The sequence below is a fragment of the Patiria miniata genome, unplaced genomic scaffold (genome assembly GCF_015706575.1).
Source record: "Patiria miniata isolate m_02_andy unplaced genomic scaffold, ASM1570657v1 HiC_scaffold_5, whole genome shotgun sequence".
NCBI classification, from domain to species: domain Eukaryota; kingdom Metazoa; phylum Echinodermata; class Asteroidea; order Valvatida; family Asterinidae; genus Patiria; species Patiria miniata.
This window is the reverse complement of record NW_024037072.1, coordinates 2,366,453-2,484,275: the sequence shown is the minus strand read 5'-3', so window position 1 is coordinate 2,484,275 and position 117,823 is coordinate 2,366,453. Positions and strand designations below refer to the sequence as shown.

At 40.3% G+C, this 117,823-nt stretch overlaps 7 protein-coding genes across 9 annotated transcripts; 4 read left to right on the top strand and 3 right to left on the bottom strand.

The window, feature by feature from the left end:
* The first annotated feature begins 1,377 nt into the window (after positions 1-1,377).
* LOC119742056 (monocarboxylate transporter 13-like) lies at positions 1,378-9,280 on the top strand. Its single transcript, XM_038218073.1, has 4 exons — positions 1,378-1,714; positions 2,629-2,772; positions 6,102-6,902; positions 8,966-9,280. Exons 1-4 carry the CDS (start codon positions 1,492-1,494, stop codon positions 9,076-9,078), a joined length of 1,281 nt encoding a protein of 426 aa, XP_038074001.1. The 5' UTR covers positions 1,378-1,491; the 3' UTR covers positions 9,079-9,280.
* An 8,538-nt stretch (positions 9,281-17,818) lies between these two features.
* LOC119740367 (kinesin-like protein KIF9) lies at positions 17,819-32,798 on the top strand. Its single transcript, XM_038215637.1, is given in 16 exon segments — positions 17,819-17,987; positions 18,441-18,738; positions 19,469-19,575; positions 20,752-20,976; positions 21,663-21,839; positions 22,306-22,453; positions 23,575-23,786; positions 24,414-24,665; positions 25,599-25,759; positions 25,979-26,250; positions 26,850-26,972; positions 27,842-28,021; positions 29,105-29,211; positions 29,713-29,782; positions 29,785-29,816; positions 30,921-32,798. Coding segments are annotated over 16 exon segments (2,631 nt in total). The 5' UTR covers positions 17,819-17,831; the 3' UTR covers positions 31,032-32,798.
* Positions 32,799-33,316: 518 nt separating this feature from the next.
* Positions 33,317-35,918, bottom strand: LOC119740366. The gene is made up of 3 exons (XM_038215636.1): positions 35,694-35,918; positions 34,351-34,436; positions 33,317-33,578 (listed from the first exon to the last, which is right to left on the bottom strand). The coding sequence occupies exons 1-3, from the start codon at positions 35,853-35,855 to the stop codon at positions 33,407-33,409; spliced, it is 420 nt and encodes a 139-aa protein (XP_038071564.1). The 5' UTR covers positions 35,856-35,918; the 3' UTR covers positions 33,317-33,406.
* A 2,784-nt stretch (positions 35,919-38,702) lies between these two features.
* On the top strand, positions 38,703-44,395 carry LOC119740364 (monocarboxylate transporter 2-like). 2 transcript variants are annotated; one of them, XM_038215635.1, is made up of 5 exons: positions 38,703-38,747; positions 38,994-39,359; positions 39,568-39,711; positions 41,262-42,161; positions 42,869-44,395. In XM_038215635.1, the coding sequence occupies exons 2-5, from the start codon at positions 39,134-39,136 to the stop codon at positions 43,039-43,041; spliced, it is 1,443 nt and encodes a 480-aa protein (XP_038071563.1). In that variant the 5' UTR covers positions 38,703-38,747; positions 38,994-39,133; the 3' UTR covers positions 43,042-44,395. The 2 variants fall into 2 exon arrangements, with proteins under 2 accessions (XP_038071563.1, XP_038071562.1); XM_038215634.1 differs by having other exon boundaries at positions 38,723-38,870.
* Positions 44,396-45,758: 1,363 nt separating this feature from the next.
* LOC119740363 (amino acid transporter AVT1F-like) lies at positions 45,759-66,347 on the bottom strand. Its single transcript, XM_038215633.1, has 9 exons — positions 66,120-66,347; positions 54,660-54,818; positions 51,866-51,965; positions 51,337-51,511; positions 50,148-50,336; positions 49,595-49,836; positions 47,615-47,833; positions 46,656-46,851; positions 45,759-46,271 (listed from the first exon to the last, which is right to left on the bottom strand). Exons 2-9 carry the CDS (start codon positions 54,768-54,770, stop codon positions 46,124-46,126), a joined length of 1,380 nt encoding a protein of 459 aa, XP_038071561.1. The 5' UTR covers positions 54,771-54,818; positions 66,120-66,347; the 3' UTR covers positions 45,759-46,123.
* Positions 66,348-69,176: 2,829 nt separating this feature from the next.
* Positions 69,177-92,461, bottom strand: LOC119741928. Its single transcript, XM_038217883.1, has 3 exons — positions 91,780-92,461; positions 88,746-89,031; positions 69,177-69,640 (listed from the first exon to the last, which is right to left on the bottom strand). The coding sequence occupies exons 1-3, from the start codon at positions 92,038-92,040 to the stop codon at positions 69,606-69,608; spliced, it is 582 nt and encodes a 193-aa protein (XP_038073811.1). The 5' UTR covers positions 92,041-92,461; the 3' UTR covers positions 69,177-69,605.
* A 1,326-nt stretch (positions 92,462-93,787) lies between these two features.
* Positions 93,788-117,457, top strand: LOC119740502 (protein henna-like). Of its 2 annotated transcripts, XM_038215822.1 has the most exons (14): positions 93,788-94,060; positions 97,604-97,708; positions 98,964-99,141; positions 100,762-100,776; positions 104,581-104,669; positions 105,920-105,987; positions 107,135-107,331; positions 108,365-108,500; positions 109,008-109,077; positions 110,013-110,069; positions 110,448-110,543; positions 112,316-112,449; positions 113,938-114,053; positions 116,067-117,457. In XM_038215822.1, the coding sequence occupies exons 1-14, from the start codon at positions 93,992-93,994 to the stop codon at positions 116,108-116,110; spliced, it is 1,374 nt and encodes a 457-aa protein (XP_038071750.1). In that variant the 5' UTR covers positions 93,788-93,991; the 3' UTR covers positions 116,111-117,457. The 2 variants fall into 2 exon arrangements, with proteins under 2 accessions (XP_038071750.1, XP_038071751.1); XM_038215823.1 differs by lacking the exon at positions 100,762-100,776 and having other exon boundaries at positions 93,789-94,060.
* The last annotated feature ends 366 nt before the right edge of the window (positions 117,458-117,823 follow it).

Sequence of the window (117,823 nt, the reverse complement as noted above, 5' to 3'; positions counted from 1 at the left end):
TGCTAACTTTTGCACCGCATGTATGCACACGCTCTGTAATACCGTTACATGCACACACATGTACGTATAATACGCGTGTTGTACAATGTACATACAGTGTGTGCGCATTGTTATACGGCCTGTGGAACGCGTGCTGAAGTGTGTACCTTGTCATGCTTCTGGAAAGACGTAAACTAAATGATTTTTGCAAAGATACCGACTGAAATTACAATAAGCCTTTTCGGAGTTCCAACTGCGCATTCGTAACCTGTGACAACGCGCATTATTTGTCTCAAATGGCCTTTGACATCATCGCGCCACTGACTTCACAAAAAGGCTGTTTGTGCATTGTGGGTACTGTCAAAGGGCATTTGAGACAAATAATGTGCGTTGTCACAGGTTACGAATGCGCGCAGTTGGAACTCCGAAAAGGCTTATTAAAATTAATCTGTCCTTGAAGAACGTACTTCATAGCTCTTTACACTTGTTTAATCAATAAGATTCCAAAATATTTGCGCATGTAACGTGATAAATATCAGAGTCCTCTTGTATATATTACAAATGGTTTGATATAGGCATATAGCTTTAAAATACAAAGATAAGCATTATATTTTGTACACAAAGTATTTATAAGCACTCAGTAGCGACCATCGCCCAACTGATAAGTCACCCCAACAAAATGTACAAATGTGAGCAAATTCCAACGAGTCTGTGCCAACGCAAACAGTTGTACCGTATTTTGCTGCCAAATATGAGCGATATGTGGGTCTAGATAAAATTTCCCGAATTTCATATCTAAGGTTGTAAATTGTTTTAAATGACACTCCTAATTTAAAAAAAACAACACCCGGGTACTTAATATTAGACGTATTTTGTTGGCATAAACTCGTTGGACCCCTACAGTTTGTTTGAGCTACTCATTCCAGGAATTTGCTGGTCATAGTCAAAGAAAAGAGAGGATTAACTTGGAGTATTTCCAGTACGTACGCCCATATCTCCGGTATGAATCCCTTTTTTTCACCAGTTCGTTTACCAGCACCAATCCCCCCCCCCAAAAAAAAATGAGTAGAGTACTGCCCTTAAGTTAATGAAATGCCCATTTTCTTTTAAATAAAAAACAGAAGTTACCCCATTTGTTTTTTACCAAGCGGCCTTTAACGAAGCCCCCCCCCCCCCCCCTTGATTTTCCGGAGGCCAAGTGACCGGAGAAAAGAGTCTTATTTCAGAGCGGACGGACGAGTGCCCTGTTCACGAACCTTTACCCTCCCTCCCGCAATATTAAAAAATGACCTTGCTACGCGACTTGCATTGCGATGTGTCTGGCTTTGCCTCAGACACAACGCACAATCAAAGGTCAGTTTCTAACAATCGAGTTTCTAACAATCGATACAGACCGCACTGAGTTTCCTGGTTTGTATCGAGTTATACTGTGTACTACACAAATGCTTTGACGTTTGTTGTGCCCTGAATTGGTGACATTTTGATGCACTGAATTGGTGACATTTTGACGCAATGGGGATATGTTCAAGGCGCAGTTCCATGGAGGAGACCACCAAAGAATTCAACTCCAACGGCTGCTTCATCCTACTGATGTCGTTCAGCATCGTTGCGCAGTGGGGAGGTGTGTTAAAGAGTCTGGGAGTGCTTCTTCCCGTGTTGACTGATCAGTTTACCGACCACGTCTGGCTGACCGGAATAGCCATATCGGTCATGGTAGTATCAGTCGATATAGCTGGTAACTAATTTGATGACTATTTTTGGCCAGATGGCACGTACTACTCGTATAGTTTCCAAGATCTTTGCCTTATATGTTAATGTGCTTACTCACCTTTCACCTGTGCACTGCGCGCATTCAGTGACCCCGCCTTATTTGCATGCGAAGCGTGGGCGCGCAAGGTATTATAGGGCGATTTTTAGAAAAGTGTTTGTAGTGTTTAGCCGGTGGAGCTGATATCCATTTTTTACCTTGTTTTGCCTTCATTATATTGACGTATTCTACCGTGACATCATGCGATATTTACCTGTGAATAATGGACAACCTTCGGGACCTTAGTGAGCTTCGTGAACCTTGTGAACAATGTGAAATTCGTGAACCTTTGGTGATCTTTGTGACCGAACTTTGTGAAAGCATGTAGAATATCGATATCGTGAGTAGCTTGTGATCATCGAACTTTTAAACTGTGATGCCGGTGAATCTTGTATATCGTTACTACAGGTTCAGAATACTCCGGGGGGGGGGGTCAAACCCCCCAGCTCTGTCCAAATTTTTTTCCATACAAGTTCCTAAAAAATAAGTCGAACACCCCCCCCCCTTTAACACCTAAAAAAATTGTTACTGGAATAATGTCTGCCTGTTGAAAATACAGTACACCCTTCTGTAATCTAGTGTTAATAATCGTTGAATTTGAACAGCGCCCCCTATTGACAAATGGTACCAGCTCCCTCCCCCCCCCCCCCCCCATATTAATATGCGCCCTGAGTACCTAATTGTTGGTAGAAACGTGCGCTATTTAAGACTCCGGTATTACTTTATTATTAGCTTTCAGTTCGATTTAAATGCGTGTATACTATTTCCGTCCTGTAGTCTCTTCATTATGACGGTAGTTGTTAAATAACCTTTTAGAATTCTTCCATCCACATGTTTTTCAGGTCTGTTCAGCACACTCCTTGAAGACAAGTTCGGCAGTCGACGGATGATAATTCTGAGCACGCTCATGGTTGGTGTGGGATTAGTGCTGGTTCCACTAGCTACGAGTATCATACACATCGCTGTTATTTTAGCCGCTGTGGTTGGTAAGAACTTGTGAAGACACACCAAATGCTGCTAGATAGATAGATAGATAAACTTTATTAAAATCCAAAACTGGAAATTACATATTGTCGTCTCTCATTAAAAATATTTAAAAAATTCAACATACGCTACAATATTCAGGAAATAAATACACAATCACATCAAAACATTACAATTGCACACAGTATAAAGCACTAAAAACTTTAGAGCGTAAAAAAGCACATGTAAAATTAATGCAAAACCCATTCCCAAAGTAGAACCAGAATAAAGGACTAAGTATAAAAATTATGTCAAAAACTGTGAAAACCCGTTGCTTCTCAGATACCAGAATAAATTAATCCTTTGGATAAAAATCATCTTGTAAAATCATCATTATGACACTTAATGGCCCTGCCTGTGAAAAATGAAGAATATCGGTTTGTGTGTGCAACCGCTGGTCTCAGTCTTCCGCTGCGTGGAATGATGATATCCTTAAATCGGTTGTGGAGCGGATGCCCAGCATCTCCCCACACCAGTTGTAGCTTGTCACGCAGCCGTTGGTTGTAGACCGTGTCCACTGATGGCAAACACTCACCGAGTATCCTACTAGCTCGTTTGATGGTATCGTCAATTAATTTGTTCACTTTCTAATCGGTATTTCCAGCCCAACATAACAAACATTAGGTCCATACACTACAAATAACCGAGTTATAGAATATTGTCTTGATTTCTTTCCTGACATCAAATGTGTTCAGTTTCCTCAAACAGTACATTCTTGAGTTCAATCTTTTACCTACATGACTCACATGGTTGCTCCAGTCTAACCTATCATCAAAAACAACTCCAAGATATTTATACTCGGCAACACGTTCTATTTCATGTCCATCAATTTTAACTGGATCCGGCACCAGCTTATAAGCTTTGCGGAAGTCAACCAACATTTCTTTCGTCTTTATGAGATTCAGTGCAAGGAAGTTACGTTTACAGTATTCGACAAACCGACTAATTTGCTCCATGTAAATGGACTCTTTGTTCTTTTGAATCAGACCAATAAGGGCAGTGTCATCTGCATATTTTACCAGTGGACAACTCACATCAGTAGAGCGGATATAGGCTGTATACACAGTAAACAGAAACGGTGCTAAAACAGTGCCTTGCGGAGCTCCAGTACTAGAAACTATAACATCAGAATGGGTGGAATTATTAAGACGCACAAATTGTGAACGGCAAGTCAGATAATTTAAAATGAATCTCACAACAGTATGGGGCACAACTGACATGTCAAGTAGTTTCTGTGCAAGAATGTGGGGCTGCATGGTATTGAAAGCCGAAGAAAAATCGAAAAACATAATACGAGCAGAGTTTCCAAACCTAGTACGTTCTAAATGAGAATAAAGTTTATCTAAACAAAACAAAATTGAATCCTCAGTACAACGCCCCTTGGTATAAGCAAATTGCAATGGATCGACAAAATCAGTAATCAATGGTTTCAAATAATTCAAAACAAAACGCTCACATATCTTCATTGCCACGGAGGTTAACGCAATTGGTCTAAGGTCATTATTGCACGTGACCACTGACTTTTTAGGAACTGGAATAATACATGACCGTTTCCAAATGTTCGGAATTGATTGGGTGGTGAAACAAAGATTAAAAATGAAAGTAAAAATGTATGACAATTGATCGGCACACTTTTTGAGGAGGCGAGGAGAGAGTCTGTCTGGACCAGCAGACTTAGACTGTTTCAACCCTAGAAATTGCCGATGTACCTCATCCTCAGTAACAGTTAAAAACGGGTCAGAATTAGCTCCTATATTGAATGAACTCTGAAGGTCACTATGCTTACTGGTAAAATCATGACAGTCAAACCTGTTATAGAATGAGTTAAGCTCGTTAGCATAGTCAATTGTTACAGCAGGAAGCTGATGGGATTTGCTAGGCTTAGAGTAGCAACTCATCATACGCAGACCGTTCCATACTTGCTGCATGTTATTGTCCGTGAAGTGTTCTTCAACCTTTTCTTTATAAACTCTCTTTTCGTTGCGAATGGCGCGTTTTAGTTCTTTCTGTATTTCCTTCAGCTCAGCTTTATTTCCTCGTCCAAATACTCCCTTTTTCCTGTTTATCACCTCTTTAACGTATTTTGTGATCCACGGTTTGTTGTTAGGGAATATTTTCACCTTTCTAGATGGAATTAAAGTGTCCTCGCAAAACTGAACGTAGCAGCTCACCGTGTCCGTCAGTTCATGAATATCCTGTGCGGAATCAATGAAAACAGACCAATCCGTGCATGCATAACATTCTTGTAAGCAGGTTGAAGCTTCAGGGGACCACTGCTTGAATTCAACTACACGTGGTTTGTCTCGCTGCACAATAGGTCTGTACTTAGGAATGTATAGGTCTGTACTGTACTAGGTCTGTACTATAGTTAGTAAAACAGCTAATCTAAGGGTGCGTGCACAAAAACAATAAAACATCACGAACATCAGAAAAGTATCAGGTGTGGTATTAAGTTCTGGTATACTCGGGTTCATATTTTTTATACTTCTGAAAGAAAATACTTGTACCAATACAGTTCGCTTGCCCATGAAAGTTCTTCGTCGGAGGTAATTAATATGCAAAAATAACGCGACGCAGTTTATGAAGTAAACAGTCAACAATTGTTGACTGCTGTGACGTTTGACATGCCGTTTTTAACACCCTGTTCGCCTCCGGTGCTATGACCCATGATTGGATTTAACAAAACATATCCCACATCACGGCAGTCAACAATTGTTTTGTTATATCGTGCCAATATATCAAAAAGGTAAATGGTTGTAACTTACTATGCAAAAATGAAATAATCACTGCGATGTAACCTTTGATAACTGCACGCTTTCCTGCCGGACATGAGACTAGGCGGTTGCACTTCTCAGTCACGAGCGCGTGCGGGGACAGGCCGTACACGCACGCGCAACATGCGCAATTTACATGCAGCACAGTGTATATAAGGCTGCATCCGAATCTGTTGTCTAGAGCTAGGTCTAGGTCTTCGCTCCATTAGAAATACGCGGAGACGTGCTGACAATAGACGTAGCCGTAGCTCTGGAAGCCCGTTTCGGACACGGCCTAAGATTCATTTATGGAACGCATTGTATATGAAGTAGTTATTGACTAGACACGTGGCAGTTCTCGACCATTGGAATTGCTGTTTCCAGCACAAGATGTAACAATCATTTGTATCGACTCGACATGTGACCGTTTGAGACAATGGAGTCCAAGACATGATGTAGTGAATGTATTTACCATTTTTCCCGTATTGTTAGACCTTTATTTCTTTCTACTCCTATTGCATTTTCCCACCTTGTTTCAGGCCCAGGCTTTGGGATCAGTTATGTTCTAGGTAAGGCTACTCTGGGACGTTCCTTTAGTAAGCGGTACAGTCTGGCCAGTGGAATAAGCCACACGGGACAAGTACTCTCGTTGCTTGCTTTTGCACCAATGATGCAGCTTTTTCTCGATACCTATGGCTGGAGAGGAGCCACCTTGCTTCTTGCCGGGGTTTGCTTTCATCCAGCAGTCTGTGCTATACTTGCCAGAGAAAAACAACCACAGTACGAGCTACCAGTAGATCAACATGACCAGCAGGAACCAAACAGCACCTGTAGGGTCTGCCTCGGATCTTGTTTCACTCGTGCATTGTCAACTCTGGATCTGCGAATACTTCTTCAGTTCAATTTCTGGGTAGTTTTCAGTTGCACGTTTGGGATTCGTTTCGTAAATACCGCTTGGTTCCTGTTTTACGTTTCTAATCTTCAATCCAAGGGTTTCTCACCCCAAGCGTCTGCTGCGATATGCTCGGCTTCGGGCGTCGGCTATTTTTGGGGATGCGTCCTGTTTGCGCCTTTTGTTGATAGAGGCCTCGTGAAGTGTTCGACAGCAGTGATAATAAGCAGCCTGGCACAGAGTCTGTCGCTTGTCTTAGATCCATGGTTAAAGGACACACTGAGCGTGACCGTATTGACCGTTTTATACGGTCTGTCCTCATCATCGCTGTTTACCTTATCTGATGTGCTTACCAAGGAACTATTAGGTGGAGACAGACTGACAAGTGCGTTCTCGTGGATTGGATTTCTTGGAATGCTGGCAAACATCCTCGGGGGATTTTTACCAGGTAAGTACACATCTTAATATATAGAACTTATAAAATTTAAGTATCCGCTCAAAATCCTGAAGAAAAAAAACAACCGTGCATGTTGCAGGGAATGTCTACGAAATCATAGACACGAACCGTCGGGAACCATAGTCATGCGCTTTAGTTCGCACGTATCATAGATGCTATCTAGACACGTATGCCGCTAGGCTTTGCTTGGTCTGGCAGTATGCATACACTTACACAGCCCACTATATATCAGGACCATTATTAGAATCGGTACGCGTACGGGATACGTATATGCGGCTTGGAAAAGGTTTCTCGTGAAATCACCAGTTTGCATGGTTATTTCATCTGGCACATTATATGGGCAATCTACATTTCACATCAAAACGTTAAGATATATATGTGGGTTTGTAAATAACCACCCCAGCTAACACACCACGTTGCCACAACGTTGTGCAAAGTTGTGAAAATGTTGCCATTTGGTAATGTATCACGACGACGTTAAAGCAACGTTGCCACAGCGTTTGACTGTATATTTGTTGGTTGTAAAAATGGTGCAGATCGGTAAATTTTGACAACGTCGTATGAAAGTCATCATATGACACTGTATTCACGTTGTATGGTGGTCGTTTCACAACGTTGTAATAAAGTAATAAACATGACGTTGTGGTTAGATTGTATGTAGGTGTTTTCATAACGTTGTTTTTAAGTTGTCAATATTACGTTGTCATGCGTAATTTAGAATGTTCACGACGTTGCCGCGAGGTTGTAATCATGACGTTGTGATATCGTTGCATGTAGGTTGTTTAATAACGTTGTTTTCAGTTGTGAAAATCACGTTGTTACGACGTTGTAGTTTGGTATTTTACAACCTTGCTGTGATGTTAAAATCATAACGCTTTTGTAACATTGAATGTGGGTTAATCTCACGTTGTCATGACGTTGTATATAAGAATTTACACTAAATTGCTGTGATGTTCCATTCATGACGTTATGATGACGTTGGATAAAGGTATTATCATAATGGTGTTGTTAAGCTGTAAATATCATGTTGTCATGACATTGTATCCTGGTATTTTTACAGCATTGCTGTGATGTTGTGATCCCGACGTTGCTGTAACGTTTGTGCTTTGACAATATAAGTTGCAATTATGCTGTGCAAATCACGATGTTGTTACGAGCCATGCTTTTATAGTGTTGATAATTGTGTTCTGAACAAACGTTAATTGTGATACGATGTACTGAATGTTAAAATCACTAAGACTGTTATTTCAAGGGAAGAAAACAAATCACATAGGGATGTTTTCGTTTTGCTGAAAGAACGCACACCTTTTTTTGTGATCCGTGGACAGAACTTCAAAACGGTGGTTGTGTTTAAAATTCCGTAGCTTGAAAAGAACATGAATGATTTGAATGATTCTTGTACTAAAAGAAAGTTTATGAATCGGGCATTCATATCGTAGATTTAAAAAGTGCTACATGCAGAACTTCACACCCTGTAGTAAGATTATGTTCGATACATGAACAAGATTCACTACTTGGAACCTTATACCGGCACTCGGAGTCCGGTGGTCCCCTGATGACGAACAGAGCACACTGTTCACAACGTTGAGTTAAAACAACGGGTTCTTCTAAGACCGACCCAACTCAAAATAGATAATATTCACATGGTGTTAGGCCTACCCCAAACCTTCCATACTTTGTTCATGTCCACAATGCAAACCTATAAGTCTCATGAAAAATGTTGCAGGTTTAACGAAAGTGCACAAATATGTAAATTAACAGCCCAGTGTAACAATGTTTATGTATGTGCACAAAATTTGTAATTTTTAAATAATTTTTATCTTTCATTATACCCGAACTTGAGCGGGAATTAAGCTAAGATTGACTTTCCACTTCCCAAGGCTTTGAACTCTGATAATTGAAAAAGCAACTTTTTTTCTGAGGCGCATACGTTTCCTGTACCCGCACCGATTCTAATGGTACCATCCGAACTCCCCCGTTACAAACAGATACATTCTTTTAACAACATAATTGGCTTTGCGTTGATTTATTTATATTATCATTTTCTTGTAAAGGTTGGATATACGACACGACCGGCAGCTATGACCTGACGTTCATCATTATGGGCATTACACCAGCTGTAGCTCTCATTCCCCTGGTCATTGGAAGAATCACGAAACGGGTATGAGATATGGATAAGGCACTGTAAATAAATTAGTAAACAAATTGTCAAATTGAAAAGGACTAAAACTGCCGCAAACTGCTTATATATACTGACTGGATTGACGTTCAATATAGTAATGGACAAAATGAGAGGGCGTAACATTTCAGATCCGAGCATGACCTTTCTGAAAGACAAAATTACAGTAGTTCACAAACAAACAAACAAACACCCCAACACCCCAATAAGCAAACAAACAAACAACAAACAAACAGGGGGCCGGACGAACCAAAGGAATGTGGCAGTAGGTAAGAATCAAAGGGGATGAAGGGTTGGGGCAGGGACGGTCGTGCTGTTGGGTGATGAGGGAGAATGGGAGTGGGTGAAGAGCTAGTGGGTGATGCAGGGGAATGACCAAAGGACTGTGGTAGTGGATGAAGTTACGGCGGAGGACAACAAAAGAGGTGATATCCCCAAGATGGTTAGCCAGAAGGATAACCTTTAACAAATGACAATGGGGGGGGGGGATGAAAAGATTAGTCGTTCCCTTCCTGGATGTTGAGTCCGAGTAATTCAATAGTCTGAGGAGGCTTCATCCACACCTTCTCATAGCATTGTAGGCCAATATTCCGGGCTCCAGAATGCCAAAATCGCTTTAAAAAAGTTTGACCCTACACCATTTCCTCCCCTTAATTTTTTGTTTGTATACGATGCGCGTATTTCTTCCTCATTACGAATCGGGACGGTAGAAGAAAAATTGACCCGGCGAAGGTGTATTTTTTTAGGACAAAATCGTAGTGAAAATCCAACGTAAAAGATAAGGAAAAAAATTGCCTGGTACCCCTTTCACCAAGGCTCGTTTAACGACGCGTTATTTTTGGTACCAGTCTCTGTGAGTGCATGCGGCCAACCTCCCCAGCTAACAGATTGATGTTTTAATAACGTGGTAAATATGTTAAGTCTAATGTTGTCATGACATTTTTGCAATAATGTTATGGCGACATGGTCTCAGTAATGTTTTAACGACACCTTCCTGACATTAATGTAAAACGTTTGTCTGATGTTTTCATTATGTTATAATTCATCAATCAATCTTTTTAAAACATTTGGTAAAAACGTTTTAATAATATCGCTAATGTATACCTCACAAAACGTCAAATTTCAGGCATTTCAATAACGTTTTTAAAACATTTTGTAATGTCATGAAATTTCCTGCATAAATCTTTGTTCAAAACATTGTGTAATAACGTTTTGATGATATTGCTTTAACATACCTGATGAAACGTCAAAATTGAGGCATTTAAATCACGTTTAAAAAAAAATTTGTATCATGATATATCCTCCATAAATATTTTTAAAAACATTTCGTAAGAATGTTTTGATAATATTGCTTTAACATACCGGATAAAACGTTAAATATGAGGCATTTAATCACGTTATTAAAATGTTGTTGTGTAATCGATCAATATTTTAAAAACATTTGGTAAAAACGTTTAAATAATATTGCTTAGACATACCTGATAAAACGTCAAATTAAGGGCATTTCAATTACGTTTTTACAACATTTTGTAATGTCATGAAATTTCCTCGATTTTGTTCAAAACATTTTGTAATAACGTTTTGATGATATTGCTTTAACACACCTGATAAAACGTCAAAATTGAGGCATTTAAATCACGCTTAAAATATTTTTGTATATATCATGATATTTCCTCCATAAATCCTTTTAAAACATTTGGTAATAACGTTATGATAATATCGCTTTAACATACCGGATGAAACGTTAAATATGATGCATTTAAATCATGTTATTAAATTGTTGTTGTATAATGTGATATTTCATCGATTAATCTTTTTAAAACATTTGGTAATAACGTTTTGATAATATCGCTTTAACATACCTGACAAAACGTCAAATTCCAGTCATTTTAATTACGTTTTTAAAACATGTTTGTATATGTCATGAAATTTCCTCCAGAAATCTTTTAAAAACATTTGGTAATAACGTTTTGATAATATCGCTTTAACATACCTGATAAAACTTGATTTGATTTGATCCAGTATTATGTCACATGAACCATACCTGATTATATCATTAAAAATCTTCAAGAGAAAATGTCTTTTGTATAAAAACCGTGTTGAAAGAATACTACAGATGAATAAAATATTGCTCCACGTTCACGAATTTACACGTACGATCTGACCGTGAATCTGTCATTTCTGGTGGGGGTTTCCGCAGCGACAATCGGTATGGTTTAATCGTGTTCACGCGGAGCGCGCAGAGTTTGTTTTGTAGTCGTACTTTAATCGTATGTCTTGTGAATACCAAACTCAAGAGACCAGAACAACTTTCTCCAAAGAGTGAAGACAACACTTTACAGCAAACGTGGTAAGAAGTAATTTTATTAGTTACTTTCTTTGCTTTAGTTAAGGCCTAAGTCTAACCATTTAGCTCCAAGCTCTAGTTTTTCAAATTCGCAGTGCGATTGTGTAGTTTAGGACACCTTTTTCTTTTTCAGTTTTAATCATTCCAAAATTACTTTTGCAATCTCAAGTAACCTTCATTAAATTCAAATTAGCTTAGTTTTCATAATTTCCAATAGCGCTTTGGTTTCAAATGCGACTTTCAACCTGATTTTCTTGTCATGCTTGTCCGAACCGTAAATGTCATATTGCAGTCCAGCGAGGTCATAATGCACTGACTTGCAGCCAGCACTGAACATGCTGACGATTTTTTTATTTAATCGTCGATGTTTTACCTCATAATTCAAAACTCTCCACCAAATTATTCCTGCCACATCGCCAGCCAGCTAATCCTTTTAGTATTTCTGCACTTTCTTTTTGCAGATAAAGCTGATTTATTTTTCGAATGAACATGCGGTTGAGTGCTAAAATAGAGTATATCAATAATAATTCTCACTAAGACGGGGTGGGACGTATAGACTCCTGCTGTTTAATTGTTCTTGTTTGTTGTTTAGGTTATTGCTTAGTTAGAATGCTACCTGTAAATGTAATGCTTGTCTTTTTGATAATTCTGATCCAATGGCTTCACCACCAAAAGGGGAACCCCATTCATTGTTTAATCATTCTGTTGTTCATCTTGCCTGCAGTGTTTTGCTTTTATGTGTATCAATGGGGTAAGGATAGGCATGACAGTAGAACCCCTGGCCTTTTTTGTCACGGTGATTTATAAAAAAACATACTTATGGTGATTTATACAACAACATACTTATTTTTTTTAACTCTTTCATGTGGCTCTTTTTTTTCTTTTACATTTTGTACATCAGTGGAGAACCCATTATTTTGTCTTAGTGATGTATCTAGTAATCTTATTATCGTATGCTTTGACCGTCTCCTGAAGACGGTCGGAGCATAGGCCTATACTGACCGGAACGTCGAGTTTATACCTCAGGTTCTTTTCAGAACCATTCTCTTAGTTGAGAAATTATTCGCACATGGTGTTTCTGCAAACCTCTCATCATTTAGTATCTCCACCATGCAAAGCCTCAGATTTTACTTAACAGGGTGAGTAAAAAAAGTGACGCGGATTAAAGATGTTTTCTGAAAGAGCAATCAAATTTGAAACACCATTCAAATCGGAATCAAGCATTTTCTTTATAGAGCATGCATGTTCTTCAACTATTTTGAAAAAGAAAAGCGTTACTGAAATTGATTAATGCTATCCGAAGTTATGCATGGCTTAAGAACCCACTTTTATAGCTGTCCATGGAATGCCATTTGGAAGTTATTGAGCTTATTGAGAATTACAGATTACAAATAAGCATTCGAATATAAATGAGATTTTAATTATGAAATCAAGGCAAACCTTATTTTTATCGTTAGATTTTGTGTTTTGAATATGAGGAACGAGAAACTTTTCCCCCGAAATATTAAAGGCGATTTTTGTATGTTTTCCGTCACAAGTTCGCATTTATTCATGGAGGTGGGAAAATGTCCATGTTTCATTGTACCCAACGCCACGGGTATTCATCAGTTCGTAGAACAGTAAATTATTAGTGGTGGACAGCCGAGTTTTGTGAGACTTTTAATGAAATAGATATACGTGACATTTTCACAGTTAAAAGTCAGTAAGATGTACTTTATCCCAAAGTTTCTTTATGAATATGAAGCCAAATAATTTAAAAATATTTTTCGAATTCGGTAAAATGGGGGGCTGGTACATTTTATGGGGGGGGGGGCTTCATGTAGATCAATGATAATTTTTTTAGAAACTCAAAATCTCAGTGGGGGGGCGACTGGGGGGCGACAAGGCTGTCGCCCCCCCCCCCCCCCCCCCCCCCCGGCCCCCCCCCCCCCCCCCCACCGTGGCTCCTACGCCACTGATTATGACGAGGGTCATTTTTATCCAAAGTGTGGAACCACTTGAAGTTGTATATCTGGGAAATGCCGCAATCTCGTGTCTTGACAACTCGGCCAGTACTGTACACTGACTCGGGATGCTGCCCCATATGAACTCTCCATAGTTTCCGTCGCAGAAGGTGATCGTCGCATAGTCTGAGCACGTCAGCACGGTGACCAGAATCCGCGAGGACGGCTCCGCAGTCACTGTCCAAAAACAGTTGTAATCAAATTGGCTGTCCTCCGTTGTGAAAAAACCGACTACCTGAAGCTTCTAATGCTATATGCGTTTCTCCACAATAGCCTGCATTTTAAGAATGAATTATGCAGATGACACTATGATAATGTTTAGTGGAACTTTGCCTGATGCTTTACACAAAGATATGCTTACTGGTCTCCATCAGGTAACTAATTGGTTCATGGAAAATAAGCTTACGCTGGATGTCGACAAAATTAAGTTCATGGTATTTGGAACACGTCCTCGATTGCCTAACCCTAATAATGTTCAAATCTCGATCACTGAGAGGTGATGTAATTGAGCGCGTTAAGGTGTACAAGTATCTTGGTGTTATTGTGGACGAACACTAACGTGGGCTAACCATATTGACCACACAGCCAAGAAGATCTCCAAAAAATATTGGTTTTCTCAGACATTCTGCCAAGCCTTGCCTTCCTCAACCCACATTCAAACTTTTAAGTAGTGCCATGGTCTTGACTATATTTGATTATTGTGATGTTGTTTGGTCTAGCTGCTCAAATTCCCTTTCTGACAGGCTGAGCCTAGCTCCACAATCGCCTAGCCAAAATGACTCTGAGCGCACATCCCAGAACACACATTGCCGATCTACACGATGCTCTCTCGTGGACCACATTAAATAATCGCTGGCACCATCACAGAATGTATGAAGTTTTTAAATGTGTAAATAACCTTAACCCAAGTCATAGGCGTAGCCAGCGGGGGGGGGGGGGGGGGGGGGGGGGGGGGGGGGGGGGGGGGGGGGGGGGGGGGGTAAGGGGGTATGTACTCCCCCAATATTTTGTAAAGACTGCCTTCTTCCATTCAAATGCCCTTTTTTAAACGGACTTACCCCCAATAACTTCTAAAGAGTGCCCTTTTTTTTACGAAGTGTCCTTTTTTCTGAACAAGTGTCCTTTTCAAAAATTAAGTGATGCCCTTTTTTGTGGCATCTGCCGTTTTTGGTGCCTTTTTCAGAATTTCTTACATTTACCGTCCTGAAATGCACCATATATTGGCCATTTGTGTGCATAATTGTCGGTTTTGAACAGCGCCCCCATCGACAGATGGTACCAGCCCCCCCCCCCCCCCCCGGGCTCCCTGCACATGTCTTTTGTTCCCAAGACTAACGCGACCAAGCGTTATTTTCAATATCTTGGGACCCTGGACAAGCTAACTGCTTCTCAAAGGAAGGCACATACTCTGTCTCGGTTTAAACATCTGTGCTATTAATTACTGTGTTTTATCTGATATTTTATATTTTATTATATTTTATTTTAAGACTTGCTTTTTCATCTACTTAAAATTTTTATGACGTCCCGTTTTATTTGTTTTTTTACTTTACTTCTTTGAATTGTGGGACATTTTATTTATTTGTTTTTCTAGTGAATGTGTTTTAGTACAGCCCTAACTCGAGGGTTGGTTGAACAACTATAATTGGTAATTTGTTTATATACATGAAGGCCTATACTAGCAACTACATATATTCTCCATGACATACTCTGACTGTGTACCAAATGTTATGTCTTCATCATCAAACTGAGCGATCTTATCACCAATCTAGCTATAAAGGATTTATCAGCTTTCGTTAAAGTAGGTTATGACACAATACACTTTGGTATAGATTGCTTGAAGATTGGTTTAAATATAAAATGATTATAATGATAATTAATAAGGCCTTATTTTTAAAAAAAAACGACCATTAACATAAACAGTTAAGTAATTGTTTGTTCACGCCTTCCAATTTTATTAAGTGACCGCTGAGCAATTTTGTGCGGTGCTCCTAAAACGAGTGTTACATCCGTGCAAGCAAAAAGTCGTATGCTGCATCCGATTAATCAGTAATTAGCAAAGAAAATAGATGTCAAGCCATTATCGCTCAGTATCACTCCCCAGGCCTCCCCCCCCCCCCCCCAGTTCCGCCGCCACTGGGCTCAAAATATATCATATCTGTTTCGGCTCATAATATCCACCGAGTTGAACCTTCCGACAAGTTAGTTGTTATTAAAAATAAGTGGCGGCCGCTGTACAAAAAAAATATATTCACACTTTTTTATGTGGCGGCCGCCAGAAAATAAGTGGCGGCCGCCACATAAAAAAGTGTGAAAATATTTTTTTTGTACAGCGGCCACCACTTATTATGTGGCGGCCGCCAGATAATAAGTGGCGGCCGCCACATAAAAAAAGTGTGAATATATTTTTTGTACGTGTGAAAATATTTTTGGGTACAGCGGCTGCCACTTATTATGACGACTTATGTGGCGGCCGCCACTTATTATCTGGCGGCCGCCACATAATAAGTGGCGGCCGCTGTACACAAAAAAATATTTTCACACGCACCAAAAAAACATATTCACACTCATTGAGTGGCACGTTTATCCGTCTTCCGTATTTTTCAAGACGGCTTTCCGGCTTTCCGAAAAATAGGGGTCATCTTCTTTGGATGAGAATTTCTCAAAAAGTCAATGGTCAACCCACCAAAAAGTGAAAATAAAATAAAAGATGACATGTTGGTCATCATTTTTTCTGTGCATCTTTAATACCTGTGAGAGTTCTTAGTATTTTTAAAAGAATTTTGAAGTGTGGGTATTTAGCACTGGTGTCTATGGGAATTTTAATAATAACGGGGATGCATTCATCGGGAGCGGAGCGTCTAGTCGAGTCTGGCACCTCCATATCGGATATCGTACACCGGATTCATATTCAGCAACTACGGCAACCTCGTCCCCAGGGTGTCGAACAGTACGCGCCCATCACTACCTGCTCTCTCACCCTGGTATTGGATCATTTGCATGTGCAAGATTTTTGAACACGTATGCAAATGAGGAATAGTGTGGTGCCTTGGATATCCTTTACATTAGCGTTTGTTTTTGTATGCGGTGTCTGGGGTAAAAACAGAGTCAATTCGTCGCAGCACGAGCACGGCGTGAGTTACGAAAACACGATTTTTTAAATTAAACTGTTACGATCTTATCGAGACAACATGCAGTATCACATTTCATATTAATATGAACAAACTGGAAAGGAAATTAGTATTTTCGAGAAGGCGTGGACGAATGATCGCGAAAACACGTACTGCACGTTGTGATTAATAACACCAAGTACACGATAAAAATCCATTACTAGCCAATTGCGGTATCGAATCAGGATACAGGAAGAAAGTTTCCTATCCAGGGTTTACTATTGGAAACGAGGTTGGAAATAAAGTAAGCACTGGGGACGAGGTTGCAACTACGGTATCTTGAGTTTGATCTCATAAGTCAGGACACGAGACGTTGTGCGCATGCGCATTAAACCTAACAACGGCAGCCGATCGGCATAACAAACTTCGCTCACGATCACGTACGTAGAAATACGGATTCGCCAATGTGTAGCACTAGCAGTTTAACGTGACCGACAAATTACTTTTTTTATAAGCTGAGAACGGTGTACAGTAACGTCTTTCACTGAATTTGTTCAGTTACCGTTTTACCCTCGTTATGTTTTAACATAATACTGAGAATCACTTGAAAATTGAAGCGTGGACTTGACATCAGCAGCGGGAGGAAAGAGGAACACGACGGCGGTGCTCGGAGGTGCTTGCCACGCGGTTGCATGTTCTTATTGACCTTGAAAAGTAACTAAAATTAATGTTTGTCAGAACTATTGGATATCTCAGTTTATTGCTGATTATTTGTAAGAAACAGCATGGATATTCTTGTACAGTTTCTTGCCTTATTAACAATCCCTCAGAACGATTCCTACATGTCATGGCCTGGGCTAGGCTGTCACGAGAATGTGTACGCACCGGCGCTTCGCGGAGGTGCTTTATGGGGGCTCGTCGCGCTGAATGACCGGCGTCACAATCACATTCACGCGCTATAACGCGGAGCGCCTGTGTTGTAAAACTAAGATAGTGCAGTCCATTTCTGATGTCACAGTTAAATTGAAGTTTGTGTATAGAGTATGTACAGTTACTATAGTTTATGCATTATGATGATATTGTGACATAACAAGTGACATTAATTGCAGTGGTAACTCACAATATAGGGGGCCTAGGCCCTAGTTACTTTAACTTTTTGGTTTTACTTTGAGTTACAACACCAATCCCAAATTTGTCTGTTGTGTTAGAAGTGAACACTGAACAAATCTTTTTGTGATTTTGAAGATAATGAAATAGGCTTACATTTTACAAACAACAGCCAAAATGCCTAGAATAGTGGGGAAGAAAAACACCAACACTATAACGGTGGAGTTCAAGCCAAGCTCTGGGGATTTATCATCAGATGATGAATTCCAAGTTGAAGATGAATATGGGTCTCTAGCTCAGACACCAGTCTCGTACTCGTACCAGGATGAGACGGTAAATTGGAACAGCCCTGTGACATAATCATCGAAATCATTTATGGGGTGAAACAAGAAGAAGAGTGCATGCAAAGCTGACTTGAAATTAATGCAGTTGGCATATGTGTAAAAATTCAAGTTCAGCTGTGTATTTGGTCATTTTTTTTGAATGATTGTTTAATACTTTGTAACCAGATCACATCATGCAGAGTCATTTTGTGATACATGGTCAATTGTCATATTCTTTGTAGTATACCTTTTTACAGTTCTTCACTGCCAAATGTGATTGTAGTGTAATTTGTTGAAAGTAAGGCTTCACTTTATTAATACAGACATGCCATCAGCAAGTTGACGTTATATGCCATTGATTCACAACATGTTCTACCAATGCATGACGCACCTTTAAAACAGTGCAGTGCATTATTTATACACATTTTCTAATGTATGCCTTTCAATCTTTTCTGTACTCCAGGCCAGAGTTGTTAGCATTGCATCCTTAGACTCCAACATGAGCCGACGAAGCAGCAAAGTCAAGGTGTTCGTCCGCACTCGGCCCACGGACAATTTTGCCCATGACCTGATCGACTTTGACACAGAGTCCAAGGCGGTCAATGTGCATGCCAAAAAGGATGCGCGGCGGGGGGTGGTCAATAACCAGATGTTGGACTGGTCCTTCACGATGGACGGGATCCTACACAATGCCAGTCAGGAGCAGGTGTACAATGGAGTTGCATCGGATCTGGTGGCACAGTTACTGGATGGCTACAATGGTACAATAACTCATTCTTTTGCTCGAAATCTTAGTGGGTTAAATTTCTAAGGGGAAGAACGTAATATGTATTTGCAATGAAACACATTCAGTCAGGATACTGCATAATTATTTTATTGACCTAACCTTCCCAAATCCTCCAAAATCCTCTTTGCAAAATGGAGGATTTTGCAGGATTGAGGCTACGTGGCAAAAATGTGTGTCTGATTTTGGGGGATGCACTGTGTCAAGGTCTTGGGCCAGACCTTGTGTTGTTTATGCTCAGCTGTACGTAAATTTAGGCCTAGATAATGCTTGAAATCCTCTGCACTGCTCCAGGATGTCACTGGCTTTGTCTGAACAAATTGACAGTGGTTGCTGGAGGATTTTGCAGGATTGAGGCAGTGGTCCCCCTCCAAGGACGACATTCAAGAAATAACGGAGTTTGTGGGATTGATGAGGCAGTAAGCTATTTTTACACGGAGGCAGTTTGAGGTTTTTGCAGGATCGAGGTTGTGTCCTAGCAAAAATGCCTAGGGAGTTAGGGTTAATGAAACTAAAATACAACCTTCATAACTTATGTATTAATTAAATAACTGAATATTATCATTCAAGGCTTGTTGGGCTAGGACAGCCGGGAGCAAGTTGGTTGTGCACATTGCTAATGCTGTGTAGAGCATTAATGCTGAGAGTCCACAGAAATGATGACAAATAGAGATTGAAGGACATTTTGTTGGTTGTGGTTTTCTCAGGTACATTGATGTGCTATGGACAGACAGGAGCTGGGAAGACGTTTACCATGACAGGAACTACAGAGAACTACCAGCAGCGTGGGGTCATTCCGAGGGCAATTTCTCAGGTAGTGTATCATCATGTGCATGTGATTACAGACATTTGGTCAGCCTATTCTTGACGGTTTCTAGAACGTTTCTGTCGTTCACAACACTTGGAGTCACAGAGGACACGGAGGAATCAATTATAGGAATCAAGGTTCTGTTTTTGCAATAAAGATGCCATGTTGATATAACAGTAGCACATCATAGACTCTGTCTACAAGGAAATGAATATCTCAGAACGATGGGATCAAAATTTGGGAAGAAAAGTTACTGCTATGAAATTGCTGAACCTTGCTAGGTCCCATGCCCTGTGACTTGACATCCTTACAAGCGGAGATTTTCCACGGTTTGATTACGCCACTGCCTAATCTTGAGAAATATAACCTTAGATATCGATAAAGACAATGTGGCATTTCTTTGTCTCAACTCCATTGCAAATGGAAGTGCAAAGTGGCACCAACATTTTCATGGAGCTGGCCGTGCATCACACAAGTGAATAAGACGAATGGACTTGAGGGATGTAAGACAAACTTTATCATTACCTTTGGAGACATTTCTTCAGATAACCTTGTGATGACAAACTCAAATTAAAAAAACAAAAACATTGCGGGTCGTATAGGGGTGTGCATCAGAATCAGGTAACCGCGGGGACCCGACCGCTGCTGTCGGGAACCAGTTCCAGATTATTGAATCGGGTACCCGCAACCAATTTTACAGTGACTTCTCAGCCAATGAAAGAGAAAGGTTTTGAATGCCATTTGTAGGAATTTTCAAAATGAAAACCGGGATGCAAACAAAAACCAAAACATATTTCACAGTTATGTATGTGCAGAGTGACAGATGACGCTCGCAAAAGTTGCAGTTTACACCGTAAAGCTATACATCTCTTTAGATAACTTCTAAGATTTGAATTTTGTAGTTGGGTTTCTTTTACGGTTACCTGCGTACCCGTGTTTTCATTCAATGGGGTACCTGGCTCCCATACTACCCGTAAATACACACCACTAGTAGGGTCATAAGTGGAGATCAGCGACCCTTTTTCCTATCATACTGGGAATCTATTTCTAGATGTCGACGGAATGCACGATAAGTACGCTTAGAAGAAAGGAGACCTTGGCTTATTTAACAGAGACTTTTATCACCAAAGTCCTTACCTACTGCACTCTGTTGAAATGAAATCTGCTCTTGATCTGTAACAGGTGTACAAGGAAATTGAGGAGCGAGGCGAGCAGGCTGTGACCGTCCGCATCTCCTACCTGGAGATCTACAACGAGACCATGTTTGATCTCCTGAGTACCTTACCGGACGCCATCCAGGGCCTGCCCATGATGACCATCAGTGAGGATGCGTTTGGGGTCAACATCAAGGGGCTGTCCTTACATATCGCACAGAATGAGGAGGAGGCACTCAACTTGCTCTTTGAGGTAAAACAAAACAAAAACCAGCAAAATTAGAGATTGGACTTGCAGTGATTTAGATTTTTGGGGGGATTGGACATTGGGCTATACCAGTGACTTGTGCGCAATATTTTAAAATGTGCAGTTACAAAATTGGCCTGTGTGAACTGAAATAAATGTGTACTCATTATTAAAATGACAATCACCCATAATTGGACAATTTTATAGGTTGAGGTTGAAGGTTTTCCTTTTTTAATTGTAACACAGAATCCAGTTTCATTTGTTATTTTCTGTAAATTCCATCAAGTTTGGTTTTGAGGTCATTTTTTAAGAAAAAGCTGTAAAACATGATGAATAACAAACTTGTTGCTAATTGATTTCAGAATCAAACCCATGTTACTTATCAGTCTGTATACGCAAATTGAACAAGTATTGATCAAATCATCATGCAAAGAGGTCTAAAGAATACTAAACGCTTTTAAAAAGTTTTTGAATGCCTTCCTCAATCTCATGTGCACTTCAGTGTGGGCATTATTTACTCATTCTGATGACAATTGCAGATGACAATTTTAATCGCTTTTTCTGATTCTGTGATATTTTACTCACCCCATTGAACGGCTTTCAATGTGTAAACTTAAAACCGATCTTTGAATTTATGTCTTGGCGATGGACATTTCTTAATTTCAATTACTAAATTTGTTTGGACTCTCCAGGGTGAGACCAACCGAGCCATCGCCTCGCACACCCTCAACCAGGCCTCGTCTCGTTCCCACTGCATATTCACCGTCCACGTAGAGTCCCGGTCGCGGACAGACTCCACGGCCAAGTACATGAAGAGCAAACTCAACCTGGTGGACCTGGCTGGTTCAGAGAGGCTTGGAAAAACAGGGGTATGTTATTGGAAGCTGTAAACTTCTGGGTTTTTCTTATATACTTGCATTCTTATTCCACTTGTTGAAGATGTCCATGCTATTTATGAGTTCCACCCCAAAAAACTTGATTTGTTTTTTAAAGTGCTATTTTTCTAGCAATAATGTTACAAAAGTTTTTATTTTTTGAATGAGAATTCGAATGGAAAACTTTGCTTCAGAATAACAACTTTACTAATTTTGAACGGTTTGTGGCCCGACAATAATTCATTTCCCACCCCCTTTCGGAGTCAAAAATGTATGGACCAGGAACCAGTCTACCTGCAGAAGAGGGATCTGTTAGTGCGCAAAATTAACCCAAAATATCATTTGGGTATTTTTATCTGAGGATTACAGTAGGCCAAGGTAAAAACTCTTGAAAATGACATAGAAGTCAAATAAAACCTGTGGTTAGTATTTTTAACCCCAAATTCTTGTATATCCACAGTCTGAAGGCAAGACGCAGCAAGAGGCGATGTTCATCAACAAGTCTCTGACCTTCCTGGAGCAGACCATCATCGCCTTGGCCGACAAGAAACGGGATCACATACCTTACAGGCAGACCAAACTCACCCACGCGCTCAAAGACTCACTCGGTAAGCAAACGCGTCTCTCCATCATGTCCCAACTCACTCACTAGGCCTTTGGTACAACATGTACAAGGTTCAATTTAAAAACAAGACTATAAAACTCACTTGTCCCAGGCGAGTTTGGTCTGAGGGGTGTAGTATAATCCGAGTCAATTGTTTAGGGCTAAAGTGAGCATTCTGCAAGTCTACGTCACAAGTAACAGTCGGTCGGGGAGTCAGTCAGTCAGTCAGTCAGTGAGATGCATGTAGGTACAAAGAGGACTGAAGGCTGGCCCTCTGGGACCAGCAACAGAATCGACCTATCGTCGTTTGCGAGTTAGCCACGCCCCTTAGATGACCCTATGGAATTTTATATGTTAAGTTCCGTTTGTCTCAGATTTTGCGCGTTCCGCATCCATTTGTACGTCATGTAATTGGGCAATATTTCACAAGCTGTGTTGACGCAATTCTAACGCGATAGATTAATTATAAAGACACATCCCTACTTCATGGGAATGTACATGAAAATTCAATGTACATAAGTAAAGAAACATTCTCCGCACAGTGCCCCAAGTTTTGTGAATTCTGCATCATGAATGCTGATGCATGCTGCAAATGAATTGGCCTTCAGAAATGAAGAACAAAGAACTTGGCTGAGGTAGGATTGACCCTGTCACCCACAAAACACCGTTTTATAATCTTGCCAAAAAAAAAGTGTTCTGCTTCAGATTACATGGCATGTGAAAAGAGGGTAGTTAGGTAGGTAATTTTTTTTTTTGAGGGGGGGGTTTGTGTACAATCATATAGAGGTGTCTGCGTGTAGTAAAGGGTAAAAGGTAGTAATTGATGGTTTTCAGGTTTTTCCCTCATTCCCCCCCCCCCCAAAAAAAAATTAGGGTTAGAGGGATGTCAAAATAGGGTAGGTAGGGTAACCGGAAGGAGAACTATTATTGTTGGAGGCCTCAGTGATTGCACACATTTGTTCAATATCCCATTATCACCTGTTGCACATTGGAAAACAACAGATTTAATCCCTGATGAATCTATAAAACTGTACAGTGCTGGGGCAGTTTGGAGCAATGTACAGGACCTAATGAGTCAATGACTGGCGGATTAAGCAACCATTGTCCTTTTCTTGCTGTGTTTAGGTGGTACCTGCAACACTGTACTGGTTGCTAATGTTTGGGGCGAGGCAGCACAGATTGAAGAGACTATATCCACACTGCGCTTTGCCATCCGCATGAGGGGCATCAGCATTGAACCGGCCGTCAACGAATTCTTTGATCCGGTGTTGCTCGTCAAGAAACTCACCAAGGAAATTGAGCATCTAAAGCATGAGCTGGCGATGCACGATACACTGGTAAGAAAATTGAAAGAAAGCAAAAAATAAATCATGAGTAAAGATAAAAGGATTAACACCTGCCATAACCCTGTAGAGAATGTATGACCATCAAATGTGGCTGGTAAATTGTATGATTCCTTAGATGAAATTTTTGCGTCGGGGTGATGTTAATCAAATTAGCTTTAGCCCGTCGGTGAAGGGCAAAACCTAATTTGATTAACATCACCCCGACGCAAAAATTCCATCTTATGAATAGTTAATGCGGTACCCGTTGCTATGTACACCAGATTCGAACCAACCAACCAATCCCGTTAGCTCGGTGGTCAAGTGATAAGACATCTGCACTAGAAAGCAGGAGGTCGTGGGTTCGAGTCCCACTTGAGTGATTTTTCCAACTCTCACTGAGTATACGGTGTTTGTACGTCGGTGAAGGGCAAAACCTAATTTGATTATTTTTTATGATGTTGAGTGGTAATCAAGTTTTATAAAGTTGATCTATTCTTAATTGCTCAAGACAAACAAAATGGTTTAATATATCGACCGTAATTAATTGTGACATTAACCAAGGTATGTGAAGCTAACGTCAATTCGTCACATTTAAAGGTCCAGCTACAGTCTGTATTATGAATCCCTCTCGATGTCCAGGCCAACAGGAGTCAGGTCAACTACGAGCCCCTGTCAGACGCCCAGCAGCTTGAAATCCAGAGCCAGGCCCGGCGGTACCTGGACGGTGCCATAGATGAGATGGACGTGGTCAACGTCCGTCAGATCCAGACGGTCTTTTCCTCATTCAAGAACATCGTGGGCCAGATGGAGCAAGACGTGGAGGCTAGGCTGAGGGGCAAGTACACGCTGATTGACCGCATGGATCCGGCCGCTGTGGCTGCAGCTCAGAAGGTAAAATTGCTTGTATCTGATGTGCATGTTCTCAGGAGACAGTTGAATGACTTCGGCAGATCCACTGGCAAATCAAATAATACATTGGAATTGGTATGCTAAGTACAGCAGCCCCAGAAAAAGGCAACTCACCCCCTGGGGGGGGGAGACAAAAGACATTTTATTTGAAGTCTCCTTTACTTTGTTTATAAGAAATCAATAACCATATGTGATGCGATCAAGCTACATGAGTCGTTTGTCGACCCTGGTCAAAAAAAAATTTATTACAGATTTGAAAAGAGCACAATCTCAGCATTGTTGCTGTGAAAACTGCATGCTGGAACCATCTTTAGTTCAAAAATTATGGAAGTTGGAACACCAAGAGATGCAATGAAGTGATGTGATGAAGTGGCCCTATTTTGGCCTGTATCGCCAAATGAAAATTCCCGACAAACGACTCATGTAACTTGATCGCATCACATATTCTCTGCACAGAAAATACAAGGGTTAACAGACAGAATTGTGGAATTCATCTGAGACAGCTCCATAAGAGCCAATCATTTTAATGAGAAAATAACTTGGGAAAGATAAAATTACGTCAACTTCAGGGGTTTTTTTTATAATGAAATGTAACTCAGATTATTGTCAGGTTGATATTTGTTTGTCTAATGTAAATTTTCTGTACTCTGTTTTGTGCAGTTATATACTCCATTCATTAAACTTGTGTGTTATTTTTGGAGTGTTGTTGGTATTGGACACTTTAAGGGCTCTATTTTGTGGTTGCATATGGCAACCACTGTGTATAAAATAGATAACTTTTTTTTTTCGAGTGTAGGGAGGGTCAGTGCCCTGTTACTGAATCAATATAACAAAAATTCACCTCTGAGTTGGTAACTGTATGCAAATGTTTTATTTTCTTCACATTTCCGATTACTGTTGTGTCCCCCTTATCAGGCCGGGGTGGTGTTTGATGACAACGGAGGGGCCACATACGTTGGTGACGTGGATGGCCAGGGTTTCGGTCTGGGTGTAGCGCCCTCATCTGCCAAGCCCACTCACTCAGCCATTGTGTCTGCCAAGAAAGCCAGAACCAAGAAGGGCAAAGACAGAGCAAGGTTTGTTCTGAACAAAAAAAATCCTGTTGATTTTTCGAGAGAAGGATATTTCACTAATGATGTCGGCAGACAGAAAGGTTATTGGGATGAAGCCAAATTAATTTAACAGAGTTGAATTTGCTCACCAACAAGTATGACCTGGGTTTACAACTGCTTTGAATTTTCATTCACGTGAAGTATAAACAGGCCTCAAGCTATTTCTTCCCTCCAAACCCACAGCCCGCAACCCACCAAGGTCGTCCAAGGCACCACCAGTCCTGTGCCCAGCACCCACCCCACGGAGCAGTCCTCTCCGGTCCGCCCAGCTCCCCTTGAAATGAGGGAGTCAGCGGTGCGTGCCGAGACAGCCTCAGCGGCCGGCTCAGGAGGGCCTCTGTCGGAGCTGCCCCAGCCACCACGGGCCAGCACGCCGCCGCTGCGCACTGTCGCCTTCGAGGAGTTCAAGCATGAGAGAGGGAGCGAGATTAATAGGATACTCATAGAAAACAAAGGTAATCCATTTATTTGAAATTCATACATTCCCAAACTCACAGATGACACCAAGTATACAGTGCTTATAAAATTATATAGATGAAGGGCTAAACCCAATATTGAAATGATATTTCCCAGCCGAAACAGTCATTCTCTCCTATGTTCACTTTCTCTCTATTACCCTAGTTTTGGCCGGAGTGCTTGTTTAAAAATAAAAAACTTTTTTTCAGCCCAAAACACCTGCAGAATAGGAAACACACTTCGAGGTGATTTTCAAGTCGCACACTAATATGTAAAAAGGTTTCCCAAGAGTCTTGGCAATTTTAGTTTTCTAATAGAAATATCTCTCAACGACTGATATTTTGCTCATCCATGTCATCTGCACACAGACTCAAGGGCAGCATAGCCACAAGAAGTAGTTTCTTTGTTTTTGGAAGCAATAGTTATTTTGTTGTGGCAGCCTAAAGATTTTGATGAAAAAAAACACAGACCTGAGCATATTCAAGTCCGTGTCACGAAGTTTCATTATTTTATATGAGCAAATTACATTAAAATTTGTCAAAATGCAGCACAACTCGTCTCAGTTATCGATCCTAAGTCTCAATTTTTGTTTATCTAGATATTCTTGGAACTAAAAAGAAGCAATGCCGAGACCTGGCCAAGACCATCAACATAACAAAGGAGGAAATCGACCAGACGCGACAGGCCATTGACAAAGTCAGGAATGACAGATCTGAGCAGGGTAAGCACATTGGTTGGCTTGGAGGCAAAAAGGAACACCGCAGGAGGAACTTGTCATAGTCCAAGAGATCCAGCTTTGTGTCTTGCGTTGTACATATCTCACTGACTGATCCACTGAATATTAGGTTCACCCTTTTGGGGTAGTCTTATACAATAGCACTGCCTGGCTGTGTTCATCGGCCAACAACAAGGCTAAGTCACAACTGACAGTCACTTGTTACTTTGCCTTGTTGTTGGCCGATGAAGACAACCAGGCAGTGCTATTGTATAGGATTTCTCCGAATGGATGAACTTAAATCCCGCCCATTGTGTACACCCGATGTAAGAAAAGACTTCCAATAAATAGACATTCTGAATCAATTTAATCAAGTTTTGTGCACTTTGGGACTACCTTTACTTGACTTGTCAGTTTTGTTACTTTCAGTCAGTTCAACTGAAAGAAGAGAACTTTTAAATGGATAAGAAGTAATGGAAACACTCCCAATTTGTTGCCTTTGTAAAGTACATTTGTTGATCGCACCCAGATTTTCTTGAATCCTCCACTGTGTTGGAAAGGAGTGACACTTTCTTTTCACTTTCACTTTGGAGGTTTGAAAATTAAGGCAGCTGTGTTTCACCTTGTACAATCCTGCAAAATCCTGCATAAAGCCTTGGAGGTTAAAGGAGATTAGAGGGAATAGGCCAAATCACAGTGATGGAAATGTCGTTTATATCTGCTTAGTTGTGATTTTTTTTTGTACCGCATAAATATCTTTTGATTTTGGAAAAAAAATTCTCATAAAATTTTATGAAAAAAAAAACAATTGGGGAATATTTAGTGTAATTTGTTGGGATTGCCACCAATTTTGTTTCTCATTGTTCTACCGATAGGAGACTTTTCCACAGAAAATGGTGAAATGGTGATTTCAGAGGAGGAATTCCAGCTGATCCGTAAGCTGAAGGAGCTGAAAGCAGCTTACAGGCTGGACTACGATGAACTACGCCAGGTCAAGTCAGAGGTGCAGTACTGCCAGAAACTTGTGGACCAGTGCAGACAGAGGCTGATCACAGGTTAGCGAGAGAGCCTCCTAGAGACTTCACTTGTAGAAGAACAGAACATCTAGAGTTGTTACATGAGTCATTCACAAGTTAATCACAAGTCACTCGATTCAGGTCTTAAGTATCAGAGTGTTACGATATCAGAGACAAGCCTTCGTCAGAGTTCTTTTGAAAAGCCAGTTGACCAGAGACTGGATGACTTGTGATTGGCTTGTGATGACAACACTTTGGGCATCATGGAGCAAGTGTGATTAAGAACCATGGGTCAACTTGTGGTTGAACTATAATGTAACTTCATTTTGCCAGCATGTGAATAGCAATGTGCAAGTAACTGTCACTAGTCAAACGATAGTCAAAATGGTTCCCTTTGAAAACGATACGACCAACAAGTAATACGTGGCTTGGAACCAAGATTATCAGACTATGATAAACCATCTAGCTTTTGAACCCAGTCATTAGCTCTTGTAATCATCACATTTGTCAAAGGTACAGTCCAGCATTTGTTATTTGTGCATTTTGTTCGTTTGAAGCAACAAATATGCTCAAAATCTAAAGAAGGGTGCTGAATAACTAACCTGATGAAGTTTCAGAGAAAAGCAGCATTCTAGGATCTCGATTTCAAATCAAAAGTTGCTGAATCATGTTTTGAATTGGGCCTGAATTCAGCATCCGAGACACGTTCTCACTGAGCCGATTGCAGCTACGCGATGTCATGCACTGAACCGACGAATTGTAGCAACCGCGGGCCGATTTCTTCAAAATGACAACTTGCCAGAAAGAATAATTTCACAGGCAGTTTTCAGTCCCCTTACTATCTTTCAACCAAGGCGGCAGAACGCTATGCCCCAGTCTATGACATATTAGCTCAAGTTGTCTACCGACACTCATTCAAATGGGCCATGTTTTGTCGACCGTAAACTTGAAAAATGGACTCTCTGTGGCAAACTCTTGGTGGCGCACTGCATTGTGAATCGCCCGAATTGTCTACCTGTGAAACCAATTAATTGCCTTCTTTCTGAAGTTTCGGATATTTTTATTGCACAATGGATATTTTTATTGCTTCCAATGCTGAACTTGTTTTGTTTTTCTTTGTAGAATTTGACACTTGGTATTCAGAGTGCTTCCTAAGTAGTGATGACCAGCAGACTAGTGCTAATGCAGGCTTTGGTATACGATCAGGCACCATGTATAATGTAGACATGGTGAGTTCTCAATGACTTACAACTATTAAGACCATTTGTGAAAAAAAGTCTGATTTCCATACATCTGGGTATTATAACTTTCAATAAGCCACTGTTCTGATGGTGTCACACTTTAATTATGTGTGAGCTTTACTTAGTGGACCATGGGCCCCCACTGGCTCCATAGGAAAGTGCATACGTAAACAAAGTGTGACGTCATCAGTACAGAGGCTTGTTACACATGAACTTTCTCGATGTGAAAGAAAAAAGATACATGTATCTTGAGCTAATTTTGTAAATTGCTGAACGTCAGAGAGAATAGAGTAATACGGAAAAAAGTGAAGTTCCACTCTGAAGTGCTAATTCTTCTCTTAACCCCGTCATAAGTTTGTACCATTGAAAAATATTGTGTCATTATCATTCTACAACACAATAAAATAGTCGAAATTTCTTCCTAACCATCTAATGTTCTGTGTAAAATTGAAAGCATTCACTTCATTTATTTTTTTTTTTTTCTTTAAGCCCGAGGACGAGGGAGAGAAATTTGAACGCCTTCAGTCCCAGCTTTTGATGGAGAATCCGGACTCCGCTTCCTTTACAATGCCAGGATGCGCACAGATAGACGGGTAAGAAACAAACAAACACTCCATTAAACTGGGAGATAGCCCATCTAATTCCAGATAACAATCTTTCAGAAATTGAACCTGGTTCATTTCCCATATATTTTCAGAGTTTTCTGGTGGACCATTGTTTTCCATTTTATTAAAATGAACAAGTCTACTCAGGGCCTGTTTCAATTCAAATCCGGGACGAGTTCCGGACAAGTTACTGACACTGTATCGGGTATAAGTTGGAGGATTCTAGACAACTTCCCTGCAATCTCCCGCGACGAAGTTATCAGTATTGGCGAGTCAAGCAATTGCTAATGAACATTTCCCTGAAACATGTCCAGGACAAATGCAGAGCTTCTTCCGGACAAAGTGAATAATTATACCTGCAACTTGTCAGGAACTCGTCCTCGATATGAATTGAGGTGGGCCCCAACTCTGATTTCAAATCTGCATTGATTTACATCACATTACTCAGGCATGCAACTGAAAATTTTCAAAAAACGAGGAAATTCCAAACCACACAAGACTTTGTACAGTGTTTTTCAATTTGTAATGGCATTCATGAGAAGTAAAAAAAACGAGGAAATCAGCGGATCCGAGGAAAGGTTGCATGCCTGATTACTTGTTGTGGCATGTGCAAACTGGTTCACTTATCACATTAAAGGCTTGTGCATACAAAAGCGCAGTGTGCGTGGTCATGTCACAGTAGGAAGGACAAAACCGAGTACACGATTATAGTGCCGATCTCTTGCCATTATGCAGGAAGCGTCAAAGCGCAGGAATGTGCATGAAAGTGTCACCAAGGGTCCACTCATTACAAGGCAATGTTTGGATCTCTGGCAGTTGTACATAAAGTACATACAGTTGAACCCTGATAAGAGCACTGTTAATTCAACATCCTGCTTATAACAAGCAAAATTTGAGGTCCCAGTCTTTGTTTTTACTTTGGTTTCCATTACTGTTAATACAAGGTACCTGTTGTAACAAGGTAATAATTATGTAAAGTCCCAAGGACCTTGTTATAATGGTGTTCCACTGTACACGTAATCGGCAAATTTATCAAACCATAATAGAGGACGTCTTAAAGACACTTTGTGTTGATCCATTTTTCTTTTGCAGCAAACTCTGGAGGCAGCAATGAGGCAAGCCCAGGCCGACAGACGAGCAGTGGGCACACCCACCAAGACCATCCGCAATCAACCTCCATCACTCATGGCTGTCCAAAACTAACGCTGTTTATACTGTTCAATCCATGAAAAACAATTGTAAAAATCCATCCCAAATTTACTTATAGACACGGTGTATACATGTAGTAAAGACAGGGGTCGCTGTTAATATGATTGCACTGTTGTCCTAGTAAAATTTGTAAAAATTTGTTCAAACTTTTTTTTCTTCCTTTATGGGTTTGGGTTTTGGTTTAAATTAAAAATCTGCCAACCCATTTCATGTATATGTATAAATTCTTTTCTTTTACTTTTCTAAACCAGCATTTCCTTTTCTTTTATGTCAGTCAGAAAGAATGAGACACCTCAAGAGGCTTTGTGGAATTGTCTTTAAATGAAGGATTTATGTATTCTGTTCTTAAGGGAATTGTTAGGTCTGATGTAATTACCCACCTTAACTGATTTAACATTGAATGTCCGAAGGTTCACGTGAGCCTCTCATGAGCATCTGACGTTGGCTTTTAGGATAATTGCAGCAGCTAATCGAGGCTGCCGCCTTATGATCGACCTTGGTGCAAACCCTTAGATCAGAAGATGCATCATTCTTCAACTTGTGATCATTCAGAAAGTAGTTATTGCTAAATGGTCAACGTGCGTTGACTAGAGCATCTTCCACACACCACCTTTTCCGTGAATATTTGAGGTATGGATGTTCTGTACACCTGTATTTATAGTGTTACGTTTTAGAATTATGTTTTCAAATTAGATGTAGGCATTACTTGTGTATGTGTGCTTTAGAGATCATTGAATGAATGTGCTGAAAACAAATTCAGTATTTGCAAATTGGTCGCTACACATGTCAACATTTTTTTAAAAAGCCGTCCACATCCTTTGCTGAAGATTTTTTTTGTTTCGGCTAAGTAAAAAAGTCCTAGGCTTGTTTTGTAATTATTACTGATGTACATATGGAATTCATTGACTATAATCCGTCCTCTTTGTAATATAATGTGCTTTCACTAATACATAACAGACAGTGGGCTGGTAGTCCCGTTTCTGAACATTAAAAGAGTGAATTGAAACCGAAGAATGTAAAATTTGACAGCAGTCATTATTTTGTTTTCTTGTTTTATTGAAACTTAAAATACAGTTATTTACAGACCACTAATGCATAAGAGTATTTTCGTTTTTATTTTCAAAATGGTTAGAATACTGACCGTATTGGTTGTGGGGTAGTTTTCTATTGTATGTGATATAGGAACAGAGATATGGGGACACTGAACTGCCCCTAATGTTTTTGGAAACCCAAAGACGTGTCCCAACCTCACACACTGCCAGCTTGCACACACAAAAAACCAACAAAAACCGATCAATTCAATCAAACAGCTCCTCAGTACGATGACTGGAAATTCTGCACAAATACAGAAGTCATGAAGGTTTTAATTCAGCTTTACATGCACGATGTAAATACACTGTACTGGCAGGCATTCAATCAGTCTGCATGTTCACTACAGAATCAGCACAACACTTAACCACATAAAAGAGCAACATGCTTTGTGTTAATACATGTACACATTTAATTTTAGGCATAAAAACACTGTGACTGGATCATTCAAAAGAAAAAGACCCCCCAAAAGAAGGCGCTATAATTTAACCAAAACCCTCAAAACCCAAGAAACCTGGCAAAACCATATCTGGAACTCTTTTTTCCAGATTCCCTCCCCAACAGATGCTCAGCGGGGCATCAATAGTAATGATCACTTCCATAATAGACCTGATGCGTTAAGCCGGAATTAGAGGTCGATGTATTGTACTGTGTGGATAGGCATGAGAAAACTTTTGGTGCATTCATTGTTACTAGATTAAAATAACAAAGAACAGCCTCTGAGACACACCCAATGCATAAGGTCTAAAGAAGGAATAATATAACCGACATACAGATCCTTGTCATTTGATTGGTGGAATTCACATCACGTGACATTCGTTATTGCTCCCATTCACGCCGCGGCTCAAAAAGTACTATCCGCCCATGGGGAATGGGAAATACTATTGTTCCATGACGCGGTATTTGTGTGCAAAAGAAATGCAGGCTGGTGTGCGCGTTCAGCGTTGCGCGTAGCGCGTATTGTTCCAAAGAACCAGCGCTACAGAGTGGGGTTCAAACATTTTCGTGAAGGGGTGGTTTGGAAGAGAGAAATACATTTTCCTCCAGTTTTTATTGAAATAAAAGTTCAAATATATCAAATGACAAGGATCTATATGTCAGTTATATGAAACAAATGTTGAGTGGCTTTAAATTGTGAAATGGGAAGAATATTATCGCTTGGTAAAATCTGGACTATTCCAGTTCACTCGGCTTCGCCTCATGAAATGGAAAAGTTCAGATTTTACCTTGCGATAATATTCCTCCCATTCCACGCTGAGCCACTCAATATTTGTATACTATTATTCATCCATGGGCTCCTGAAGTTCTGGTATCGTTGACTGTGAATGGCTGGGTAGGGTCACGGTGACCTGTGATGCATGTTCCATGGTCCAGGCGTGTAGGTTGCCTGCGCCCAACTCTGCCTGCAGTGCCTCGTGCCTCTGTTGGCATCGGTCGACTTCAGCACTCATCCTTGTGTGCGGAAAAAGACGGACATGATACTGATTTCACACCAACAAAAGACACAAGGTAATATGAACATCTGATCCCTTAAATTTTCATTAAAAGTCCACTTCTCTGTGAAAAGAATCTTTAAGAGATAATTCACGAACTTTTACATGGGGCTTATATAGGACTTATCCTGTAAGAGTGTTTTCACGGCTTTTTTAATGACCCTGGCCTCTGAGGATTATCATTGGTTATACATAACGGTGCACTGGGTCTATCTCCATGGGTAAACAAAGGACTTTCTTAAGGGTGTTTTCACGGACACCTGATCTGGCTTACTATGTTGAAAAATCCGTGAAAATTTAGTTAACTGTAATTTCAAGGGAAAATGGCTCTTTAACATGTTTAATGAATTTTTAAGGGATGTAGATGTTTAATATTAAGTCTATTAGAGGGAGGGGAGGAACATAGCAGCCTCCCCTCTCTGCCAACACAACACACACTGTCTGGTTTACTGTACCATTGAGGACCCTCATTGTCCCATTTTTGTTCCAAGTTGGACTGCTTGTTTCTCAATATCTCCCATGAGGTTTGTGCACAAAGTCACTTGGGAAAGGGTTCCATACCTGGACATCACTTGTCACCCTGTGCACAAACCCTATGAGACTGGTCCGAAAAAATTCCAAGTGTTTTCTCAGTAAATGCTGTAACATTTTCCCTGCTAACTTTGACTTTTTAGGACATGAAAGTGGTTGGTCAACAAACAAAAAAAGACAAAAGTGTCAACTTAACTCACCGCTGACTTTCACTGATTGCCCTCTGAAAGAAGTTATTCCTCCTCTCTTCATCAGCCTGTGACATCTCTACAGCTGTGCCAGAAACCTGTACATAACATAAGACGAGCCAGAAGATGGAACTAGTGAAGATATTTTCTTATCTAAGTTATACTGTCATGATTATGGCGATCGTGAAGTGTAGGACCCAGTTCCTTTAAGGGAACAATTTAATCTACATGTATTTTAAAATTATTAGACCTTCCAAATTAGTGGCAACATTCTCAATAAACTGGTATGTCATAGATAAAGGGCAGGGTTTTAGTTTTTGAGGGAAATTTGGGGGCAAAATGATGATGACAGGGCGCAACCCAAAAAAAGGATGGCGATCACGGCGCGATGTACCATGAGCACGCACGGCGCGCTGAATCGCAAGGCACAAACTGCGCAGGAAAATCGTGATTTCTACCCCAAGAAACTGTTCAAAATTGCAACAGAATTGAGAAAAGTCTGCTTTTGATTGTAAAGGTGATTTTTGAGCAATAAAAAACATTACTGACTCTAATTTGATCAAAACAAAACAGGGGCCCTACACTACACGATCGATTGCCACGATTATAGTGATTATAATTAATTTCAATTAATCTGGAACAATCTTCCATTTGAATTACGACAGTGTTCTTCATTGCAATCTTTCAAATTTTCCCTAAACTACTATTTGTTCACCTCGTGTTTTTTGTTTGATATATTTTTGCCGTGTAAATCATAACTGTTTATTGATGCATTATGCGCCATGAGTGTCTAACCTGGCAGATACCTCCTCCAAGACAAGTTTTCATTATTATTAATGTTATTAATTATTATTTATTATTATTATTAAACCTAACGTTTTGTACAAGAGTAAGGGGAATTTCGAATTGCGTTATAATTTATAAACAGATAAAGGGCTGCAGCTGTTCATCTAGGCATAATTAAGTATGCAGAGTAATTATGTAATTCTTCCTACTTGGATGAATCAGTCGTAAGACGAAATAAAAGAAAAAAACATGTTTCTTGTCCCCGCCCGCTTCCTTTTTGGCGGCCGCCTGGATTTTTTTATTTTTGAAAAATGCAGTAAAAAAACACAGGAAAAGTCCACAAATTCATCGGAAAATAAATACCAATACCAATACAACTCTAAATGACACTTGTTCAGTTCTCTTGTCCAACTTACTTGTCTTTCTTAGCTGCAGCTTAACAAGCTCATCATATTACGTCATGACAAAAGACATGAACGTCATGAACGTCATGAAGTATGAACGTAGTCGTAGAGCCTGATGCGTAAAAAAAAGAGTAAAAGCTACGGTTAAAATGTGGAGCTACTCACTCTTTGATCGTGGTAATTCCTTGATACGAAATCTCTAAGGCTGCCACTTCCGGCCCTATCAGGTGCATCATGTCCATTTTGGTTGACGTTATTGTCTAATCCATTTTCAATCGGCTCTGAATCCCGATTGTTTTGATTAGCAACGGGTCTGTCGTCCTCCATTTTTTCTCCGTAATTGGATAAACACCGCCCTCCATAGTCGCCAAGCGGTAACACTTGGTTCCCAGACATAGGCCGTGTCCGAAACGGCTTCAAGAGCTACGGCTACGTCTATCGCCAGCGAGTCCCCGCCAGATATTTTCAATGGGGGCGGACCATGCAGACCGTACCTAGACATAGCTCTAGACAGCTGCTGCAGATTCCCGGTCCATCATCGATTCTTACTTCGAATAAGAACCAGCGCATGGCAGGTTTAGTGTGAATTCGGACTCAATGAAATACTCGCTGGTTCTTTTGCGCATGCCTATTAACTGAATAATTATGGGACAGCGACAGGTCACGTGTGATGGTTAAAGTAAAAGTACCGGATTTTATAAGAGTCCAAATTTTATATCACATCGGCTTGATCATCCCAAATCCTCAGTAATGATGAACGCGATTTCCTCAGACAGTAAAGCGTGCCTGGGGTCCCCCCCCCCCCTCGAAAAAAGAGGGGGGAAAGAGGGGGGGGGGGGGTTGAGAGCAAAATTAAAACGATGCCTATTTATTAAACATTTAAACAGAAGAACTTGAAGAAGATTTTGAAATTGACATGCACCTCCTTAATTCTCTCACCAGATTCCAAGGCACATAGGCATACTTTGTATTTATCCTAAACGTAACCTACCGCACCGATAATTACATGTACATGTACAATGTATTACCAAAACATTTCCTTGATTAGGGGCAGGGGCGGAATGCGCCCCCCCCCCCTTTCAAATTTTCCGCGATACCCCTGTATATTTTCACGACCAGAACTGTCCAGATTTTTAGCCTCAAGTCTCGCACATTTGTTGAGTACCAACAACATAACATTTTGAACCCTTTAACCAATAGGCATGACATTTCTTGGGTATGTACATATTAAGTTCATACCGAGTTTCATAATTTTTCGTCGCTCGATGGCCGAGATCTGAGGGGTAGGGGGAAGACGAAATCCGCCCCCCCCCCCCCCGGCAGTGAAATGGTCAAAATAACCCGGTCCTTTTTAGGGTTAACCCTAAAAGGGCCGGGGCGGAATCCGCCCCCCCCCCCCTCAACTTTTTTCGCGATAGCCTTAAAAAAAAAATTCGCGACCCGATCTGTTATGACTTTTTAGCCTCGAGCCTTGCGCATCTTTTGATGCCAAAAACATAAAAATTGGACCAGGGGTTGCCGCGTAGCGAAACATTTTCCGGCGCTACGCACCGTGAAAACTGAATTTTCCCATATTATATACGTCGTGTACACAGAGCAGAATTACCATTCGTACATATGAATAATTAATTAACCATAATTCCAAAACCCTTTGACCTATAGTCATGAAATTTCTTTGGTATGTTTATGATGAGTTGTTCTATGCATGTACCGAGTTTCAAAATCCGCCCCCCCCCCCCCCGGCCTGATTAGGCTTAAAAGATCGTACTGGTATACTAAACACCCCATGAAATTCCGTCTGGGTTAACTGCTGTCGTTTGTAAATTTCCATCTGGGTTGCTGTCATTTGAGAAGAAATCAAGAAATAACGGTACTTTCCAACGATCAGCCAGTAAATGAATGATTTGTGGAATCATAATGAGTGTTTGTGACGAACGGCGTGTTTCGTGACCAAAGGTTGATGGGCATGGGTTTTCACTGTTTTTTTTCTTCCAAACATAGACTGGGCTGAAACTTCAACGCAAATCCCGCGCAAGCTGAATAAGTTGTGAGGCCGAATATAATTCGATATAATTATTCCAACATTAAACGAGGGTCCGTTTGCAGTTCAACGCCGTATTCGAATATCTTTTGTAGTGCTGGGAAAAGTTAAAAGTTAACACTGGGTCTATTTGTCAGGTTGTAACCGCCGTACGGACAATAAATAACCTTTAAGAAATACAATGAGGATACATTTGAAGTCGTCAACTTTTTTTGTTTGAACAGGTTTGGCTTCAATATGGATCCTTCACTCATGTAGAATGTGCCCGTGATTTCATGTACAATTGAAGATCCTCAAATAAAATGAAACAATTAGGAGTGACGCCCTTAAGCTGAATGTTTTCATACAGGCCTAGTATAGGCCTACTTGTGGGTTTTTTTTTAGACATGTATAGGTACATGCAATTACCGGAAAAAAGTGGGACCTCCTAGCAAAAACGAGAAAATTAATCCTTGCTGAAAATGAAGATTGAAGGATGAAGATGAAGGACTGGTATCAAATACCTTGTGAACGGTCTCAGTGAAATGCTATATCATAAGCCTACTGAAGTTCATTCACAAAATGCTGCACCAGTACGTAGCCTACGTTCAAATTCAAGGGAAGTATGACATCAGCGGGAGATCATTGTAAAGCAATAAACAATATCGGTGTAAAATATACATTATATAGAAAATTTAAGTTGTAACAAATAGTCTAAATCTTTTGCATACAAGGTAGCTAGACTGTCCGCGTAGCCAGGGTTTGGTCGAGAAATTATGGGTTGGGGGGGGGGGGGGTGGAACGACCCACCCAATATGCGAAAGGGCGCCCATAATAGCTGTCTCTGTCTCTTTTAAAGAAAATAATCTTTCGTGTTGGATAATTTTCATGCCTACAAATATCTTGTTCTCTAACTTAAATGGGGATCGACAATAATTATAGTTGTCTATGTACTCGAAGGCTGAATTTCAATAAATCTGTAAGATTTAAACCACGAGTACGAAGTCTTGTTGACTGCCTTTGTGCACCGATCTAGATGTACTATTTGCTCAATGAGTTATCGCATTGCAAGACAAATTTGTTCACAAAAGTGATATCACGAGGACAAGGCCATTGTGGACCACTGACCCATCGTGCAATTTGCATTGCGTTATGATAGTTTGGACTGGTCAAAAGGCCGCCGGACTCCAATACCTGACGTGAGTACAGATCTACTGGTTTCAATTCCCGTGGGTTTTGGTGTTCAGTGTAACAGGCCTTGCTGGAGACCAACTGTTTGAAATCGTCTTAGCGTAGGGCCTATATATCTTGCTGTTCAAAAGGTAAAGTGTTTTTTTGCGAAACAAGAGACCCATTTTCTCAATCTTGGTCGTACCACCGTATTCATGCAACATTGAAACTTATTCAGCTGACATGCATCATAAGTGTATAATTTTTGTTGTCAGTTTCAGATAATTTTCAAAGGAAGAATCCATCGCCTGGTCGCCAGTCTAAAAGTGATTAACCAAGCTCATGTGAAAAAAATACCGAGCCGCGAACCAAAACTGACACGCATAATAGGCCTAGCCCTACGGCAATATTCAAAATGGCTGATACACCTCCGACTATGTCAACCGCTAGACGAAGGGAAAACGTGGATGGAGGATGGGCCTACTTGATCCTGTTGGCGGCTTACGGCTATTTCTTCGTCTTCGCTGGAATTGGAAAGAGTTTAGGTGTGCTGCTCCCCACCTTAACGGAGCAGTTTGATACTCAGACGTGGCTACTGGGAGCCATTATCTCCATTATAATGCTGATTAAGGACATATCAGGTAAGGCATTGAATGTATATGCGGAACCATTATGGGGAGGGAAAGTTATTTTAGAGAATTGGGATTAGCTTGGGTTGGGTTCGGTAAAGCTGGGTTGACCTGGGCTTTGGTCCCTGAAGCAGCTGGGACATAAAATAAATTATGTGCTTTCGATTTGTTTGTTCAATTTTATAAAGTTACCATCACACTTTCACTTCCTCATGTTCAGCTGTCCCATCGGCGCTATTGAGCACGAAACTCCCGGTGCGATGGATCTTGATAGCGAGCAGTATCGTTGCATGTTGTGGGATAATTGGTGCGTCTCTTGCTCAAACCATCACCCAGTTTGCCGTCTGCATGTCCGTGTTATCAGGTAACTGGCATTTTTTGTTCTCTGTGTAAAGACTATATCCATGCAGGTAGGGAGGCACAAGCCCGGATTGCCCAATAGGCACAGTATAGGTACTGTGCCTGCCTGCGAATAATTCGGGGACCTACTAAAATAATGCAGTGTGCTATAAAACACATATAAGCCTATCATATACCCACACCACAACCACGTGCACAGAAGAGTTTTTAAAAAGTTCTAGGGACTCTCTCAGAATTTTCGATTTCACCAACTGACGCTGTACAGCATGTATATACAAACAGACCCTACGTATACAATTTACGTGTAAAGGCTGTCGCTCTGAAGCATGGTGCCAACTATGGGCGTCGATCGGTGGGGGCGGGGGACATGTCGCGCCCCCAACTGTTTTCATCCCTGAATAAATTATTGTAGCCTACACTAATTCTGTAGCTCAGAAAAGCATTTCAATGACTCCAATCTCGAAAATGATGTTTGAATGAGGATATTTTGCTAAAGCCTTGCCAATAGTCATAAATGGCCTCAGATCGCACCACAGAGCGTCTAGAATCCATTTCTACCCCCGGGGCCCTTAAGCGGACCCCGAACCCCACGCCGGTAAGGCTACGCACCAAGGGCGGATCCAGGACACAATTTGGGGGGGGGGGGGGCCAAAAAAAATTTTGGTACCCCAAAAAAGTGGGTCAAAAAAATTACGGCGTGGGGTTCGGGGCCCGCTTAAGGGCCCCGAAATTTTTTTGGATTCTAGATGCTCTGTGGTGCGATCTGAAGCAATTTCTGACCACTTTAACCAATGATTTTTGAGGAAAAGATGGTGGTGTGCTCATTGTCTGCCTTTATTGCGATGTCACATAAAAAAAAAAAAAATTGGTTTCGTTTTGGGGGGGGGCCATGGCCCCCTTTGGCCCCCCCCCCCTGGATCCGCCCTTGCTACGCACTCGAATTAGTTCTAATCAGGATACACATGTTTGTAACACCCCCACACTTTTGAGAAGCGTTTGACGCCCTTGGTGCCAACAGGTTATAGGACCTATATTAGGCCTGGCTTGATTTGTTGTACGCTGAATTTGGTGTTGGTGGCTAGGGCGGAGTCGGGCCTACGGAACACTGGTACCTAGGGCCAACGAAACACTTAATCCTGGCCAGGGGAGGCAACAACACCCCCCCCCCGTCCAAAATTATAATTATTTACGTAATGTAGAAAACCCCTTGTGTCAATGAATACGTTCTATGAAAAGCGTCATTACTCAACTGTGGCAATTCTTGATCCATTGCTTAATGAAGGGTTTTTCTTTTACCATTCGACTCAGTGTCCTTTTTTTCACACGGGTGCCCCTTTTTTAAACGTCCCACGAACGTCAGCAATGTTGTGCCGTTATGAACAGTGCCAACTTTTGGCTGATTGTGCCCATGATCGTTCGCTATTAAATTTGAACAGCACCCATAGAGTAGGTCATGCATGCCTGTCCATATACATGTGTAGCAAATTGCAGCAGACTGTTATGAAGGGATACTTTTTACCTTTAAGTAACAGCTGCATTTTTCTGTTTTGGCAGGACTTGGGTTTGGCTTCTGCTCCCCCCTAATGCAGACACTTGTCGGCCATTACTTCCATAAGAAGTACGCCTGTGCTAACGGGTTTGCTACGGCCGGCATGCCACTGGGTGTGATGGCAATGGCACCTCTTACACAACTTCTCCTGGACGTCTACGGATGGCGTGGGGCTCTACTCATCTTGGGAGGGATCTCGCTTAACTTGGTTGCATTAACTCTCCTAACACGACCGCTTGTGAGTCACAAGGCATCCACCGATGTCGAGTCTGCTTCATCAGATCTCAGACGAATGTCCACCGAGGGTCAGCAGAGGAGCGCCCGGCTCTTGGAGCAAGGCAATACTGGCGAGCAACAGCGACGCCGGTCGTCCATCAGATCCCTAGTGGTTCGACCCGCTGCCATCATCAGCTCGGGTGGTAAACAGTTCGCCAAAGCGTCCGATCTCTCCCTCTTCAAGGAATTCTCGTTCGTGGTGGTCGTAATCGTGTGCTGCATCGTGAGATTTACGAAGACTGCCTGGATAATCTACTTCGTGCCACACGCCATCGACATGGGATTCGGCAAGTACGAGGCCTCCCTGTTTGTCACCGTCAACAGCGTGGGGAACCTGCTGGGGAAGATCGTTCATGGCCCGCTGATCGACCGTAAGGTGGTTACCAGGAAAGTGTTACTGATTATATCCACGACCGCGTCTGCAGCCGCTCTCTTTTTGGACCGTTTCATGGTGACCGTTCCGAGTATGATCGTTGGGCAGTTGGTGCTCGGCATGGGCGTGGGCATCGCTGCTTCGCTGTTCGTCATCGTCATCCGCAAAGTTGCTGGTATCAAGCGGCTGGCCAACAGCCTTGCATGGGCCAGTGTTGCCTCTGGACTGATGAGATTATTGGCTGGGTTTGTGCCAGGTACGAATTCGCATTGAATCCTACATGTCATAGTTATTACAATCATAATACAGTCGAACCTTGATAAGAACTGTTAATACAACATCCTGCTTATAACAAGGAAAATGTTAAGTCCCAAGATTTTGATTGATCTCCGTTTTCCATCACTGATAATACAAGGTACCTGTTATAACAAAGTAATACGCCCCAAGGACCTTGTTATAAAGTTGTTCGACTGTAGAAGGGATGGGGCAAGCCCTTTTGAGAAATGTGACCATACGCTTTAGTGCAGGTTTCAATTTTATTACCTGTCATGCACTACTAAATTATAAGAAAGTGTATACATGTGTTTTAGTTAGAACAGTTAGTTTAAAAACGATTGTACACTGCAAAGATATTTCAGATATATGAATTGGTGGCTAATTTTCATTCAGAGAGGTAAAGATTTGTTGCTTTGTATGGAAGATCAAGTTTCATGTATCCTTTCGTGCATGCACCGTACCCCACTAATCCACGGAATGTATTTATGAAAAGCAATATTTAAAACTGTAAACATGCATGTGTATACGGTGGATTACACTGTTGCATATGATTGGGCTGGATAAGCATCATTTTGTATGTAACCTGTGAACTATTAGGGCACACAATCGTGGAATATTTCGATCTATTGTTGACAAAAAGTCTCCCAAAAGACACCGTATTCCATTTCTCTTTGTACTGTAATTCAGGCTGGATTTACGACCAGACAAATAGCTACAACGACGTGTTTCTTGTGGTGGCCTGCGTGACGATCGTCTGTCCTGTGGTGGTTATTGCAGAGGCCGCCGTCTACAAGTTTTGCCGGAAGAAGGCACCGTTAGATGCACGATGGGAAGGCGTGATCTCCGATGACGATAACTGAATATGCGCATTCGGGAGATGTCAACGGCTGTTTACATTCCCCTTGCTACTACCTCACGTATAGTTTGCAAAAACTGGCTGGCAGTCATTGCAAAAACAGAAGAATGATTTTCAGGGCTTAAAATAGTGTCCTGCAAAGTGCGATCAAACCAATGGATAATTAAATGACAATACTCAATGCAAAATGAAGATATTTTCTTCCTAAGCAAGAGCGTGTAATATCTTGGGGGTTTTCTTTATTTTATATTCACGGTTGAAAATGAAAAGTGTTGTTGCCCGTCGAGAATTTCGATCCATGTTTGTGACCAAAAATGGTTCTGAAGGAAACGAAAAAGGGAGTTTTGATGAACCGAACATTGTGATAAAAAACAATGCACCAGTTCTTCCTTTATATCAGCCCTGTCACTTTGTCAGATGCACTTTGTTTGTGGGAAGCAAGTAAACAAAACAAAAAGAGCACATCATTACCAAATAGTCAGTTGGCGTCATCTCCCATATGCAATATTAGGTACATTCTTTGAAAAATTCAGGGATAAAACCCAAATCCTCTTGATGACATTTTTTCCTACCCCCAGAAGATTGTTTTCGCCGGGTATTGTTGTTGAGCCAAAATGAAAAATGTACAATTGAATACCAATTTTACTCCGCTGTTTTGTTGGCGGGCGTCCATTTAGGAAAAAAAAATGGCGAAATAAGCCCAAAAGGAGCTATTTATAAAGACTTTTTGCAGTAGATTAAAACCTTGAGTTGAGAATTACATGTTGAAACACAATTTTTGACAAACTTTCTCTTTAAGGGAACTTGGCCTGAGCAGTATAAGCAGTAAATTAAAAACAAAGTCCAAAATATTTTCGCTTTTATGCATTTTGTTTAAAAAAACGGGCAAAGTACAATTTTGTCCATAAATTCCATTTTGTTTCACTGCAATTAGAAAACAGAGCCGGAACGCCTTTTCTTTGAGGCAAATGTGACAAAGGGGGTTCTTTAGGGTGGATAAATAAATATATTACAAATATATAAGGGAAGAAAAAAAACAGGAAATGATTTTAGTAAATTTGAGTAAACAATCACATTTTGTGTCAGTTACAATTGTCAAATGAACATAAAGCAATTTGAGATACGTTTACAGATGTGTGTATAATAAAATATACTTTTATTTCTCTGATTTCAGACCAAAACACTTACATAAATATAGCCTTTCGTGTGAAATCACCAAGTTTTCCTACCACTAACTGTGTTAGGCCAAAAAAAAAAAATCTCCGGTTTCTGGCATGGAGCTTGCCCCAAAAGTGGTGCGGCGACGCGGCTGTTTTTTTAATTTGTTTTTCTTCAAATGTCGGCTGATGACTGCAAATCGTGCCCGACTAAATTTAGTGCAAAATATATGGGAGTCCAGAGAGACCACATACAGCTTATACTCGATCGTAACCCCATCTAAAAACACGTTAAAATTGTGCAGCAGCAGAATTCCAGTCAAACCAGTGAATTTGGCAGTTTTGAGACACGCATACCAGACCTCAGAGACTTTTTTTTGCCTTACGCCTCAAAAACAAATACATACCAGCTAGAATGCCATAGACAAATAGGTTTTCCTGTTTGCTTAAAATATAGAAATGTGGGTTAGATTGTTAGGTTTGTTTTGTTCATATGCAAGGTGGCCCCCTTTTGCGGAAAAACAGTGACACGCCCCAAAGGCGAACAAAAGAATTTTGATTCGACATGTTAACAATGTGACCCCCCCCCCCCCCCCCCGTTTACTAAACTGGATTGAAAATAACCGCACCGAGATTGCCAGTTGATCACAGATAAATTTTCTGTATAGGCTTTTTGTCTTCCCCCAATTTTGTTTAATGTCGCTCCATCCCAACAGAGGCAATATTCTGGAATTATTTTATTCCCAGGATGTAGCACTTGGGTGAGCTGTGCAAATGCGAACAAGAAACTGAGATATTATCGGAATCATTTTTGCCGGCGAAGCCAATGTCACCGGCCCACCCATAAAAGGGTAAGACAACGGGCCATATCAAGTAGTTTTGAACTTGTTGAGGCATCCATCAGTAATCCTGAGAGTTTCAAAGAGTGTACCCAAAAATACATATGGGACCCACAAGCCTATATTGGTGTTCCCTAACGTGGCTTACTTCGACATCTACCCCGACTTTCCACCTCAGTGTTGCCAAACTTCTTTGTTGACAAACTTCAAATTCATTCAGAGGAATACTGGTATTTTTACCTTATTAATGCTTGCTATTTAACCTCTGTAAACAATTTCGGTTTCATGAAATTTAATCCGAAATTCAAAAACGGCCGAGTGTTCCCCAACGTGGCGCACTTGAATAAATCTCGGAAAATTCCAATTTAATATTTAAGAATTTCTGTAAAGTTGATAAATTCTGATAAACAATTATTATCTCTACTTACATACCTAATTAGAAGTTTGTCAGAAAATTTTTTCGAGACATTTTCAAAGGGTTCACTGTGCACTTCGCAATAAAATCGGAAAATCACGCCAAGATAAAATATCCTTCTAACTTTGTAACGGGTACATGAACTCCTGATTTATGAACGGGAGTGCTTAGAACTTGATGAAATTTAACTTTCTGTGAAATTTCAGTTAAAACTTTTGCTCTTGCTAGGTGTTACGGGCAAAAAATCAAAGTGCGCCACGCTGGGGGCCGCGCCCTGTTAGGGTACATCAACAATACTGACGAAAAAGTGTGAAACTTCTGCCATTTTAATTTTACAGTACTTTTTTGGAGCAACAATGCAATGATTGTCAAATTCTGCGACTTACGAATAATGAACAATAAAACAAATTAAACAAATGCCATTATGTTAGACTCAAATTTTATAACATTAACGAAACAATAAGTTAAAAAGGCAACAATAATACGCCCAAAAGACGCGCGACAGTTTTATCGGAAGACTTCACTTTATATTTCTCGTTTACTGTTTCCTACAATTATGAAGAGGGGTGTAAATATAAGAAATGGTGATGTTTTATTTTAAAAATAATCTGTTAGTACCTTGGCAACTTTGTATATTAATACCGTGACTAAATGACCTTCGTAGGAGCGTTACATTCAGTGTGAGATGTAGCATGGTAACGTTACATTGTGGGTGTTCTGTAGAATATTGTACACACCGGAGATGGACGATGTAAACGCTGCAAAAAGAGACACCGTAATGACGATACAAATAACAAGGGTCTGGTGCCATCTCAAAGGACCCCTGCGTAAAAACAACGGAGAAAGAACACGACTTTAACTTGGGGATAGTGAAACTTGTACTGTGTCTGGAGCTTCCTAAAAAAACACTGACTCCGATGAGCTGAGAATTTTAAGAACCCCCCCCCCCCCAACATGACATATTTCTTATCGTGCTCAGAAAATTGTGCATTGTTTTTGACTGTCTTCTTGAAAAGTGTAATATCCACTGAGCTGAAATATCAACAGGTTAGTTTTGAACATTCTTCTTTTGATTTTGAGTGGTGTTAAGACTGGAAATGAAAAAAATGCGTGAAAAGCAAATGATCCATATGGTTTTTTTTTAAATTAAGGAGAGCTAATTTTGCAGTGCTGCAGAAGTGAACTAGCTCGGCACGCGAATACTTACTCGGGCTCGGCTCCATCCGGGGGCTCCAAGCTGCATAGTTTAAGGTACAAAACACTGGGAAGAATGCCGTTGACGGTTGCTGCCAAGGCGCCACCAACGACCGACAGGTAAACTGGAAAACTCGGCACGGACGCAGCCACAAATAGCATCAGTGCCGAGTAGGCAGACCTAAGCAATATCCGCTTCCAACTGATGTCTGAAGGGATAAAGGCAAACGGTAAAAGGTGCGTACGTTGCTTTTATCTTCCTACGTTCCGTAACTGGATCAGTTTAGATGTAAAAAGTGTTGGACACTCATACAGATGTTATGTAATACAGTTCTTTTTGTTGGAGGGAAAGGGGGCACCTCGGTTATTTTTATGTAGGGTAAGGGCAGCATCCAACAACATGAATGCTATGTCGAATCCTGTAAATATCGATTCGTTCATCTTGTTTATAGGCTACATACAGGGGATAAGCAGGGCCGAATAACAGCTAATCGTCATAACGACTATACATGTATGTTCTGTAGCTACTTCAACTGAGATCATGTAAACCTTTCGTAGACATTATGTTTGCATAAAGACCAGGCAAACACAATATCTGGGATGTGGCCTGAATTACCATCACCACACATGCTACAAACTTCGGAATATTGCCCTTGCAAAGAGCATCATCATCAAACAAGCAATCGTTCTTACGTAATGTTAGACCCTTTGTATTCCCATTCCCACTAAATTGGAATAAATTTGAATAAACTGTATTTTTAATTGCCACTAAATTTGAAATTACATCATCCCGACGCAAATTCCTTCTTATGACATTTTAAAAGCAAAACCCGTCCCACCTAGAGAGGGCGCTCTGGGAGGTTTTCGCAACGATTATCCCAGTCATGTGGACACAATGTGATTCCATGTAGGCCTAAACAGCGATGAGAAACTCCCACTTTTTCCCGAAAATAAAGCGAGAAATGTCCTCACCGTATGGGATGTTGAGATAGTTCTCCAAGTCCTGAAACGTAGGGTTGTTCATGAAGACACAGGCAGCAATCAAATGGGATGACAGCATGATGATAATGATGACCTGGATTGGTTTGGTGGTTAGCAGAGCAAGGACGTTATCCGCCCCGTGGATTTCGTAAATATTCCCGTAGATCAGAAACGTTGGCAAGCCGATGGCCACGTACGTGGTGCCGATTCCTGGAGTAAATATTTCAAGTGAGACTTCCGTCAGAGTTTTTCCTTTTTTTGGATCAAGTTTAGATCAAAATCAGATGCTAAACAGCAGGCAAGGTAATGGCAGTATAATTGTGCAGGTTGCCGTCTCATTAGTTTTGATAATTGTCTTCTTTAGTTTGCTTTTCCTTTTTTTTATGCTTTCCTTTGCTTGTGACAACAATAAATGTCTAAAACATAACATGACAAAATGCCCCCACCCCCCGTTCTGCCGCCAGTGCACTATATACGTTGTTACAGCACATGGCACATTTTACACAAAATATTATAATATACCCATGGTTGGCACTTCATTGCCAAACACGGTTTGGTTAAAAAGGCCAATACTGCAAAACTAAAGATAGTAATTACTGTTTTCAAACATAGATAATTTGGAAGGTCGAAGGCCTTTCTACACAATGAGGGTGTTGATATGCAATTTCTGGCAAAATCTGTTGCGACCACGGCTCAAATTTATGCCATTGTTGCAACCCATACAAAATGGCGCTTGCTGTTCACAAACGAAAGCAAGGTCTCGGCATATATGCCGAGAGTCACGACAACGTGTATGAGTTTACACACAGATAGTTTGCTTTTGTTCGTTTATAATCGTATTTTATGCACTAAACATGCAAGTCGAGCAACGTACTGACGTTAGTGCAAAATGCACCATTAATCGGAGGTACATTGTAGCCTACTTCAACTATAAACCCGCAAGGCAATATTGTCCCGACTGGTCGGTACTACACGACTAGGGCCTATACCGACTATAGTGAAGTTTACTAGTTACACAGCACTAACATGCAGCTCGATTGAATAATACATTGCACGCACTTTTTATGCATTGCATACATTTGTATAGATGCTGGTAGGGGCTTTGTCTATGAATAATGATTGGTACTTTTGTAATTATTCCCGAGATTTATTTTATATATGAAAACCGCTTACTGTATCGAAAAAATATAATGCGCCCATTCAGTTCATAGACAAGTACGGAAAATATGATAAACCTTTTTAAAGAATAGGTAACAGTGAGCAACCATGTTAAATCAGACTATTTTATGTTCGACATTATACTTAATTTACCGTGTTCATGATTGAAATTGCAGACATAAATTCGGACAAATGTTTTCTGAAGAAGGGAAAGGAAATGTGGTTATGGCTGCTATCACAAGAAAATTGTGCAAGCTTTGTGTCAGCTTTACTGTGCAGAGTTACAGTCCAGGGAACAGCTCTGTATGAAAACTGGCGTATGTTTCCGCCATTACGGGGGGGGGGGGGGGGCGCCTGTGAGTATAAAGTTACTCTGTGCCCGGATTGGTTTACATACGAAGGTTTCTCCTGATAGAGTTTTTCTTTCACACGAGCGCCATTTGATATGGGCTGCCATAATTCCAAGGGCATGCATTTTAACTGCTGCTGCCAAATTTACAGGTTGATAATAAGGGCCCTCATTATCATTTTTTATTAAGTCTCCAACCATGGGTTATCACCATAATTATGGAGGTCAACGTCGCAACAATAAAGACCGATTTGTAATGTTTCCAAACATGTCATTGGATTGTTGAAAATACACATGATGGTTTATTTTGTATTAATTTATATTCGACACTTCAAAAGTAAGACGCGGCAGCCCGAACTAGGGTTAGCGCAAACCAACAGGCTTGCATGAGCAACCAGGACCCCTTGAACATAAATTTCTTACCAAGGAATCAACAATTTTAACCATTAGTGAGACGGACTCACCGAGATAGCCCAAAGCGGCCGACAACTGCATATCGGCGGGACTTTTCATGTCGTGCTGGAGCGTAGGAATCACAAATTGGCCCCCGAAGGCACTCATGACCAGCCCCATCGCCCCTGCCACAGAGGCAAAGGTGGGTGTGACGGGGCCCGGGTCGGGATACTCCCCGATGTCTAAAATGGAACCGGTTATGAGAGCTAGGGTGCCCAGTACTGTGGTCGATCCCATGGCGATGCCAACAGCACTGAAGAAAGAAAAGTATTCAAATGAAGGCAATTACAGGAAGGCCAAGATGCATGCATACACAGAAATGATGATGGCGACTTTTCTTTATCCTAACAGAATAGTCTAGTGCTGATATTTTTTTTATTTTTTTTTCGAAATACATATTCTGGTCAATATTATTGTAGCACAGGAATGTGCAATATGATCACTGCCATGTTCCTCACTGGTTTTTAGTGTATCGCTTTTTATGCCTTTTTAATTTTTTTATGACTCAGTTTTTCCGATGACTTTTCATTTCTTATGATGTCACTTTAAAGCCCAAAAACTTACACCATATCCTTTGGGGTGCCGAACCACAGCAATGGCGCTGACCCCGCAATAATGACGGGTATCCAGACACACAGCGAGATTCGCACGTCCAGAAGGCGAAAGAACAGCGACAAGCTATCGGCGGCCACCAGGTACAGAGCCACGCTGAAGCCGAATGAATACAGGCCTATCAAGACGGCGGTGACCCGCCTGAGAACAAAATTACAAAAATGAAATGTTCGAAATTGGTATTGTTGTCTGCAGCTACAGTCAAAAATCATAACACAGTCTTGATTGAATAAGTCTCTCACAGTGCCAGTGGCGGTTCTAGGGGGGGGGGGCTTTATCCCCCCCCAAAAAAAATGTGTCAAAATGGATGTCCATCACGTTAGCATATTCTGAAAAAAAAAAACATTTTCGCCATTCTGAATCAATTGATTCAATATTTGTGCAGTCTGAGACCAGCTTTACTCAACCTCGTCCCCGGGGCTTACTTTTTTCTATCTCGTCTCCAATAGTTAGTCTTGTGGTCCGCATACAAAAACACACGCTAACGTAAAGCACTGGCAGGGTGCCTGACTGAAGTTGAGCTTTACTAGGCATGCCTTGTCTTGTTTAAAGGGAAGATACAACATTTGCAAACATCACAAAACGAAATGGTCATATTATCGCGAAATACCTTATTGGATTGTTAGGGAATGACAGTCTTAAGCATCCTGTAAAATCGTGGCTCTTGGTGTGCTGACATTTTCAAGAAAAATTGTATTTTTCCAATGCTGGTCGGCCGACCAGCGTTGGAGAAAACTGGCTAGTTTTTAAAAAAATGCTTCGAATTTTTCATAATTAGTTATTCCGCATTTTCTTTGCAATTGATTACACACCTGTGAAGAGGTACAAGTCTGCTAGACTGATTCTCTCACCTAACAATTCCCCAAAGTCTATTAATTGCTCCGTTTCATCTTAAGTGGGGTCAGGGAACTAGACTGCAAGAACATGATTGGTTTTCTTGGTTTTTTCCAGCATCTGCAAGCCCAAACGTGAAAAAAATTCATTTTAACAATATTTGCTATATTAATCCTCCAAATCCATTTATTTCTGAAAATAGCAGCAAAAGCAAATGTTGTACATTCCTTTTAAACTGTTATGAACAACCGCACAAAAAAAAAATCGGTCGAATAGCACAAGGAAATTAAACACATAATCGGCTCACCTTCCAACATCCCCAAAGGTCTCGTAGCCAATGGACGGGTACGGGAATCTGTTAATCTCGTCCCGATATTTGGCCGGAAACCAGTTCATGAGGACAAGCCAGGATCGCGCCAGGAGCACTCCCGTGAATGTCGAAGTGGCCATTGCGATCAGCATGACGATAAAACCAAACCAACCTGCACGGATGTTACGGGGAAAAAAACGCCGTTGGCTCCCGCATAATATATGTACAAACAACTGAACAAAATGACTGCGTTTCTTTTCTGCTAATTTCCATATACATGTACTGCCTAAGGCCTTTGGTCTCATTGTGTTGACTTCAACACTTCAGTCACTCACAAATGAAATAGCTAAGATTTGTAGCAACTTATCCGTCCATTTGAAAAGCTTGGATCCGCCATACCCCTGGAGCTAAAGTGTCACATAGATCCCGACGCGGATCGCTTCTACAAGAGATTGAGGGCGAGGCTCCAACCCACTTCAATCACAATTATAGCGACAAAACAATATTGATTGACTGGACGCCTCACCTGCCTCGCTTAAGGCTTTCGGGAACCAGATTAGTCCCCCACCTACCACCTTGCCTATAATCATGAACACGACTATTGGAACCCCCAGCTTGCGATGAACCTGGAAGAACAAAATAGGAGACAATGGTCTGACAAGACATGTCGTAATTTCCAGTTGTTTTGACAGCACTTCTGTTTCTTTACAAGAGTGGCCTCGTGGTTAAGGGCACTGGATTCGTGGTCTGTGGGTAAAGCTGCAGATTGTGGGTTCGAGTCCAGCCGGGGTCATGGTGCGTGTGCCCTTGGGCAAGTCACTTTGTCACTCATTGCTTCTCTCCAACCAGGAGTGCGCCTAACAGGCAGCATCGAGCTGTATACTCCCCAGGGAGCTGAGATGGTATTTGGAATGGTTAATTGCCCAGTGATCAGGGGTAATAATAATACTGTAAGCGCTGTGATTTAGTTTGCTACTAAGAGCGTTCTTAAATGCCGATTATTATTATTATAAGAGCTTAACGGTGGACCTTGTTCTCACTAAATAATAAATCGATAGGAAAATCCGACTTCATTAGACCATGTCACACTTGTCTACAAACTTAGATGTTGTGTTCACGCGAGTCCGACATTCATCATACATGTACGACAAGTCGACTCCCGTTATAACGAGCTCGGTCATAACGATAACCCGGATGTAACGAGCACATTCTCCCAGTCCCGATCAATTTGTGTACATTACTATGGGGAAATGTTTGGTTATTACGTGCACGGACATAACGAGACTTCGGCTATTACGACGATTTGGCCGACCCAATGCGAGGAAAAGCATTGTTCTCAACCCATTTACAACGACATCTTTTCAAAACTACGGGCATTGCAGCTTGTCAAGCAAGATTGTATCGCCAACTGCTTTCGTAAAGCAGGTTTCGATACAGATCTTCAGGTGACCGACGAGCCAAGTGATGAGGAGATTGCGGCGGAGATAACAGCAGAGAGAGCAGGCGATGGTCCAGATGACGACGAGGAGGAGGCGGCGGCGGAAGCAGAGGAGGTCCAGAAAGAACAACTAACTATCCGGCAGTGCATCAACATGATGACTCAAGTGCAACACTTCCTTTGCACTCGGGCCAACATGACAGATGAGGTCTACCACAACGCATCAAGAACACAGCATCATAAAATAAACGGCTCTTTTCAGAGCCAACACAACTTCCAAAAAGAGATAATTCAGTCCGTCTTGAAAAAATAAAGTTTAAAACATACTGTGGTCCCCACCCCCAAAAAAGGTTCATCCGAGGAATAAAAAAATAAAAATCTTAAAACAAATAAAGAACCCCCTCCGGCCCCGCCGAAAAAAACAATCCCAATGAAAACAGCTAGGTTTCCAAGAACTTCAAATGCCCCACCACATGTACAAATGTTACTCCGAAAGTACTGCTTTTGTTTATTTATTATTATTAACTTAAAAGAATCCCTCCAGAGAAACAATAATCACCAATCGCTGCGAAAAGTCAAAGTTCAATTACACATGGAGACACTTAAACCCGGAAGTAATATTAGCGCCCTCTCTTGCCCGATTCCAGCAAATGCAAAACGAAAGCAAAATGTCACTTGGCACGAATGTGCGCTATAGTTAACCGAAAAAATTTCAAAGAATCCCTTCAGAAACAATAATACCCAACTACTCCAAAAGGTCAACAACAAAAAGTAAAGTTCCACATCTAAAGATCATTAAAACCTGGAAGTAATACATGTATTGGCGCCCTCTCTGGCCCGATTCCAGCAAATGCAAAATGAAAGCAAAATGTCGCTCGGCACGATCTGTGCGAGTGACCTACTTACCTGATTCTTCTCAGCGATTCTTCTCAGCGATGATGCCTTTTCCTCCGGATTCAGGTCCTCAAATATTAAACAATGTTCCCTTAAAGGTATTTTATTTATTTTATTTATTCATCACCATCAGTTAAATATTTAATGTACATTAATAACAGACGTACATACCAACAAACGACTATCCTTTTCATGTCTTCGGACGTGTGTTGCACGATTAAAACACGCGCGCACATGTACCGTACCTTGTGCACAACGAATGAGGAAAACTGCGCTCCGGTTTTAGCGAGGTTCCGGCTATAACGACAGTATTGCGAAAGTCCATCGGACCTCGTTATAACGGGAGTCGAGTGTATTATATATTGCTCTCTTCTGCGCTACGTGTATCTCACTTGAGGTATCCATATGTGTGTGATTAAAAGTATCGAGATTTTCCTGCATTATCTGAGAAAATTACATGAAGAAAAGGTGGTTGTTTCGTTCATCAGCAACCGACGTGCTGACGATACAAGGGACAGGTCGGACAGGATTTGAAACATTCTCCCAATCTGTATTTGATTTCCTTTCTTCCATAGCCGGGAATTCATTTTTTTTAAAATGACTATGACAGACTAACACATTTCTAAAGCTGACAAATATTTGGATCTCAAAATTGCCTTATTTTACTCAAATAATGCGAAAAGCATGGAGAAACATATAACAAAAACATACAATTATACTGTGCACGGAAAAGGACCCAATTCTGCGTACGTGCATTTTTTCTTTTCGAGTAGCCTAATTAAAATCGGTAACATCCACGCTCGTCCAGCCGAAATGCAATTTCACTCATCGCCTAAACCGTTGGCAAGCCTTACCAGCTTATGTTAATTTCCACATCGTATTTGATACCTTTATACTTCAGATCATCAATTGTCTATTGCTAATTACTAATCTAACTCTAACCTTGCACCTTGCACCGTGTTCAATTAATTGTCGAATCCAAACTTACTGGTAGTTGCTGGCCGTCATCTGCAGCCGAGTCCCCGGCGCGTCTCCCGGCAGCATCAGGCGGCAGCTCTGCGCTCAGTAGTTCAATCTTCTCGGTGTTTCGCTGTTTCATCGTTGGTATCGATTACACTGATACCAGCTGTCGATTCTGTAGGTCCAACTTGAAACATATGGTAAATTTATTTCATTGGTTTACAATTTTATTTTGCAAAGTCAAACAAAATCTCAGGCGCCTAGAACGTCGTTGGCAATCATCGAAACTCATGTCGATAGCCAAATTTTCAGAATTGAGAGTCATTGCTACGGTCAGATAATTATTGTAACTGCAACTCACGTGAACTCGTTCATTAAGTTGACAACATGTGCAAATTTACGTCACTAACAGAGAGTTTCTCTCTTTTCAAGGGACGAATCCAGAACACGATTTATTTTTATTTATTTAATTTTTTTTTTGGGGGGGGGGGGAATTTGGTCCCTCAAAAAGTAGGCCCAAACAATTATGACGAGGGCCGGGTTCGGGGCCCGCTTAAAGGCCCCGAAAAACATTGGATTCTAGATGCTCTGTGGTGCGATTTGAGTCAATTTCCACGTCTTTTTAAAAGAAAAGACGGTGGTGTACGCAGTGCCAACCTTAATTGCGACGTCACTTAAAAACAATTGGGTTCGTTTTTCTGGTGGGGGCATGACCACCGTTCCCCCCCCCCGACCCGCCCTTAATTGTCTTTTTTACGTGGAGAAATTGAGCGGATAGCAAGTGAGCTTCAGACAAGCACCCATGACACTTCACACATCCAGGTCCGTAGTTGTGACACTGTAGGCCCTATGCGATGATTTTGCGCCATTGTCTGCACAACAAGATAAGAGATTTATAGTCACTTCCCGTTAAACTACTCCTGTGACGTCATTCTATTCAGTAAAGTGTCGATTATTTTTTAAGAATGTACAGTTAAATGTACATTTTTAAAAGAATGCACGGTCAACTTAATATAAGTTGTGAATCCCACAGGTTTTGTTTTGAACAATTCCTTTAATGGGTTTAATTGGAAAAGTAACCGTTTGTAAAATAAATGTTCAACTGAGTTTTTGGGTATTTTGAAAATAAGGTTCCTGACTTCGCCGTAGATTGAAGGAATCTTTTACAGTACATCTGTACATGGACAATAACAGTGTATCTTCGTGCTGGCCATGGAAAAAACCGGAAAATTCAAAGAACTTTGAAATTGGCTTTAAAACGATCTTTACTGAATTTCACGTTTTCGCTTTCAATTTTTTTCATGTTCATATCTAGTCGTAACCCATTTACTTACAGTTTTATTATAACTTTTCCTTTGTTATTTAAGTAATGGCTCGTAAAAATAGAACAAAAGGGACAATTCGTTGACAATTATAGAGAATGGATGCATAACTGAATAATCAAATTGACTGCCAGAAACTTACCAATCAATACTTCTCAGATGATATTCCAATTTTATGTAATTTCCAAACAAAATAATTCCTGTGGTGACTGAGATATTTTGATTTGTACTCCAAGGTCAGCGGTCTTCATCTGAGTGGACAAAGTATTCCACAAATAAGCTGCTCGCCAAACTTCCTTTTGGTTGGTGTTAGCACGGATCCTAGGCACCAGGATAAACGACTGTTCTGAGCTCTAGTACAAAATGCACTCAGTGGACTTGCCTTACTTGGTTAGACGTGTGATAACAGGCATTAATACCCGTTGCCGCGTAATCGCGAATTTTCCAGATGTGCCATTGTGTTGGGTTTTTGCACGACATCTAAAACGGAAATATTCATAAAATTGTAAGTAAAACTACTTCTTATTTAAGATATCATTGTTCCAAATTATTTAAAAAATAAATACTTCAGGATATAACAGATGGTATTGTGCAGTTTTTGTCGTCATAGATGAAGTATTTACCCGGGAAATAAACGTCAAATTTCAAGGAGAACGCCGTTTACCCAAATTTCGTTTTTAATTAGGCTTTTATTAAAACGTTTTAGAGAGATTGGATGCCGGATGCCGAACCGATGAAACAAAAGCGACATTTCACTGTTCATCTTAAAGCTAAAGCTATTGTGCTCGGCATTACCATGGTTATGTAGTTATCACTTATCAAAATTCAATAATAAAGACCAAAAACGTAGACTCATGAATATTCAAAAATATAATTCGCTGGCTTGACAGACTTCGAGGCCAGATTGGGCGAAGAGCCTTGCAAATCTGAAAGCCGCCGTGCGCAGGGGTCTTTGTTGAAAAGTATTCATGGTATTTGCCACCAGTACAGGCCGTTATCACGCGTCTAACCACGAGTTGGCCGAGTTGTTAATCCTTGTGTGTAGGATCCGTGGTGTTAGATCCCGTAGGCTCGTATCGATAGCATTTTAATAGTTTTTTTTAAAATTCAGTATAGGTGCGTATATAGCTGCAACACTAACATACATGTACATGTGTAACTCCATCAGAGTGGTAAGATTGTGTGTATGTACATATTACAACCCACCAATGGTGTCTGCATTCATGTGACTCTGCATACATTTGCAACAGTCCTGAATCCTCCAAATTTAATATGCTTTTCCACCCCTTAGGGAGTTAGGGTTAATGTACTGGGCATAGTAAAGAACGGAACAAAAGTTGTGCACCCAGGCAGAGGGTTAACAATAAAAGGGCCCGGAGGTAAGGCTTTCACACAGCTATCCATTGCTGAACAAAGCATTAATAAGAATCGACACTTTGTGTTCCCTTGTAAACCGGACAATAATTGCGGGAGGGAACGACAAAATAACTTTTATCCAGCTGCGGCCTTGAAACTATCCATACAGGCCTTCTGAAACGATGTGCTAAATGAACTTGCACAATCATCGCTTGCATTATCAACAGATCACTTTCAAATGGAATCTACCAGTGATGTAGTGCCTTGATGCTGGGCCTTGGCCTTAAGGCTGCCTTAAGGCTGGATTTTAGGGCCTTGGCCTTGGCCTCGAGGCTTGAGGGCAAAAGCCTTGGCCTTGGCCTTGGCCTTGAGGGTTCAGGGCCTTGCAATTTTGAGTCAAGGCTCTTCAAGGCCCATAGAGTTTTGCATTTTCCAGATAAATCTGTTCGAAATTTTGCTGTTACCATTTTAATCGTATTACATGTACGATGGAGGAGGGAAGCACCATATAGATTTGTGTGTTAGGCACACTTCCACTTTTATAGCATCACATGTTGTTACCATTGTAGTAGATTTGCTGCAACAATATTCCGTACACTTGTGGGGCTAATGAGATGATCACTTTAATTGCATATAACTATGGAATAGATTTGATTGGTTGTATATGTCTCCCTGATAAGTGCTAAAGATTTGCATGTATCTGTTTTAGATAATGCTGATATTTCTGACCATGTTGGGCCAGCAAATAAAAATTTCCCAAATCAGTTTCTTGGATCCCCCTTTTGTTACACTTGGGAGAATTGTGTGTCAATATAGAAGTAAATCATTATTTTGTTTAGTTAAACCATATTGAAGACCTGAACTTATACGTTAATAGATACAGTGCAGTCATAAAACGGTGTAGGCCTATGCGAGCATGTTGATTGCAATTAAGAAATGTTGTTCTTCGTAACGAGCAATTCGTGATGATAAGGCCGGATCCAGGGGGGTCAAAAGGGGCCACGCCCCCCCCCCCCCAAAAAAAACGAAACCATTTTTTTTTTATGTGACGTCGTAATAAAGGCAGGCAATGAGTACACCACCATCTTTTCCTAAATAAACATCGGTTAAAATGGTCAGAAATTGCCTCAAATCGCACCACAGAGCATCTCGAATCCAATTTTTTTTCGGGGCCCTTAAGCGGGCCCCGAAGCCCAAGCCGTAATCTTTTGACCCACTTTTTTTTTGGGGGGGGGACCAACATTTCTTTGCCCCCCCCCCCAATTGTGTTCTGGATCCGCCCTTGCGTGATGATGTGTCACTCATGTGACTATAATTAGTTCTATATCATTGGTCATTTCATAAAACAGGGCCTTGGCCTTGGCCTTGGCCTTGAGGGTTAAGCCTTGGCCTTGGCCTCGAGGCTTGAGGGTCGAAGCCTTGGCCTTGGCCTTGGCCTTGAGGGTCAAAGCCTTGGCCTTGGCCTTGGCCTTGAGGGTCAAAGCCTTTGCTCCAACACTGGAATCTACCCTGACAGCCTAAAATGTGCACACACTTCTGAAAAATTTGAACTTGGACTCTGAGAACTTTAAGAATTACTGTCCTGTGGCCAACGGTTGAGCGTGCAACTGTCTGTCAAATTCAGCACTACACATGTCACCCAATTATATACGATTATCAGTCTGATCTAAATCAAGAAGCCTGATGAGTAAAATTAAAGCGTGGTCTGCTGTAAACGGTATGAAACTGAACGAGGAAAAGACCGAAGTGCTCCATATGTCCTCCCGTTAGAGACAAACAAAATTCCACCCACCACCATCGACAATTCTTCTCCTCAACCAATTCAAAGTGCACGAAATCTTGGTGTAATCATTGATGAAATCTAACTATGGTAAAGCACATCAATAATGTGTCGTGCTTCTTCCTTTGGCCAAAGTTTTAATGACTCGAGTCAATGAGTCGACTTGAGTCTGACTCGAGTCACAATTTTTGATGACTCGAATCGACTCGAGTCTCTAAGGGCAATTGACTTGACTCGATTCGAGTCACTGCGAGCAAATGACTCGACTCGACTCGAGTCACTCATCAGAATGTTGACTCGACTCGAGGAAGGCTAATAAAACTTGATTCCCAAAAATGCAAGCAAAACCTTGCGAAAAATATTTGCAGTGCTGGTATTTGTTCACGTCACGTAAGAATGTTCGCGAATAATGTATACAAATACATACATGGTTTGATCAGTGTCCCCATCAGTTGAATGGCGATCACCTGGCTCCCCGTTTTCAAATCATTAAGAGTCAAATGCGGTGTCACCACATGTAGTAGCCGGAATGTAAAATTAAATAAGCCAAAAAATGACTTTCTCTCTTGTGTTTATTTATTGTATAGTGTTCAAATATTTGTGACTCGAATTGACTCGAGCTAAATACTTGACTTGACTCGACTCGATTCGACCACACACTGTGACTCGACTCGACCTTCTTGAACTAATGAGTCACTTCTTGACTCGAGTCACTTCTTTAAAATGACTCGACTCAACTCGAGTCACAAAATTCAGTGACTCGTTACAACTTGGCTTGCATAAAATCGGGGGAAAAATCTAGAATTTTAGTTGGATCAGTCAACAGAAAGGCTGATCCATGCATTTGGGACAAGCCGCATCGACAACTGTAACAGCCTCCTCTACAGATTGCTGAATTCACAACATAAACTCTGCGGCTAGGCTTATCATTATCACTAAAACACGCTTACATGAACCCATTTCATTAGTTCTAAATCAGCTGCATCGGTTACCAGATAAATATCGGATAACTTTCAAATTATTGGTATCTGATTTACAAATGCATACATGGATTAGCCCTCGTTTATTCCCAAGAGTTAATCAACAAATGCCATCCACCAAGAACTCTCTGCCAAATTAGTTCCATCTTCTCACTCCACATCCAGTTATCATCAAATCATACGGCCAACGTGCCTTCCGATTCACTGCTCCCAAACTATGGAATGATCTCCCAAACCATATCCAAATTTAAACTGTCGTACCTTGGATCAATTCAAACTACGTGTTAAAACTTCTTGCAACACGGCCAGTGGTTATAGTGCACTCTCACTTGTTTTTTTTTAATTAAAGGGAATGTACAACATTTGCTTTTGCTGCAATTTTCAGAAATAAATGGATTTGGAGGATAAGCATGTTATAGCAAATATTGTTAAACTGACTTGTTTCACGTTTTGGGCTTGAAGATGCTGGAAAAACCAAGAAAACCAATCATGTTCTTGTAGTCTGGTTCCCAGACCCACTTAAGATGAAACTAGCAATTAATACACTTTGGGGAATTGTAAGGTCAGAGAATAAGTTGTACCCCTTCACAGGACGGTGTAATCAATTGCAAAGAAAAGTCAGAATAACTAATTATGAACAATTAGGAACAATTTTTGAAAAAAGCCAGTTTTCTCCAACGCTGGTCGGCCGACCAGCGGTGGAAAAATACAGTTCTTCCTTGAAAATGTCAGCACACCAGGAGCCACGATTTTAAAGGATGCTTTAGACTATCAGTCCATAACAATTCAGTACGGTATTTCGTGATAATTTGATCATTTCGGTTTTTTGATGTTTGCAAATCTTGTATCTTCCCTTTAACGCACTATGCAAAACAAAAATCATCACAGCGCCCAAATCTGGCCACAATTATTAGAATTAGAATTATGCCATAATCTTTTTATTATTACCAAATTCATTTTAACTGATGCATTATGTACACAAGAATAATTGAGAAAAAAATGAATCTATAATGGTGGAGGGATGGTTTTGAAATGCGATTTGTTTATGAAAAACCCAGTCTGCCGCTATATACATGCAGTTTCGTAGTGTCGTGCGACAGCACGAAACAAATTATGGGTCGTTAAACAGGGGCGGATCTACTACGGCTTTCAGGAGGGGGTATGTAGGCGGGTGATTGATTGAAGGCGTATCGAAGGCACACCTGCTAAGGGGTTCGGGGTATGAAGGTCCGGAAATGTTTGGAATATACGATGTTCCTATACTGCATTCGGAGGCAACTTTAAGAATAAATTAAGTAACTTTAGCATTCTACATGTATTTGTTATTTTTGCCCAATTTTCCTATTATCATACAATTAGTCAGCAGCTGAACGTGTGGTTGCACCTCCCCCCCCCCCCCCGGCCCCCGAGGGATCCGGGAATGTACATCATTGGTTTATGCAATTTTCAGAAATAAACTATTTGAGGAGTTAGTTTAATAGATCAAATATTGTTACAATGACATGTTTGAAGGTTTGTGTTCGAAAATGCTGCAAAAACCAAGAAAAACAAAAAGCTCCAGTAGTCTGGTTCCCTGACTCCACTAAAGATGAAATGGATCAATTTATAAATGCCGGAAAATTGTACGGTAAAGGAATCAGTCTAGCTGGCCTGCACCTGTTCATGAACATGTTACCAAAAGCAAACAGAATTTGGATGGTACTTGAATGGTAAATTTTGAGCAGTAGTTGAATTTTTTTTAGGTTTTTCCAACGGTGCACCGCGGTGGTCGGCCGACCACCGTTGGGAATTTATACAAAACATACCACTTTTCTTGAAAATGACTTTACACCAGGTGCCACAATTTTACAGGATGCTTTAGTCTTTAGACTGTCATTTACCAACATCATTGTAAGGTATTTCTTAAAAAAAAATGCTAGTTTTGTTTTTCGATTTTTGCAAATGTTGCATATTCCCTTTAAACAGGAGACTATCAATGGCAGAGGCAGTAGGACCATCTTTGCAGTTGCACAACATCGTACGCAGGCGCGGCCTACGCTATAAAACAGTGGTAACATTCTTCGATAAAAGATATACATGTAGATTTACTCCAACTTATTAAAACGGCTGTTTTTATACTTCAGGCTCAGAGCATACATCCACGCTCAGTGTTGTTAGTTATGGGTATATAATTGCATTGCCATTCTAAAGTTACACCGTCTGAAAGAAACCTAACCCGAAAAGCATTCAAACCAACCAACGACTCATCATAAAGTGAATAACCACAGTCCTAGACTGTGGCCACCAAAATTACTGTTCATGTATATACTTATGTTCTGTCGTGTTTAAGTCAAGGTTCTTTAAAAAAAAAAAAAAAAAAAAAAAAGATGCGTAGTTTGTTATAACATGACGATGGTTTCTCCTGTTTGTGAGTGGGATGTAGGAAAACAAGCTGGAAATCAAAACAGCGGAGTAGAAGGTACAATGTTGATTATAATGGTTGGCCTATACTACATGTATTTTTCAACGAATAGCAGGCTAATACTATATTTCTTTTTAAGTCTGCAAATTTATAGTACCAGTTTTGAAAGCGTCATCATTCACACATTATCCTTATTGTTGAAAGTGTCCCACGTCTGCTACATGTATACACTCCAATAGAGTGTCCCTACATGTAGGCTTAGGTTAGTGTGCCCAGTGTATTTGCACACCCACTCATATTCAACAAAGTGCATTCTATGACGGGACCTTTTAATTCTTTCGTGAACACCGAGTATTGACTACTGCTTCACGGAGCTAGGCACAACAGAGGTATTGAAAATGTAATGAAGTGTGTCTCATTTCAGTTACGAAATCAAGCGAAACGTAAATTGAGAAGACCGGCACTCACTATTATGAGCGAAGCAATAACTATCGGTTTTCCCGGCCAATTTCGCAAAAAAAATAGCATTCGATTTCATCATGATAGTGGCCAATTTGAAGCGAAGTAGCGCCCTGTCGTCATTCCTGTGGTTCGTATTAGATTTCAGATGTTCAAATTCGTTTTAAAACAGGCTGACATTTTCATGTTTAACATATCCTAAATTGAAGTTATGTCATTCGGTTTAAGTGATCATTCAATTTAGCAGTCCGTTTGGTTTAGGGGTATTTGCATGAGATTCTCATTTCCGCGCATTCTATTTAGCACTTTTTGCATTCGAAATGAAAGTAAAAGAAGGTATACGATGCGAGTGTTTTAATTTCTTTCACCTTTGATTATTCCTGCTTAATGTCGTGGTCCACTTTTGTGTTTCTGGCCCCTCTTCTTGGCAGGTTTTCCCGTCTCAGACCTACGCGGCTACAATTGACCTGTAGCAGTAGATTTATGCCAAGATTGTCTGCAAGTTCAAGATAGTCTTGGGCATTGCCATCGAAAGCTTCGATCAAATGACCACGGTCTACATTTGAAATTCTAATGTAACGCCCATAAGCTGGAATATTGATATTTCTAATGCCTCAAATTAACAGTTTGCGTGGCGATCAGAGTGGCAGAGTCTTGTCGGAGTCAGGTTTTTATAATTATATTTCCAAATTGTAACAAAAACACTCCATCTTATTCTAACAAACAACGGAACGACATGGACCTACTTCGAATTACTGTGCTTACTTTTCACATATGCTTGCTTAATTTGAATGACCAAACTTACACAGCTTGAAGCTCCGGCGAATTTGGATGCTCGTTTGTGCAATTTTAATTTGAATGTCCTATTTTTGAAATTGCATGATATAATTGTGAAATCGCATGCTTCTAATGTGAAATTGATTGGTGTTTTCAGGTAATTGAATGTTGATCTCAACGTGCATTCAAATTCATGCGAAAATGGGTGATTCGTGATTGGTCGCCAATTTGGCCGCCAAATCTGCTAACTTGGCCGGGAAAACCTACATGTATATTATTCGTTGTATCTGCAACCATGACGGGAAAGATTCCCATATCTGGACATCACCTGTCACCCTGTGCACAAACCCTATGAGACTGGTCTGAAAACAATATTTGTAAGTGTTTTTCTCAGTAAATACTTCGATATTTTCCCTTCTAATTTTGACTTTTTTTATGACATTATTATCACTTTCTGATGGCTAATCACTGAATGGAAAAATTAGTGATGGCCAGATATGTGAATCTTTCCTAATGTTGCCGTAGTACCAATCCACAAATGTATGGTATATCAACATATCAGAAAGTAATGTGTGAGTTTTAAAGGTAATATAGTTGGTATGGTCGTGGCAAGTATAATATTTGACAAATAAAACAACCAAAAGTTAATGATGGTATACATGTATAGCCTACAGGGGCCTATTTTTCGGTTTAGTATTTTGTCATTGCCTGACATATTACTTAATGGATGGATTGGTCTTCGGATTCCCCTTGTTTAAATTTTACAGTCAGGGGTATGAAACCTCGGGGGAAACATTTCATACTGGGCCACCACTCCGAGCTCCCGCACAAAGTGTATGGGCCACGACAGAACATATTTAATTAAGTATTATCAAGGAATTTGTGCACTCCTTAAGCAGTGTTTCTTCATCACAGTTACAACTGTTGGTACTTTTCTGGTCATCGTAAGCTAGAAACAGACAGGGCTCTGGAGTGCTCTGAAACGTGCAAAACTAAATCAGGCCCACTTTACTCACACTTTTGCCAGCAAATTTCTCCAAAAATCCACTGGGGCAAAGAAAAGGAGGTCCTCAGTAATTTCACCAACCAGGTTTGCAGACTCAATTCAATTTTTAAAGGAGACATTTCTTCAATATTTTGCACATGAGAGGGAAGTCAAGTGATTTCAAAATAGGGCTAAATACTAGACTGGTACATGTCCAACCATGGTCCAACTATTTGAAAAGACTGACCTCTTCACTCAGTGTCAATAGTCTGGTGGCTTGACTATGGAGAAATGTGTAGTAAATTGAGTCTTGTTCCAGCTTCATGCCGCATGTTTCTTAGATTCTTTTGGCATGGTTGATTGATGCAGTACTGAAGCTGTGTTGGACTGGTTGTTTTAGGAGCCAGTCTATTTTCTTGTTTTGCATGTTTTCAGTACCTTAAGTTTTGGGACTCTCATACACAGTATTGAGAGTCCCAAATTTTCGGACTAATTAAGGAATATGAGTGGTGGCCCAGTATGGATTTTTTTTTGCCACTGGACAACGGAAGGGTCAATTTTCTCAAAAAAGTTGGACATGTATACTACTAGTCTACTATTAGGCTTCAAATTGAAATCACAAATTGGCATCGCTCTCAGCTCTCAGGCTAGCCCCATAAATGTGGCCTATTTACTGGACTGCCTCCGTAAACATAGGCCACACATCCACATGTACAAAAATCTTGTCGACGGAGCCAAATTTTGATTTTCACATTTAGGCTTAGTTTGTAGGGTTTTTTTGCTTTAGAAGCATACTCACCCTCTTTATAGGCTAATCAAAAAGAGCTGCCTTTTTCAGATGTCTAATTTTTGTGAAATTTCATGTTGAAATTTTGATACGCAAATGTGTAAAAATGAATCTGGAAATTTCACGAAAAATATACATCTGAAAAAGGCAGCACTTTCTGATTAGCCTATAAAGAGGGTGAGTATGCTTCTAAAGCAAAAAAACCCTACAAACTAAGCCTAAATGTGAAAATCAAAATTTGGCTCCGTCGACAAGATTTTTGTACATGTGGATGTGTGGCCTATGTTTACGGAGGCAGTCCAGTAAATAGGCCACATTTATGGGGCTACTCTCAGGCATGTCAGGGTGCAAAAAATTTAAAGAAAAGTCTCCTGTAATAAATTGAACCGAGACCTCAAACTTCTCTGGTGAAATGCTAAGGACCTAGTCTTCACCCCATAAAAAAAAATGGAGAAATTTGTTAGCTATAGCCTAAAGACTAAAGAGCGAGTAAAGTTGGCCTGATTTTGTTTTGCATGCTTTTCTGCACTCGAGGTCCCAGAGACCAGTCTGCGTTTGTTCCACTACACAAGACAACGAAGAACGCACATGTATCATGGAAGTAGGAATAGGCACCTGTTGTTTAACACCACTAAACTCACCTCGTACAGCATGGAGCTATTAAACAGAGGTAGACCTTCCGTTACGCACTCGGCAGATCCATGTGATCATGGAGGTACTACCGCTACTTGTCATAGGCCTCTACACAATTACGTCGTATAAACCATGGAGCTATAGCTCAATGTACAAACACAGAACAGGTAACGGCCTTCACCAGTATCAGTGGAGGGTGTCGTTTAACGTGTTGTACTTGTACAGGATAAAAATCATAAACGCGCCACTGAGCAACAAAAGAGGGCGCACTCAGTCTATGGCTGTTATACAAATATTGAGTGGCTCAGCGTAGTCTAGTTCCCTAGACCTGACAATTATTCCCGGCGCTAAAATTGTAGCCTCCGTGGCTAAAAATAAACATGACGACATTGACGGCCTTTTTTCATAGCTCGGCTCCGTTTCCGATTTCGCTTTATCACTTATAGCTTTTAATGTTCTGATCAAATTTGTAAATAAATCACTTGCTATTCGTAATATCATGATTTCTGTAAAATCACATTGACTAATGTTGATCTGGAATCTTCAAAATTAGGCACCCAAATAGCACTGTTAGCAGGCGGAGCCGATAAAGACCGAGTTTTGGAACATCTCGGTAACGATCGTCAAATTCAAAATTGTACATGACGCAGCAAAAAGTTCGCCCATACGATCCGAGTATACTTGATGTACAAAAACGTCTTTGAACTTCAAGTTTTCTTAATGAAAGCAATGGATATTAATTATCAACTCATTTTGAAAAGTTTTTAATAAGCAATTAGCAGTTAATTAAACACTCGGAAATACTCGGTCGCTATCTGAGTGTCGACGAAATGAACTCGGCAAACTTCGGACATTTTCGGAAAATGGAAGAATTCCTCCCGTTTTAGTCACGTGACGTAAATTGTAATACAATGTATTGCCGGAGGCTACCTGGCCTCAACCACCGTCCCCAGGATGTCGAACAGTACGCGCCCATCACTACCTGCTCTCTCACCCTGGTATTGGATCATTTGCATGTGCAAGATTTTTGAACACGTATGCAAATGAGGAATAGTCTGGTGCCTGGATATGCGTTACACTAGCGTTTGTTTTTGTATGCGGTGTCTAGGGTAAAAACAGAGTCAATTCGTCGCAGCGCAAGCATGGCGTGAGTTACGAAAACACGATTTATTTAATTTAACTGTTACGATCTTATCGAGACAACATGCAGTATCATAGTTCATATCAAAGTTTCCTATCCAGGGCTTATTATTGGAAACGTTGGGAATAAAGTAAGCACTGGGGACGAGGTTGACCTGACCTAAGATTCATCATGTTTGCCGAATTAATTTGGTCGACAATCGGATAGCGCCCGAGTATTTCCGAGTATAATATATAGGTTTTATTAACTGTTAATTGCTTATTAAAAACTTTTTAAAACGAGATGATAAATAATATTCATTGCTTTTAGTTTTGATGGGCCTGAGCGTGTACGTGTACAAGATTTTGTGACGAGCAAATGTCCAACATTATGTCAGGGCCAAATTTTGACGATTTACTTTTGATGAAGAACTTTTCCCACTGAGAAATTAAATCCATCCAAAGTAATAAACATAAATTACCATTAATATTTTTGTGGAGAAATTTAGAAATGGAGTTAAATGGATCATTTTGGGCGGAAGTTATCAGTTACACTCATTTTACGTGACGGTCCGTCTGCAAATTTCATGATGCAACCCCCCTTTTCAAAATGGTATATATAGCAACGTACAATGGTATATATAGCAACGTACACCCGTGATGGGAAAGTGCTACATGTAGAACTTAAACCAAAAATAGGGGGCACCATTTGGGTTTTCTTTTCTTTCACTTACCCTGTACACTGTATTTGACATTAATATCAGGTTGTAAAAAGAAAATAAATATTTCGGTTGTTTTGTTTTTATTTCACACACACGGACATGCTGAAAACTCCGACGGATGACTAGGTGCCCGTCACCAAATGAGGGCGCTTTTTCCAATCGTTCCAAAATGCTAATGGTGCAATTCGCACTGTAAATTAGGGAAGAAGTCACAGTCTTGAGAGGACTAATTCATGTTATACCAAAGCATGTAGGGGTCTAAATTGTTCAAACATTGAAACACATAGGTTGGGGTTCACACTACCGTATACTACAGTCTCTAGAAACATTTTACAAAACAGATAAATAAATATCAAATGATTCTTTGAAAACTCCAGGTATTTCAGGTAAATATAAAAACTTCAAATACATATATAAAAAAAAAACATATAAAGTAAGAGTGGGTATCGCTTCAAAATACATGTACATCTACAGACTGGAATGTTTGAATAGAAAATTAATATTCCCGGACTGACGGATGCTAAGTCCGTGCAATTTTCGAATTTCTTTGCCTTAGGGAATGGTTGTGCTATAGCATCAATCCAGTGAGCAGTTTGCAGCAGTTTCATTCAAAAACAGATTATACTTGATGATTATAGTTTAGCAATACAAAACGTATTTACTTTTGGGTAAACATCGAGCACAAAATTTTTAAAAAACAAGGAACTGGGAGCCAGTCTACTCCAAGAGAGGCTCATCTTGTGCGAAACGGAATGCAACCCAAATAAATGAGTTTGAAATTTGTTGAAAATTCGTTCGGACTATAGAATTAAAATTGTTTAAAGGGAATATACATAATTTGCTTTTGCTGTAATTTTCAGAAATGGATGGAATTGGGGGGTTGGAAATATAAAGCAAATATAGTTACACTGACTTTTTTGAGGTTTTGGGTTCGAAAATGCTATAAAAACCAAGAAAAACAATCATTTTCCTGTAGTCTGGTTCCCTGACTCCATTTAAGAAGAAACAGAGCAGTTTACATATATTGGAGAATTGTAAGGTCAGGGAACCAGTCTAGCTGGCTTGTACCCGTTCATAGGTGTGTAATCGATTGCAAACAAGTGCGATGGCCAATGGGGGCCAGTATTTGAAAAAAAAGCCAGTTGTTTCCAACGCTGATCGGCTGATCAGCATTGGAAATTGATACAAAAATACCACTTTTCTTGAAAATGACAGTATACCAGGTGCCATGATTTTACAGGATGCTTTACACTGTCATTCACTAACAGTTCAGCAAGGTATTTCAAAATGATTTGGTAGTTTTATTTTTTGATGTTTGCAAATGTTGTAATTACCTTTTAAGAGCGCGGACAGTACATCTCTAATAGTTTAAGACCATTAAAAAATACCGGTTCAAAAACTATTCATGTTGAATTAACCAAATATTCTTGATCCTCGTAATTATGGCTTCTTCTGGTGATGAAGCGATGCACAGAAATGCACTTTGAAGTCCCACGAGTATATACTGGAGTCTGTCAACCAAGTGGAGCAGGTAACAACCGTGGTTTCATTACGCACTTCAATCTGCTGTAAATCCTTGTGCATTTTGCGCTCCGTCGAGCTTCTTCGATGGAACGGGGTTGAAAAACAGATCCGTTGCAATATGAGGCAGTGTCAGATGAAGATGGGACAGGACATGCTGAATACATCTGTGTAAAAGGAAGAGAAGACAAAACAAAAACAATAATGAAAATGGATGTTCGAACCAATGGGGACCAATTAGACGGCCACTTGAGGGCAGTTTAGCAGAGGGATTCCGCCATCCTGGCAACATTAATCTATGCACATGTATTGCATAGGTAGAGGACAACGACCGTAGGAGAATACGCAACCCTGTAGGCTATAACCAAAGAGCAAGGAATCGTCCATGTGGAGCGCTGTGGTCCAATAGGTACGGTGTTGACTCATGTGCCGTGGTACGTTGGTTCGAATTCTGACCGGGAACATTGTGCTTGTGTTCTTGGGCAAGACACTTTACGACTATTGCCTCTCAACCCAATGGGTGCATGTGAAGGTAGAGATCAAAATGCGCTTCTCTCGAGCTGCTGCAAAAAAGGTCTTAGGACTAGACGAACAAGGGTAATAATTGTGAAGCGCTTTGAGACCTTTGTATAAAGCGCTATAATAAGCACCAAATTGTTAATATTACTATAACGAGTGGCTAATTGTAAGTTCTTTACATTTGTCCACAGAATCACAGCATTTAACACCTCATAATGAACGGTGGCTATTCAGATTACGGCATTCTATAAGTAGTGCTGTGGGGCGGGGTCCCCTGTACACGTTCCATGGGGATTGTGGGGGGGGGGGGCGGTGCGAGGAGGGAATGAAGAGGGATTTTGTGGTCAGTCAAAAGATAAGAGGATTACCGGATGTATTAATTAGGGATTATGTATGAGTTTGCTATTTTGTACGAATGGTATAGGTTCAAGACGGCGGTCAGAACAATAGGCCCATTATGCTTAGCAAAACAACATTAACTAGAGATGAGTTTGTGGACAAACACAAGCTGTTTCGGATATTCGAAATACTCTGTGCACGTCATGAACAATCAGTGACGTCACTAAAAATGTCATCTATAACAGCACATTATATGTACATGTACATATGTACCTATAAAGAACAAAATGCCCCTTTAAGGGACGTCACATGACATTTGATGATGACATCACATGAATTTGTCTATAACCCATCTTGGCATTGGTACGATCACGAATTTCTTCTAGGACCATCTGTGGGTGGTAGTCTAAGTGTGTACCAGGTCTAACGTCGCTCGCATAATTTACAAAAGTGCCAATTAAAAGTAGAGTGTTTTAAAACGTGTACAAACCCTATGGGGAAAAATGCATCTTTAATGTGATGTAACCAAACACCTGATGACGTCACGATCACGAATTTCTTCTAGGACCATCTGTGGGTGGTGGTCCAAGTATGTATCAAGACTGAGGTCGATCGGATTAACGAAGGTGCCAAAGTGGAGTGTTTTAAAATGTGTACAAAACATATGGGGAAAAACGCATCTTTAATGTGACGTAACCCAACACCTGATGACGCCATGATCACAATGGACCATCTGTGGGTGGTGCTCTAAGTATGTATTAAGTCTGAGGTCGATCGCATTTATGAAGGTGCCAAGGTGGAGTGTTTTAAAACGTGTACAAAACATATAGGGAAAATGTGCATCTTTAATGTGAAGTAACGTGACACCTGATGACGTCACGATCACGAATTTCTTCAAGAACCATCTGTGGGTGATGGTCTAAGTGTGTACCAAGTGTAACGTCGATCGGATTTACGAAAGTGCCGAAATGGAGCGTTTTAATACATATACAAACCCTATGGGGAAAAATGCATCTTTAATGTGACGTAACCTGACACTTGATGACGTCACGATCACGAATTTCGTCTAGAACTATCTGTGGGTGGTGGTCTAAGTATGAATTAAGTTTAAAGTCGATCGGATTTACGAAGATGCCAAACTGGAGTGTTTTAAAACGTGTACAAAACATATGGGGAAAAATGCATCTTTAATGTGATGTAACCTGACACCTGATGACGTCACGATCACAAATTTCTTCTAGGACCATCTGTGGGTGGTGGTCTAAGTATGTACCAAGTTGGAAATCAATCGGATTTCAAAAAGTGGCAAAGTGGAGTGGTAGAAGAAACGTGTGTTAAACCTATGGAGAAAAAGTCTGAAAAAGGAGAAGAAAAAAAAACTAGAGGTCTATGTCTGTTTGCAACAGAACATAGGGCTTTTCCGCATTATGATTTCTTTTAATCAATAATATGCCCTGAATTTGCATGAACATAAAATCTGTCAAAGTTAGCCGAAAATCGGCTAAAACGGTCACTGTAGACAGGATTTGACCTCGGCAATACGATGTATGTGCGTGTGTACAAGGTCTTTGCTTGGACAAAGAGTGATCTAAATAAATTACTGGGGCAGAGTCGAAAACGCACTTTGAAAATCGACAAATATCTTTAAATTTTTTTGATGACGTCATCGTGACGTCACTTTGAACTTTGCATACTAGTATGATTAACTACCTACCCACCAGGTTTCATGACAATTGGACCTTTCCTTACATGAGTTTTGAAAAATCGCATTTTGATGACGTCATGATGACGTCACACATTTTCCACTTTTTTTGCGAATAGCTATTACATAACAGACCAAATGCAAAAAAGAATTTTGCATTTTGCATGTTGCGTTCGGGAGATATGGCTAAAAGGTAAAAAAAAAATCAAATATTTATATAAAATCTCAAAATGACGTCATCATGACGTCACCTCATTTTTAATCTATAACACATCCTGGTATAGCCACATACCAAGTTTCAACCCAATCGGACTTGCATTTCTGTAGATATAAGACTTCACAATATGTACGTAAATTTTCAAAATTCAATAAAAAAAAATTAGGTGATGACGTCATCGTGACGTCATAGTCTTGGCTTTATTTTTGTATGAGGGTCTTCCTTGGCTGTAACTTTGATGACGATTCCAGATCGTCAAGTTATAAAAATGGTGGCTTGAAAACGTGTACAAAGTCAATAGGTTAAAAATCCCACAGCAGAAAAACTGCACCTTTAAATACGTGATTTGCCTTTAAACTGAAACATTTTTATAAAATATTACTTGATATTCTGACTCTTGGGAATATTTTCAATCAAATGACAGGCGTAAAAAAATACGATTTCTTTTTCCTTCTCATAGTAATTCTCAGCCGAAGTTCAGAACTACTCAGTAAGATATATCAGTGTTGTATAGGGACAGACTTGTGGAGAAAGCTGTGTACAAAGTCTGTGAGAAAAATTAATTATTCATGAATCCATAATAAGTCACTTGATGATGACGTCATCATGATGTCATAGTCTTGGCATAATTTTTGTATGAGGGTCTCCCTTGGCTGTAACTTTGATGACGATTCCAGATCGCCAAGTTATGAAAATGGTGGCTTGAAAATGTGTACAAAGTCAATAGGTTAAAAATCCCACAGCAGAAAAACTGCACCTTTAAATGCGTGATTTTCCTTTAAACTGAAACAATTTTATAAAATATTACTTGCTATTCTAACTCTTGGGAATATTTTCAATCAAATGACAGGCGTAAAAAAATACGATTTCTTTTTCCTTCTCATAGTAATTCTCAGCCGAAGTTCAGAACTACTCAGTAAGATATATCAGTGTTGTATAGGGACAGACTTGTGGAGAAAGCTGTGTACAAAGTCTATGAGAAAAATTAATTATTCATAAATCCATAATAAATCACTTGATGACGTCACCATGACGTCACTCTTCGGGACACATCTTGGCTATAGGGACTATGCTTATGCCAACTTTCAATGATATCTGACAAAGATTAATGCCAAAAGTTCTATAATACGTCCCTGTCTATGCGCATGCATGAACATAAAATCTGTCAAAGTTAGCCGAAAATCGGCTAAAACGGTCACTGTGGACAGGATTTGACCTCAGCAACACGTGCGCTGCAGGCTGACTGACATACGATGTATGTGCCTATGTACAACGTACGTGCATGTACATGTACATGTACATTGTGGACGTCCTGTCCTGTGCATGTTTTGAAGCAGAGGTATTGTCAACCTGAAGTTTTAAGCGTACGCAGGGTATGTTCGAGTTCGCTTATCGCCTCGAAACCTTGAAATGTTTTAGACCTACCCTTCAATCGACAATTAAAGTAAAAACAAATATAAAAACTGCCATGGTTGATTTTTCAGGAATTTTCAAATGAAAAAGAGTCTTTTTATTATAACTTCCGGTCTGATGACGTCATTCGCCTAAAACTTCGCACACGTCTTAAGTGGGTCAAGGTCATCAAATACATCAATATTTAGGCGATTCCGACAAACTTCGTCACAGACATCTATTCAAAATACATTTTTGCTAATTTTCAACCTGTCGCTAGAGGGCGCTCGAAGATTGCATGACGTCATCGGTAGATGATTTGAAGAATACTATCGGCCAAGAGACTAACACCGTTGAAAGCAAGTTCATTTATATTACCACTTTCAAATAATAAGCCACTTCCGGTTTGGGCCTTTTTCGACCGGAAGCAAGGGTCACGTGATTGCACGCACACTGAATGAAATGAAGACCTCAACCTACTCTACCACTTGCCGGCAACAGATTGCTGCGGACGCGTACGGTTGATTTCTTATGCATTTTTAAATATTAAAAGTGTCACAATTTAATTGCCTATAAATAAACACAGGATGACGTCATCATGACGTCATCATTCCACAATGTTGTTTGAATTAGGGTCTTTGCGTGGACAAAGAGTGGTGTAAATGAATTACTGGCAAAGAGTCGAAAATGCCCTTTGGAAATCGACAATTTTTTCTTAATTTTTGTGTACAAAGTCTATGGGAAAAAATAAATATTCAAAAATCTATAATAAATTAGTCAATGACGTCACCATGACGTCACTCTTCGGGGCACATCTCTGCTATAAGGACTATGACTATGCTTAATTTGAATGATGTAAGACGAAGATTAATACCAAAAGTGGCACTGAGAAAAAACGTGTACAAAGTCTATGGGATTTAGGCGACAAAAAGAAGAAGAAGAAGAAGATAGAAACTAGAGGTCTATGTCTGTTTGCAACAGAACATAGGGCTTTTCCGCATTATGATTTTTTTTAATCAATAATATGCCCTGAATATTCATGAACATAAAATCTGTCAAAAGAATTTTGCATTTTGCATGTTGCGTTCGGGAGATATGGCTAAAAGGTCCAAACAAATAAATATTCATATAAAATCTCAGGATGACGTCATCATGACGTCACCTCATTTTTAATCTATAACACATCCTGGTATAGCCACATACCAAGTTTCAACCCAATCGGACTTACATTTCTGTAGATATAAGACTTCACAATATGTACGTAAATTTTCAAAAATCAATAAAAAAATTAGGTGATGACGTCATCGTGACGTCATAGTCTAGGCAGAATTTTTTTATGAGGGTCTTCCTTGGCTGTAACTTTGATGACGATTCCAGATCACCAAGTTATAAAAATGGTGCCTTGAAAACGTGTACAAAGTCAATGGGTTAAAAATCCAACAGCAGAAAAACTGCACCTTTAAATACGTGATTTGCCTTTAAACTGAAACATTTTTATCAAATATTACTTGCTATTCTAACACTTGGGAATATTTTCAATCAAATGAGAGGCGTAAAAAAATACGATTTCTTTTTCCTTCTCATAGTAATTCTCAGCCGAAGTTCAGAACTACTCAGTAAGATATATCAGTGTTGTATAGGGAAAGACTTGTGGAGAATTAGAAAGCTGGGTACAAAGTCTATGAGAAAAATTAATTATTCATAAATCCATAATAAATCACTTGATGACGTCATCATGACGTCACTCTTCGGGACACATCTTGGCTATAGGGACTATGCTTATGCCAACTTTCAATGATGTCTGACAAAGATTAATGCCAAAAGTGATATAATACGTCCCTGTCTATGCGCATGCATGAACATAAAATCTGTCAAAGTTAGCCGAAAATCGGCTAAAACGGTCACTGTGGACAGGATTTGACCTCAGCAACACGTGCGCTGCAGGCTGACTGACATACGATGTATGTGCCTATGTACAACGTACGTGCATGTACATGTACATGTACATTGTGGACGTCCTGTCCTGTGCATGTTTTGAAGCAGAGGTATTGTCAACGTGAAGTTTTAAGCGTGCGCAGGGTATGTTCGAGTTCGCTTATCGCCTCGAAACTTTGAAATGTTTTAGACCTACCCTTCAATCGACAATTAAAGTAAAAACAAATATAAAAACTGCCATGGTTGATTTTTCAGGAATTTTCAAATGAAAAAGGGTCTTTTTATTATAACTTCCGGTCTGATGACGTCATTTGCCTTAAACTTCGCACACGTCTTAAGTGGGTCAAGGTCATTATATACACCAATATTTAGGCGATTCCGACAAACTTCGCCACAGACATCTATTCAAAATACATTTTTGCTAATTTTCAACCTGTCGCTAGAGGGTGCTCGAAGATTGCATGACGTCATCGGTAAATGATTTGAAGAATTCTATCGGCCAAGAGACTAACACCGTTAAAAGGAAGTTCATTTCTATTACCATTTTCAAATAATAAGCCACTTCCGGTTTGGGCCTTTTTCGACCGGAAGCAAGGGTCACGTGATTGCACGCACACTGAATGAAATGAAGACCTCAATCTACTCTACCACTTGCCGGCAACAGAATGCTGCGGACGCGTACGGTTGATTTCTTATGCATTTTTAAATATTAAAAGTGTCGAAATTTAATTGCCTATAAATAAATACAGGATGACGTCATCATGACGTCATCATTCCACAATGTTGTTTGAATTAGGGTCTTTGCTTGGACAAAGAGTGGTGTAAATGAATAACCGGCAAAGAGTCGAAAATGCCCTTTGAAAAGCGACAATTTGTTTTAAATTTCTGTGTACAAAGTCTATGGGAAAAATTAAATATTCAAAAATCTATAATAAATTAGTCGATGACGTCACCATGACGTCAATCTTCGGGACACATCTTTGCTATAGGGACTATGCTTATGCCAACTTTGAATGATGTCTGACAAAGATTAATGCCAAAAGTGGCGTGTAGAATAAACGTGTACAAAGCCTATGTGCTTTTGGGAAAAAAAGAAGAAGAGGAAGAAGAAGAAGAAGAAGAAGAAGAAGAAGAAGAAGAAGAAGAAAGAAAAAAAATCAGAACAAAAAGAAAGGCTTTTCCGCAACAATGCGGAAAAGCCAAAAAAATGAGAACAAAAAGAAAGGCTTTTCCGCTTTTTTGCGGAAAAGCCAAAAAAAAAAAAAAAAAAAAGAAAAAAGAAAAAAAAAAATCTTAACGAAAACAAGAGCTGTTTCGGTGTGTAACCGAAACAGCTAATTAGGATACCCTATATGCTTATTAAACTCCACTGTATTTTAGGCTTACTTACGTTTAAATGATAAAATAATTCATTGTTGGTTTGGGACAAGACGTTTTTGTAACGACACCCGGTTTGATTTTCACATGGTCACTGTGGGCAAGTGTTTTTGTGGAGAGCTTTGTGAATACACATGTAGTTGGAACCTCCGTAGGCCTAATATAGAGGCCGCTTACAATGCGTGAGTTAGGTAACTGAAGAGCTCGCTTTAATTCGTCGCTTTGCTCACGGAGTGCCAAAAACCTCGAAAATCGATAATTATTCGATTTTGAGTTTTACTAGCCATTTTATTATAGTTGTCTCAAGGAACAATTTGACCAAGTTTCAAAGCGAAATATTGTTTACTTTCTTAATTATTGTAAACAAACAATTGACAAAAAGCCTGAAATCGGTAATTTTCATTTTTACGAAGTGTGCAAAATGTAAAATGTTCTCACGAAGTGAGAACATTTGTTACTGCAAAGTGGTCGAAAAAGTCTTTTGAAAAAATGAATAACTTCAAATGCGATTATCTCAGGATGAACTTTTGTCAAATTTTGAGGTTTTTGTCACTTCGTGAGCAAAGCGACGAATTATTGCGCATGGGATGCACATCTAAAAGCCCCTGGGACCATCGCTTGCAATAAATGCATCGGATCGGTTCGTTAAGCAAACGACTCAGGTAAGCTGACAAAAGGGATAATCTCTGTGAACATCGATGGTTGCTGGTAAGTTGTGTGCACTTTCTATGAGCATGGTACTGTTGAGGGATGTATAGGTCGACAAGGGTAGTCAACAGATAAAGTAAATTATAGGAAATAGATATTAAGGGAAGTAAAAGGAAAACAATTCACACTGTATATTTCAATGATTATGTAAGAATTTAATCATCATTATAATGCATACACATCCGTTATTATTTTGCCTACTCTAGTTTTCAAAAATAAACTGCCCGCTTTAAAATATCAGACCTGTATCTAATATTGTCTTTTGTACCTGACATACACTGGTTTACAATACCCTGTCTATTAAAATCTATACAGAACTCACAAAAGTTTAAATCCCCTTGCATGGGCATGCTCTTCTTCTAAGCAATTCAATCGTCAACGTGCTTAAACATAATAGTATGAACTTATTCCTCCATGGTATGAAATAGCAGTAAAGAATGGATGCAAAGAGTGACTAATGAGGTGGCTATTATATATATTATTTTCTTTTCTACAAGACACTTCTAGATTAGTTTTAAAATGACAATCTTCTTTTTTAAACTACATGTATTAGTCTTTAATCATCACAGTCTTCAGCTTCATCTTCATCCTGTTGGAACAGGCTGTCAAATGTGTTACGGTGTTTAGACATTACTGCTCAGAGCCTTGTTCACTTCAATGCCTGTATTCAATTTTCTTTGATATGAAACACTCACAGTGTGCAGTCAACGTAAGACATTTGCCCCACGGTCTCACGAGGCAGAAAACTCAGCAAAAAATCACCGCACACGCGTGATATCTTGTGAGCTACGTCCTGAGCAGACGACCTCGAATGACTTTTTGCTCAGCACCTAGCTCTCGTGTGCGTCGGTCTTTTAGATCCGTTCATGTAACAGTGGTTAATTAAATCGACAATTATAAATGCCTCTTTGTGAAGACCGATTCACATCTTGTGATATCAGATGGGACTTCCTTCATTGACATTTTCTGTCTCTTTCACTGCTCTCTGGCAAGGTATGGTCGGAAATTAGAACGTCGTTGATGAATTAAAATACTTCGAATGTTTGTTCCGGCAATGCATATTTCATATAATTGCTTTTCGTGTTAGAACACTTGGACAATGGATATCAAAGATTCGGGTGGAAGTTCTAAACGCAGCAACACAAAGAGAGGATGGAGTATTGACGCAGAGATTGAAGTACATTTCAATCACATTAATGTACAAAGTAATAAATGTTCCAACATATCTAACTAATCAATTCCTACTGTTTACTTGAAAATTCTTCGCTACTGTGACAGGAATACACGACAACGCCGGATAGGTGGATCATCACGCGCATGCGTAGTACTGGCCTTATATCACTCCCATCACCTTTTTAAAGCGTTCAGTTGCACGCTCGGCAGTTACTTCACTGAGAAATCACTTGGCAATGCGTAGTTCCGCATTTAGTGGAAGTTCGTGGCCGTATTTTCGCTAATTCTCCCAAAAATGATCTTCTGTAAAGACGTTGAGACGAAATTATGATCCAAGAGGTGAGTAATTTAAAGCCATGGGAATCTATACTTTTCACTGGAATGTGTGGTTTTTCACGGAGTTTTAACTTTAATGACACAACCAAAACTTAAGCCCAAATTATTTTTGAGTGGTTTGGTTTAGTTTGGTTTGGTTTGGTATGATTTCTCTCTAGGTTTACTTCGTGAATTCTTTCCAAATCATTTTACGTAATTTTGAGGAATTTATGTACACGATAAAAACAATCTGATATATAATGGATGCAGGTAAAAGCAAGGGCTTGTTACAGGGACCGGTACCCCGTGAGGAATGAATTAAACTAAGTATAGGTTTTTCCGGCTGTTTTAAACAAATGTTTATCTTTCAAATTCACCGATTCTAATGATCAAATTCGTCCAGAGAAATCGATTTGGTGTGTTTCTAATAATTAATTTTGTACTTCATCATAAAATTTCAATTTCAGTTCAAGCAAATTCAAACCATGAGCACACATAATTGGTCAAGGAGTTTTCGATTTCGTCTCATCTACGCCGAACCGTGTTATTCAATAAACAATTTCGTCCGATGCAACACTTAAGCAAAAATGTGTTCAATTTCGTCATACTTCATTGTGACATCTCATATAGGCCGGTGGCATATAGGCCTTGTTTCTTCATCAATTTATTTTTCTTTTGATTTTATCTTCTTAAGGCTAGACTCAGTTTTAGAAAAATACAAGGGGGATGAAGGGTCACCGTATTGTTTTTGACGTTTTTTTCTTGAATTTTAACCTTTTCATTTGGTTCGAAGGTTTTCCCAGCTATTATTTTAAAACATTTTTCGTTCGGATTCACCAATTCTTATATTCCAATTCGTCCAGCAACATCGATTTAGTGCACTTCCAATGTTTAATTTCGTCTTTTTCGTCACCGACACCACGAACTGACACCCGATTTGGGAGAGTGCGCGCACACACTGCGCATGCGTGCTCGCACTCTCCAAAAGCACGTCAATTTTCGTTTTCACGAACTGACACTCTCTAACGCTATTGCATGCGCGCACTCTCCGGAAATACGCAAATTTTGGTTTTCACGAACTGACACCCTGTGCAGAGTCACTTCGTGGTAACAAAAAACACAAGAATTGACCAATTTCTTGAAAATTCATTATTAAAATTTGCTTATTTTAGATGATTTTAGCAATTTTAACTTCGTCATGTTAAACTTCATGATACAAACTGCTAATATCGGGAAAAAAAGAAAATTTGAATTTTCAGATTTTTTTTTTACACATTGTGATGCAGAGGGTGTCAGTTCGTGGTGTCGGTGACGTTTTGTCAGACAATTTCAAATTAAGTTTTCGACCCCGAGTATTCGATTTCGTCTCGTCTACCCCAAATCGTGTTATTCAGAAATCAAATTCGTCTAATTGATTCATATAAGGCGAATTTGATCTCTGAATGCTGCCATTCGGCAACAGCTTATAGACGAATGTCATCTGCAATGATGAATATTATCGACCCGGTGACTAAAAGACGGTGACCAAACCTTATAATTGAATGGTTAATCACTAAATTGGTTTCGTTAAAAGCCTGTGACATTTTTCGTGGACGAAATGAAATGATAGAATTGGTGAATTTGAGCGAAAAATCTCTTAAAATAGCAGGGAAAACCTATATTAATTTAAATTTAATTTAAGTTTGATTGTTTTTGGTAATGTTTACAATTTTTGTTCAATGTTCTTTTAGTTCAGCGTACCTACTAATTGGTCTGATAACATCATGCGAACGAATGTGCCGACTTGTGCTTAAGATACAAAGAAAATGCTCAAGCACACACCAGACGAATTTACTTAACAAAATAAAAGTGATTGATATAAGACGAATTCGATCTCTAAAGGCTGTCATTCCGCAAAAGCTGAGACGAATTTAATCTGTATTGACGAATATTCTTAACCAAGTACTTAAGTAGGTTGACCAAACTTTGTAATTGAATGACACAGAAATGGCTTGATTTTGCTAAATATAGGTTTTCCCGGTTATTTTAACACTTGTATCACACAAATTCCTTTTATCGATACTCTAATTTCGTTCCCGAACATCTCCAAGGTCAATTCTCAATTTGAATTTCAGAAAGCCACCACTATATTTCATTTAAGATTCACTATAATTCAAATTTTTAGCTTACCGATTCGTCCTAAATTTGTAAAAGTCGTCTCGTGTAGCAATCGGCGTTGAATTGAAAAAGCGAATTCGTTTTTTGTCATTGCAATTAATGTTGTTGTCATTACATTTCGTTTCTGCAGACTTAAATCGATGAGAAAAAATTCCCAATTGTTAGACTTATTTAAAGAATTGTGCGTATTAAAACAATGATAATTTCAATAAATAAAAGTAGTTAGCTGTAAGGTTTGAACCTTTATTTCCATGTTTCAAAATTTTTTAACATTAAAGTCAGGAATAGACATTTCACAATGTGCACTTTACTTATGACATGGACACTAAGCATTAAGGCCAAACACCTTCAATATGTTGCTCTTTGATAGACATACCTTATTTCTGTTGTTTTATTCATATATCAAAGAGCAACATAACTAAGGTGTTTGATCTTAATGCTTAATTTCCATGTGCTGAGCAAAGAGCATATTTTGAAGGTTCTATCCTTTGACCTATAGTCATGAAATTTCTTGGGTATGTTCATGAAGAGTTGTTCTATGCATGTACCGAGTTTCAAAAATTTTCGTCACTCGATGGCCAAGATCTTAGGGGGAGGGCGGAATCCGCCCTTCCCCGGCCCCCGGCTGAGAGATGGTCAAAATAACCCGGCCCTTATAGAGTTAAGAGGTCCGACAAAAAGAGGGATGTGCATAATGTTAGATTAGGCTACCTTTTTAACCCTGCGCAGCGTTTACAAAAAAAATGTTTATCAGAACTCGCCAACGGTGGCCCTTTGGGCCACAGGTACTTCCCCGCACTAGGCAAGACCCTATTCATGTCAAAACAACAAAAAGCCACGTGCCAGACAGTGTCCAGGCAGTTGCCAGACAGTGCACTTAAAAGATAATTGACTGGCGGCTGTGGTTTGCGGCTATGAAGGGAGATGGCTGTGTCAAGTTACAGGTGTTTGTATATGTTTCAATGAGACTTGGCAGGAGGCCTGGTCGAAAGTTAGTTGACACGGCTTGGGTGAAGCCCTGGCTGCAAAGTTCATTGAACCAGCTGATTTGGCTTGGGTTGAATGAGGATTAGATGGAAGGTGATCGTCATTGGCCCTCCATTTTTGTTTTCCAAAAATTTGGTCGCCTGCGTACCCACGGTACGGAGGTCACTCTGTGCAGGGTTAAGATGACTAAAGGAAGAAATTCTTACATAAAATCAACTCGGTCATTTAAAGAAGTCGAAGATATTGTTAACATATCCAACCGCCACGTTCCCAAAATTGAATTGACCGAAGCATTTATTATAAATATAAAAAAAAAAACTAATTTGCTTTTTCAATTCAACACCAATCTCCACATTAGACAAATTTGAAGTTCCCGAAACTTGGACCAATCAGAATGCTACAATCGCGAATTAAACTGGACCAAAATATCAAATCTATCTGTGTAAATTCGAAATCGGAATTAGCGATGGAGCCCAAACAGCGCGGCGTTCTGGGACTAAATTACAGTATCTTTCCTTTCCTTTCGGGCTTTTTTGTGGGGGGATGCACCTAAGGGCACTTTGAACTTGTTGGGGGATGTTCCCCCGCTCACCTCCTTGGCTACACCACTGGTGCCTGCCCCGGGTGAGTCACGAGAATGACGTAGAGCCAATCGAGCAGCAAAGGGTTAACCCGTGTCGTCCCGGATGAAAACCGAATCGAGGACTCCTCGCCCGGTTGGAAAACGTGTTACTTAACCAATGAGAGCTGTTGCGAAAAAGTCAGAGTACAAGCAAAGGAAAAGCGAAGAGGAACAAAAGAAAATCCTCGATTTACACCATTAACAAACGTGTGGATGTGTGAGTTTGTCTTACATACGCAGTGTGGACTTCCGAACAAAAGACGTCCACATAATGTAGGTAGCACCGACGTTGTGTGGACTTGCCCCACGTCCACACAGTGTTTCCCCATTTCTGGAAAACAGGTTTAGAGGCATTTTTGGGTTAGGTTTATCTGTAGCAGAATGAAGAGAAACACTAAAGGGAATCATAGAAAAAAAATTGGGTTGAAAGAGTTTTCACAGTTTGAGAAAAATGAGTTTTTTCACTGGTTTTTCTTAACTACACGAAAGCAATGGAAAGTCCACACTAGTCATGTGAAACAAGTATGGGTGTGTATCTGTGTGTGTGGGTGAGTTTGTCTTACATACGCAGTGTGGACTTCCGAACAAAAGACGTCCACATAATGTAGGTAGCACCGACGTTGTGTGGACTTGCCCCACGTCCACACAGTGTTTCCCCATTTCTGGAAAACAGGTTTAGAGGCATTTTTGGGTTAGGTTTATCTGTAGCAGAATGAAGAGAAACACTAAAGGGAATCATAGAAAAAAAATTGGGTTGAAAGAGTTTTCACAGTTTGAGAAAAATGAGTTTTTTCACTGGTTTTTCTTAACTACACGAAAGCAATGGAAAGTCCACACTAGTCATGTGAAACAAGTGTGGGTGTGTGTGTGTGTGTGTGTGTGTGTGTGATCTTAATCTAAATTGCAAATTAAATCATGCGTAATGAACCAAAAAACACATCACGGTGTAAAAAAAAAACACGATTCACTTCGATTACATTCCTTCTTCCTTTGGCTATCACCGCCACGGTACTTTTTCGTTTTTACAGGAGAGGTAACAGCCGAGACGAAGATAGTTATCGAAGATTGAAATCGCACTTTTCCAACTCCACTGCCCTTGATAATTACTTCTATCAAATCCCGGTCTCCACTCGGACGTCGTGGTCACACAGGTTATTTCAGTAGAACTGATTTTCCGTTTACTTGTGATTGATTCTTCACTGTTACTGCTTTCAAAGGTTAAAAAAACTGGCTTTGTTAAAGAACGTCTGCTCGGGTAAACGAGACTTTTGCCGAGAAAACAGAATGGGTCCACGGTTTGTTCAATCTTCAACCGCAATTGTGTACACCTTCATTTGTATTATAAGTCTGGTAGAAGCCGTGAACGACTACTCCTTGCCTAATCGCCAATGCTACGTTTACCGCCGGCCCGGCGATCTTATTCTAGGCGGCATGTTCACCATCGCCCGTACGTCTGAGCTCTCGTGCGACATCAATGACGACGAGATTTCACTCGGCATGTTAATGCCGGAGGCCATGGCATTCGCTATTGGCGAGATCAACAAGCGAGATGACATCTTACCAAACACCACACTAGGATACGAGATCTGGGATTCCAGTTGGAAGGAAGACATAGCCGTGGGCATAGCTTTGTCTTTTGTTAACGATTCGTCTTGCGTTAACGATGGGTTAGGGTCCATGGCAGATAAGGTAGTTGGTATCATTGGTCCTCCATCCAGCGCATATAGCGTCCTTGTCAGTAAAATCACTCAGCCTTACAAGCTTCCGGTGATATCTCACTGGGCTACTAGTAATGAGCTGTCCGACAAAATTCGCTTTCCGTACTTCCTCCGCACCGTGCCACCCGATAAGCTTCAGGCTGGTGCCATCGTGGATCTCTTACTGCGTTTCGACTGGCATTATATTGCTGTCATTTACTCGGTGGACAGCTACGGGCTTCACGGTGCCCGTCAGCTGATCACCCAAGCCGAGGAGGGCGGGGTATGCGTAGCCCTGTCGGCACCGCTGTCCGTGCTTGACACAGACCGGGATTTGGAAGACCTCGTGCTGAAACTGAAGGGACTGAGTTTCGTCCGTGTCGTGGTTGTCTTCGCGGCCGGAGAAATGCCGGCCAAGTTTCTGCAGCAGGTATCAAAGACGAGCTTCCCGTACAACATAACTTGGATCGGTAGTGACGGATGGGGTTACTCAATGACAGACAACGAGCAATTAGCAGGGCTTGTGGCAGGCAGTATATTCATCCGATTGAACAGCCCAAAGGAGCAAGCATTCGAAGAGTACCTGAACTCAGTTGATCCTAGACAGGAGAACGCTGCCGGGCAATGGTTTACTCGGTACTGGAAGAGAATACTTGCCCCCAATTGCTCTGAGACTGCCCCCATGGAGATGTGCGCCACCCCTCTACCCGACGGCTTCTCTACCGAGTACAACACCGTAGGTCCAATAGACGCTGTGAATATATTCGCTCGGGGGCTGCACTCGCTGCTGACGGAGACCTGCTTGCAAGAAGGTTCTCAGACTAACTGCTCCCTTACCCGAGCCGAGATTAACGGGGAGGATTTAATGAGACACCTTCTGCAGGTCAACTTTGTTGGAGCCACGGGTAAAGTGCACCTGAATGAAAACGGAGACCCCGAAGGTGTCTACATCCTGAAAAACCTAAGGTACAGTAACGGGAGTTACCACTTCGAAGACATTGGAACATGGGACTCTAGAAAAAAGCAGAATCGGCTTGAGTTGGATATCAAGAGAATCCAGTGGTCCGGACGGGATGCTACAGTTCCCCGGTCAACGTGTCGTCCAAAATGCTCAGTGGGGTACATTGTAGTTCCCCTGGAGCAGAAGTGCTGCTGGGGTTGCCAGAAATGTGACAACAACGCTATCGTAATAAACGAAAACGTGTGCATGGCTTGCCCTATAACCCACTGGCCGAATGATGCAATTGACACCTGTGTTCCAATCGTGCCCGCGACCACCGACCTCTCAGACCCACTTGTCACTGGTATCTTCGTTCTGGCCTGTTTCGGGTTGACCCTCTCCTGTCTAACAATGGTGGGTATGGTATATTATCGTCAGAGCCGGCTGGTGAAAGCTACTAGTAAGGAACTGAGCAGTATCAACCTTCTAGGCCTGACCACAGCTTTTCTGGCGATTATCCCACTTCTGCAACCACCGACGAGTCTCACATGCGCGGCGTCCGAAGCACTGATCTCTGTGTGCTTCACCACGACATACGCACCGACGCTGCTCAAGGTAATTCGTATCTTCCGGATCTTTAATGCTGGGAGGAGGATGGTCAGATCTCCGCGATTTGTTGGACCAAAGCAGCTGGTTGCAGTGGCTGGTATACTAATTCTATTGCAGGTAAGAACACTGTAAAGAAAAAAGCCATTAAATTTTACACCCAGCATTGTGAGTTACCTAAAAAAAAGAATTGATCTTATCAAAGAATTGATCTTTGAATTGATTCAGAAACTTTCCGAGACCTCTGTGCTCCTTCCTGTAAGAAATGTTGACCCAGTATAACTGCTGCGAGTGGCGTGGATACCGAAGAAATTCAAAGACTCCGCTTCAAAAAAGTTGTCCTGGGTTATTATGATCATTTATGATGCAGCATAGTTCATACGGACTAGTGAAGCAGTGTACTTTAGGACTTCGTCTGAGAATTTTGATTCAGAGAAAGTTTATTTTAATGAATTTCAGATCTAGTTTGACGTACGACATCAGTACCGGTATGCATATTAACCTCTTTTACTGTGATACTGTACGCTTAATAAATGTTGTTTATTGGCTTGGTGTAGTTGTTTTCTTCTTTTATTTTCCTAATAGATCATCGCCGCGGTCATTGTTGGGTTCCTGGATGCTCCTCATCCTGGCCTTCTTTACACATCTCCACCTAGCGATCACATTGAGCTGTACTGCGTCTTCAGCAGGGCATTCCCGGGGTTCTGTGGCTACAATCTCATCATCGTTCTCCTGTGCTGCTACTACGCCTTCCTGGCCCGTAAGGTCCCGGACAACTACAACGAATCCAAGTTTATTGGTGTCAGCGTCTACTCCACGCTGGTGCTGTGTCTGGCCGCTGTGCCGGTGTATACCACGGCCCTAGAAGCTCGGCAGAAGATAGCCGTCCTGGCGATGGTAGTCCTTGCTAATTCGTTCCTTACCATCTTCTTCGTCTACTTTCCCAAACTGTTCGCTGTTCGGTTCCGATCCAGCGTTCAGGTTGGGGATACCAACACCTCTGCACACGCAGTTCTGTCAATAACCTGATCCACAACGGCAACCTGCCCGATGATAACCCAGTTAATGTTCCTGTAAATTTCAGGAGTTGTCCTGTAAATGATTGAATTTCACGTTTTTGGGCAGATTAAGCAGAAAATAAATCAACAGCGGGCCTAACCTATAAAAAAAAGCAGTGCAATTCTCCCCTCCCAAATCTCAAAGGTCATAGAAACCCATAACTAAACGTCATGAATTCGGCACATATTCTATAAAGTTTGCATGGCTGAACATGCATCGTCGCCGACTTATTATGCGCGTTTTACAGTAATGTACCTATAAAGACAAAACCAGCACGGCAGAAATCTCAGATCCTCTTTATATAAGAACGACAACGCCAGAAGTATTTCCAATGTTGCACAAACAAACAGCAGGAAAAATGGATCAAGTTCTAAGTGAATCAAGAGGTCATTTTTTTTCCCCAAATGAATACAATCATAATTCAAACGGGTAAAAATGTAGCTAGAGTTCGCTGTGTCGTCGTGCTATACGGCCGACTTTGTTTCAGAGAAGTTGGGCCCTACAGCATACCGCCTAGCGATTGGGAGTGAGGCTCCTACTGGTGCCGTATTCAAACCGATGAATCGTTATCGGCATTTTGTTGAAAAGATTTCCCCACGGAATTTTGACAGTATTTGAAAATGCTAAATAATGAGGTGTAAGCAAACAAGAACAACATGATTCTTTTTTTCGGAGAGCATGACATGTGCAAAATAACTTGATTCAGTAAAATTTGCCAACTTTACTTGGGACCACTGCTTTCACACTACCACCCCAAGAACCATTTTGTAAAATAACTGCAATTCGTCGTTGAGTCAGTCGTATAATAAAACAAGTTGGCACGTGTGACGAATGACAGTTCTCGATTAGAACTCGATTACAAACCAATCGGAAAGCAAAACACAATGACCAACTGTCGCCAGAGTGAAACCTGATGGTGTGTGTCTAATTTGATGTAATTTTCGTCCAGTGGACATCTCCGCAATCACATTCTGCAAAGCATGACTGACGCTTGCACATCAGGTGCAGAAGTACAAGTCCTATATAATTAAATGAAGTGTCGACCACGTAGTTTCCTTGTTTGCGTGAGTTACTACATGATTATACAAACTCGTGTTTCGTAAAGAAATTTCGCAGGACGTTTATTAATTGCATTTCTTACAACAAAGAACGTTTACAATGCAAGCAAACAAAAGCACGGACCTTTGCAAAAGGACCTTTGACATTATTTTTTTTTCTCTCAAGAAACTGAAGTGGCCAGCACGGCGCTATACTATTTTGACAATGCGTGTTTTTTTTGTTTTTTGGGTTTTTTTTTTATTATTACCTTATTACCTGTGCGTTTAGTTTAACTTTTGTTAGCTTTCTCTGTGTTTACGGCGGTCGAACAAAAGGCCTAAACAAACAATGCCGCCTAAATAGCCAGCTGCGGGAAATTTTATTTAAAATGATTTTGTCCGCTTATTTTCTGACCAAAAAAAACCCTTTGAGCATCTGTTGGCGGTGATTATAGAATAAACACAGAACACAAGAGAACGCTATTCTTACCGTCGACATCAGACTCCTCGGAATCCAGGATAGCGGTGACGTCACCGTACACGGTCTCAGGGTCGCTACCCCTCCGCCTCCGTAGTGGCGATAACCGACTCACAATGTCCCGGATGTCCAAGTGCCCGGATTGAGTGAGAAGGTCGGTAACCTCGTCGGGCATGATCGGCGCCTTGTGCTGGTTGCTAGGCGACAGGCCGTGGACGTTGCCATAGATATCGTTTATCATTGCATAGATACGTAGAAGCTGTCGCAGTAGCAACTGGTCCTGCATTCGCATGGCCTTCTATGAGTTTAAGAAAAACAAATCGAAACTGCAATTGTATTTTCTAAAAAAAAAAATAGAAGAATATATTTCAGTGTACTGCAACGCCCCCCCCCCCAAAAAAAAAACCACATTAAATAAATAAAAAATAAGGAGGAGGGTGTTCATGCGTTCTTGAGTAATGCTATGCATGATCATCGAAACCTTCCGAATGGCAATAATTATAACAGACCTATATACATTTCTCTTCGCATCTGTAATGTAGCTGAATCAACTATCTTGTAAAATCGACAAAGTATAGCGAACACAATTTACGTAATTTCAAGAAACTGGTGAACAGTGACCCCTGATCATGAATTTCAAATAACGTCTCAGTCTTGACAAAATATATGTCACTGAGATTCACCTTGTCTCGTGGAAACACTTAGAATTTGCGTTATGTCATGGGATCTTTCGTCGGCACGGAGTTATAGTCAGCATAGTGGCAGGCCTCACTTCGCCCCTATACCCCATGCTTGGAGAGTACTTGAACACCCACTCGAAGCATACGCTTATGCACAAGCCTGCAGAAAAGCACACACGCGTGCACGTCTAATGAATTTTTAAAGAGTGCAAGAAAAGAAAATGAAATGTCGAATTTGCATCAACAATCTGCATCATTCGCACCTGCGTGCGCTAAGGTGACAAGAGAAATCGATTTCTCGAAACGCTCACCTTCGTGTCAATATGGTTTGAATGATGTTCCTTTATTTATTATGTAACACGAAGAGGTTAATTGAACAAGGTTAGCTGATTGTGAATTGAAGGTATTTGAATTTTATTCTCATGTTTTTTTGTGAACGTCATGTTTGCATGCACATAGTAACCTTACTTTACAATTAGCAGTGGTTTAAAATACACCGACTACTTAGCTTGAGATTCGATAAAGTTGGATAACTTCAAGTACACGCACCACGATAAATTAGTTCAATGACAATACGTATCAGTTCCCACGTTTGGTGTCATAAATGATAAATAAATATAAACAGTTGCACACAAGTGAGGATAATGTAAATAACAGAGGTTTGAGGGTCATTTTTTTTCTTTTAAATAACATTCCAACAGGTCAAGTACAGGTGCAATAACAAAGGGACTATGGTACATGTACTATCACAACTAGCGGTAAAATGAGACAGTTATAGCACTCTGCCGTGTCACGACTAGATAGACGCCTATAAAAAAAAACATAATCCACATAATTTATGGTGCAGTTTTAAAGCTTATTGATAGATCAGCTTTTAGGTTATGGCATTTTAAAGTAGCAGTATAACCGTCGAGTCGTTTAATTTAGGTTTATAGTTTTCCCGATATCTGTATGTCAAAGCTTTTCTTGATTTTAATAGAAACACTTTTAAATTTTGTTGATGTATGTATTGTCTCAGATGTAATGCAAAATATCGTGTAAGTTGACAAAAAAAATATGATAGGAGCTTACAGATAAAATACATAACGCATTTCATTTTGAAGTTATTGTGATGAGTTTGTTTGTTGGCAAATTGAGGTACATTTTGGGTTTTAGTTATTAAAAAATGACGCAATGATGATAGAATAAAAAAATAAAAGTACGCTGGACTAAGCTAGCTGGGTTTGTTTAAAATGAAAACCCTGAAATGAATATGAACGATACTGCCAGCTGTGTGGTGCAGTAATTATGAAGTCGAAAGACATGCACACTGTACGGCGATAAGGTTTTTATTTTAACTGCATTACTGTGGTGTGGAATTGCAAAAGCTGTCTCAAGTTCCAACCTTGGCCGGCGTTTATACTTCATATCTCATTTCCTGAAACGCTTTCCTGATGCGCTTTGTTCGTGTACTCAACAGCTATCGACCGAAACAATGAAGCCAAGAACAACAACAATGGCACTAATGAAAGTGATGTGTCAAAACAAAATGAGTCATACGGGGAAGAGTGCACGCGACAAGTGTCCATGACTTTCTATTCGATTGTATTTACAAGGCCTTTATTTCTGGATATGCCAAACCGGGGTATTTGACCGCGTGTGCCTTTTTTTTTTCAAGCAGACTCGCACTAACTATACTGATATCAATTGAGATATTCTGACAATATCTATGCTCAGAATACGCAGCAATTGCATTTTATTTTAAGGAGCTTTTATTGGCATTCCCAAAAACCTTTCCCATTTTTCAACTAAAGATTTCTCTTCTGTTCTTAGTCCGTACAAGCTTCAATCCATTATAAGCAAGTTATATTGGAAGCATTCTTCAAAAGCCGCCTTTTAAAATGCCTGGGACCGGTCCAAAAACCTGTTTTCTAAAGTCCTACATGTCCTTGATTGTAATTCCATCTGAAGTATTATGTCAGAATAACCCCTAAATAATTTACCTTGGACGTTTGCCCTATGGCGATCACTATCATATTGATTTATTTTGCAGGCGCAGCGACTTTGTTACCAGGCACCGATCACAATATGCAATGATTCAACAACATTTGTTTGTGATCCCATTTTCCCGGGTTGGGGAGGGGGTGTCGAGATGTAGCATATTATATGCCTACATGTAGACCAGTTCATTTACACGACAGCGTAAGAGATTGACACTTTAATAGACAAGCCTAGCAACGATTGTCCCAGACCAAATTGAGTTGAACCCCACTGTTGATCCTCATAATTAGGGCCAGCCCAAAAAAATAGGACCCGATTGAAATCCAAGGAAAGAACGTTAATATTCCCCGGAACATAGGTTTACGTGACATTTGGTATGTACCCACCAATTCTCTTCGCAGCATCTTCAATTGGCAGGTGACCTTCTCTTCAGTGCTGCTGCAGTTCTGCACCATGAACTCATGTTCCTGTCTCAGTTCCTTGCCTGTGGTCAGACTGGGGATGAGCCTGCTCCCTGCGCCCCACACACCCTTCCTGGGATGCGGCAAGGTAGAGGAATACTTGACGGGCGGTATGGCGTCCATCTTCCTTACGGGATGCTCAGCCATGTTGTTGTTCACGTTGAGGGGTGCCCGACTTTGCTCCATGTTTAATGTGCATGTGCGTTTGATCGGTTGGACATCTCAAGATGAGTCAATCATAAACGCAAATCATATCTTCAGATGCATACACACTCATAACTATCACCAATTAGGTTCAGAGCAGATCGAAACAGCCCAGTTTATAGCCGACCTGTTGCTATTTCGGTTTTACAATATTGACACTGCAGCGTTGCGACACCATGTCCATGTGACTGCCGTTCTCATTTCCCGCTATTATGAGCGTACAATGAAAGATGAGAGCAGTGTGTACCAAGTGATCAATAAATGAGATAAACACAAGGGGTGACACTCTTATTATGTACACACGATCGAAGTACGTATATCAGTCTGCATAGGATGTAGGTGAAATAATGTAGTGAACAGACTATGCACGGAAGAATACGCTACACAGTACGGATACTAGGCCACAGTCATATACAAGTACTCTCTGCAGCCACGGGGATTATACGCCAGCATAATCAACCGTCATAAATGATGCTAATGGCGAATTCTGTATCCGTATATAACGGCACCGCCAGAAAATCGAATTCCCGGTGCAGCACGCGGCGCAACATCTAACCCGCCATGTATGTGCGCTTTGTCAATCATTAAGCCATTTCTTCGCTCTCATCTTGCAAAAAAAAAATAACAATAAGGCCAAAAAAAAAATAAGTCAATGGGGGGGGCCTGGCCTCCGCATCCTTTAAGGACAATGCATAACTCAGAAATCCACCATCAGCGCAGCAGCTTACGAATACCATTTAGGCATGTTCTCGGAGCGAGTCATCCCTGGCAACAAAGCGGCCGGATCTAGATTGGGGTCAACAAGGGGGTAAACCCTAAAAGGGCCGGGGAATCCCCCCCCCCCCCTCAAAAATTTCCGTGACTGAAAGTTTTCCCATACACGTCGTGTACACAGAGCAGAATTACCATTCATACATATGTATAATTAATTAGCCATAATTCCAAAACCCTTTGACATATAGTCATGAAAATTCTTGGGTGTGTTCATGATGAGTTGCTCTATGCATGTACTAAGTTTCAAAATTTTCGTCACTCGATGGCCGAGATCTTGGGGGGGGGGGCGGGCGGAATCCGCCGCCCCAGCTGAGAGATAGTCAAAATAACCCGGCCATTTTAGGGTTAAGCACGCATGCATTTTCTTCATGATTTCAAGATGTTGCTATTTTGTTTGTTGCCGGGGGGAGGGGGGAGACGATACCCCTCCTCAACCCACACAAGGGTGTATTTGCCTGCAATCGGGAAGACTTCCCATATGTTTTGTACACGAATCCAAGGCCAAATAGGGGACCTCTCGGGAATTGGGGACCCTTTTGTCCTCTATATTGTTCAACGTCCCCTATTGAATACAGAAACAAAGTCCCCGCCCCCACCCAATCTGCCACTGAAAAATTAAAGGTTGCCTGTCGTGAATTTCCGATGCTTTGAATTGAATTTGAATTACTGTTACATGATACATGTTTATCTATTTGCCTAATCAACTGATATGGCTATTACTTTCTTATTTTTTATCTTTTGCATTTTTATAACTGCATGTCTTCTCAACTAAATCCCTCATTGACATTACTGCCCACATTTTCAACCCAAAACAAATACGCCCTGGCTACCCGATCTATGATCGCGGGTAATTATTCAGCTTGTACGAAATAAAATCACAAAACGCTATCTTTAAACATTAAATAGCGCCCTCACCCAATAAAAATACGCGGTGTTGATTTCTGACGACGACGTGCGTGACTATCGCACGCGCTCGACCGCACTGATGATGCAGCAGCATTTCCCCATAATTGTTTAATGTTGACGTCGTCACAATCACACGCTGCCTGTTACTTCATTCATAATCACTATCCACCTTTACAGCTTGAGACGGAAAACGTAGCTGCGGCACCTGTATTTGGAATCGTTGAAGAGTCGAAGGTGGAACATTTATCTGGAAATGGATGGTGGAAAGGCGGCAAAGAAACGGCGAGTGGAGTCCAATAATGGGTCGGAGAAGCAAGCCGCCGTAAGCATCTAGCATTGTGTCTAGCCGGCCATTGGCATTGTAATCTAGGGCCCACTACTTAGTACGACATACATTGTACATGATCATGATCACTAGTACTATTGGAGGTAGCCTTCTCTTTTTAGTTCTACCTTTTAGGCCTAGTTGTGTCATCAGTGTATTGTTGATGTACCCTAACGTGGCGCTATGGCGGCGCGGCCCCTGGCGCACTTTTATTTTTCGCCTGTAGCGCCTAGCTAGAGCAAAAGTTTTAACTGAAATTTCACAGAAAGTGACATTCATCAAGTTCTAAACACTCCCATTCATAAATTGTGAGTTTATTCACCCGTTACAAAGTTAGAAGAAAAAAATATTTTTTGGGCGTGACTTTCCGATGGGTATGTAAGTAGAGATACATGAATAATGATTTATCAGAATTTATCAAGTTAACAGAAATTCTTAAATGTTAATTTGGAAATTTCCAAGAATTTCTAAACACTAAACTTGTATAAAACTGGCTAGGGACCTGGACTTACTGCAGTGGAGGAAGAGGAAGACTGGGCCACAAGAGGTCAGAGTTTTTCCTAAGGAAATCCCCTCGGTTGAAATGACTGCAATGAATATGTATGTTTATGCGGAGGAGATTATTAAACGATTAGTAAAGTAGCAGTGTAAAGTGAATGGGGAGGAGGTGAAAGTATGTATCCTGGGCGGCTAAGCAGCTACGGGGCAACGCAGTCGGTGAAACATGATTTCTGACATTAACTTCCTTTAAAGGTACTTCATAGCCACGACAAGTGAATGGGAGGTCTTGAAATATTTTTAAGTTAAAAGTCCTCAAATCCTGGATGAACAGAAATGCAGCTATGCTAGAACGGAGTGGGAAGAGTAGAACTAAAACTGGTTTTATAGTACACCATGACCATGACCCCGTAGCTGAACATGTATATTATGTGCTAATCAACTTGATCAAGAAGTTACATTTTTAATAATAATTCAATCAGCCCATAGACATAATTGTTTTACCGTTATTGTTGAAATGTAAACAACAAAGCGCTAAACTTGCTTCTTGGGTGATGTGGAAAGGGGGGGGGGGGAGTCGTTGGATGGAGGCATGAGCTTTGAAGCCCCAATACATTGTAAAATTGTGTGATAGTACCCTTCACGAACATATTGGGATGATTTCTGTGAGTTATTGCATCGAAAGACTTCTCAACTTGCTTTCTGTCAAATTTGCATTGCTTAAAAAATCATCGCGACATGGGCCTATACGTAGCGGGTTTGTGTTTTCAGCCTTAGTCTACTCTAAGCGCATTACATGTACAAATAATACAATGCATACAAACCTTTCACCAGGGCTGCATGGCCTTGTATTATGGACGGTTCCTGATTTGCATAAAAAGGGCTGTGCATGGGTGTGCTGTAATAGACTGTTATGATTGGTTAAGGGTGCCCGCACTGTATCATCACGCCACAACTGTATTCGTGTATACACATACACAGTACAAATTGCTTGTTTTCACCCAAGATTTAGTGTTATTTGAGTACATTGTTCTGGCTTTCTGCATGATATTTTGATTACGTATATTGTTAGTTAAGTTTCCTTTTTATCGGCGATTGGCCTACATGTGCATTGTAAATCATACAGAAATATTTTTGAGAAATGAAATATCTCCAGAAATCAGCCCTCATGAATTGTCATTTTATTTTTCTCAGGCTGTCAGGCATGTCAGGTATCGAGTTATGAATATAAATTCCATCATGCATGGTCCGATAATTTCTTCCAAACAAACTGCACTAAGGCAAAAAAAAAAATATTCGGTTTCTGGCCAGACCAAAGTTCTGGAATTGATGCGGCGACGCGTTTTTTTTTTTTTTTTTTTTTTGGCTTTTTTTTAACCTTGGATTGTACAGACAAGGTGGGTACTAGTTTGCTTTTGTTGTGTCCTTATATACATTGGGGACCTCCATAATTTGCCTTGGTGCCCTCCATCATTTGCCTTGGTGCAATTTCCCCATTCCTTGGTACACAAATTTGAGGAGGTGCGGCAATAGAGGACGCTGCTGTAGCTACCGCGGACAATTTGAAGAAAAAAAAAAGGTTGACACACGTGATTAAAATCGAAGCGCACGCTGACCAGAGACCGACTTATTTTTTGTTTGGGCTAATCAGAAAATTGTATTCATCCACCTTTAATATTTGATGTTATGCCTGTGTCTGGCATTTCTCTTCATTCGAACATGTCTGAAAAGATCCTGACACTTTGTAAATAAAAACCAAATATATTGTGTCCTATGTTCTACTGTCACAGATTTCAGTAGGAAATACCCAACTGAAAACAAGCAGACATGAAATCCATCCAATTCAAAACATCACATTACTAAAAAAAAAATGCTGACATATGGTTGATAATATGTAATGCTAAAGGTCGACATGATTTGTGCACGATTACAATTTATAATCATAATTCATTTGCACTACATGTACGTCTACATGTACATGTAATGGTGACTTGCTGTAGTGTGGGTATATTTTTTAAGGGTTACAATTACGTACATATGTTCATGTATTGCCTTTTTTTCCCGCAGGCAACCAGTATTTTTATCCAATCATGCCTATATGGCATGTGTATGGGGCTGCAAGGTCCAGACGGTTTTATGATCCCACCATAGCACGGTTGAATGCCATGTACTATGAACATGTACATGTACAAGTATCTGTCTGTGGTTGCTTTACCGTGTTTACATTTATTTTCCACTTCAGTGAAAATTAGCTGGATTTATAAAGATCCCTTTCCAGTGTTTGAAGCATGCTGTTGTGTGGACGGTCAGTGATACAAAACGAGAACAAAACAATCTGTTCAATTAAAATTTGTTCGTTCTGAACGTATTGGCCTACATGTACATGCACAGGACCTGGTACATACACATCTTTGAATATATTTTCTGTAGCAAAACCTGTATGGAGAAACATTTTGTAAATCGTGCTTTCGTCATCTACACAATCATGTGTAATTGACCTACCCATGTACATGTAGATTGCGGTTAGAATCGCATCAACGCAGCTTGTGCCATATTGTCCAGTTACACGATATACAAATTTATAGATGCGGAACTCGTAAAATTTGAGACAAACAAAACTTAGTGTACAAAAATTCCATATGGTTGTCTAAGGGGCATGGCTAACTCCCAAATGACGATAAGTCAATACGCTGCCTGTGCATGTACCGGTTTGTCAAATTTTGTACAGTGCTAATGTCCCCAAGTTATTTTATAAATGATGATATTTAATTAATCACTGAGACAAGTTTAAAATAATTCCGGATGTTGTCTTATGCTGGAATATGGAGCTATTTGGAATTGAAATGTATGTACTAATTAGGCCCTATACTGTTTTGCATTTGATAAGTTTGCATATAAAGTGCCCCCCCCCCCCACATTAAAACTATTGTAATTTTCACAACACGTAACCTGCATAGGCCTACTATTCACATTTTGGTTTGTTTGTTGATGTTTTTGTTTTGTTTTTGATTTGAACCGTGTTCTTATCTTGGCTTTTGACAGGGTGGTCAGCAGACTGGTGACAATGGAGGGAATAACAACACATCGCTCATGTTTGGCTTGAAGGAAGAAGTGGGAATCCTTGCACGAACTCTCAAGTTGTTTGAGGTACCGTTCAGTACATGCGATATTAATGCAGAATTAGCCTTTTGTCTAGTTGAAAGTACCAGTAACAGTTGCTTTTTGGAGAATTGTGTACGTGGCAACTGGCATTTCCTCTACCCTGCATGTATGCCAGGATATTTTGTGCACACCAAATTGTTTTAGAGTTAAAGGGATATTACTGCCTGAAATAAGCGCTTTTTAAATGAAAGGATATTAAATGGAAAGAGCATTTAAAAGTAGAATATAAATGTCCCATACCATCATTGAACCCTACATGTACCTTCCTAGGCCTTTTTGCTAGGATGTAGCCTCAATCCTGCAAAATCCTCCAATTGGCCTCATGAATGGAAAAATAGCCTCAATCCTGCAAATTCCTCCATTATTTCTTGAATATGGTCCGTGGAGGGGTGACCACTGCCTGAATCCTGCAAAATCCTGCAGCAGTGACTGTCAGTACACGTATGTTTAGGCTTTGCCAGTGACATCTTGGAGCAGTATGGAGGGTTTCAAGCATAATCCAGGCCTATATTTATGCATGGCTGAGCAAAACCAACACAAGGTCTGGCCCAAGACCTTGACAAAGTGCATCCTACGAAATCAGTAACGCACTTTTGCCATGAAACCTTAATCCTCCAAATCCCTCCACTTTAATAAAGAGGATTTTGAAGGATTCAGGGCGGATAGGGTTAAAAACTGGGTGTTTTTGTGTTATTCTTGTGAGAACCGTGCGAAAAAAAATCCCAAATTTCGGGGCTCACAATTTCATCAAAAAAAAATTGAGTTAGTTCAGCCACACAACTGGTCGTTTTTTGAGGACGTGTAAGAAACATGTAATTAATGTGACACATACGGTACAACGTGTATCGTACATTGAATGAAAACGACAGGAAAAATGTATGCGTACTCCGTCCTGTCCAATTAAAAAAAAAGAGGGTTTTTTCTTTTCTTTTCTTGGGAATGGTATTACATTAGGTTTGTTTCCTTTCAACTAGACCCTTCAAAGAGTATAAGTAGACAATCCCAAACATGAAATTTTCGAGGATTTCAGGCTGTAATGCTTCGATGCATACTGAACTATACAACTAGTTGTAGGCATTAGGTGAACTTGATAAGTACATGTACAAATGCTTGACATGCACTGTCAGTGTTGAGGACATGGTCGTGTAGTCTCCTTTTTGGGGGTGGGGTTTAAGTCAGTGATTTAAAAATTCAGTTATGTCTTAATACAATTACATGTAGACCCTTGTTTTTGTAACAGGAGCATGACATCAACCTGTCGCAGATCGAGTCTCGTCCATCCAAGCGTGTCGAGGGCAACTATGAATTCCTCGTCCTGTGCGATGAGAAGGCGGACAAGCTGGATGCCGTACTGGATAAGCTGAAAGAGAAGGCAAAATACGTCCACGTGCTGTCACGTTCACAAGATGAAAATACAAGTGAGCTTCATGTAGATTTCAGACATGAGAATCTTCCTGTTTATACCGGTACAGGAATTTCTGGGTTTTCTTGGTGCCCAAATTTGCTGCATGCGTTCTTTCAGCAAAACAAAACCAATTCACACACATCCCTAAGTGATTTGTTTTCGTTCTGCTGAATGAACACCTTGGTTGTGTTTAAAATTCCGTTGCTTGAAAATTACATAAGTAATTTGAATGGTTCTTGTACTAAAAGAAAGCTTTGGAATTATACTAAAAGGATGGTCCCGACATTTGGGTTTTTTTTTTTTTTTACTCAACCTGTATTAGGCATGTACATATATGGAAAACATATGCACCTTTTGTTTTCGAGGAATAGAAAATGTTCAGTGAAGTACATTAACTGGGAATTTTTTTTTTTTATTTTCCATTAGCGATGAAGAATGAATGTACTATGCAGGTGAACAAATTGCAGGCTTTCAAGCATTCCCGCTTTTCCTACTTTTCTCTGGTGCTTTATTTTACCCCTACTTTTCCTACTGTTTCCTTAAAATTCCTACGTTTTCTTACTCTTCCTAATGTTTATTGTCTGTACAACTCCGAAAAATGAAATCTCATTGGATATTTTTTCATAACACTGTTACACACTGTCATATTTAAAGCCCGAGTCCATCATTTGCAGCTATCCAAAAAGTAACTGGCGTAATTATTTTTGAAAAACATACTTGGTTGAAAGATAGTAAGGGGACGAAAGAAGGCCTTTCCAACGGTGCTTCTGAAGACGCACCGTAGGAAATTCAAACTAGTAGTTCGTTTTGTTATTCGGCGAAGCACGCGCAAACATTGGCACGACGCACATGCGCGCACGGTTTCTATAATTCGTCGGATCAGTGCACGACATCACGTAGCTGCAATCGGCTCAGTGAGAACGTGTCTCGGACGCTGAATTCAGGCCCAATTCAAAACTTGATTCAGCAACTTTTGATTTGAAATCGAGATCCTAAAATGTTGTTTTTCTCAAAAAATGCAGCTGAAGCTAAGCTGAAACTTCATCAGATTGGTTGTTCAGCATCCTTCTTCAGATATTGAGCACTTTTGTTGCTTCAAACAAACAAAATGCACAAATTACAAATGATGGACTGTACCTTTAAATCACACAATGACAAGCTTGGGCGCAGGAATACTACAACTGTACTTCTGAAGCACAAGTGTTGTGAGTACAGAACATGCCAAATGAGGCTTATTATGATGCTGTTGACATGGGTGAGTAACAACGAAAACTACTCCTGAAAGCCCGCAAAAGTCCTACATTTATCCTGATTTGTCCTCCAAAGTGCGATTTTTTTTTGAAAATTGTGATTCTTCTGTGCTCCTTCTTTTTCACCTGGATCTTGAAAGCCTGAAATTGGTAAAATGATAGTTTTTATGGATCCAATGTGTATGAGAGATGAAAGTATTACTACATGTATGCACTACATTTTGAGTTGAATAAGTTTTGTTAAATCTGACCTTGTGTTTTGTTTTGTCTGTGTCATTTCCAAACCATGCTTATTACCATTCATGCTTGATGGTGTCACCCATGCATCCATGCTCCTCCACCCCGCATCTTTTATCATTGCACTGCATCCACCGATGCCTAAGGCTCTGTTGACAAAAGTAAGTAGTATCATCAGTGGATCAGCATCTTAACCTCTACATGTAGAGAAGATTGAATAATTGAAATAGTTGTTTTCTCTTCACCGCTTTGTAAAAATCTACATGGGATGCAAACACTACAAGTAGAACATATTGCTAGGATGTCAAACAGAATTATCTTTTTCTCTACATATACAGTGTACAGGGTGGTTAAAAAAAAAGGACACCCACATTTGACAGCAATTTCCACGTACTTAATGAACTTATTTTAAATATTTTTTTTACATACATGTAGTAGTAAAGTATAGGCCTTTATCCATGCATGGTGAATTTAAGCTTGGAAAAAGTCGCAAAGATAATGATATTATGCTAATTTGAATACAAGTCACCGAAATCAGTCTTGTCCACGGGTTATTCTATGCAAATGGGACGTTTTCGTAGTTCATGAAAATTAAAAACCTTCCTACCAAAATATATTTTGCCCTGGTAACTTTTATTGAAGCTGTCCAGTTATTCATGTCAGTGTTAAGATCGACTGAATGAGCTGTTGGCTTCAGTTCATTGTTGCAGAACATTACATGACATTACAATCAAATGTCATGCCCTTTAAAATAAAGCTCCGATAGCTGAGCTCAGTCAATCGAAGGGAACATACCTCCGTGGACAAACAGGTTTCGCACATGAAATGTTCAAATTAGCATACCGGAAGCTGAAAGACCAAATGTGCAAATGCAACATTTTTTTCGTCACATTTGCTTGAAGGCCAGTAGTCAAATACATGTAGCTACTAATCAACAGTTAAAAATAATTTTTAAAAATAGGTAAAAGTTGCTGTCAAAAGTGGGTGTCCTTTTTTTTTAACCACCCTGTATGTACAAGGGAGGATCCAAGATATATTTTTGTACAATTTTGGGAGTCGAAATGTAATATGTTCATCAGCTTGTTATTTTTTTCCCATGAAATCCAAGTGAAATGTTTCAGCATATGTCTGCCTTACTGCCAAAAAGAGCACTTTAGAATAAACTAATAGGATTGCATGTTGCATGTTGCTGGCCTGAAAAAAAAGAGTTCTGCTTCTGGTTACCTGACCTTACCTCATTTTCTGGCGCGACCCTAAAGTTTTATCGGCACGTTTTAAATAAAATAAAGAAGTTTTGTAACAAAAGGGGGTTTTTTTTTGGGGGGGGGGGGGCAGAAATGAGTCGGAAACTCATACTTATTCTTAAAGGGCCCATGAAATGTATTTTTTTAATGCAATCCTTGAAAATGCACCTTTGTGTCCCTTTAACCTTTTTTTGCCATTTTCAAGGGTATTTTGGTGCCATTTTTGGTTTTTATGCTAATGCAAGTTTCAATATTCATGAGCAAAAGTGTGATGTCATATCAGGCAGAAACCTCAATGTTGCAATTAGTTTATACACAAAAAAGGTGCCAACATTTTGGATATTTTGCTGTCGTAAACTTTCTTTTCATTAGTGATTCATTGTTGTGTCTTTTCATGGCAGTAAGCCAGTGAGCAAACTTTTCTCACACATTTTTTCAATGAGCATTTTTTTTGGGTTCACTTTTTCAATAGAAAAACAGCTAATACACAATGTATGTACAGTGTCTCCCTAAAATGGCATCAGGACAACAGCGCCCTCAATTGTCCAGAAAAACATTGACAAATTTAAATGTTTAAAGAAGTGCACTTTTTAACAAAATTAACCAAAAAGCCCTTTAAGATACACACTTTCTTTGTAATTAAAAAAAAGTCTGAAACCACAAGCTTTATAAGGTAGATAAGCTTTCTGTCTTGAAAGTTGGGTTCATTATAGTCATGTTTGCTTAGCCTACCCCTAAATCACTCAAATCAGCTGTATAGTGGGTGGCATGTAGCAAACTATTGTGCATTTTATGATTACAGCACCAAATTTGGCACAGAGATAGACCAATATCATATCAATAAATGTGGATTTTGGAGCATTTCAGATCTAGCCCTTGACATGACGGCTGTGGAAGCCATCATTTCAAAAGTTCTGAGTCATGCTCAGTCAGCATAATAACTTAATGCACTTTTTTATGCAGTGTGGAGGCCAAAATATTTTCTACAAAACAGGCATAAACAATGGATTATCTTTAAATATCTCATTGGAAAAAAAACCTGAATAACGCCTGCCAGCATGGCCAGCTGATTCTGCAAGAACTGTACAGAGTACAGATGTACAAAGTGGACCAGCCAAAGTAATAAATTTAGTTTGGAATTCAAGTTCTGACTCGCCAAAAATAATGTCCTGGCAACGTTTTAGACCTTCCACTATCATAGCAGGAAAGGGTCTGGCAAAACCCTTGCCCCACAAATAAAAATCAATTGAGTTTGGTCACAAAAAGTGCCGAGTCACTATTTTAAAAATGCAATTATGTAAAAAAAAAAAAATTACTACATCATTTTCGTAAACTTTAATTTAAGTATCCACATACAAACGTGCAAAAATGCATTGATGTCGATTTCTTGTTATTCATAGATGTCAAGGGACAAGCTGGTTAGCTGTTGGGGGGGGGGGTTTGACTTTCAATGACGTCGCACATTCCTAATAAACATGCGCATTTGATGTCTATTATGTACAATGGATGGAAACGGGAACACCTTTTAGGGAAAATATACGTACTGGGATAATTGATTTTAATTGATAATTGCTTTCTTTTTCTGGGGGGGGGGGGGAGGAAGTCAGAACATTCCCCCCCCCCCCCCCCCCACGTTGACAAAATGACCTAACATGTACATGTATATGTAGTAATCTATGACCTACTGTAGTGCATTTAAAAAGTGCTGACACAGCTATGACTCGGCTCTTCTTGTGGCTCATCGCAACTCAATTTTTAGTGGGGCGCGATTTTTGTCAGCGTATTTTCTTTTGTGTTTAATAGTGGAAGGTCTCTCACATTTTGCACCCAAGCAGGGCAGAAAATATTTTGGCCTCGATCCAACCACACGAGAAAATGCATTACAAAACAGTGCTGACTCAGTATGACTCAGAACTTTTTAGTGGTTCCCACGGCCTTTAAGCGATGTTCCTATATCCATATTTGTTGATATGATATTGGTGTACCGGTATCTCTATGCCCAAGTTGGTGCTGTTATTATAAAATGCACAATAGGTTTGCTTTGCCGCCCACTATACAGTTGATTTGAGTAGTTTAGGGGTAGGGTATTTAAAAATAGCTATCCAGCAAACCCAATTTTCAAGACAGAAACCTTGTATACCACTCAAATTAAAGATTGTGGTCTCGTGTAGTTTTTTAATTATCCAAAAAGTATGTATCTTAAGAATAAGCATGAGTTTCCAACTAATTTCTGTCCCCACAAATACCGGTAGGGCAAAGACACAGGATTTTTTTTTGGGGGGGGGGGGGTGTCCTTGAAGCAATATACCCCCAGGAAACACGATTGCGGATATGAGACCAACTGTTGTGACTGTCAATTGGAAAGGATTCCCATTATTTTGTTCAACGTCAGCTGGTGCATGAAGCGTTTTGTAGCATGTCGAACACCCAGTTTGTGTGCAGTACAGTGCTAGCCCAAGTGCGAAATGAATGACCTCATTATCAAATTGTCCACGACTGCAATGAATTGGTAGTTGGTCAGTGGAGACCTGAAGCACGTGTTGTTGCAAAGGCCTTAGGGACAAGGTTATTGATTGCCAAAAAAGGGCATTTGGTGAAGATTGTTACTGACCAACCACCCTACCAACCTCCAACCAATGGCGAAACATGAGTACTTGCAGAGCTGCTTTGCTGCATCTAAAAATAATACCGAATTTAATGTTTTTTCCCCTCACTTTCTAGTCCCTTGGTTCCCGAGAAGAATCAGAGATACTGATGACTTTGCCAATAACATCATGAGCTATGGATCAGAGTTAGATGCTGACCACCCCGTAAGTACATTGTAAACCTCAATACGTAGATGCCCGACCCTCCACTTTAAATGAATTTTCTCCTTTTTTTTCCCACATCATTGATTCATCAGAGAATTGCTGGTAGCTGGGACATATGTTTAATATGTTAACCATTAATATTCTCTATTATAAGCCGTTACGTTAGAGAAAGGACCTGCCAAGCATCATGCCTATAGATACATACAAGTATACAGTGATTCAAATGCGAACAAAATGTAATGGAATGCCAGACATAGATTGTGTAACCGACCTAGATAATATACATTTAGGCATGGTTTGAAAGATATGCCTTTCCGAGTAAAACAAATGTAAACACTTTCTTGCTATCCTTTTAGGTTTACATGTTTATATGCTAAACATTTTAGCATGAGGTGATAGCAAGAAAGTGTTTAGAATTGTGTTTACTCGCTAAACACATTTTTTTTGTAGGCCAGGCAGTTATCCACACAGAGGCAATTAGGCTACCTTTGTCCAAATGCCTAAAATTGAAAACTTGGTCCCATGGTCAATTTGACCTCTCTCAGAAAATTACTCATAACTCTGTCAAAAATTACCAGATTTGGACGTTTTATGTCTCATTTTAAAGTGGAAAGGCGTATATTTCAAACCAGTACCGGTATATTATCCATGTTGGTTACACAATCTACATCTGGCATTCGCTTATATTTTGTTTGCATTTTTTTTTTAGACACGCTGTATTTTGGTTCATGCCTATACATGTACATGTATTTTGTTTACTGTGCCCACTTAACAGATGTCAGTTACCACCTGCATGTACTGTTCAAATGGTACGCAAGTTTGAAGTTCGTACATGTGCATCATATACGCAATACAGCACAGCAAACTGGCTGTTTTACCGGTAGCTGAGCGATGTTTACTTTTAAAAAGACAATGTATAGGCCTACAGTAATATTATTAAGGGTTAAGAACAAACTTTGTTTTCAGGTATTTTTTGGTTGAACTAGTGTTAACCTTTTTTTGTAAAGATAAAAATGGCTTGATATGTTCATTTTGATATTTTGAAGATTCTGTTTGAAAATTGTGGATTCATTTCTATTGCGTACCCCCCCCCCCCCCCCCCCCCCCCCAATTTGGTGAGTGATTTTATGAAATTGATCTTGATTGTTTTCACGTTGAATTCAGCATATTTTATGGTCTGTGTATGTAGTATATGAGTAGTCCCATTTGAATTGTTTATATTCTGTTGTCACCTTTATTACTGCAAATAGGGTTTTACTGATGACGTGTACCGTGCCCGGCGTAAAGAGTTTGCAGACATTGCGTTCCACTACAAGTAGTGAGTAGTTATCTGTATCTCTGTGGAATTTTTTGTCTACTGACTGGAACCTTTTAGAAGACAGCGAAGGTACTCTAAGTTTTTCACTGTCAAAAAAGTGCCACGAAATTAACAAATAGTTTTTCCGGGGAACAACCAATTTTACTTGGATCATGCGGAATACCATCCTTGCCAACTGCAGAAGCACATCCCCATGTTGAACGTTCTTTCTTTTTCATTTAAACGACTAATTGCATGAATTTCAGTTGGTTTATTACAATCAAATGAGGGCCAGAGGATTTTTACCGAGGAAAACTCACATGATCAAAGACATGCATGGACTGACAAAGCCAATCCATAATGAATCATTTCTAGGCATGGTCTGCATTTCAATCTGGGTCAACGTGTCATCGTAAATCCTAGAACAAAAGTGGGAATTTTGAGCTATTATTTACTTCTTGAGCTATTATTTGCTTCTTGGCTGTAAAACCAAGGATTCTTAAATATTGCTCATGGAACATGTGGATTGAAGACCATAAAAAAATGATCACGTACAGGTACAATGTACATGTACATGTACACATGTTCGTTAACATCACCCCCGAGGACTGACACACAAAGGAAGAACAACAGATCCTTTCAGTCTTCGGGAGTTGCGTCTTTTGTTGAAAACGGTCCTCGATCGTACGGTTATGTGCTTAGTCTATAGGAGAGTGTTATATTACAGGGACAAAAGGAAACACAAAGCATTGTCCTCGAGAGTATAGTAAAACACAACTGTATGAGCATGTACAGGTGGAAGTAAAACTGTGAGGTACAGGTATTGTGGGGAACCCCATGGTATCAGACAGGAACTGAAAACCCAATTCACATGTAGATCTGGGTGGTATTCGAACCAGGGTCTCACAGGAGGACGCGATGAAATTTAAGGAAGGTACCACTGCACCCACCTGACTCTCTAATTTTGTGTCACGAATTGTGTCCTTTTTAATGGCATGCCAATTCAAACCGTCAGCTACACAGAGAATGAGAAATGTTCACTTCGAAGCCCTGGGCAGGATTCGAACCAGGGTCACATTGTTGGACATGGTGATAGGCGAGGAAGGTGCATGTAGCACTGCACCAGCCTGACTTTTCACTTTGTGTCGCGGTTGTTTATCATTACCAGCCACACGCCGATTCCCCGCGTCACCTATACAGAGGAGGAGATCAAGACCTGGGGCAACATTTTCCGAGAGGTGTCCAAGCTGTTTCCGACCCACGCCTGCCGGGAATTCAACCATATCTACCCTCTGCTGGTGGAGAACTGCGGCTACCGAGAGGACAACATCCCCCAGCTGGAAGATGTCTCCAACTTCCTGAAAGGTAAAGTGGAACAAGATTATTACATAATATTGGATAGCTTGAGGGGGATACAAGAATATATTGCACGAGCTATAACAATGTTACACGAGTCGAAGATGAGTGCAATATTGTTATAGCGAGGGTTATGGTTATGGTTTTGTAAGTGTAAGTTCAGTCATCCATCTCAAACAAACTCGATATGTGGTTAGTGTTCATGGTATCTGGTAAAGTTATTCGACTTGGGCAACAGGTCATGACCTCCAGGGTTACTCTACCTGCCTCGGCCGGTCCTAGGTATATATGATTTATGTCACTGTGTTTCTCTAGTGTCTTGAAAGTTATTGTTTTGTAAGTAAAAGCATAGAGCTACAAACCCAGGCCCCTTTATAGCTGCACAGTTGTAGACTGTATAGTGAGGCACACACAAGTGACATAACACTGCCTGACGAACACGGCTGCCCACCCATTTCTTTGCTAGTCCCTGTTGCTAGTTATGACACATTCCATTTTGGTTAGGTACACTGAATATTATCCTAGTACTAACTCCCCGTACATGTATACAAACTGCTAGGATGCTAGTCTGAGTATCACCCATTATCCACGGAGCCAAGTCTCCTGTGTAACGTCTGATATGTCAAAGCATGCAGATATATGCGATCTCTCGCCTCAGCCAATTGGAGTCGACTTTACTAAATCGTGACATCATTTCATTCCCAAATCAGGACTAAAACTCTGATTTTAATTGGTCAGTTTGAATGCAGTGTTTTGTAATACAACAACAGCCGCGCGTGTCATGTCACATAATACAGAGCGCGTGACCACAGCCTTTGTTGCTGTGTCTAGCGTGATTTTTTATCCATTTCTAGACGCGACAACGAGTGAATGACCGAAGACCCGACATAGAAAGCGTCCCCTGATTGGTCAAAAACGAGAGGTCAAGATGCGGTTGTCTTGCATTATAAATCAGCAAATCTGTTCCAAAATTATCCTACCAGGATGCCAGGGGAATCGCGCAAGTTTTTACTTTTTTTTCATTTCACATTTTGCTGATCAGATTGTACTGGCTTCACTCTGCGCCCAGTGGCAGGTCTTTTGGCACCGCGTGACTTCTTGGCCGGACTAGCCTTCCGTGTGTTTCACAGCACCCAGTACATAAGGCATGGATCCAAGCCTTGGTACACACCAGAACCGTAAGTCCTTCCTAGCATCGGGCATTAGAACATTATCATGTTGCGGCCATCTAGATTTTTTTCCCATGAATCCAAAACGAGGCTTGAAGGAAAAATAGTCTGGTTCCTTTTTGCACAAAAAACATTATCGTTCCATACTGTTATTGGATAAAGGGAGCATTACTGATTTGGTGGCAGCATAATAAAGGTCTATTGACGTTACTCTCCCAGTGGGTTTTTTTTGGGTTTTTTTTCAATTTTCATTTTGAATGAGACATTGAACAATGAAAAAAAAAAAAAGGCCCACGTTTTATAGTTTAAGTTGGAAAATTAACTTTACAAATTTCAAATTAGGTGTTGACTACCAGTAATATAGCATATTTTTAGAGGGTTGAAAACATCTAAATAGAAACAGGAGCCTTTTCAAATAAAACACACCAATTGAAATGTCAAATTGAAATGACTTGAAAAATGAAATGTCGTGTCCTGAATGTTCAGTGTAAATCATCTCCCTTTTGTTTTCCTCAGGGATGTTTGCCATGAGCTGATTGGCCATGTGCCATTATTTGCCGATCCAAGCTTTGCCGCGTTCTCCCAGGTAAGTGTGCATGCGGAGGCTGTTATCTGAGTGGTAGTGTGACATCACTGAGGGGCTATCCGCTCCGTTCACAAGTACCCCCTCACCGGCAAAGAAAGTACAGTTAGGGGTGACCGACCGACGCCATCTTGCCTGACTGTAATTCATTTGCCGCGAAGTGCGGCCACTGCGTGTAGGCCTACATGGTACGAATCCCCTGGTGTACGAGCGTCACACACAAAGGAAGGGTGCGCGCGTCCACCAGCGAAATGTCCCGCCCATGGGACGTCATTGCTAGGTAAAAGGGCGCCCTCTTTCGTTGGCGCACGGAGCCCATAGTGACCCATAACAGTGGACGACAGAGAGGTAATGAAGGCGCCTGAGCACCACCACCACTCCCTGCCTAGGTTCAGGTTTGTCCCTGGTTGGAGAAGCCGAGCATTTAGACATGAAGGAACTTGTATACTGAAAATATCTAAGTAAATACTCCAGGGCTGTGCATCGGAATCTGATACCCGAATCTGATACACTTAAAAAATCCAGTCAAAAGAGGGCACACTTTAAGTAAGGCACAAGAGGGCGCTATTTTTGACAGACTCCATTTTAATCACCAGCGGCTCAAAATCGCTATACCGAACGATCGCTATTACGAACATTTTGTGTGGATCCCGCGATTTTCGTTATAGCAGCATTCCACTGTACCTGGTTCCTGTACTTACCCAGAAATGCACATCTCTTGTGCACTTTAGCTCAAGTAAAATTCTAATTCCCTTTGCAAATGATTGTTCAAAAACTACATTTCTTGCATAACAGTTTTCAGGCTGTGTGTCCATTCATTTATATTCATTATCGAAAGTACTCAAACCAATGGAGCCTTGGTGCTTACCACCCAGTTTCTTGCAAGTGTGGGGTCTCGGAAACAATTTTTATTGCATCCTCCTTTTTCCACTATTTAGGAGATGGGCCTGGCCTCGCTTGGTGCACCTGACGAATACATTAAAAAGTTGTCAACAGTAAGTAAAAGTTCTTATTTAGATAATTGCATATATGGTTTACTTTAGTTTGTGCCTCTCCATCAAGGATTAGTACTTCTTTGAGAGTACTGTTTTGGTAGCTTTATGCTCAATTATTCTCAAGCTACCATTAATATTGATTTGAGAAACATCTATAAATTGCAGACGGCTGTTTACTTCCATCTTGATATAGTATTTGTACGCATGCAGAGGGCACTACCGAAGAACTGTTAAAAGTAAGCATCGCACAGGGCTATGTCACATAATGTTCGATACTGTTTCTGGTTGTTAAAATGCTTTTGACATGTTTCTATATATTGAACTCTTTTATGTTGGGCTTTTCTTTGACTCTTGACTTTGACACTTCTCTGTTGGCAGCTTTACTGGTTTACTGTGGAGTTTGGGATGTGCATTCAGAACGGTCATAAGAAAGCATACGGTGCTGGACTGCTGTCCTCCCGTGAGGAACTAAAGGTAGGGCTGCAAGAACAAAGACATCCCACCCCACTCAGTGTAAAGAATTTTGACAATTTTGTATTGAGAATTGGAGCATATGGCAACAGACGTACTCTTGTGACACGGAAAGTGCTGGAACCAGTGCATGCACACAGTTTGAACCCACACACTGGAGCCCTAATTGTCACACAGCCATGCTTTTCTGGCACGTAGTCCACGGAGAGACGACATTCTCAATCTTGTGTATGATTTGAAGCTTTGCACAGTGGAATGAATGGCAAGAACGAGGCTTGGGGATGACACAAAGAGACTGTCAATCACTATCTTTCGATAGATCTGTGAAGAAACATGCGTTTTAAAAATTTAGGCTTAACATGGTGGAGTAACAGAATCGTTTCGGTTTGCGGTAACACCATGAGGAAAAAGCTACTGCTCAGTACATATTTAGTTCAGTCAGCCGTTGTAAAGTAGGTCGGGAGGGGGGGGGGGGGGGGATTCCGGCCATCGAGTGACGAAAAATTTTGAAACTCTGTAAGTGCATAGAGCAACTCATACCCAAGAAATTTCATGACTATAGGTCAAAGAGTTTTGGAATTATGGCTAATTAATTATACATATGTACGAATGGTAATTCTGCTCTGTGTACACAATATATATATGGGAAAATTCAGTTTTCACGGCGGGTAGCCCTGGCAACCCATGGTCCAATTTTCATGTTTTTGGTATCAAAAGATGAGGGGGTTATGCTATATACTGTAGCGGTATACACTTAAAAGGTTTAACGATTTTAAGAAACCATTATTTTGTTTACCAGATAAGGTTCTTTGAAAATGACCACTGGCAAACTCGAACTCCAAAGCCAGGTCGTTCCTTTAGCTGAAACCAAATAATAGGCCTAATAGTAGGCTGTGTTAGGATTGGGAGTAAACCAATCTGAATTTACCGACACACAGCCTACTTAAGGAGCAGCATCTCCAACTCACCTCAGTCTCCTGACGATGACTAGAGCAGGCTAGTCGAAACGTTGAGACCAAAGAAAGTTCTTTAAGAACTTAAAGCAGGAATGTTCTCATCAGAACTAAAACTACTTAGCGAAAGTTGACAAAAAGCAGGACAAGTTCTTTTTAGAACTAAATATCCACTGAGCAGTAGTTATTACCACATGGTGTTACCGCAAACCGAAACGATACTGATACATTTATTCTAAACGTTTTCAAAGAAGGGATTGATAGTCACTAGGTTTGGATTCAAGCCTATCACAAGCCTGGTCTGAAGTAACTTACAAGTCCTTTCCCCACATCCAGTCACAAGTAACTAGGGGGTGAAACATAATTCATTTGGGGAGTTAGACTGGCGCAGTGGTTACTGTCTCTCCTTCCATCACTGTGTCCCGGGTTCGATTCCTGTTGTGGTCCACATGTGGATTGGGATTTCCCTACCTGATTTCCGTGGGTTTCCCTAGAATATTTTTCTGGGGTTTTCCTCCCACCTCTTAACACTGTAATTTCTTCTCATTGTCTGCTCTCTACATGTTTCTTCTGGCTTTCAAGCTACAGTGCCTGGGGCACTTGTGAGAAACCCTTGGTTTCATTACCAGAAAGAAAGAAATAAAAACAAATAATCAATTTGTTATGGTTCACGACTTGTGATGGACTTGCAAGGACAAGGACTATATAGCTGTAGCCATCTGCAATCCTCATTTGTGTATTCTTATCAACCTTGATTCACTGTCTGTTCCTGTATATGACAGCCACAATATTGATGGATTTCCTATTCCTCTTTTATTGCAGTACTGTTTGACCGACGAGCCTGCGACCCGACCCTTTGACCCAGCTGTAACAGCCGAGCAGGAGTATCCCATCACCAGCCTCCAACCCATTTACTTTGTGGCAGAGAGCTTTGAGGATGCCAAGGATAAAATGAGGTGAGACCAACTAAGCAGGTCAGCACTGAGTTGGCTTGACCAAAGACAATGTACTCCATGCAAAAATAGAGGTTTTATTTAATTACTTATTTTAACTGGGTAGTCAATTAAGTGGAATCTACTCCCATGGGGCCCAGTAGTAACCCTAAAAGGGCCGGGGGGGGGGGGTTTGCAGAATCCGCCACCCCTCAACTTTTGCCGCGATAGCCTTCAATTTTTTTTTTTTTGCGACCCCGAGCTGTTATGACTTCTTTAGCCTCCAGCCTTGCGCATCTTTTGAGACCAAAAACATACAAATTGGACCACGGGTTGCCGCGCAGTGAAAATAAATTTTTCCGGCGCTATGCGCTGTGAAAACTGCACTTTCCCATATACCTCGTGTACATAGAGCACAATTACCATTTGTACCTTTGAATAATTAATTAGCTATAATTCCAGAACCCTTTGATCTACAGTCATGAAATTTCTTGGGTATGTTTTTGATTAGTTGCTCTTTTCATTTACCGAGTTTCAAAATTTTTCATTACTCGATGGTTGAGATCTTGGGGGGGGGGGGCAGAATCCCCCCCCCCCCCCCCCGGCCCCCGGCTGAGAGATGGTCAAAATAACATGGCTCTTTTAGCTTTATAGAGAAGACAATGTGAAGAAATAACATTTGTAGATGTGGGACGAAAACCCCAGAAAAATATTTTGAAGAAAACCCACGGAATCAAGTAGGAACTGAAAACCCAATCCACATATTGGCCCAGGCAGGAATCGAACCCGGGTCACAGCGGTGGAAGGCGAGGAAAGTACCACTACGCCAATCTGACTCCTGATTTAGGTGGGACTGGAATGCTTTATCGCAAAACATCAGCCACTCATGTGTAGATTGGTTTTACTGGCGTTCGTGCACGGAGTCCATTAAGAAACTGTTGAATGATTCATGATGTAACACAGAAGAGTTATCTTTCAGACCTTTCATCCAATTTTCAGTCGTTTTGTTTAAAGGGAAAATACAACATTTGCAAACATCAAAAAATATAACTACCAAATCATTTTGAAATACCTTGCTGGACTGTTAGTGAATGACAGTGTAAAGCATCCTGTAAAATCATGGCACCTGGTATACTGTCATAATCAAGAAAAGTGGTATTTTTGTATCAATTGACCATCGCACTTGTTTGCAATCGATTACAAACCTATGAACGGGTACGAGCCAGCTAGACTGGTTCCCTGACCTTACAATTCCCCAATGTATGTAAACTGCTCTGTTTCTTCTTATATGGAGTCAGGGAACCAGACTACAGGAAAATGATTGTTTTTCTTGGTTTTTATAGCATTTTCGAACCCAAAACCTCAAAAAAGTCTGTGTAACTATATTTGCTATATATTTCCAACCCCCCAATTCCATCCATTTCTGAAAATTACAGTAAAAGCAAATGATGTATATTCCCTTTAATAATTGACAACCTCATCCCTAAGAGTCCGACTCGTTTCTTCCAACAGGAAATATGCTGCCAGCATCCCCAGGCCATTCTCAGTCCGCTACAACCCCTTCACCCAGACGATTGAGGTCTTGGACAAGAAGATGCAACTGAAGGACCTTGCCACGAGCATCAGAGGTAATGGTGGTACCTCCCAACCCGGGGGGGGGGGGGGGGGGGGGGGGGGGGGGGGATTTGGATGACGCTGCGACTGCGGTCACTAGAAATCATTCAAGGGTGGCTTAAAGTTGCCCTACTGATGCTTTTCAACATATTCAAAATTGTTTTCTCCCAATGAATTTTAAATTTCAATGCCTTATTTAAATGAAAAAAAAGCAACTTTTTTCCTATTTTGGATTTTGTTCAATCCTCTGATAATCCCCTTTTATTTCGGGTTGCTGTTGCGTCCAAAACACACACACAAAAATACACCTGAATTATTGTTGAGCAGCAAATAATTTGAAATCTGCAAAGTGAATATTCTATAATTATACATGGGTAGATTTTCTGGTTCCATTATCTCATTCAAAGATGATTTTTAAACCTTTATATTGCTAGAAATATAGCATTTTGAGAACGAAATCTAATTTTTAGGGTGAAACTCAAACTAGTATTGGGATAGCAACTTGAAAGAGAAATACAACAAACCCGCCTAATAGACCATCGTCATGCTGCGGCCATCTTGATTTTTCCCAATCAAATCAACTTAACCAAAGCGAGGCTTGAAGGAAAAATAGTCTGGTTCCTTTTTGCACAAAAAAACATCATTCAGTACTGTTATTGGATACAGGGAACATGACTGAAATGGTGGCAGCATGATAAAGGTCTATATCATTGCCGTCAGGCTTCCATATCACAGCTGTACTCTGCTTCAGGCTACATGCTTATCTTTACACATAGACAGCAATCTCCCCTGTAATACTGACAAGCTCCAAAATGCTAACATTTTTCGGGTATTTTAGAGCTGGATACCCCATGCTGTAGTTGGTTTGGCACCCATTGAACTGTCATTACAGTGCTATAATGATTCCAATCAGGCAACTGATGGGGCCACCTGTGGGGCCCTCTCACTGACCCACTGTGCTCCTAGATTTTTGTGGGGTGCTGTGGTCCAATGGTTACGGTGTTCAACTCATGTGCCGTGGTACATGGGTTTGAATCCTGACCGTGGGAACATGGTGCTTGTGCTCTTGAGCAAGGCACTTTACCATTATTGCTTCGTCCTTCGGATGGGACGTAAAGCCGTAGGTCCCCTGTGTTGAGTTAACAGTAATGCATGTTAAAGAACCCAGTAACACTTATCGCTAAGCATTGGCTGCTTAATGCGCCGCAGCACCTTGTAAACCCTTATAAGGTGCTACATAATGGGTCTCATTTCTCATAAACTTTATTTACCTTTCTTTAATAATAGAGATAACTTCCAGTGCCTTTAGTTTCTAATTGTTGGTAGATACGTGCGCTATATAAGACTCGGGTGCTATTATTCCTACAAATGTACTATTAGGGAGACACGTTAGCGTAGAAAATTCGGTAGTAGGGAGACACGGGCTTAATAGGGTGACACCTAAGTGTCTCCCTATTGGCGCAGCCCCCCTTTAGAGACAAAATTTCGCTGTCGCAATTAGGTTATATTTGTTGCTTGTTGCCAAATTAGTAAAAATACCGAAATTTGTGGAAAAAGGACCAGGGAATATCGGGTTAGGGCACATTTAAGTCGGAAAATTTTTGTGCACAAGTCTATGGGAAAGTCTCCCTATTACCCCCATAGCCGGTAATTATTATTATCATTATTATTATTATTATTAAAGAATGACCTCCAATCAACCATTAGATTGGCTCCTAACCCACAAACATTCAAATGTAGCCTAAAAACACACCTGTTTGCTTGATCCAATATATTCTTGGTTTCCCTGGCTATTTATCTCAACAAGTGTGATTGTTTGTGTTATCATATTCTTGTACTTTTTTTGTAAAGCACAATAATCCTTAGTTTGGAATTGCACTGATATTAATAATATTTGTTGTTATAATTATAAGTCAGGGACCTAAACAATCTCATGTCGACGGGGGTAAAATCAGAGGCCTGGAAGCCTCGTAATGTCAACCCTTAAAAGCTAAAACACACATTTTGTTTTGTCTTTTCTCCAAAAGGTGACCTTAATATTCTGATTGATGCGGTGAACAAGGTGTCCTAAACGTAACTCGGAATAACTCCAGGGATGGAATGCATCCAAGAAACTTCTGAAGAAATTCCAAAACCGTATGAATACATAATTTTACACTTTTTTTAATAATTGAATTCAAATTGTGAGTTTGGCAAATTTAAAAAATCAAATGCAGGTTCTTGGTGAGCCACTATCAGAGTTGAAAAGTGTTGCTTCAAGACAGATGCATCATGTATACATGTAGATACCAAGGAAGATATAATATGAGATTTGAAGGTTTGCATGGTGGAGAGATACTAAGACCTAGATACTATCTTTTCACTCTACTGTATAAGGAAAATGGTGGCTCTTTCTTATAGACTGACAATACCCATAAATATGTACGGGTTTGGGTGTTTTCGTCAAGGTGTTAATTTCCACTCCCTCAGGTTTGACAGGATTGGGTTGGGAAATTAAATATATTTTAGGGGGGACCAATATAGTATCAATCAAGCAATGCACCTTTAAAGTATCTTCAGTATTAATGTACCATTGAACCAATGATGTAGATTACATGTAGAAGAAATCAAGTGATTTTTTTAAATCACCGATTCAATACAATTTTTTTTAAAAGCATTTATCAATTTATTGAGTTTTGTGGATGATGGGTATTATAGGAACCTAAACTCCTTAGTGATGGGTGCATGGGGAGATTTAGACACGTTTAGTCATATCAATAATTCGAAATTTAAAAAAATCATAAAAATCTGATTTAAAAAAAAAAAATCTGTTTAAATAAAATAAAACGTTTTTTTTTTTTTTTTTTTTTTTTTTTTAAATCAAAAAAATTGCAAACCCTGGTGTGACCGTTGTGTGTGATGGGGAGTGAACCCGTGAATGATGATAATGAAAGTAACCAGAATGATTAACACATGATTTAAGTGACTGGATTTTGTTCTTCCAGTAGTGAGACGAGTATTTTGAGTGTTGTGTCATTCTCTGTAGAGTCAAAAGAAAGTATCTAGATAGCTACCGCAAACTTATCTTGTCTTAAGATATAATAATCAGCATTTGAGGATCCTTTTTTGATGAACCCAATCACAGTACTGATTGAAAAACTATGCAGTGTCAATTTAATAAAGATACAAATCAGAAACGTAATTCACTGTAAGGACAAATTCATGAATAGTGATGACAGCATACTCTTCTTCGAAGGAGAGATTTTCCTTTGAAACTAGAACACGTGTGTTTGTAACTAGCTGCAACATTTTTTTTTTGACCGAGTCAAAAGCTTCACTTCTTGTTTCCAGTCATGTTAAAACTTCGCTTGCAGTTGGATTTCAAAAGTTGATTTTAAAACTACACTGAGAGTTGGAAGTAGATGCACAGACTTGCAATTAAAAAAAAAACTAAAACAAGATAACCCAGTTTTATGAAAGATTTTACAGAGAAAGGATTGCACACACGTTGGTACCTTGTATTAGACCTATCAATACGATATGTCTCAAATGCTGGACTTAATTCCATATTGGGGGGCCACGCAGTGATGCATGCTAAATTTCCTGAATTCCCTGGATTGAAATTGAGACTGTTTTTTCTACTGTGGAAGCTACTTTTCTGGTTAATACCAGGAAAAATCAAATTCCCTTCCTCCAGATGTCTAGTTATCCTGTAAAAAAAATGCCCTCATTTCATTTTGGATAAACTTCGCCAAATCTCCTCTGAAAATTATTGGATTACCAGACGTCAAAAGGAGAGGAATTT

Bases quoted from the DNA above. Each gene is read 5' to 3' on its own strand.
- LOC119742056 (XM_038218073.1), top strand. From the start codon at position 1,492: ATGGGGATATGTTCAAGGCGCAGTTCCATGGAGGAGACCACCAAAGAA. The intron at 1,715-2,628 runs GTAACTAATTTG...CATGTTTTTCAG, and splicing joins AGTATCAGTCGATATAGCTG to GTCTGTTCAGCACACTCCTT. The intron at 6,903-8,965 runs GTAAGTACACAT...TTTCTTGTAAAG, and splicing joins CCTCGGGGGATTTTTACCAG to GTTGGATATACGACACGACC.
- LOC119740366 (XM_038215636.1), bottom strand. From the start codon at position 35,855: ATGGAGGACGACAGACCCGTTGCTAATCAAAACAATCGGGATTCAGAG. The intron at 34,437-35,693 runs GTGAGTAGCTCC...TGTTATGTACAG, and splicing joins GGAATTACCACGATCAAAGA to GTTTCTGGCACAGCTGTAGA. The intron at 33,579-34,350 runs GTGAGTTAAGTT...TCCGCACACAAG, and splicing joins GCAATCAGTGAAAGTCAGCG to GATGAGTGCTGAAGTCGACC.
- LOC119740364 (XM_038215635.1), top strand. From the start codon at position 39,134: ATGGCTGATACACCTCCGACTATGTCAACCGCTAGACGAAGGGAAAAC. The intron at 39,360-39,567 runs GTAAGGCATTGA...CCTCATGTTCAG, and splicing joins GCTGATTAAGGACATATCAG to CTGTCCCATCGGCGCTATTG. The intron at 39,712-41,261 runs GTAACTGGCATT...CTGTTTTGGCAG, and splicing joins CTGCATGTCCGTGTTATCAG to GACTTGGGTTTGGCTTCTGC.
- LOC119740363 (XM_038215633.1), bottom strand. From the start codon at position 54,770: ATGAAACAGCGAAACACCGAGAAGATTGAACTACTGAGCGCAGAGCTG. The intron at 50,337-51,336 runs GTGAGCCGATTA...TTTTGTTCTCAG, and splicing joins ACCTTTGGGGATGTTGGAAG to GCGGGTCACCGCCGTCTTGA. The intron at 46,272-46,655 runs GTAAGTATTCGC...GTTTTTACGCAG, and splicing joins CCGGATGGAGCCGAGCCCGA to GGGTCCTTTGAGATGGCACC.
- LOC119741928 (XM_038217883.1), bottom strand. From the start codon at position 92,040: ATGGAGCAAAGTCGGGCACCCCTCAACGTGAACAACAACATGGCTGAG. The intron at 89,032-91,779 runs GTGGGTACATAC...TTAAACTCATAG, and splicing joins AGATGCTGCGAAGAGAATTG to AAGGCCATGCGAATGCAGGA. The intron at 69,641-88,745 runs GTAAGAATAGCG...CCTTTTACACAG, and splicing joins CGAGGAGTCTGATGTCGACG to ATGTATTCAGCATGTCCTGT.
- LOC119740502 (XM_038215822.1), top strand. From the start codon at position 93,992: ATGGATGGTGGAAAGGCGGCAAAGAAACGGCGAGTGGAGTCCAATAAT. The intron at 94,061-97,603 runs GTAAGCATCTAG...GGCTTTTGACAG, and splicing joins GGTCGGAGAAGCAAGCCGCC to GGTGGTCAGCAGACTGGTGA. The intron at 114,054-116,066 runs GTAATGGTGGTA...TTTCTCCAAAAG, and splicing joins CCTTGCCACGAGCATCAGAG to GTGACCTTAATATTCTGATT.